At 42.2% G+C, this 133,391-nt stretch overlaps 1 protein-coding gene across 2 annotated transcripts; it reads left to right on the plus strand.

Moving 5' to 3' along the window:
* Nucleotides 1-10,050: 10,050 nt before the first annotated feature.
* GPCPD1 (glycerophosphocholine phosphodiesterase 1) lies at nucleotides 10,051-93,885 on the plus strand. 2 transcript variants are annotated; one of them, XM_067565338.1, is made up of 21 exons: nucleotides 10,051-10,234; nucleotides 10,644-10,714; nucleotides 19,750-19,832; nucleotides 30,421-30,520; nucleotides 32,052-32,136; nucleotides 39,435-39,510; nucleotides 41,615-41,656; nucleotides 46,652-46,775; nucleotides 51,947-52,190; nucleotides 58,228-58,390; nucleotides 58,734-58,866; nucleotides 59,149-59,203; nucleotides 65,644-65,736; nucleotides 67,195-67,272; nucleotides 68,952-68,991; nucleotides 78,335-78,396; nucleotides 79,925-79,990; nucleotides 80,862-80,998; nucleotides 83,127-83,262; nucleotides 83,664-83,824; nucleotides 92,183-93,885. In XM_067565338.1, exons 3-21 carry the CDS (start codon nucleotides 19,784-19,786, stop codon nucleotides 92,361-92,363), a joined length of 2,025 nt encoding a protein of 674 aa, XP_067421439.1. In that variant the 5' UTR covers nucleotides 10,051-10,234; nucleotides 10,644-10,714; nucleotides 19,750-19,783; the 3' UTR covers nucleotides 92,364-93,885. The 2 variants fall into 2 exon arrangements, with proteins under 2 accessions (XP_067421439.1, XP_067421440.1); XM_067565339.1 differs by lacking the exon at nucleotides 10,644-10,714.
* Nucleotides 93,886-133,391: the final 39,506 nt, after the last annotated feature.

A 133,391-nucleotide genomic window follows, 5' to 3' on the forward strand; every position in this document is an offset into this window, starting at 1 on the left:
CCATTGAGATCAGTGGGCCAGGACCTCAGCTGGTGTAAATTGCATGGAACTAAACTGTTCATCCCAGCTGAGGAGCTGGTTCTCAATGGTGCACCCTTCCACATTGGTGGTTGGTTATTGGCATGCTGTCTGGAGTGGTTCACGACCATGAGTGACAACCTCAGGGCAGACTGTCAAAAAAGCAGGGCAGACACCCCAAACCAGTGAGAGGTTATATAACTAGATTTCACCAACTCAGGAACAAATGTGAGCTCCTGAAGCACTAGACCAGTCTTACTATGGAGCCACAGACAGTCCCCTTAGTCATTCCAGCCTATCTTGTCACCCAGGAAACACAAAAACTCCCCTTTCCACCATCCCTTTGCAGGTTAGCGATACACTCCAATCCGGGTCCTGCAGGTGGTCCCCCTGAAGTGCTTAGCCCCTTTTCCAGTGAACACTCACAGAATTACCAGATACTCTGCTCCCAACGAAACAGTACACCCCTGCTTTCCAATTACACCCAGGATCTCAGCTCTGCTCGACTCCACAGTACTTAGATGTGTAGTAAGTAAGTATGTTTAATTTAAAAAGAGCACAGATTCACACATAGCAAGCAGAAATATATGAAATAAAGGGCTACATATATAAAACAAAATCATAACATATTCTAGAGCCTAAACTTAATTAGCAAGATGGCCACTTATCTAATAAGATATGGCTTACCAAGGGTCCTTCTCATAGCATTTGTCAATCAGGATGGCTGAGACCATCCTTTCACGAACTAAGCCCAATTATCTCTCTAGATGAAGGATGCCAGCATGTCTCTCTGCACCACTAAATATATTAGACCAGTCCTCTGTTCTTCACCTGTAAACAGGATTCCCCCCCTCCACACACTATTTACCTCTTCTTGTTAATTTCTTCTCCTGTTGTCCCCACAATTTCTTCATTAGCATTTGATTCAGTATGCAAATAGACTTCCATTGTAAGACATACAGTATATAATGATCAACCAGGGAGATAAGTGTCTCCTACCTCTTAAGGCAGGAGGTCTCCTACTGTCTTAAGGCAAGTTGCCTCTGGGTGACCTGTATTAAATTTAAGCCCAAGGCTTCAGGAATGTAATTTCCAGTATACACATATCTCTTTACATATTATCTGCACATACATTTCACAAAGATTATGATGACCAATGTGACACAGGCTTTCAGTAGAGCCCTTACATGACACTGTTTGAAGAACTAGTATGTAAATACCAGATCCCAGGGATCCCCGCCACTCTTACGCATCCCTATGCTCTCCACCAGTTGGCATGAAAAGGTCCTTCGGTCACAGGGAATGACAAGGGAGAGGGACCCAGCGGGCACAGTGGAAGAATGGGATCCAGGTGGGGGCGATATAGAGGAGGCCAAGCCGGAGGGATACCCAGGAGACAGAATATGATGGGGCATCTGGGAGGGGGAGGAATCAGGGTGGCTGAAGGAGAGCAGGGGGCACCTGGGGGATTAATAGGGCATATGGCGTTACTTATGACACTACACACAGATCGAAGACCTCTGGGCCCAATCCTGCAGTTCTTATTCAACACCAATGGGAGTTTTGACTAAAGACTGCAGGGATCAGGCCCTACCAAGCCCATATTTGACCAAGCTGCAAAATTATTTTAAAATGAATTAAATATCCCTCATGCCCTGGCTCAGTTCAGAACTCACCCCTTTAAGCACCTTCCAGGGCAGGTTAGAATAATTCCTCAAACTCCGCAAGCCTCAGCTAGTGGCTGATGTTCTTTTGCAATTCAGTCAGCATAAACAATGCAACATTCATGCTATAATGCAGAGGTTCTCAAACTTTTTGTCAACACAACCCCATTTTAATGAAGTATTTCCTGCTGGGACCCCATACAACATGGAGGATGCTATTTTGCTCTTCGCACCGAGTGTGCAAGGTCATGCTGTGCAGAGCAAAATGGCGTCCTCCGCATACTAGGGATGGCTGTGACACCATCTGCTGAGGACTGAGGACGACCCACAGTTTGGGAACGGCTGCTATAATGCATCAGTAAGAAGTGGGATTGTTTCTTCTTGTTTAGCAGATGAGCAATATATATATATATATGATGTGTGCTCTTTAGAGCTTTGGAATTTAAACTGATCTGTTTTGAACCACATATATTACTTTATTAATATTTGATTGCCATCATCCAAAATAAATGTATCTATTTTTTAATCTAAGGCAACTCATCTCACTTTTTTCAAATCCTTTTTATTGTATTTTCTTTTTACAGTACAAAGCCAAAACAAAGCCATTGCTCAAAGGGTAATATGAACCAATGAGAGAGGAAACCAACTTACTTGTCATGCATGGAATAGTATCACAGAGCCAGCCCAATACATCAGCATGAGAGTGTCTGACAAAGAGGAGAGGCCTATGGTATATTTTGATTTGCTCATGGAGATTGCTTCCTGACTTTTCTCATGCATTGATGCTTTTGTAATGCTTTTTTTAAACACCTGAGCTGCTCACCTTATTGAAATTTTGTTGTTGCTGTTGTAGATGTTCTGGAGGTATTTTGAGTGCAAAATGTTTCTAGATATTTTTAGGATGGGGGGAAGTGTCCATTACAATTGCAGAAAATAAATATGAGTTTGATTAAAGGCAAATACAGCTTTGCCCAACCCCCACATTTCTTCCCATGTGATTTCCAAACCTCTAAGATTTCCTTATCTGGCTTTTTGAGAGATTTGGCAACAATTAGACACAGAGATTAGATACTTTAGTGAGAAAAACCAGAGACTATTATAAAATACCGATAATGCTAAAAAATGTTCTTATAATACTATGGTCATAATGCAGAATATGATTTAAGGATATGTTTAACAGTAATCGCTGCCACTTGTCCTTTGAATCAGATCAAGGACATTATGAGATTGAGTTCTAATAAATCCTTTCTCAGGGGACTATGTAGTTGCAGAAGTTTGGACTTCATAAACTACTGGGTTGATTCCATTTCTAGCTTCTATGATCCTATTATTTTCTCACTAGTAAACACAGTGAATAGCCCAAATAGCTATCAAAAACTGAAGTAACAATCAAAATAGTCAAAGGGAATGTTCAAGTTAAATATTATTCCTCAAAATAAAAGACTGACTAGAGAGCAAGTGTAAACCAAGCAGAAAGAGACTTATCTGAGCCTTCATTCAGCAGCTCCAAATACAAACACTGCTGACATGTGGAGTGTATGACCCAAATGTTGCCAAAAACCTCCACACACAGCAGGTGTGTGATGCATTATTACATAACAAAAAGACCTGCCTCACTGGTGCATTAGTTCTTCACAAAACAATCTGCTCAGTGTGTAGTCTGGATAATATCATTAGATTGCTGTGATCCCCTGCTGTGGTTATCAAATGCAGAATGCTGGAATGCAGAGCAAACTCTTCATATTAGCTGCTCGCGTCCAGAAAATTCACCATCTACCCAGAACTATGGCCCCACAGATGTATGTGTAACCCATGTGCTTGCACTGGAGCATTTACTATTACTGTAAATAAGGGAAGAAACAGTGGGGAGGATCCATGGTTCATTGCGTGGTGGGGAATTTGTGCCTTCAGCTGTCCTGGAGCTGGGCAGGGTGATTCCACTGAGTCAGAAACATCCAGTCTGGGGTGTAGCAGTCACTACACATGCTTGGTAGCCGTTCTGAAGTGATACGGGCAGCTTTTAATTGTGGGCAAACTGCCTGGCAGAACATACCCATAGGGCCCATCTGAAGGCTGAACCACGTGGAGCGCAGTCAGGCTATAAATAGGGGAAGTCGGAGACCCGCTTGGCGAACTCAATAGCTGAATCCCACCGAGTTAAGAGGTGTTGTCGGCAAGGTCTGTGTCTCAAAGACTGTGCCAATCCATTTGGATCCCGATGGTGTGCTCCCTTTCTCACTGGGAGGCAGAGGAGGCTGTAAGTTACTGCTGGTTATGAGAGTTCAGACTTCTGTTGCCAAAGAGGTGCAGGGGAGTTGGAAGGAGACTGTGGAATGGCTCTAGCTGTAAGAGGCTCAATAGACACACACACACATATATATACTTTAAATTGCACACATTGCAAGAAAGGCTCACCTCATGAGAAAGTTGGAGGGAAGTGGCTACACAGGTGTGGGTCAAGGTAGACTTTTCCTCCATATCTTGTAATAGCAACAAGTCTGGAAGTTTGTGAGCAAAACACCACAGTGGTTATCACATAATAGCTGTTTATGAGAAATATTGACAACCGAGTCATATATAGCAAGTAGACTGTTTATACTTATTAAATGTTGGGTTCTTTTTTTTTTTTTAAAGAAATTGTGCCAGTCTCTTTCTCTCAAAAGTGTCATTTTATAAAGTTAAATTTTGGTCCTGAAAGGACTGATCTCTGACCTGTGCTTCAGCAGAAGAATAGATTGAAGTACAGGAAAGGGAAAGTAATCCTAGATAATATTATCTCTGTCCTCTTACCTACTACATATGCACATGTACTAGGACCTGATCGAATACCCGTTGAACCCAGTGGGAGTCTTTCCACTGATTTAAATAGATGCTGAATCAAGCCCTTAATGAGTAACTTTAAGTCCCTGAAGTGGGACTGGGATCCCAGGGTCTCGCAGGACCCACTGCCATAATAGTGAGAACGGATAACAGGTACTTTGCTGTGGGCAGGATGGGCAAAAAAACCCAGACTGTGATAATTGTGGGAAAACACTAAATCTCTCATCAATTTGTCATAAATAGAATTTCAGCAATGTAAAGCAAGTTTTTCTTTTTTTTTTAAATAAAGTTTTAATACTTAAATTTAAGTGAGGCATAGAAAGATTTGATATCTATTTATAACAGGAGTTATTGTTAAATATTATTCCTCAAAACAATTTTTATGTGGTTTAAACAAGATTTGTTTTATTCTTTTAGTGGTAAAATTGTATCTCAATTCCGTTTATATATATATATATATATATATATAAAAGGTCAGTTAATATATATATATATTAACTGACCTTTTTTCTTTTTTTTAGTAGCATGGGAAAATCTGTTTCTCTTGCGGGATTTCAGGTTTTTGCAGGTGGGAACAGCATAAAAATGCAAGAAACAGTGCGGGAGTTGGGAAATACAGAGCAGGACAGGAGCAGGATTAAAAAAATAGTCCTGTGCAGGGTTCTAGAGTGGAGCTCTTCTGTAGATGACATTATTCATGCAAATAGCCTTATTCATGTGAGTAAGTCTTAGTCATGCACATAGTCCTATTAAAATCAAGGATTACTTGTGTGTTTAAGGGTTGAAGGATTAGGCTCTGAGATGAGATACAGGGTAGTTGGGGTATAATACTATAGCTATTCATTATTGTTTAAAAATGGATAATGAACTTTGGATGGCCATGATTCAGGTTAAAAGAATGATCCAGAGCTTATAATAAAAAATGGTTTTAATTCAAAGTTGTAGTTGTGAATTTAAATACAGCTAATGTCAGGAAATTCTCAGTTGAGGTTCTAATATGCACATTATGTATATTTGCTAAGATCGGAGCTGGCACTAGAGTATTTCATTGCAGCCTGGAGACTTAAAAACCCACCTGGCCTGCATGGAGAGCGTGAGGCAGCACAGCTGTACAACATGAACATCACTCATCCTCCCAGCCTATGGGAGGAAACTTTTCAAGGACAGGAGCCTCCAGCCCATATCAGCAGGTTGGATGGGTGGGGATAGGTAAGGACATTTGTGGTCCCTGGCCCACACATAGCTGGGGATGGTCAGGGCCCCCACATGGGGGGGGGAAGGATACACTTTATCGGGGCCTGGAGGCCCTGGGGGGCCCGACCCAGACTGCAACCCTCATGGGTATGTGTGTGGGAGGGGGCCCATGTTACAAGTTTGTACTGGGCCTGAAAAAATTATGCTTGGGCCCTGGGGATGGTACACTGGAGTTTCAATCCCATATATGGATGGCCAGCTGTACAGTGGGGTCTCTTGCCAGTACATGGAAGGAAGGCAGAAGTATGAGTGGGTCTCCAGTGGGGTTAAATTAAATGCAGAGTTCTAGGTCCTCCAGTTCCTAGGGAGGACTGAGGTGTTGCAGGAAGTAACATAATAAATTGCTGGATTTCCAGGTTGGGGGTTATTCTTTAGCTCACTGTTCTCTCTACTCCCACAATCTGTCCTGATTTCTTTGCATTGAATTTCTCAATATAACCTTTGCCTTAATGGAATTTTTTGCTATGGACATTTTCTATGGCCAAACTCTCTACTGATGTAAATTGGTTTAGTTAGCATCAGTGAAGTCACAGAATTGCACCCGAGTACAACCGCAGGGCATCTGGCCCCTTGTTTAGAGTTTTGTTTTAACACCAGAGATAAATACAAAAAAAGGAAGAACACAATTGTGCTATTGCTTTGTGTAGCAGTTAGGAATGCAAAGTGAGGGTATGAGTTTGCAATTTCAAGACTTGGAAGAACATTTTACAAAATAGTTCCTTTAATTTTTATGAAAGCAAAATTTTTTGTAAACGTCTGTCAAAAAGTGTAAGAAAAATCTGCTTTATGAAAAGTTAACAAAAAATCTTATTGACACTTTATGTTTTTATAAATTTAAAGTCTCATTTTGGAGTATGCTACAAACCACACTAGAGTAAACTTTGACAAACAGGAAATAGTTGGAAGGTTAGCAGTGGGATATAGTCAGAAGTCTCCCAGTCTTGCCTTTCAAATGTTATCTTTTCCCTTTTGTATTTTTGATGGGGGTTCTGGCACTTTAGTTCATACTTGAACTCAGATTTTCCATTTGTGTTTTAATTGGAACACTCCAATGTTTGTTATGAATTTTTTTTTTTTAAAGGAAACAACATACTTTTATCTCAGTACCACAGTAGGAAAGTTTGCATCAAGAGGCATGATGCTCACAATGCATAGACCAGGAACTGTGTTTGAAAATTAAGTGCTTGGCTCTGTTTCACTAGAAATTTTGTTACGCTGGTGATTTCATTGGGCCAGTTCCTTGGCCCTGTTCAGAGCTCTGTGAACTGCTCTGTGGCAGAAAGGGACCAGAAACCCAGCATATCCAGTAATCCAATCCTGGGGGCATCATAACCTGTTTGCCCCCAGCCCCCTTCACACTTTCCTGCACAGGCAGCATGTTGGGGGCACAGCTGAGAACCGACACGAGTAAGATGCTATGCTGCACTCTGGTGATCCTCAGGGAGTGTAAGAGCCCCTTAGGGGCTATCACTAGCTGGCACAAATTACAATAGCCAGGACTGCTCTAACTTGTGTCAGGGGCTGACCTCTGCACAAAACTAGCCATGGATGCTTAGTTCCTGTATTCTGGGTCTCAGATCGCCGGCTCTATTCAATTCAAGCACAGAGTTTTGGCTCCATGGGCCAGATTTTTAAAGGTAGCTAGATGCCTAAATACCTTTAAACATATGGCCCTAAGAATATAAGTGGATTGTGTTTGTATGCAAACAACAGTGGACTGATCCAAAACCCACTGAAACTAATGGGAGTCTTTCCACTTATTTCAGTGACCTTTAGATCAGTCCTTATATCCCTTTGTTGTTTAATTCTGGCCAGGCTTTAAAATGGATCTTATGTTTTCAGCAAACAAATTTAGGAGTGTTTAGTTACAAGGAAGTCTTTTTACTTATCTATAATCCCATTAATATCACTTACTTTAAGATTATCAAAGGTCACCCAAGATGGGCTATTGTTCAAGCTGCAATCTGATTTCAGCTAAATTAAAAACTAGTTAGACTTTTAAGGAGACAAACATTCTAATTATTGCTTGAGTGTTTGTGTGTGAAGGAAGATCTATAATAATTATTACTACAACTCGCTCTGAAAAAAACCTGTTACTATACTGTGGAGATAGATACTTTATTGAAACCTCAAACAGATAATGAGTGAATCAAAAATTCACTTTACTTATGTGAATACACTTATTTTAAAAATATACTTGAAAAGCATACCGCTCTTGTAACAGTACATAATTGTCCATAATCTGTCATCTGAAAGGTTTTAAAAGAAAATGCTTTTCCACTCCTAGAATATGTGGGTGTTTACAAAACAGCAAGCACCACTACAGCACACAATCTAAAATCAAGGTACCCTTTAACAAAATCTGTAAGGGTGTGGTCCTACCCGCCTTGAAATCTGTAGGAGTTTTTACAATGTGGAGGATGAAAATGAGCAAAACTGGCTTTTAATAATAAGTAAAGGTATGAAAAGTCATCTTCTACCTACCTGAACAATCCTTTAGGATAACTCATGGGGGGTATTTATATAGCCAAATCAAATGACAGTAATAGTGTAATGACTGCATCATAAAATAGATACAGAAAGAATTTCTGGTTTCAGTGCCTATTACCTGAACTGAGCTTCCTGTCCTTTTATGCAGTGTTGACCTGACTTCTGAGCAGTCTGTAGAGCTTGGGGCTTTTGAACCCTCATTAGGAGAGTCTGACCCACAGCTAATTTTAGTCAGTGGAAAGATTCCCACTGATTTTAGTAGGCTTTGGACCAGGTTCTGGTAGAGAAACTGATGAGACAGCGTCTCAGGATATTTCCTCTTCCTATATTTTCACAACATGTGCACAAGACCAGTTCACCTTGAGCAAAGTTAGCAAACACAGCAGCAAAGCTACACACGTGTAATCCAGTAAAGACACAGCTATGCCCAGCACCCTTTTGTCAGTCACTTCTTTCTCTCTGTCTCACTGTCTACTGCTTTACTTGCACACGGTTCCTGCCTCTGATTTTGGAAATCCTCCAGCCCAAAGCCATACTTTGATCCTTTTAGCTCTCACTATTGAGCATAGTTCAGTCCAGATTCAGTGCTTGGCTGAGACTGCACATTCATACGATGGGGTGTTCACATCCCTCCAACAATGTGTAAGGCCTGCCCTCAAAAGCTAGTTCATGTCAATTACTGTCAGGATCTTCTGGGTCTCCGTGTTTAACCCTTTTTGTGGAGAGTTTCTGGGATCAATTATTCATACCTTAATAATTCAGTCACATGCATGTCAGTATCTCCTTTGCCATAGCTGTCTACACTTTCAGAAAACTGGATTTCAATTAGTTGTTTTGTGTGTCCTTTCTATTGTGCTTTTCCAGTTCCTGTTATTTTTTTATTAGAAAAGTAGCTGGCATTCTGACAAACGTTGAACTGTGCTAAAAGTCTATTTGCTTTTTGTGTATCCCATCTGATATTATACGACAAAGGTGATAGACTTGTTGGTATCATAAAAATGAGGTGCATTGCTCAGCTGTAGAGCATTTCATTTTTTACCCCTGATCTTGAATTTCCTAGTTTTTGTTAACTTTTCAAAAACAGCTTTTATTAAAATGTAAATTGTAACATGCCATGAGTTTTAAATGAAAAGTACTGATAATAACCATAGCTGGTGTAAATCCTAGTTAGTCACAATTGTACTTCAATTTACAAAACATCTGTGCCATGTCTTCATTTCTGAGTGTTTCTAGACACACACACACATCTGTCTTTTCTTATTTCCTCATATTAAGAGATGGCATTCCTTATTCCCTCATCATAATGAAGGTGAAAGTCATCATGCACCACACAACCACTGGTTTATAGCTTTGCATACTTGCAAATCTGTTTACAGGCCAAATTCACTGCCAGGGCAGAAAAGGGGGACATCTATTGCTTTGTTTGGCTGTAAAAAGGCCTAATACACAGGAGTGCTGCTGATAAGAGATTGCGTTTTTTTCTTTGCCCCAGTCACCACACCTGATCTAGGGCAAGGGGTCACAAAGCAAGATCCCTGCCAAAAGCCAGAAGTGTCTCCAGCCCCTTCCGAGAGGGCACTCTCCCCTCTGATTGGCCGACCGTTGCTGCTCCACTGATTGGCTGACTTTCTCAGCTCAGCCCCGCCCCCCGACCCTTCCTGCCTCGGCTGCCCTCGGCGCCCCGCCCTCTCGCCTATCTGTCACTTGCCCCCCCACCAGCTGCGCTTTCCAGGAATCGTTGCCGGCCCGCGCCTATTGGCTGTGCGTGTCACGTGGCCGCCGTGTTTTCCCCGCCTCGCGCCCGCTTTGGCCGGGCGGTTGAAACCGGTTTTGCTTTGGCCGGCAGCTAGGGGCGGTTGGGGACGCCGAGCTCTGCGGGGAGCTGGGGCGGCGCGTCCTGCTGCCGGAGTCGCTGCTGCTGCTGCTGTCGCCGCTGCTTCCTCCTCACACAAAGGCAGCCGGGGCAGCCAGCCGCGTTCAGCGCCCAGGTCAGCGCGGGGATGGAGGGGTCTCTGGCCGGGGGGTCGGGAACAGGGGGAGGGCAGCGCTGGGGGGGGGGTGTGCGGGGAGTGCAGGGCTCCCGGGGGGCGGCGGAGGTGGCGTGGTATTGGGCTGGAGCTGTCGGGGTCCGGCTGTGGGCAGGGAGGCGGGTGTGGGGCAGGATGCGGTGTCTCCCGCGCCCGGCGCTGCGGAGGGTGACGCCGGTCGGGGCAGATGCTGTCCGGCGAGCCGGGCGCGGAGGGCAGCCTCTGGCCGGAGCAGCTGTTCCGTGCGGGGAGGTTTTGTTTCCGGCCCTGATTGGGCGCAGAGCCGGTGACGAGTCGGCAGCGGGCGGTTGCGGGGGGGGCTGTTCAGACCGCGTTTCGTTTCACTTCATGTTGTGTAACCTGTTCTCAGCCTGAGGAGACGCATCTCGGGTAGCTGCAGCCAGCAAGTGTCGGGACAGCTCTCTGGTTAGGAGCAGCACGGTGAGTCGCTGACAGCGCTATCTCCCAGTGCGTCCTGTGACTCCTCGGGGGCGCTATGGGGAGACGGGGGGGTCACCCATCCTTTGGGCTGCTTCTGGACGGGAAAACAAGAAACCATTCTGGTCTGCCTTAATTCATGCTTTGGTCCATATCAGCCCGTCCCTTCTTTTGACCAGAACAAAAGAGCGAAATGTGATGTGATGATGTGAAAGGGGTTAGGAGGAGTTGTCAAATCAACAAACTAGGATGCTTTCATAGATAGTAACCTTTCAGTTCCTGGGGAAATTCCAATACATGGGGTTAAATAATTACATTGTTTACTATATTTTGTGGTTAGTCATACAGATTTAATGTAAGTGAACAAGAAAATCCAGATTTAAATTTCCATTGCGTCCTTACCTTGTCTCCTTCATGACTGTTGCAGGGTGGGTACACTATTCCCTATGTGCCTCAATTACTGGATGCAGAAGTTAATTAGGTATTTGTTGAAGCTTAAATTTGTAAATTATTGTACTTGTCAGTTGATTGGATTTCTGATGTTACTTTAGTATGGTCAAGGAGCTAACTTCCTTTAGCAGTCACATCATAAAACATTTGCATAGTAGAAATACGTCACTGTCACTTCTGGAATAAGTGTGGAGTATATTAAAAAATCTTCCTGGGAAAATATTTACTTGATTGAAGAGCAGCCACTTCACAAAACTGTCAACTGGCTTTCTCTCTCTCAAAAAACAGAATGCACTACTCCGCATAATGGGTAAATAGCTTAAGAACACTTAAAAAGATCCTAGAACTGATTTTGTCCATTTCATTTTTAACATGGTAAACTGATGTGTCACAAGTTGGTCTATGGGGGGGGGCTTGCTCCTACACTGAGACCTTTTTTGTCAAGTTTAAGCATTGAAATATTTCAGCCCAAACTAGATTTTTATTAAAACACTAAACAAACGAGCACCATCCATGCATCTTGGTGTAATTGCAAACATGCCCAGATCCCTTCCACTGCTTCCCCCCTAGGAATTCAGTCTCCAGAATTGCTGTTAAATGACTGATCTGAAAGAACAGTCTGTATATAGACAGTGTTCAGCTATTTCCTGTGTTTATCTGTTTTTAAGATATGGCAATGTAAGCTAATGTCAGCTGTAAATTTGTTTTATTATGGTAGCAATTAAAATATAACTGATAATCAGAGGGTCAAAGTAGGCTATTGTAAGTACTCACCTTCAGCGACATTGTATTATTTTGTAAATATCTGGCAAATTAAATATCACCTTAAAATGTTAGTGTTGCTATTTTTAAACCCCAGACATATTGTGATACAGTTTCTTGAAATAGTGTTCCTGTTTCGTTACTTCCTCAATGATGGATTAAAATGTACAACAGGATTTTACTTTGTCAGTAGAATTTCTGCTTTTGGATCAGAAGTGTGTGTTCAAATCTTATACCTAACTTTGAGCTCATATCTAAGTGTCAATGCTGCAATGCAGTATTAAGGAGAGCTACAGCACTTGTATAAGTGCTTTCCTATATAGGCAAGATGACAAAATAAGGTCCTTTCTGTCAGTCTGTGACTATTCAGATGGGAACAAAAGGTTTCAGAACTCTTTTTAAAGAATGATAGGTGTTATGTCTTGGTATGCTGTCCAACTTTGAAATTGGTTCTGATGTCTAACCATATGTGATAATTGCTGGTTTACTTACATGCAGTAGTGACTGTAGGCATCTAATTTGTTACTTTGTGTATGAGCAGAAAATAATTGTATTCTTTGTACCATTAGCCTAATGATTTTTTTCTGGAAATAATTTAAAATACCATGTGTGATGCTGGAAGCAACTTGTGTTTGTTTGGTACCTGAGGTCCTGCTTCTGTAAGAGGGGTAAAATCACTTCTTTGAATGTTAGCTAGCACTTGTCTCCTTTTTGTTCCATATAGTACTGAATGTTATGTCCACATATACTAATTATATATAATAAAATGAATATGATTTTTAGGTTAGGCAAGCAGGGGTCTAGCAAGTGCCTTGTCTATACTTTCCTGTCAGTAGGAGTAGGTGTTGATAGCATCCATATGTTCTTGCATCCATATGGGTACTGCAATAGAGAGGACTACTTAAGATGGAAATGTGGAATTTTAAAAATATGCCTGTGAATTTTAGATGTGGAAACTATAGTCAGATTTTGATTTAATTAAGCAAAATACTTATTTTCTGCAAGACCAGTATTATAGACTTTGATCTGTTTGGTGACTAGTGTGAATTTCATGCAAACGTGATATATATGCTTATTGTTGTTTTCCTATGGATAATTAAGCAAACTCCCTGGTATAGTGACTTTTAAATATCTGCCTTTTAAAGTCCTTAATTTAAAGGTATTTAGAGGCCTAGGCAGCTAAATAATTTTACAAATCTGACCCTCCATAAAGAGCAACTGAGAGATTTTTCTCTATTGAAAGATCCAAATCCTATATTGTTATGTTGCAGGAAAAAATTACATTATCTAGGTGAGTTTCAGATTGGTGGAGTATGTGCCAGTCAGAAGTGTGATGGTCTTTTGTCTTGAAAATGTTGCTAGCTTTAGATAGGGAAAGTGATGTAAGCAAAGCTTATTTCCAGATAAATCTTGCTTCTTTTGGCTTTCTCATAAAAACCTGGCATTAGAACAGCCATACTGAGTCAAACCAATGGTCCATCTAGCCCACACAAAGTGGTTAATTCCAGATGCTTCAGAGGGAATTAACAGAACAGGGCAGTTATCGAGTGATCCATCCTCGGTTGTCCAGTCCCAGTATCAGAGTCTTAGGGACACCTGGAGCATGGGATTGCACCTCTGACCATCTTGGCTAATAGCCATTGATGAACCTATCCTCAATGAACTTAACTCTTTTTTTAACCCAATTATATGTTTAGCTGGCCCTTCACAACATTGCCTGGCAACAATTTTTACAGGTTGATTGTAAGGTAGGGTTAATACTTTTTCTCCACAACATTCATGATTTTATAGACCTCTGTCATATCCTCTCTAGTTTCTCTTTTCCAAGCTGAACAGTCCTAGTCCTTTTAAACTCTTCTCATAAAACATAGCTCATCAACACAGCTTGAATTATGTATCAACCTCAGTAGGTAAGGTTCACCTCAGAAGACCAAATCCTCGTGGTGTAATTACCCATATTTCCAGTAAGGAAAGTAAGGTGTTTTTTAAGCCTCAGCAATGAGAGAAACAGTTGTGACAGGTATGGCAACGTATTTAGTCACATCCTTAGAAAACCTTACTGAATTAAGTTTCTGTCTTTGGGGTCCATTGTATTAAATAATACATAAGCCATTCATTTTGTGCTGGGATTGTGTGTAACCTCTAGATCGAAGATGGGACATTTGTGAGACTTGGATGTTCAAAAGACTGTATTGAAAATGTGCCAGACAAGAATAGACTTTTGGGCTGTCAATGTTAAGTGGGTTTCCTGGGGGAATACCTCCAGTTATGCCAAACCCCAGTCTTTTGAAGCTACATCCTGAGAGGGTGAATGTCTGCTGATTACCTGTTCCTGGAGACTGGTGATCCATGTCCCGAGCTATATTAAAAAAACAGGCTTATCTGTCTAGTCTCAGTTCTGAATCTGAGAAAGTTATGTACTTGTAACACAGGGAAGTCACAGTTGTGGGTTTTGTATGACTAATGCCTGTCAAAGGCCAAGATTGGTTTTGGGGGTGGTCTCTGCTAAGCTTTTTAGCAAGTGTGTAGGTTCTTTTATTGTTTTTAATATGTTTTCTTTGTAATAATTTCACCTCAATAATAAATGTGCTTGCTTAGAAAGGGCTATGTGGCAACTCTATAACTGGGCGTTACATGGGTCATAGCTTCTGGAGATAAAGCAAAGTGCAAATGCTGGCCTTTTAGGCAGTCTGGCTTGCTGGGGATATCACAGTGTAAATCAGGTAGCTTTGCAGTCTTTAACACCCTGGTCAGGAGGGAGAGACACAGAGGTCTCTGCCTAAGAGAGGTGGTGGCGGCTGAGCACTCAGAATCCTAGAGTGGGTGCCTTTGGTGGACAACCAAGAGGAAATATAGGTGCACTTACCTTGAAACTGTGACAGCTGTCACAGATCATATGGGGAGCATATACCACGCATCATACTTGAAGCTCAGAACTCTGTCCTTGTATAAATGCTGGCTTAGTGACAGCCAGTTGGCAAGCTGGAACTGTCGAACATTACCTTCTAGAAACTCCTTAAACCAGCTGTATGACGTAATGTAGATTACATACCACTATCAGGCTGGACATGAATTCTAAAAACCAATATGGAAGTTTTTGTATGTATATCTCAGAAATCACTGCAGAGTTTGGCATGATTAGCATCCCTTGCTTCAAAGACTGATGGCCAGATGGTTATTTTGGGTTACTAGTGGAGTAAGTGCATTGGCAAACTTATCTAAGAAGCTTTTATAAATCTTAACCTCAGTGACTACTGGTTTGAGTGAGTATGGTTTGGCCTTCATTTTTTAGTGCTAATATTTTCTCTACTTTTTTGAAAGCTAAGATTTTTAAATATTCCAGTCTCATTCCAGATTCCTGTTAAATGTTTAATAAACTTTAGATATTTAGTGTATATAGTATAGGTTTGCAAAGAATGTTACTTGTATGCACTAGAAAATGTTACTTGTCTGCACTAGAAGATGCAGTTACAATTATCATTTAAGTGGAAAACTTAAGTCTTCTAGCTAACATTGAGTTTGAGGAAAAAACGGGTTTAACTAGAGCTTATAGCAGCTATGCTTGTTTTTTCCCTAAAGGGTGGCTGTACTAAGAAAAACGAAGTGTTCTTAGCTAAACAGCTTTGCTGTTGCTTAATTTACCATGTATATCAGGCAAAACATTTCAGTGCTGCTCGAAATTTTTCATTGTAATTCTTGTGAAAGTTGGAAACTTCAAAAGAGCACCTACAGCAGCAGAAAGCTGTACTGAAGATCTAGTCATGAAGTGATTAATACCACCAGGATTGTAGTCAAACCCATCCCCTCTCCCCCAAAAAACCTAAGCTTGAAATTAACAAAATGTTGACTTGTTTTCGTATATTCAGTTTGCAGCCAAAAATTAGACCCAAACATCATGTATGCTAAGAGTCCTAAGCTATGCTACGGGCAATCTTTATGGGAAACAATTGTTATACTTAATTGTGGTGCATCCACACTTATCTCCCCACAGAGAGAAGGGAGATGCACCTTTCTCTCTGCCTCCAAGCACGTTCTTTAGCTGCTCCCCCTGTCCCCATCTATGCCCCTTCCTCCGCTAGTCACTTCTTGGGGGGAGAGGAAGAAGTCTAAGTGCTTTTAGGCTACCTGTTGTGTTGTAGGGGAGTCTAATTGCCTCATACACCCTCTTGTACTTAGTGGGGATGGGAAGAGAACTGGTAAACAAAGGGATGTAGCTTATTATGCAGTACTTGTTACCTGTGCATCTTACAAAATTATGAAGAGACTCTAATAAGATATTAATTCTTCTTTTTCCATCTGCAGGCTACTGGACACTTATTTGTATGTTGGTTTTATTGTGGGTATGCAAAGACTAAGTGGGTTTAGCATTTTGCTTTGCTCTGATGCTGCAAGGTTCCTTAACCCCTCTTTTCTCTAACTTGAACACATAAGGAGACTTTTGTCATGAAGTAATGGGACCCAGATTCCAAATGATCTCACGTTGGTGTGCTGTACTAATTGCTTTGTCCCACCTCATGCTTAGAAACCCTGCCCATCAGTCCCTACCTTGTCCAATGAGGTTGGGGTGATGGGTAGAGTTCCTTAACCAACCCTCTGAAGACAATGCAGCACAGTGGTCTGGACTCAGAGTTCTGATCCTGCTGTTAGGACAAATTTCTCCTTGGGAAGCCCCCAGAGGCTATAAAGGTGAGAGAGATTGCTTTGTGGGGGAGGGGAACTTTGCTGATGGATGTGAGACTTAATGAGAAGCTGACTCTCACTTGCAGGGCTCAGTGTGTAGATGTTTGAGATCAGGCTGTAGCCTGAGTGCTCAGACCCTCTCATCTTGCACAGTCCTAGAGCCTGGGTTCCAGCCCGAGTCCAAAAGTCTACACTGCAGTTAAACAGTGCATTAACCCAAATCAGCTTTCACAGACCAACTTCAAGTTTTTAACTGCAGTGTAGACATACCCTTTCTGGCTATTGGGAGGGACTCTGGATGGGCATATTTTCCTGTCTCCGTTTAGGTGTCTATACCATAACATCAATACTTAGCTGGATGAGACATCTGCTTCCTGTGGAGAAGGGACTGGATTTTGTTAAAAGGTTGTTCCTTCTTTGTTTGCATCCGGGATCAATGACATTACATAAAAATTGATATCAGGGATGTGCTATTGCCTAGGTTCCTAGATAAGTTCCTGTGTAAGTTCATAGGACACTTGCAGTTGTGATAGTGTAAAATTGCATTTTCGTCTATTGTAATGTGTAACTGCCTCTGATAAATGTATCAAATACGGCTATAAGTGTCATTATAAATAGGATCTTTTATCTTAGTGATGCTATTTAGCCTGGTTTTTTAATTGGAATTCAGAACATCATTGTCTGAAATATTTTAGAAGTAATTCTGAACTTGATCCACTAGGATAAAGAAGTCAACAATTCTGCTTTAGTCAGATCTGGAGATTCATTAGGCTTTTCAGAACTCTGAAGATTCTTGCAGGTGTGGAGAAATAGGGGACTACCCTTGACAACTCTTAATTGGCTAATGAGTATTGCGTACCAATAGGAGTCAAAGGCTTATAAAATTTGGATGACACTGATTAGCCAGAGAATTAGAATTCTTAGCCATAAAAATCTTCCTCTTGCCATGCAAGAGTTTAAAGGAATAAAATTAAAGCCTTCTGGACAGGTGAATTGTGTATTCTTTTCAAGATATATTATGTTGTTCATATAGTATCATGAATGTACACAGTGCTTTACAAGTAGAGAATAATATACAGCATGGATAAGGATTTTGATGCATTAAGGTAAAATAAGAGGGAAATCTAAACTGAAATATATTAATTTGATGCCACAAATAGGTGTGTGTGTTTGTTTCGTATTTCATACTTGCAGGCATTGCTCCTGAAGGAAACCTTTCTTGAAAATTGTTTGATTTTTGTACCTAAATATGGTTAGACTAATTATATGCCAGATGTTGTTGGCAAGGAGTTCTACAGCTGCAGTACTGTCCCTGAAAGTATTCTGTTTCCTGTGTGTGTTAGTTTAAATTAGGTTTTTATTCAGGTTTGTTATGCCTGTGGAATTTGTGGTAGTCTTTTTGAGATAGATAGCTGGGAATCAAAATTGGTGTAACAGATGCATGGTCTCTTTCATATCAGCCTTAATTTTGTGAGACATGCTGCGTCATCCTTTGGAGGCAGTGCTATCCAATGATAAGGCATTGGTCAGGGACGCCAGAAGTTCTGGGTTCAGTTTTCAGCTGTGCCAGTTAACTGCTCGATAACACTGGGCAACTCACTTCCTCTGTGTGCCTCAACTCCCCTTTGTTGAAACAGAAAGGACCTCCTTGTTTCCACTTAAGTGAATCTCCTCCGTTCCGCATCCTCAGGCACAGAAGGGAAAGAGGTGAAGGGTGTGGGGCAGAAGAGGGACAGTGGAGTGAGCAAAGATGGAACACAGACCCAAAGGGAAGAGATGTGGAAGACACAGAAGGAAGAAACTCAAACATTAGAACTTGTTTTCTGCAGCTCTCTGGCTTTCTGTTCTGGGCTCTCAAGAATTACCTTTCTGCATTTTCCTCTATTCTGTCTCACTCTCTAACTTCTCTCTGTCTTCAGGGCTCCTGCTCAGCTCTATACACCTTTCCTGTGCTGTTGCAACCACTGGAGGGTCTGGGGTTGCCCTCTAGTGTTGTAACTTGAGAGCTTTGGTGTTACTGAACAAAAAACATTGAACTCAGGCATGCTGTCCAGCATTGTATTAAATAAACAGTACCTCTATTTACAACTGGATTTTTGAAGCCTGGTGTGAAGTGTTCAGAAACTGATTAGGTGGGAGCACAGTACTAAACTTTTTTGCAGTATATAACCTTTTCAAAATCATTTGGATTTAGCATCCCATTGGGTGGTTCATTTACATACAGTACACGCTATTTACATATAGAAACATTATGGCCTTCATTGACTCTGATATAACTTTTATAAATAATGGAAAGGAATTATTTTAACTTTTATATATGTAACAAATCCATAGATATCTAAGACAGGCAGTGTTGTCACTAGGAACTTTATCTTTTTATCTCTAAAATACCTTGCATATTTAAGGCAGGACAATAAGGCATGGCTAATTTTAATAGTCATAGAATTCTGAGTAAATGTGATTTCCCCCCTCCCCCCCCCCCCCCCCAGTTATTAAAGTAGCACTACTATGGTTATGTAAACTATTGTCATTTTTTCATTGCTGCCATATTATTTTGAGTTAAATGCTCTTTCCGAGGAAGCTTGATTTTTGTTAATATTTGCTTTAGTTATGTATAAATTCATAATTGATTTTTCTGCTTGTCTGCATTATTCTTCAGCTTTGAAGTAAGAGTAAAGAATAGCTTAGAGGCATCTGCTTACCTATAGAAAAGCCATTGGCCATTGAAGGTTATAATTTCACTTTGCATCTAATGGTAAAGCTCCCCTTGACTTCATTGGGAGCAGAGTTAGGCAAATGCTGAGTGCTTTAGAAAAACCTTCCCCTAAAAATATTGACCGAATGTTATATATAGTTGCATGTATGAATCTCACTATTTCTGTTTAACACTTGTTAATCTTGTAAATAGGCCCTGTGTCACATTGACTTCCTCACTGGCTGGGCAATGGTTTCTTGATCCGGTCAGTCCTTTTGCTTTGGGTTGCTGTGGAGTGCAACAGAGCTCACAAGTACTGCTGCTCACTCAAAACATTAAGACCAATAGTTGGTCACCTCCCTATAGATGACTGAAGTTCATACCCTAGGTTTTAGTGAGACAGCTACAGAGACAGTATATTGTTATTGAAATACCTTTTTTCCCCCAATAGGAGACAACAGCCTTCTTAGTCATTATCTGCAAGTATGACCCCATCTCAAGTTACCTTTGAAGTAAGAGGAACATCAATACCAGGTACAAAAATCACACTTGTCATATTTTTTTTGTGTTGTAAAACTAGAAGAAAAACTTTAAGCCATACAGTTAAGGAATACTTTTTTATTTTAATTAGAGGGTGAAGAATCATATAATTTTGATACTGGGGATGATGAGGCACAGGAGGATGGATCAGTAAAGAGGAGCTTTACAGAATAATTGTTCTTTAGGAGAGATTTGGGGAATGAGTTTTATGCCATTTATTAAAGCTGTTTGAAAAATGTTAGCAAACTAGAGATTTTGATATACTCCCTGAAATAGTTCTGAATACTTTTAAAATTAGAATTGTATTTGTGATAACCTTTCTTTATCAAGTGGAAATATTTAGCATTAATCCTGACCTCAGTATGCACGCATACTTTGCCGTGTTTCTTGGAAAATACTCTGTGCATGAATAGGTATGCAGATGGCTTCTATTGAACCAAATAGAACAAGGGTATCTGTTTTGAAGGAGTTTGGAACATAAGAGTTGACATATTGCCTTAGTGGGCAAGAATGGAATAAACTCCCATAGTGGAAGTTTTTCTAATTACATCTGTTAGTGGTTGCTTTATGCCATGAACATGAGGGTTCTTGTCCCTTCTTTAATTTTTATTTTATCTAATGTAACTATAGATGCTCTCACTGATATATATCAATGTCAAATCCTCTTTTTTGAATTTTACTGAGCACTAATTAAGCCTGAGTGGTACTTTCTGGGATAAGGTTCTGCTGAGTTAATTACGCAGTGTATAAAGTATTTCCTTTTTATCAGTTGTAAACTTTCTCTTGTTTTCACTGAACTTCTCTTTGTTGTTGGGAAGAGGTAAATCGGAGCACCTAACTTCTTTTCTTTACCATTCATTACTTTGTAAACCTCTATCACTTTCCCTCTTAATTGTCTTATCTCTAAACTCTAATAGTCCCAGCATTTTCATTCTCTCATATGGAAATTTTGCCATGCCTCTAATCCTTTAATTTCCTTGTATGAACCCTTTCTATTTCTGCTATACTCATTTTGAAATAGCAGAACTAGAACTGAACACAGTAGTGCAGCTTAGGGCCTACCACTGACTTACATAATGGGGTTACAGTATTAGTGTTGTGCAGTGTCCCCTTCTTTATACATGCTAACATCTTGGTTTTTATTTGACTACAGATATATATTGCAAAGATATTAACTAATTTTTGTAGTAACTTATATATTTCAGGCTTTTGTTCTGAATGACCATGGTTTAATTTAGAATCTATTAAGTGAGCAGCAGACACCCCTGGTTTGGTTGACTACTCTTTCTATGTACGTTATACATCATTTGAAAGCTTATATCTAGTTTAAGGTGAGGGGTGATGTGGACCTGTCAAGTGGTGTGGTTACAATACAAACAGGAACGAAGTGACACCACCACATTAAAATGACCATTTTGAAATATTGGCATTCATTTCTGTTAGTTTAATGACTGTTGTTTCAAGACCTAAAATTGGATTTCTTTGTGACCTCAAGCATCACAACAACGATCTAAAGGGTAAAACAAAATCTAATAATTTATATAGATATCATTGAAATGTAACAGCACTAGTGATGTTTCTATTCAACATCATCTTGTTCATCATTATGATCTCTGTCGAGAGTGTGTGGATTACCACAGCCTTCACTGCGTTGCTGTGTATCCCCATATAATATTTCCTTGTAGCATTCAAAGGAACATTACATACATATAAAGCAGTGCCATTAGACCAAGCATAAAAGATGATAATATTCCATGTTCTAATTATGCTAGTTCCCTGGTTGGGGTATGTGTCCATTTTATCACTTCATAAGAGCAGATCTTGAGGTGGACTTGACCAGACCTTGTCCAAAATTGGAATTGACAATCTGTGCTCCTGATCCTTGATACTTAATCCAGATTACATTCCTTCGGATACATTGAATTCAGAGTAAGTGCACATACAAAAGTCCACACCCTCATCAGCAGTTTCTGTATTGGTCAGGAGGAAGTTCACCCTCAGACTGATGTATGTCTTTGATCCATGAGCTAGGAATCCTGTAGAGGGTGAAGACATCACTGTTCTCCTTGATCACCAGGATACGCATTTAACACAGGAGAACCAGGCGCTTCTTTATTGGGACTGGCATTCTCAACTGGAACAGAAGTGATTGGTGCCTGTGGGGGTAAAGCACTTTTGTGGTACAGTTTCAGAGGGGTAGCCGTGTTAGTCTGTTTTCAGCAAAAAAAAACAAGAGTACTGTGGCACCTTAAAGACTAACAAATTTATTTGGACATAAGCTTTTGTGTGCAGAAATCCACTTTGTCAGCTGTGGTTCAGTTTCAGCTGGTTAACATGATATGCTTTTATATCATGCTTGCCTGTAACTTGGAATTTATACACAGAGGAGCCAAGCTTATCAATAATACGATTGTATTGTATTGTAATACCCAATGGCTGGGTCCCTAACTGTGCTTCAGGACTGCATACAATAGGAGCATCACCAGGTCTCCAACTTCCTAGTTATTCTCCTTCTGCCATGATCAAAGTGAGCCTTTTCCTTTCTTCTGGCCTTTCCCATTTTAACTGCCACATGCCAGTGCAAATCTTTCAGATGAGCATGCAGAATTTGCATATATATATCCAATTTGATGCCTGCAGGTTGAAAATCATTGATTTGTCAGATTAGGTGCTCCAGCAATCTAATTTTTTGCCTGTCATCATTATGAAGGGTGATCCAGCTAATTGAGGCTGCCTGGATAGCTCTAAGCACCATAATAACGTGTATCAGAACTTCCCAATTTTTCCTGATAGCGTTTATCAGTTTCCTCAACATCTGTATACTTGTCCGATTGGTTCTTTCCACCATCCCAGATAACTATGGGTGAAGAGGGATGTATACATTTTGCTGAATCCCCAACAATTATAGCCAGTTTCGGAAAACGCAGCTGGTAAAGAGAGTATCTGTCAGATTCTGTTTTTGCTAGGAGCCTTCAGAGAGAGAATTACTGGTCTGCAAAGACTTTAGCTGTGGCGGAAGTGGTATCTACCTTAAAGGGAAATGCCTCTACCCGTTTGCAAAAGGGATCCACAGTAACCAGAAGGAATTTGTTTCTTTCTGGTGGATGGGAGTGGCCCCTCAAAATCAATTTTGTGCGTGATCATGGTCCTGAACACCTTTGTGGCCTAAGACCAAACAATTCTCACTGTATTGTTTAACATCTTCCCTTATAGCTGTCCGCAAACCCAATTTAGAAAATCTTTGAAGGATCTTCTTGGTTCTCTGATGGCTTTCAGAAGGAATGTTGTTTACTGAATAAATGACCTCCCTTTTGAATTTGATGTGGCACCACCTATACAGGGAAGTCCTGCCCAGTATACATGAACACACCGTCAGTTTGGATTCAAAGACTTTAAATGATGAACCACTGGGTAACCAAGTTTCTGTACTTTCCTTTGCACCCTTTTCTGCTTCCCTGGGGATTTCTGGTGGCCTAATTGCTTTTAAAATAGACCAGTCTTCTCTTTGTAAGGCTTGAATGTTAGGTGGTGAATTTTCCTGACTCTCTTCACCTGAGGATGCTGGGGGCAAGGTGATTAGCTGTCCCAGGAACATGTGGACAAAGATCCAAGTCATCCCCCCTACAATGCCTTTCTTGGCTAACAAATCACCTAAATTCTCAGCATGGAAAGTATCCGATTTATCATCCTTTCATCTTATGAACATAAGGAGGTTCATCAGAGCGAGAGGCTAAAATACTGCTATATGACAACAAGGAATCATATGTCAAAGGTGGCCCATCCGATGAAGTGAACCCATGTGCTTGCCAGAAAGGTAGAAATTCTGAAAGTGCATTGCACACCTAGGCTGAATTAGAAAAGAAGACAATGGGCACAGTGAAATACACAGCAAAACTCTAATGCACATGCTACTGCAGCTAATTTGATGTATTGACCAGAATGTGGGGAGCATGAAAAGGAAAAGAGAAACCTTGCTTGTTGAATCTAGGGAGTCATCTATCATCCTTTGTAAAAACGCCTGTGATCCAGGGATGTGGTATAGGACTGAATATGTAGTCCAAACCCTGTGTTTGGCTTAACTTGTTCATAGAAGCTGGACCCATCTATGACAATATTCATAGTTTTCTGCAGATCAAGTGTGGATGGCAAAAGCTTGAAAAACTGAGTTAATTCACTGTTCAAATAAGACATTGGACACCCATGTGGTTCTCCTTCATACAAAAACCCAGCTGGCAAAGGAGACTGGACCTTTAAAAGGCTCCACTTTAAATCTTTCCCCTGTAGTAATAGAGATCAGTGTGCCAAACAAGCATTTGATACTTGCCCAACCTTGACTCCATTTGATAGCAGGATATTTAGTGGTGTGTGAGAAGAGTAAAATGATGGGATTTGAGCCAATTAGGAAGGTAAAATACATAGACCAAGTAGTGGCTAGCACAAAACTTAATTTCTTGGGGGGAAAATCCAGGATTGGGATTGTGTTTGGGGTCACCCTGCAGTATAATCAAGTCTGGTAAGAGCCAGAGTGTAACCCAAGTGTGGCTGGCAGGTTGCAGTTAAGGTGCAACTTGCATGCTGGTAGGCTGTCTGTGTGTCTGCTGCTTGGGGATATGAACTTCTTTCAGGTATGCTTTCTTGTCCTTCTAAGCACTCAGCCACCATGGTGATGGGTATAGCTTAAAAATATAGTTGAGAAAAGAGTGAAGAGACTGTTTCATCCTGTCTCCAGTGTGATAGAACAAATTATAACTTTGAGACCTGTGAAGACAGACACCAAAATTAGTGAGCTCATCTGATCTTGATACTTTAAATTACTGTGCGTAGTACAATTGGGTATACTGTATAATACAGGTCTCTCAGCAACCTTCATTCCAGCCACAAGCCTACCCATCCTTCCTTCTAATGGCATATTTCCAAGGCAGTCATGTAACCCTTTATCTTCCACTTTAATTGCAGTTCCTTACGGTTTTAAATAACAAATGCAAGATGTGGGGAAATGATAAAGTGAGTTTAAATCAAGCACAGAATTGTCTATAAGATTATAAAAATTTGAAAGATGTATGCATTCTGACAGATAGAAAAGCATCTAGGTGGTATAAGGCTTGAAATATTTTCCCCTATATAAATTACTTATTAAAAACTAATTAATCCTTAGCTAAACCTATTTATATAAAGTTTTATCATGTAGCTTCTCATACCTGTATCAACCCTGTATCAATATCCTCTGGGTGTCTTTAAGTCTGGGATCATCTGTTGCTTCCCATTCAGTCTTTCAGACAGTCTCGGGAAGCAAGAGGTTTAGCTGAAGTCTCTGATCCCTTAAGGAGTTCAGGGTGTTCCACTTTTCCCCTTTACATTCCTTCCATGCTGCAAATCAGAATATTCCAACACCTTCTTGTGACTTCTTGCTCTAAATTGAATATGGAAGCAGTTAGTCATTAGGTGGAAGATGCATGGAATCTGCATTTGTATGTTGTTACAAAGATGCCACTTGGATATACCTGTTTTGTAGTTCTTTTGCTGTACCTGATAACGCAGTTCCTGCATATTTATAGGTTATCATAGGGTTTCCAGTTTCAACTTAAAATGATAAATCTAAATCCCATTACCAAAAATCTGAATATGATTTTTTTAAATAAAATACCTTGGAAAAGTGCTTGCAAAAGAGGCAGGTGGTGTTATTCTCTGTAGCATGTAACTTCAAAGGGACAATTTTGAACATAATTTCCTGGTTAGGAGGAAGGAAAGCAGTCCAATACTACTGCAGCTTATGGAGCAACTGAATAAATTATTCAGTATATCATTCTGCTCTTTGATATAAAAATGTTATGTTCTTTGGTGGTAATTAGGACAGCAAGAAGTGCAAGCTGGAAGTAAACAGGAAAACAATCTACCTTACATAGTTTACTACTACAATGATATTGGCAAAATAACAAATATATAATAGATGCCTTTTCACTAGTCATCTGTTATAATTCCTTAGGACACAAACTTTGTCACATTTCAGTTTAAAATTACACGCTTATGTATAACAAGAAGAGAAGTAATAGACTATTAAAACAAAAATATGCATTCAGACAGAAACCAATGCCAACATCTTGATAATTACTAAGATAAAGTTTAGGAAGGTCACTGGTATTTGTTGATAGTTGAAGTGCAAATGTTTCATCAATAACCAATTGCAGTTTTAATAAAAAAAAGTCAATCCACAGTAAGTTTGAAGTGAGTATTCATTTATTTCACATAAATAAATCAGTAGCTGTTGCTCCACAGAAGCCACTGAACATGGAATTATGAATGTTGGCAAAGGTCCTGTTAAGAAGCAAATGTTTGGTTGCGTAAGTTTCCATTGCGTTTGAGCAAAGCGTCTCTTCCATATTTGAGGAAGAGGACAGAAGGGCAAAAATATACTTTTACCAGTATAAAAAAACTTGAACACTTTTTAACAGCTCTATAGGCAAAATGTCCAGGGGTTGGAAGCTGAAATCCAATATGAATATATTGCCTACTAAGTAGCAGTGTCTTTGATTTTTGTATTTTTAAAATGAATCTCCATATTTCCAGTTGTCACAATCTGTAAAAAGCTTCTGCTGTGCTGCTTATTTCCTTCCTTTACTTGTAATGTTATTTCTAAAGCAACAAGTTGTGACATTGCTGTCACTAGCAGAACTCACTTGGGTGAGAAGATTTTTTTTTTTTTCCCCTAATTGTAATGGCCCCAGTAAAGAACAAGGTTAGAGAAAACTGATTTGTCAGTGGTTTGCTGTGAGCTTTTCTCTAGCAAATACTTCAGAGTGAGAATGGGGATGATTGTACTGTTTGTTTCCTACAGTGCTAACTTGACTCGGTTTCATTCTGCTGCTACGAATGGAGAAGTGCTTTAGGGCAGTGCAGGGCAGGATGCAGGCCTGAGGACAAGGAGACAAACTTTTCAAGAGGCTTCAGCAGTTCTCTATGCAGTTACATATTTTTTTCCTCCTTATCTAGGCGTCATGTGTTAATTTTGTCAAATCAGAGCTGTAAATAATAAGTGATGTATGAAATGAGAATCCTTGCCTCGTATATTGAAAGTATTTTAGTCCCAGTTCAATACTGTTTTCTGCAGTATTCGGCTAAGGGGTGTTGCAATAATCTTGGAAATGCTCTTAACATTAAGTAATTCAAGTTTGATATACTTGCATTTCTCTAGTGCCTTTCACGTGGGGATTTTACAGCATTTTACAAACACTAATTAAGCCTCACAACCTTTCTGGAGGTACGTTAGGGATCACTACTCTATCATTTTAAATACAGCAATCTGTGTTGCAACTTGCTGTGTGATAAGCAATTACCAGACCTTCACATGTTTAGGACAAGAAATCAAGAATATCAATGCAGGGGAATTTAGGGAGGTGGAATATAATTACCCAATCTAGAGACTGGCCAGGACACAGGCTTTACCCTTACTCTTAAGACAAGAGACATAGGATTTTTAATGAGCACATGGGAAAGATCTGTTTTTGTTTTCCATTTGCCCCAGAATAAGCCGGGCCTTGATTTTTTTTAAATGCTTTAAAAACTTGCTAAAAGCTGCTATGATAGATATGACTTATTAGCAACTCAGCTGCAAGCAAAAAGTTGCTATTATACAGCAGTTGCTGATAAGTGGAAGGCAGGTTTGTGAGACAACAGCCAGAGAAGCAGCACTGGGATGGGTCTTCCCTGGCTGCAGCACTACAAGTCTGCCTATGTAGAGGACAGCATTGGAGAGGAGATCTGCAAACTAGTTGCCAGGTCTTTCCATGGGGAGCAGGGGCACAGGGGACCCATGGAACTGCATTTTACATTTCTCTGTGCTCTCCGGTGGTTGGGGGTCAGCAATCTTCTGGCAGGGTGTGGGGAGAGGTACCCTGCAGCCAGGCTGTAGCCCCACTCCCTGCTATTGCTCTGCCCCACAGCCTTCCTTCCCAGACCACAGCCCTTTACTCTTTGTGCAAGGCCTGTGTGCAGGCAGGTTTGCAATTGCAGTCCCTGAAAGAACTGTTGGGATGGATTGAGCACTGGTCACAGGCAGACTTGTGGGGTTGCGGCCAAAGAAGGCGTGTCCCAGCACTTCAGTGCTTAATTTGTAATGAAATAGGTGCCAGGGCTCAAGCAATTTTTTTACTTTCATAACTGATGCGGCAATCCCAGAGGTGCCGGAGCTATGAACTGCCCAGCCTAGAGGTGCCGGGGCTCAGTCCTGAGAAGCCCTGGCACAAATGAAGCACTGCAGTACTTCCTTTCCTGACTGTAGCCTTGCAAACCTGCCTACCCAGGGTGCTTGGCACATCCCAGTGTTCCTTCAGGGGCTGCAGCCTTGCAAACCTGCTTGCAGGTGGCACCTTCCTTACTCCCAAAATGTTGCTAATAAGCAGCATACCGCTAGTAATACCCAAATCCCATTGATGATGAGATGGGATTGTTTCCCAGCAATATGTTGCTATTAACTGGAAGCTATTAATATCAGGTTTGTTATTAAGTGGAATCTGTTGCTAGTAAGTGCAATTTTAAGGGTGTTCCAAATGGTTTTTAACTTAATATTAATCTACTGTAACAGTTCTAGGTTGGTATCTCTTGCCTTTGATTGTAGCTGTGTGGTGCAAAACAAATCTTTGCTGTAGCACATGCTTTTGAAAGAATAGAAAAAGCAAAGCACCTGACTTGCATTGATCATATACATCAGATACATAGTAAGTGCATTGGCATATTATCCATCTGCATTTGTATGTTTACAATGGGGACTGTAAAGTAGGTCTGGATTCTATTTTTCTTTTAAATATTTTAAAGAAAACATTGATGCAAACTTTGATTTAGGCAAAATGGGGCAAATAATTACTATTGTTGGGACAGAACAACGTTGGTAACATCCTTTTTAAAGTTGTAAGTTTTTCATCTGCCTCTGAGCTGCAATGTATTCTTTCACAGTATGAAAATCTGAAATAGCTGTCAGAGATAGTGACTTGTGGTGCTGGTTCATGGCTTTTATTAAGGCTTCCTGCGTCTCTGTTCAAGCTAATAGTTGAAAATACCTAGGCCATTGTCATGACAGGTAGTCTTAGTTAGCCTTCATTAATCCCAGTTTTCTGATGCTCATGTTTTCTGAAATTGAAGAATTATTTTTCTTTTGGGCTAAAATGCTCTGTTTGGTCTCTGCTCAAAGGTGAAATTATTTTTGAAACTTGAAGTTAAGACAATTCAGTTTTTAGTGAGGATGAACAAATTCTAATCCTATTTTTACTTTTTAGAAACTGTTCCAGTAGAAATGACTGAAGTTTGAAACTTTGCATGCAGATTGTCCTTAAAGAAGGGGTAGTGCTTTTTTAGGGGTTTTGGGGAAGGAGATTGTAAATGGAGGAGGAAACAGGGCAAGCTTACTAAAAAGGCTCAGTGAGCATCTAATAAACTTCCAGCAGAGCCAAATGAAATCCTATCATCGAGTTAAAATTTCTGTGTTCTTGGGAGTGTAGACCACTGCTCTGAAGTGGGACACTTTGCCTGAGGAAGATGGGGCAGAGGACAATACTTACTGTATAAACTACCAAAAAGAAAAACCCCTCAAAGTACTGTTGTAACATCAAGAAAAGGAAAAATGTTAAAGTTGTGCAGCTGAAGTAATTGGAGCAAAATTCTTAAGATTCTGAATGTTAAGGTCCCAACAGAAACATTAACACCTTAACTTGTCCTTGTCTCATATATATTTTAATGTGTGTATATGTCATGTTGTACATATGCACAACCATTAATTTTATGTGGTGATTTAAATTCATATATACCTAAAAATAACTAAATTAAAAGAACAAGGTTAAGGTTGCAAAGTCAAGTACTCAAGTTTGAAAATGCCAGAATAAAGGTTGCCTGCACAAACTTAATTCTGCTCCCTTTGTGTGCATGTGTTATGACAGTGTTTATACAGCCAGGTGCTATTTTTTTCCATTCAAAAGTATAACAGAGAAAGATAAATACTTGTTGTCAGTAGAGAGCACATACTTTCTGAAGGTGTATCTTGGTAATGGGAGTACTCACCTATGTAAAGTTAAGCACGTGCATAAATATTTGTGAGTGTGGGGCTTAAATTAGCAGCCTGCTCTCTTATCAGTGCTTTCCAGTTTGTTGACACTGGTTAAGAGAGACTTTTAAAAACAAACAACAAATTAGTGGCCACTTATTGGGTGCAAAATTCTGCTTGAGCTACCATTATGTATTTGAAATTAATTTCAAGGAAACTGATTTGGCATAAAGCATCTACACTTCAGAACCTGCCTGGGGTGGTTGAGCAGCATTGCTGAAGGATTTGGTCTGATAGTCCCTGCTGTTTAGCAGTGACTGCCGATGGCCCTCCTTTAAACAAGAGGGTGAAGCCTTCAAGATGGGACATGAAGCAGTGTCACAGTCCTGTAGTAAGGTGTCATTTGTGAAACAAAAACTTATTGATTGAGGGCTGGATGGGTGTCTTGTATATCACAAAAATAGATGAAGTTTTTTTAAATCCCTTCAATTACCGTGTAGAATGCACTTTCTAATTGAAGATAACCCCAAATAACTATGATGATTATCTTCCTAGGAGAGGTTTTTGCAATATGTGGGAGTTGCAACTCTTTGGGAAACTGGAATCCTCAAACTGCGGTTGTTCTTCAGGCTGATGATGATGATGATGCTGATGGGTAAGCTTTTTAGTAATAAAAGTACTGATCTAATACTTACATTTTGACACTGAACTCAGGAGCTCTAAAAACTAAATACACTATGAAAAGTTCCAGAGGGGTAGCTGTGTTAGTCTGTATACAGCAAAAATGAGAGTCCTGTAGCATTTTAAAGACTAACAAATTTCTGCAAGCATAAGTTTTCGTGAGCTGCTTTCTGACGAAGTGGGTTGCAGCCCATGAAAGCTTATGCCCGCAGAAATTTGTTAGTCTTTAAGGTGCTACAGGACTCTCGTTTTTGCTAACTACACTATGATAAACATTCTGTGTTTAGTTAGTGTATCTAATCAGGTCTCTCCATTGCTTGGACATTTTGAACATTTTTAGAAAAAAGATGTATTACTAATGTAATAGAATTTGTAACTTACATATGTGCTTTTCCAGTTATGAGTGATAGCACTGCTCAGTAGTACACTTGAAAAAACTTCTTTCAAATGCTGTTAAAAATGATCTGCATTGAAAAGTGTTTAGTAAGCATTATAAAAACATCTCTTGCTGTCACTGTAAACCTGTAGTAAAAGTAACTTTTTTGTACGTCTGTGAATGGGGGAATACCAAACACTAACACTTGTCTTGCATATACTTTAAGTGCTTTGGTATATAAAATACTGCAGAAAGATTCAACTATTTTTTTAAAGTAGCACTCTATTGTCTATTCTTCTCTTGTTCAGGGAATAACATGCATGGAATCTGTTCCTAACTCTGCCACGGACTGTGTGTGACCTTAGACAAAGCACTTAACCTGTCTCTTCTTGTACCCCATCTGTGAAATGTGGATAAGAATTCTTGCCTTACTTTGTAAAGCACCTCAGATACATAGAAGAAAAACATAATAGAAATGCTACATATTTTATTATTTTACTTGATGCATGATTAAATACGTCAACTAGAAAACTTTTTGTGCTATTGCACATTGTTCCCATACATCTTATAAAATAAACTTACACACGTGTCTGAGAACACAATCAAGTTTCAAAGCTTCTTTAATGGAAAAGCTGACAGTGCTGCCTTTTTGTACTATAACAATATTTTAAATGTAGCCTCTTTCTGAATGGCTGAATCAATACTGCAGCATTGATAATAGATGGTTGTAGCAATAAAATCCTACTGCAACTTCATTGTAAATGTTGCAAAATGCTTTAGCCCTCTCAAACCAGTTTGAGTGCTGTTCCTTAAATTCAGTATTGCTATTCAAGTTTCAAGAATACTAGTGTATTTGCACACCTGTTCATTTGGCTAACTTTTTTTAATAGCAGCCCTGGTCTGGTGTCTTTTTAAAACGTAGCGAAAGAAATTTACTTTGCTAGTCAAGTCCCATTTTCTCCAAGCTATGTTTGTATACTTACTGTTTCTATAAAACTTTTAGTTTGCGTTCAAGATAGTAATTAATGTCTCTAAAAAGAGTTACGCTGAGATCTAGATTTGGGCTTACAATAAAACTTTTATGAAACCTTGATGTAACCAAATACTTTTAAAAACTATTTTTCCACAGTGTGTTATGGAAAACTACTGTTGAACTTATTAGAGGAGTTGCTGTTCAGTATCGATATTTTAAAGGTTGCTTCTTAGAACCCAAGGTATGTATAACTTTTTAAGCTGTTTTTTAGTTTTTACTGTAATGCTGCTTTATTTTAACTTAATTTTGAATGGAGTATACTGAGTCATAAGACAAATAATAAAATATAAAAGTAGACACAAGCTTAGTCCGTGACATCCTACTGTTACGATGTGGAGTTTGTTACTTTAGCCATTCCTATTGCCCTGCTTCACAATTGTTGGTTTTTGTTCCTCCAATAAAAATGCATGAAGCTCATGCAGAGCTTAAATAACTATAAAATCCATCATAATTGCAGATCATCTTTATCTGTTCTCACTAGAAGTAATCATTAAAAGCCAACAACTTTATTAAACAGGGTAAGAGTATTTTATCATAATAATGTAAATGTGTAATAGCAGAAGAAAATTATTGGTAAATTCTGCTTACTGTGCTGTCTTTATTTAAATTTTTTGATAAAACATCTTAAGTGTCAACTGCCTCTTGTCTTGTGCAGTTGACACTATTAACTGTTTTTTCGCTTTTAAAAAAAAAAAAAAAAAAAGAGAGAGCATTCCAATGTTTTCCATAGTTCCTACGTAGGCATTTGCATTAATTATACACCTGCAGTTTTTACTTTAATTCATACTGAAGATGCATGTGACTAGGATTTAGAAGGCAGCATACTCATCTGTGGAAATCAGATGGGGGCATGGAAGAAGCTCTTCTTGGGGTTAGGATAGGAGAGCTCCAAGGAGATGATCCAATCATATAGTCATGTAGAAGAAAATGAATAGCTACTGTTTAGTGGCTCCTAGGAAAATGCAGCTAATGCTGAAAAAAAGTGGCCCAGTAAACCCACCCAGCTGTCTTTTGCACCTATTACTTCTAAAAATATATTGTACTTATTCACACTTGGCTCAATTCATCATCATTTATATGTGACTTCAATAGTAACTAAACATACGAAGGGCTGCAGAATTGTGCCTCCTCTTTAAAATGCTCAAGCATTTTAAATTGTCATGGCTAATAGGTCTAAAAATTGACTGCTCTTGGTTTTCATTTTTTGTGGGGTGGAAATTGGGGAAAATTCTTTCTTGAGCTGAAAATATATATTTGAAAAAATGTTATTAAAATTCTCAGTAACATTTGCTCACTTGACACATGCTATAAAAGACTGCGTGTGTTAGTTTATCAGTTCCAGCTTGTGTAATCAACTACTCTTAAACTGAGATTTAAAATAGATATTTGTGAAATATTCTGGGGGCATAAGAGGAGGGTACAGTGATGAATTTTTCAAGGTAAGAAACTTATAAAATGAAACTGCTGTCAAGATAAATCAGTTTTAATGCCTAACAAATCTGATGGTGCCCTTCTAATTATTCAAATGCCCAATATTTAAAATGTAAGCAGTAACAAACTGGAAAAAAGCAAATTTAACTTAAAAGAAAATTGGCAAGAAATTTTTTGCTAGTAAAACACATTTTTCCCATGTAATATTTGCAAAAGTTCACAGTATATATTGGTGAGTGTGTTTCTTTAAGTAGGTACTCTGTATCGTGCACGCTCTATGTACCGTGTGATGCAGAGGCTGCCAAGGTAAGTATGAATTTTATGGAATAGCAGAGTAAATAGTTTTTGTATAGAAAAACCCATGTAAATAGCCATAGTGAGCTAATTATCCACCAGCAAAGTTTAAATTGCACCTTGTTTTAAACACCTGACTTAATTAAAAAAAAAAAAAAACACATTTGGTTTCTGTGTCTAGAAATGGTTTTTTAGTGGTGTGTCCCCTTTTTAGTTTGTGAATCGTTAATGGATATAGTAAAGATAAATTGCATGGTGGAAGGGACACATGAGAGAACAAAATAAAGGATACAACACAAATGAAACAGGTATACAGAGAATGTAAGGAGATGAAACCTTAATAATTGAGCTATGTTTTAATATAACTTGAGATTCATAATTTTCAATCACTGGACTGTATTTTATATTTCCTGCTGTTTTATTTAAAGCTCTTAGTTAACGTCTAAATTTGAAAGGCTTATGATATGTACAATTGCACTAATGTAAAATTTAGTAAGGATCTGAAAGGTACTTCATATATCTTGAACTTTTAATCCATATATGAGTAATAACTCGACTACTTATACACTAATCCTTCATCTAATAAACAAATTAGGGAGTTAAGCTCTCTAAATACATTTTTGAAAGAGTCCTTTTGTACTGGAGTCCTATAATAATTTTTCACTTTGTAAATTTATAAATATGCATTAGCATGAAAAATGCTAAAGACAAACCCAGTTTAATGATGTAAAGTGGTTAGAAGTTCTGTTTCACAATTTTTCATGAACTGGGTGTGCCTCATATGCTTTAATCAACATCATATTGATATGTACAGTATGTGGATATCGGCTAAGCTAGAGGTCGTAGACATAAGGGCTAGTATAGGGAACTGATTACTTCCACACTATCTTGAAACAGAATTCTTGTACAAAGGAGAAACTAAAAATTTTAGCATAGCAAAAGATGCTTATAATCAGTATTCAAATTCAGGAAGAAATAAACTGAAAAATCCTTTTCCTCAATCTTGTAAATTGTCACTTTGGGTAGTATCTCTTACCAGTTTTATTTCCCTTGAAGTATAATGTGAAGTCAAATTAAAAGGGCTGTTTTGAAGTACTTACGTACAACCAGTATGCGTATTTAATACTAAATAGGAATTGTCTTCGGTAGTTTTAAGTTTTGCTGCTATCTTTTTTCCTCTTATTTATAAATATAAATGAAAATTCATGAATGTGACTTTTGTGTAAAATTAGTGCTTTGGTGCATTAATGAAAGGCAGCACATGCATGCGGAAGGAAAGAGCTTTTAATGAATTCTAGATAGCTTTTGCAATAGCTTTTATGCATTTCTTGCATTTTTCTGGACAAATAGTTACATACAGCTATTGAAGCAAGATGTCTAGATATTTCAGCTATTATGCACAAGCTGAGTTTTTGTCTCAAATATGTAAATCTTTCAAGATATGTGCAGTTATGACTGCTTTGCTGCAAAGTTCTTTCCATTTTTATGAAGTTCTTTATTTGGGCAGGTTGCTGCTTGATACCTATTTTTTTTTTTTTTCTTTTTAATAAATCCTGTTTGGAACGTAAGTCATGCATGTATATTATACAGAGATAAATTAAATGTGTTTTAAAAAACTCATTATGGTGAATACCAAATAAATAAAATGTGTAAACTCTTGGCCTTTATTTAACTTTTTTCCCTTTCCGGAAATAAGCTTGCACATTTAGGGGTGTTTCCTTCAAGGAAATACGCAGTGACTAAGCCACCAATGGATGTAGCTTTCAAAACTTGGTTCACTCTTCATTCACTTTTTAAATATTGGCATAATACCATTTGATATATTATTGTTCATGGAAATTTTATCAGAGACTTGTATTCATCTTCTTAGAATTATCTAGCAATGAAAACACTGATGAACACAATGAGCACAAAACACAATGAAAACAAAGATGAATCTTGGGTTCATATTTATTGTTTACTGGCATAGTACCCTAGTGAAATCCTTTGGCTGCCTATCAGTAGCAAGCTAGCAGCCTCTAGTTTCTGCCTAACTGCTAGCAATTAAGGAGTTCTCCACTTCAGCTGCTACAGCAGCATGTTGTGTGTTATATCATTGCCTGAAACGTTCTCAAGCAGTAACTGGAAACCCTAGTTAGCCTAGTGCTTTCTATGTTAGTAACTTAAATGTGCGTTAGTGTCTTTGAGCCTTGTGAAGTCAGCTAGCCTATGAACTTTCAGATTCTGTGCCGGTGTTGGCTGATGTGCTCAAATATTGTCTGTCAGTGTGGTATAAAAACCTAAGTAAATGAACCTCTTTTTGTCAAAAATGCAATGTTAAAAGTCATGCTTTAGTTTTCTAAGGCATTCAGCTACCTTGTGCTCTTACTACCCAGTTTTTATATGGCACTTAAGGTTCCATTTTGACAATCTTGGATATATGGTGGGCTTCAGTGCAAGCTGTTCAGTGGTTCCCAACCTTTTTGAGTGAAAGCCCCATTAGTTAACACTAGCTAAAATACATGCCTCCCCCCCTGCCCTCCTGCATCAGCCATAAACACATATAACCCCTATAAACACATAACACTCCATTACATAATAAATTACTCCTACCTGAGTAAGAAGCTAAGCCTACCCTGGCGCAGCTGCCACCGCACGCCCTGTGTGGCCCACTTCTTCCCGTCCCTCAGGGACTGAGGGTAATGGAGGTGGGCTCTGGCTGGTTGGCTGGGGCTGCTGCAGGCCCCCACCGGCGTGGGGCTGCTCTTCTCTGGCCAGGTGCCCAGCCAGTACAGGGCTGGGGGTGGCTGCTCCTCTGCTCCAGCTGGAGCGGAGTTTGGGGCTGCTGCTCCGCTCTGATTGGCATGGAGCTCGGGGGGGCTGCGCCTGGCTAGCGTGGAGCTTGAGGCTGATCTTCCACTCCAGCTGGTGCGGAGCTCGAGGCTCCTGCAACTGGTGTGACACACGAGTGGCTAAATGACCTCTATATCACTGAAGCTTCATGGACCCCCTGTAATCTTTGGTGGCGCCCCCCCCCTCCCCCCCCCCCCCAAGGTGGGTCCCACTCCCCAGGTTGGCAACCGTTGAGCTATTTCAATCACTTCAGCATTCTGAATTTAGGAGCCAGAGAATGATGGTGGCAACACCTCATATTGCCTAACTAGTAGTTATTGCAGTTAAAGCTGCTTAGCTGGTGATTCCTCAGATGCCCTCTAAACTTCAGCAGGGTCTGGGGAAAGAGTTGGGAGAAGACACTGTCAGTTTCACCTTTTTCATAGTGAGCACTGCTAATGCCATCCTTTTTACTGTAGAAAATACTAAGGGCTTCTGGGCCACAAATAAATAGCCAGCTCAATATACTTCCTTCAGAGGACAAAATTTTATTACTGATGTCACTTTTATTTTTGTGGTCATTTATATTCAAAGGCATTCTTGCCATTTGGGAGCATGAAGCTGTTTTCCTATTATTACAGCTTATTAGCATAGGGGTTTTTTAAGCATTGTGTTTTGGTATTTTTAGTATAGAGCATGTTTGGACATCCCCAAGAATGGTAGTATTCTTGCATTATTCACCTTTTGAAGAAAACTACATATGTGTAAGGTGTGTTACAGCAGATCCACATTCACTCAGTCGTCTTGCTTGTGAAATTAGGGGAACACAATATAAATTTGGGGTTTTTAAGCTTTTGGAGAGGTCACTAGCCAACTTGATAAGAGCACCTGCTTCCCTTCCGGCAGCCAAAGATTTCACTATGGGAATCCAGAGAGAGTGTCTCAGCCAAAACCATGTGGGTCTGTTATAAGAAAACAGAGAAGAAACTTGACTTCACATTCTTTTCAACTTGCTCATATTTTGGACAATTCTGTTTTTCATTTTCCTCTTCTTTGTCCTTACAATTATGATCTTTTTTTCTCTCTCTATTGCTAATTAGCATAAAATTACCAAAATAGAGATTAATCATGTAATACTATCTTGTGTTATAACTAGATGTATTCTACCATTAAAGCGAGTGCTTAATAGCTTTGGGTATGTATTTTGCATGAAGAGGCTTTGGGTGGTATGTATGCAGCTTTGAGCTAAATGGCAACTTTGCATTCGCTTTTGGCAGCGGTACAAAGATCAAAGCTAAGTTTACTGAATGCTTTTAAATATTTGGCTTTTGGGGTCAACTAATGCAAAAAACTTAAGATTGCATATCCTTGATATAATATCAGGAAATCCCAGCTGCTGCTACTAAAAATTGATACTGGGCCATAAACATTCACAGGGTTCAGATATTTTGTGATTATTACTATTGGATTTGAAGCTTGTCTAAATTGTCCCTTTTTATCAGCAAATTAAGTTTTCTGTTAATCTGAAACAAATGTAATGTTTTTGTCTTTTTTTTTAACTCTGCTGAGACGAACTGGAGTTTGAGTTTGTGATGCTGGACCTTATGAGGCTTTGTAAGGGAAGGGACAATGTGGGCTTGATGAAATATAAAGTGGCTTCTTAGCCAAAACAACCAGACCAGTGAACCCTGCAGATAGCCAACAGCACTTTCTATAGCAAATGATAACCATGTATAGGGAAAATAGCTTTATAAAAAAAAAAAAAAAGGGGGGGGGGAGGGGGGAAGGCCGGAAAAATAGCTTTGGTCATTAAGAAGTCCAGTTCAGTACAAATTATCCAGAGACCTTGGCCCAACAAAGTCTTCTGCAGCCAGCCAAACAATTTACTACAAGCTCTAACCTAGAAAGCAATTTTAAAGTTCTGTTGATCCTGGCAACACAGATAAATCATTGTTCTCCATACTTAATTGGCTTTTTACCAGATTCACTAAAACCAAATTATTGCCCCCATACACTTGGCAAAGGTTTTTTTGTGGGGGGGACCCACAAATTTAATCCGGCTCCAACCAGAACGAACAGCAAAGGACTTCACTGATAGCTAGTTGTCTAAGTAAAAAGGATATTTTTGTAGTTGGATTACTTAGTCTTCTGCCCTGGTATCTTCATCCCCATTCTATGTATTCTTCTATGAATACATGCTCCTTTGCCCAGGAATAGTTTATATTTAAAATATTTTAACATGGATTACATGGTTTCCCTAAAATGATGTGCCTCTCTGCTTCCCTTTGAACGTTGGGAATACTTTCTTCATGCTTTTGCTATGCCTTTTAAGTAGTCTCGATTTTTATATTCCTTTTTGTGGCAGTGAACCAAATTCAAATAATCTTTGATTTTTAATTAGGTAATGCAGAAGAGCAGGACCTCTGCCACTATCAAAACACTTTTTCCTCAGTCCGAGTTCCTCACCAAATAAAATAGATCACCTTCAACTGCAAAAAAAAAAAAAAAAAAAAAAAAAAAAAAAAAAAAAAAAAAAAACTTGTGTGGGGAGATAGAACACTACCTGAAAGAATAAATTGAAGGAATATAGTTAGCATTAATTATCTGAATAATTATTGCAGTACCACAAATTAAAACGAAAACCTGAGTTCAGTGAGAATTATTTTCCTGTTGGAAAGCATAATTTTCCAGTGAAGTAGCTATAGATATTGAGGATTTAATTCCGTCCAATTTTTCCACTCGGTCCGAATTTATCAGTTTGTTGTAGTGTGACCTGACTCCTCATATTGCATCATCAGCAGTCTGAGTGGTAAGAAGCAAGCCTGGTCATTTCTCATGCTTCAGCATATAAATTAAGATCACAAGCACCTCAAGTAGCATCATGGGTAGAATATCAGATATAACGTAAGAGATTATTGCAGACGTTTAACTTTTAAATTACAGACTATCGATGGTCCCTGCCAAGTCATAGTTCACAAGTGGGAGACTCATCTACAACCACGATCAATAACCCCTTTAGGTATGGGCATCAACTGCATCTGTTTGAGGCATATGCATAAGATTACTAATATGCTGGTGATTTGGTTTAGTGGGATTGGCAACAATTTACTAAATTTAAATATTTTAAAACTATAATGTGTTACAGGTTTAAAAGAAAAATTTAGTACATTACGAACCTCATTCTCAAAACCTTAAAATTGTCAAATCTTAAACTCTGTAAGCAACTGCTTAAAAAAAGCAGTGGATTTGAAGTTGTTTTTTAGATTTTGTCTGAGTCTTCATATTTCTATTTAAATTGGAGTTACCTAAACTTTTAGATGTTTATCATTCTTTGAGACTGAAGAGCCATAGTTACATTTTTTTAAAAGAAGTGTGGAGAAGGGGAGGACATGAATTATCCTTGTCCTCATTCAGATAAAGTTTGAGGAATAAACTTTAAGAGGACTTTAATCTTTAGTCCCAATAACTGGGCGTCTTAAGTAGATATTACTAACAGCAATAGCAACATAAATCAAGGTGATGGAACTTATTTAACTGGTAAATACCAGAAATCTCCCTTTGTTGTAGGGACACACAATGTAAACTTGATTATAGTAAGTTCCTAAGACTTTTCTGAAATCCAAAATTTCTTTTTAAAAAGTGATTCAAGTCATCCATTAAGTGTAGTTCAGATCTCTTTATCAGCCACAGGATGGCACTTTTCTACATATACTTTTGTCTATTATGTCAGAAGACCAGTGTTTCCTAAACCTGTATTCTACATATATTAAATACCTTCTGGTTCCTGGAGAGAATGTGCCCTTTAGTTAGAATCTTCTATATAAATATTTGTTAGAACTAATCATGTGTACCATAAGGGATTACTGTTGCTTACTAGTTAGTTTGTGAATTAGAGCAGTTAAGGATTTCTGTTCCTTTAACAAATTGTTTTTCTATAAATTTGTCAGCAATTAATATTCCGATCTATATTCCACCCTCTATTGGGCTTTGTCTCTAATAAATTTGTTTACCTTACTCTGAACAGTTTTAAAATTTTAATAATATTCATCTTTATTCTTTTTAACCCCTTAGTCATTGAAAAGATGCACTAGTCCTGTGAGTTCTGGGGTGGTTATTTAAAATATAAAATATATTTCCTATGAAAGCTAAAGTACTAATAAATGTAATGAAACAAGAACTTTATTTCTTTTTAAAATCTTAATTGAATTTACCAGTGATTATTTAGTATAGCGGCTCTGTTTACAAACAGTCTTTTTAAAGAAAAAGCACTTTCTTGATCTAGTAAAACCTGGATATTAGAGATCTAAAACTGTGAGAGAACTTTTGCTGTCAGAGAAATCCCTCTTTGAAAGTTCTTAGAAAAATAAAACAAGTCTCCTTTTTGTCCTAAATATGTCAGACAGAATGCTGACAGAAAACTTGTCATTACACCACAAAATGTTTAATGACTACTGAAGATTGAGGGCAGAATTGTGATGCTTTTTACAAAAGACTAATGGCAAAATGTTACTAAGTCAAATTTGGTTTTCAAATTTTGAGAAACAAAGGTTGATTTCTTTAGTTTTTTATAGCTCTGAATGGTTATGCTGGTGGTGAGTTTGCACAGTTCCTGAATTTTCTGCTTTTATAAACTTTTTGGGTAGGATGAAAGTGAAGAAATACTTTTAATATCTTGTTCCGGGAGAAAGGTCTGTCAGATGCACGGAATAAGCATTTTAATTGAGACTAACTTGATTTAGGAGCTTTTTGTAGCAAAAAGCTTGTATGCTTTCAAGAAACATTTCTTACACTGTTAACATATAATACTAAAAATATCTTGAACATTATCGATGCATAATACAGTATTAGCAATATAGTGCATCCTCCTTTTTCTTAGTTAAGATCACTTTTCATTTGGAAGGACACATGGCATCTTGTGAAACTTCCTGTGGAGATGGCAATTTTTTTAGTTTCTCCAACAAAACCAAACTTAAAATGCATTTAATAGAATTTTGCAATAAATATGCTTATAGTCTATTTTTTTCTTTCTAAATTTTAAATATAGTAGTTTAACTTGACATTTGACTCTGTGTAAGCTAAGAATGCTAACTAGTTTCCTTCCATTTTTTCCCCTTCAATTCTAGAAAATGACATCACTATTGACGATGGACAGTTTGGAATCCATAGTAAGTAAGATGTATTAAATGCTTTAAAATCCTTACCTGTATGTATGAATTAAGAAGTCATGTGTTAGTGATGAAAAACATTTGTGAAATGATGCGTGTTAGCGTAAACAAAATATTTGCCAATGACTAAGGGCCTGCTTCTACGTGGTGATGCCCTTTTCTGGGGGATGAGCACCAGCCATGTGCCAGGGAGATATTCCACTGAGTTCAGGATGCTGTGGCATCACGTTTTGGGCATGATCTTAATCCTCCCTACATTCCCCCAACACTGCAGTTATGTGTCAGCTGTTAGGTTCGGTAATATCTTTTGTTGGACCTTGGTGAGAGACAAGCTTTTGAGCTCACACAGACCTCTTTGTCAGGTCTGGGAAACATACACAGTGTCACAGCTAAGTACAAGGTGGAAACAATTGTTTAGCATAAGTTTACACACATTTCAAGGGATCATTCAAAGTAAAGTGGCCTGTTAATGCCCATTCAGTCATGTGGAGTGGAGCAGGGAAGGAAGAGTTGTGGAAGGCAGCTGGACACTTGGGGTATGTCTACACAGCAGTGTAAACCTAAGGTTAGTAGGACTCGAGTCAGCTGACCCGTGTCAGGGAACCCTGGGCTTGAGCATCTACACTGCATTTTAATTCTATGTTAAGGATTTTCTGACCTATGCTCAAACCTAGGGCTCTGGAGTCCACACTGCAGTGCACAGACCTGAGTCAAAGTAATCCTATCCCAGAGGGTGCCAACTGCCCCTGCCCCCTTCCCTGGTTGACACTTTAGCTCTACAGATGTGTTGCACGGTGGGAAAACTCTATTGCCTACCCTGTTTCCTAATTGTGACAGTGCTATGGATGGCACTCAGGTGCCCATAAAGATCACATGAATACATAAACTGCATAATTAACTCTTTTGCTGGCTGTCTCAGTAGAATGACTGCAATTTGAGAAGGCTTTATTCTGAACTCCCATCTAGTCTGGGAATTGGGCTCTCTACTTTCTAGGCTGAGTCACACTGGCAGGAAAATGCCCTTGTACATCTGTTCTGAGGATAATTAGGACCTCAGTCTCCAGGGCTGTCAAACTTAAAATACAACTTTGCAATTCTTAATTTTTAAAATGGGATGCTCAATGAAAGGGGGTGTATGGTTTGTATTTTGTCTATTTTGAAGTTTGACATAAAATGTGGTTTCAGAGGAAAAAACACACACCCTCCCAGCCAGGCTACAGCTAGCTGCAGAGCGGTGAAGTGCGTCTCCAGGGGTCCCTTATCTTTTTATATGGCCAAATGCTGGAGTCTTGCTTTCAGCCCTTGCCCAGATATATCTTATTTCCTTCAACAGGAATACTCATATGAATAAGGAAAGCAGGATTTGATCCTATGTATTATCTTCCTGAGGTTGAAAACCATCTCCGCTAGCTCATTCTCCTGGGCTAAAGAAAACCTGGCATTTCTCTAGTAGTATTCTTACGTTACTTTTATCCAGTATTCTTACTTTGCTAAAGTGGTTAGGGGTGCAGGGAGGATTGGTTCAAATGTATTAAATAGAAAAAGCTGGGGTTTTTTGGGTTCTATTTTTTTTGTTTTCAAAGAAGGTATCAAACCTACAGTGACCCAAGTGGGAATCAAAAAGTCATGTAACGGAGTCATTCAGCCCCACTTCCTAGTCCTCCTCTTATCTGTGATGGCATGCAGAACTCCTAGGGTACAGCCTAGGAGCTCTGGAACTGCTGGTTACCCTTATCAACTAGTTAGGTTGGCCCCAACTTACTCTGGCTGGTGACCCACAGGCAGCCTCTCCAGTCCCTTTTGTCATCCAACCCGACAGCAGGTGGTGCCAGACACTCGATTTAGTTCAGTGAATGCTTTCCAGCTACTCATGAACCAACATTCGTTTACAGGGACCCCTGGGTTATACGGTCTAACCCTGGTCAAAAAGCCTGACCAGTGGAGATTATTGTCCAGTCTGCCTTTTCCCTCAAAGTGGAAGGGACTTGCACCAGCTTTTGTTATTGATCAGTTTTATAAACACATCCCTCAAAAAAACCCTGGTTAGGATAAAACATTAAAATCTATTTTCCTGTAGTTAATAAACTTGTTTAAGTGATTTATAAGTGGCAAGTGTAAAGAGATTAAAGTTACCAAATGAAATAAACGTAAGATCACAGTGTAAGTTCTACACACTAACAAGCTTTTGAATTAGCGGTGTCTCACCCTTCTTAGCTGGTATGGGAAATTTCTTAAATATAGTCTGCTGGGCAACCTTCCCTGCCTGGGACTCCCCTCCTCCCTTTCAAAGTCCTTTTATCTTCCAGATGACTCTTCAGGTGTTCAGTTGTATGGGAGTGGAGCCAAGTGGTGATGCATGTCATGCTCCCCTTTTCATAGTCGGTTTCAGCTTGCTAAAACAGTCCATGCATGTGACATGGTGGCTGCTTCCCATTGGTCAAGCAACCCCATTGCAAATGTGCATCCTACAGAGAAGTCTTCACTGTAAGCAATTCCTGGTGGTGGATTCTTTCCTTGATGTCCCATTAGCACATCTGACCACTTCATTGTTGTACCTGAAAAGCTGGTTTAGGTGGTCCCACCTAAACATGTTTTAGTAGCATCACCATAATATTTTATAACTTCACATACTATGGTGGCACATAGAATCCAACAGGATATTAATGTTCATCAGATCAAGACTTTGAAGATAATACCAAACAAGGCATATCTTCTGTACAAGATATCATAATTACATGACCTTGGTGAATATGGAGTTTCTGGGGTGGTGTTCTCAGACATAGGCTGTCACACTATCTGCTTCATAAGTTCGAAAATCCAGGCTCTCTGTGGGCTATGGCAACTATATTTTTAAACCTGAAAATGAATCCAGCTCAGAGCAGGATTAGCTGCTATTGAAACATCGGAATGCTAAGCGGATGTTGCTACCCAGCTGGCAAAATGCCATAAACATATTTTTTATTCCTTTTTTGCTTCAGTCAAAGGCAATAAGTCCTGAGGAACTCTTATCCCTGCCCCTGCTGCACCTGAGGAGTCAGGGATAAGGGATTCCTGGGAGGCTGTGGGATATTTAGGGGGCTGGTCTCCCACTCACCACCTGACAGCGCACGCAGCCCGGGTGCTCCTGCACACACAGCCCCAGGAGGGCCAGATAGCAGAGCAGGGACCAAGTGGCTGCCCTACAGGGAGGGGAGCAGCTAGGATGTTGGAGGTCATCCCTTCCCCAGTCATGCTGAGCTGGGAGCTCTTCCACTCCGCCTCCCTGGAGAGCAGATGCTTGGTCCCCACTCTGCTCTCTGGCCCTTGCTCCCGGGTCCTCCCTGGGGCTGTGTGTGTGCAGGGGTGCCAGGGCTGTGTGCAGTGTGAGGGCAGCAAGCGGGAGCCAGTCCCAAAACTTGCCTGTAGCAAGGAGGAGCTGGAGCCAGAGCTGCTCACCCTGACCCTTTCTTGTTTTGCCATCAAACCATTTGAACACCAGTGTTTATCCTGTACTTTATTATTTAGTCTCCTTTGTGTTCACTAATGTCTTACTAATGTTTATAGAAGCTCTGAATGCACATTTGTGGTTTTTCGACATTTTATCTCTAACATTCATAAATCTTGAAGCTGAAGAGATTTTAAATATGTATCAGTACACTGATATAGGTGTTAGAGCTGTGAAATACCTTAATCAGTTTCTCTTTTCTTTGTATCCTATATTCATTTTACATAGAAAATAGTGTTTACATTCTGGAGTTTATGGGCGAGGGGTGGGGACAGCCTGTTTTATTCTTTAAAATTCACAGTATTAAATTGAACATACACTTTAGCCCTTTTTTTTGAAATTTTACTTAAACTTTCCAGCCCTGGGCAAAATTCTTAGTCTAGTTTTAAAATAAGTGTGGATAATCTCTGCTTACATAATCACACAGAGAGCCATCAATACCCTATACCTCCCCATTTGCTCTCATGTGTACATGCCCACATCTGCAGGCTTCAGACCAAGTCCTCCCTCACTTTACAACTGTTTTTCACATACACCACAGCCACACCACCATTCTCTCATTGCTTAGCCCTCTGACATCTACAGAATTACCCCAGTTTAACTCTCTCCCTTATCACACCTTACACATCAGTTCTGTCCCTTCCACTAAATTCTTAACATCGGCGTTCTCTCTTTGTTTTATGCTGTCCCCCAAGCTACCTTTCTCTTACTCTGGTCCCCAAAGTTGTCACTTCTCTTTACTGTCACACTTCTCAGCAGCAGTTCTTCAGAGCTGCAGGGGCCACTTCAGTACTTCATCTGATAGCTGGTACCTTATGCCACCTCTTGGCAGCCCCACTTGTAAGCGCTTCTTTCTTCATCCTGAGAAGCTGAGGATTCTTCTTTACCACTTGGTCATCCACAAGGTTCCTAATCCTCTTCACTTTTGAAGTCTTCCTTGACTCTCATTGCCTGTGCTGGTTTTCACAATGAATCAAGCTGACGTATATTTTTAGTAAAAAGAGGAAAATCCTGTTACAATCCCTGTAACATATCTGTGTCTGCCCTTAGATTGTGTGCTTCCCCAGGGCAGGGACCGTTTTGTCCGTCTGGAAGGTGATCAGCATGTAGTTGTTGCTACCACAAACAAATACTATAATTGGTTTTCTCCTTCAGGCTCTTCACATGTAAAACTGACCGGAGGGAAGCTGGGGGAGGGATTGTATGTTGCTACTTGTTTCCCTTTGCAGGTGGCTCCATGTAAGGAGACCTACGTTGACCGCTGCCCAAGGTGTCTAGGTTGGAAAGGGCAAAGATATGGATGGGTCTGGCAATTTGCCAGGAACACCACTAAATAAGCCCTGATAATGCTGGTGATGACACATGGCTACAGCTATGTAATGTAATGAAATTACATTATTTCCAAGTGGTGCTGATATTCTGTTTTAATTATATTGATGTATGTTCCTTTTTTGAAAAAGTCTTAAGCTGTTTTATAAGTTACTACTTTTTCATCATGTTTACTTTGCCAGATGGTGTTCAAACTCTGGATTCTGGATGGCTGACATGTCAGACTGAAATAAGATTACGTCTACATTATTCTGAAAAACCACCTGTCTCGATAACCAAGAACAAATTTAAAAAATCTAGGTTTAGGTAAGATCATCATAAGATGCAATTTTTGTAATACTAACTTCCATCACTAATTAAATACTGTACTATTCTGGCAGGCCTCGCATATCTCAGTTAACATAGTTTTACAACTAAATCTATAAATGATGCATACAAATGTTTTACTATGCCCTCTCACAAACTTTGTCAAACATCTGTTGATAACATTAAATCAGTGGTGCTTCTTTCTTCAGGCTTCTACCATTGCTGACTTTATTGACTTTATTTATTTATTCACAGAAGAAAAATGTTAAGAAGCCACAATGTATGTTAGCATCCCGATTCTTTAATGATCCTAAGCCTATTTTACAGCTACTCGGGGTGGTGTGGGGGGGGGGGGGGGCTGTTACTGTCATACATGAGCTATTTACATATCCTTATATATGCTGTCAAATGACACAAATTAATTTGGTGTTTTAGTGCTCCATTCTGATTTAGAGGAACGTGAAAAACTAATAGTTGTTACAATCTTTACTTCAGTTGATTTTTACTGTAATGCTTCTTTTGTTCAGAGCTATATTTCTTGAGGTTCTTCATTAAATATTTAATGTTGAAAGAGCTCTCTTTATGAAAGAATAAAGCAGGACATTCAGATGAAAGAACTACTTTAGTATTAGCTTATTTTCGATTTTTATATTCAGTCTTTACATTTTTTCTAACAAGTAATTTTACCGTTTTTACTGTTCCTTTTCCCAAGCTACAAAAAAAATCTTTATAGCATGTATTATAACACCATATACTAGGAAGTAAACAGACTGCTTTTTCACAATAGGTACACACGCATTCCTTTTCCTTAATTTCCCTTAGTTTATACTTTCTTTATAAACAATTTCTTTATACAGTTTCACTAAGTTAATAATTTTTTTCCTAGGGTTATGTGATTAGATGTGGCTCATCTCAAGTTATATACATGCAGTGCTCAAATCTGATAATGCTTTAGCTGATCGGTTAAGCGCAACTAGCTGTCAAATATTTGATGCAGCTTTTGATGATGCATAGATTCTCCAGCTTTAAAATAGCATATCAAGAATCATCTTCCCTCCCAGTCTGTCATGCTGACCACCTGCCTTCCCATTTGCAAGTGGTTAGGAGTGTTCGGTTATACTTGTTGACATGGAAAAATATTAAGATGTGTATATTTTTAGCTGTCAGTATGATTTTTAGCTGCTGGAAGTCAGATGTTGAGCCCACATAATGTGACCATAGCTTTTCACATACCACCAGCAAGTGCCCTATGGCTCATGAACCATAATTTGAGAACCCTGTCATAATGTATGCCTCGCTTAGATGGTAGGAACCCCCCTGTAGCACTCAACTTCCTCATGAGACTGAAGAATTAATTGCCTTACTGAGAGCAGTTGCACCTAATATGCCCTTGCTCTGTCTCTAATACTGTAGCACCTTACAGTGTTTTCTGGGGCACACTGTTGGAGGGTATGCATGAGAGAGAAGGTAATTCTTGAAACCTGGTCCTAGTCTTCCTGAGAATCAGGGCATTGCCCTTTTGCTGGTTACTTCAAGGACTTCCTTGCTGGCTTTTTGCCAGCAATTCAGGAGGGTGAGGAGAGGCTTTGAACCTCTTTCCTTGTGGTACATTTGCTCTTCTGCTGGATAGAACCATTCATGTCACCAAAATCCTGATGTGCATGGCAGATTGAATAGAGATGTGACTTTTTCCCCCCTCAGACGATTGGGATTCATAAGAACGCTAATAAAGATGGCTCAACTTGAGATCCTCACCGAAACTGGGAATTTAGGGCAGTGTCAGGTCAGACAAAAGAGGTTGTCTAAGTCTGTATGTAACAGTTTGATCACTTTGCAAAAGCTTGGTCTCATGACTCTGCTGTATTCATATACCTAGACTAGTTTTTCCAGGAGGCACCCTAAGTGGATCGTAAAGTGCCAGGGAAAATCAAACTTCACAGGATTTTTGTGTATAGCCATAGCAGATGTTCTCAGGGTTTTCTGGGGCTGATACCCATCTGGTGGTAATCCTTCAATTAGATCTGGATGGCTAAATTCTATGTTTATTGACGGGTGCATTTGCACACATCCCTCATAAAAGAGTTCCACACCCAAAAACTTCCTATTTAGAATGAGAAATTTTATATGTTAAGTGATCTAAGTATAAAAATAGGTTTCTATGCACCAAGGACTTCCAGAGTTCTGGTCTGGTACATGATCTGAAGTCTGTTGCACAGTCAGGCCAGCACAATTAAGGTCCTTATGGCTGCCATGTCCACTGTTTAGAGTCCTGTAGTGGAGGGTCAGTTTTCATCTCTAGACTGTTAAGATTTTTCTTTCTGGGTTATTGAGGATACAGATTTCATGTAGAGGCTCTATACTGGCAGCATTCTCTCAGTAGGATCTGTCATTGCTTTTAGTATTATGTAGACCTCTCTTTTTTTTTTTTTTTTTTTTTTTTTTTTGTAACTGCTGAGAAAAATACCTCTTAGTTTACTTTGCCTTCTCAGTAAATGACCAAGAAAGGGTTTGGAACCTGGTTGTATATACTACTTTTGATAGGAATCAAAGAGGCAGAAAGCCTGTTTCATGGAATGATAATGTTAGCTGGATGCAACCTTGTTTGCTAGGATAATGCCCATAGGAAGCCAGGGAGAGTTTTCAATATTCCTGCTTGGAATATAGTTTTCAGTCCAGGAACTTTAATAAGCACTACGTTCAATTTAATCCTGTGTTCATTTAAAAATCTGAGATTTACTCCTTATTTGCATTTATCTTGGTGGCTTGTCAATAGCACAGCATATACCTTATATACCTACTTATACTACTTGACTTTAGGAATATTAAGGGACAGAGGGGTGTGTGTGTTCGTTCATATATCAGTTGTCACATGCTCAAGGCTGAAGGGCTGATGGTGACAATTACTCTATTCTTCGGTTGCCTTTGGCTGATCCTTTAGGTTGTTCATAATGATTTCATGAAGGAGGCTGTCTTAGAAGGAGACCCATATAATTAGTCAATAATGATTGCTATCTTTTAGACAGTGGGAAAACTTTCAAAACACCCAGTAACTATTTTTCAGAAGCAACTTGGGAGCCCAAATTTAAAGTAATTTTTGAAAATGGAACATAGGAACTTGAGCCTAAGTTGCATAGACTTTCAGAGAAACTCAGGCTTTGTGTACACTACAAATGAGGGGTGAGACACCCATCTGTGCCTAGGGTAGACCACCTGAAAATGCCAAGGTCAGGGCAGGCTGCAAAAGGAGAACAGATTCTCCCAGCACTGGTGGGTGACACTGAATTCAGACTCCCCAGCTAGCCACAAACAGTGCTTCTGATTCCCCACACTGGTTATCAAGAAGCTAAAACAAAAGATACACAGCCCTCTTTACTGCATTTCAGTCTCTGGCTCCCAATCAACCAGTAAAGAGAGAAGTTATTAAAACTCTCTTCTCTTTACCAAAAAGGTTCTCCTGATTCCCAAAGGGTCAGCCAAATTACCAGACCAATATAAGTTTGGATCTTACCCAAAATACCACACTGCCAGCCAGTCCTTTAGTGACTAAAACTAAAGATCTATTATAAAGGGAAAGAAAAAAACAGTGAGAGGTGTTATATGATTAAAGCAAACAGATGCATACAAATGATTTGAAAGTCTCTCTCTCTCTCTCTCTCTCTTCTCTCCCTCCCCCTTCCCCAATTTTAATGAAAACCTGATATATATAGGGAGAGGGTGGGTGGGTGGGTGTGTGTTTGCAGGCTTGTATAGTCCCTCTAGTGTACATCCAGTATCTGGATGGGTCTCATTCCTTTGATTCACAGCTTCAGTTGCAGATGACTTGATCCAGAGGTAGGTGAAGACTAAAGACCATGTGGATGGTGCAGCTGCCTTTTTATAGTGGATTGCCATATGGCTTGTTTCAAACACAAGCCCTCAGCATATGGCATTGAAAAGCCTCAGGGTCAGAGAGAGTCCCCTGTCCATAGGGCATGTTCTTACATGTCCTGGTGACTCATCAGGTATAGCTCTGGCTTCTCTCCCTGGGTCTATTGTACTTGTGAGTTTCCTTAATGATCCATTAAGGAGCTAGTGCTGCTGCCTGCCACCCTGTCTAGGGTGTGGCACAGAAACACAGCACAAGTTGAAATACAGATACATCAAACATATCCATAACTTTCAATATAAATACGACACATACATACAAACACTATCATCATACTTAGGTTATAATTTGCTATCCCATATGAATTATTGTAAATCTTGAAATACTGCTTTAAATAATATCATAAATGGTCCCCCAATCCAACCAGCATCACGGAGTGTGATTCCAGGCTTGTGTGCATGTACTCATGCTAGCTCTCATCTGATCTAGCTCACTAAAAATAACAATGTATTTGCAGTAGCTTGGACAGTGACAGGTAGTCTAGCCATTCCGAATACAAACCTGTCTGAACCCCATTAGTAAGTACTCAGCAACTAGCCTACCAATGCCCATGCTACTGTGGCTATGCTGTTCTTAGCGTGCTAGCTCAAAGAAAGAGGGCACGAGTGTGTGTACGTGAGCTGCAGGCCACAGCCTTAATTTGTAGCATAGGGTGTGAATCTACAGCATGCTATTTGCCATGTGTTAACTTGCTATGTGGACCCTGCTACACTGTAAGTTCTGTAATGTGCTTTGACATCCTCCTCTTTGGGACTGCAAAATATTTAGTGCATGGTAGCATGTCCATTTAACAAGTTAGCATGTGGCAAACTAGCACACTATAGAGTCACACTATGGCTTGCTACACGTTAATTTGTCATGTAAACAAGCCCAATTCTCCTAAATCATGTAGGGATTTTTGAAAATCTTTTCCAGGGTCTTGAGTTTTTGTGATATGCAAGAACATAAGATATGAAGTTCAAATCTAAATATAGAGGTGGTTTGGAAAGTAGAACCAGACAATAATTGCTCCAAGATGAGGGGAGTTACGGAAGTATTATCCCACTAATATTGCCTTGAGATCTGGGTCATCATGATGTTTAGGGAAAGATAGGTAGTACAATGGCATATAACATTCTTCTTGGGCAGAATTCTACTGGATCTCCTGCCCTAGCATTTTGTAGGCTTTTGAGTTATTGCTATCACTGAAGATGTTTCACTAATTTTCTAGCATCTGATTTGTTTTTGTTTTTTTTCTGGTGCATAGGGTGAAACTGACACTAGAAGGTTTGGAGGAGGAGGAAGAGGATGACAACCAAGATAAAACACACCTTACTGTTGCTCAGAAAATGTCAAACACTCTGGAGATCTCCTTAATAAGTGATACTGAATACAAATCTCGGCATTCTCAACCAGAATGTGGTTATGGTTTACAGCCTGATCGATGGACAGAATACAGTATACAGACCATGGAACCAGATAATTTGGAATTAATCTTTGACTTTTTTGAAGTGAGTGCTTATCTGGCATGTTATGTTAGGAAGTAATGAGTCTTTGGTGCAGAAAGGGGTAATTTTAAATTGCTGGACACCAAGCAATTTTATTTTAAAAAATCACTAAAAAATATTTAGTCCAGAAAATTAAGAAATGATAGGCCAGCTTTTTCTAATTTTCTCTTACTGCCAACCCTGTTAAGATTCCAGGTTGGTTACTGTCACCCTTTCGTTGGCGTCATGCTTTTATGATAGTTCTAGGAGCCTCTTCATCTTATATTAACAAACTATATATATTCTATATGCAACCTTTCTTTAATTGCTGTATTCTTCTTGTGGTGGGAAAGATTCAGCTAACTTCTGAAAGTTAGCTTTTAACTTTCTTTTTAATTAGTCTACTTTCCAACAGTCTTTCAGTTTTATTAGATTTTGACAGGGAATATAATGCTGTTTTTAAAAAGTCCAAAAACACTTGTTTCTGATGTTTTAGTTCTCAAATAGTTTTTTACAAGTAAATAATTTTTACAAAGTCTGTAGCTTAAATAATTGAAACGTTGTTGACTCTTAACAGAGTGTAGAGAGAAAATTCTTGTCTTCTGAAAGTGGATGAGCATTTGCTTGGGCAATGACAGTAATTAATTTCCCAGTAATATAAATATTCTATATTTAAATGGCATTCTACATCAGTCATTAGTTTAGCATCAAATGACTTTGCTATACTTGTACATAAAACATCTTACTATTCATATAACAATATCAAGCAAGTTGTTATATGAAGGTTTGCAATTTAGATACAAAATATTTGCAAATATACATTTTAAAAGAAGCTTATGCTGTCTTAAGCACTTGAGAAACAAAGATTTTCGCCTTTAAGTGGAAACATGAGCTGGAAGTAACCAATATCTTCTATAAAACATCTCACTATAAATGTTCTCCAAGCTCAAAGAATGAGGACTTCGGTGTGTGTGCAAAAGAAAACAATTTCAATACGGATATTTCTAGAATTCTTTGGCTGAGTTTAAACTAAGGTTTTTCTTTGTGAAGATGAGGGCTGAAAAATTCATTTTTATGACTTTGTTTATATCTCCGATAGCACATCCTAAACATTAATTCTTTTTGGAGTGTTCTACATGAAACAGCCTCACATTCTTTTACACAATCAGGTCTCTTTCCAAACTTAAATACCTTACAAAGTCTGTTTGCTTGATATGATCTTTTTTCTCCACACTAACTCACATTGTGAACAAGGAAGATGTGTCCCAGTCTTTGATAAGGCACGCTGTTGGTTTGGTTGATTTTAACAAAATGGTTTCCAGATTTATAGCTAGGGCTGTCAAATGATTAAAAAAAGGAATGGTGATTAATCACAAGATTTTTTTTAAAATAGTCAGGATTAATGGCAGTTTTAATCGCATTGTTAAACAGTAATAGAATACCCCTTATTTTTGGATGTTGCGGGGGGGGGGGGGAGGAAGAAGGAGGGTGTTGGTGTGGAGTCAGCATACTGTCTCTTAAAGCAGAGCACTTATTAGGCTGAACACTTGTTCAGGCAGCAGCCACCTGAAGCTCCCACTCCTGACCCAGAGGCAGCAGCACAGACAACCTCCCTGTCCCCCCTCATCCCAGCTTAGTGGAGACCAGGTAGATGGGAAGGGGGATGGGGACACCCCAACATCAGCCTCTCCTCTCCTTTTCTGCACAGCAGACAGGAGGCTCCTGGTCCTGAGCAGCTTGGCCAGGGGCAGATCCGGGGAGGGGGTATAGGAGCAGCACTAGCCGCAGACTGCATCAGGGCAGTAGGGGCTTCCCTTCTCCAGAGGTGGACCCTTGAGCACAGTGCCCTGGGCTTTGGCCCAGCCCACCCCCTCCTAAGGTCGGCCCTGCTCCTGAGCCAGCAGCGGACAGGCTCCCTCTGTTCCCCGACCCCAGTTGTGCAATTACTGGATACATGGGTGGGGTGAGGGGCACACTGACATCAGCCCCCCTCCCTTCTTGGTCTGTGTAGCAGACAGGTGGCTGGCTCCTAGTCTGTAGCAGCAGGGGTGACTCCATGGTGAGGATAGGGGGCGGGAGCAGCAGGGGGGTTGGGAGAAGGGGCACCTCTGTCCTGGAGGCATGCAGCAGCACCACTGTTAGAACAGTGCCCTGAGGAGTGATCAATGCTCGTTTAAAAAAATCCCACAATTTGTTTTGAGTTAATCGCATGTGTTAATTGCGATTAATTGACATCCCTATTTACAACCTACCACTTTACAATTAGACTCCTCAAATATTCTATACAAAGCATGAACAATAATTAACATTTTTATACATCTTTCAAACATAGCACAAAAGAAAACAGCACAGAATATTAAAGCAAAATAGAAGTTATAAAGCTGTATTCCGAAGTCTGTGTAAACACTCTTGGAAGTAATAAACTCGTAGCTATAAAGCTTTGTTTATAACACTTGCTTGTCCTTGGAAGATAAAGTAGAAATTTTCTGAGATTCCTTTGGTTAGCCTGAATATTTCACATAATGAAGTAAATAAAAATACGTGCATGTTAAGGTGCTTTTCTGTAAACATAATCTGTAAGAAAGTAATGAAATATATTGTAAGCTTCAGTAAAGACACAGGCAAGTTTAATGACCCAATATTAAAATTATATTTTTTTTAATTTTTTGCATCAATATTGAGTTCTCTCCCCCACAGTCTGCTTTGAGAATCATAGGGCTGGAAAGGGCCTCGAGAGGTCATCTACTCCAGTCCCCTGCACTCACAGCAGGACTAAGTAATATCTAGACCATCCCTGACAGGTGTTTGTTTAAACTGCTCTTAAAAATCTCCAATGATGGAGATTCTACAATCTCCTTAGGCAATTTATTCCAGTGATTAACCACCCTGACAGGAAGTTTTTCCTAATTTTCAACCTAAACCTCCCTTGCTGTAGTTTAAGCCCGTTGCTTCTTGTCCTGTCCTCGGAGGTTAAGAACAATTTTTTTCCCTCCTCCTTGTAACAACCTTTTATGTACTTGAAAGCTGTTATGTCCCCTCTCAGTCTTCTCTTCTCCAGACTAAACAAACCCAGTTCTTGCAGTCTTGGCCTCACAGATCATGTTTTCTAGACATTTTAATCATTTTTGTTGCTCTTCTCTGGACTTTCTCCAATTTATCCACATCTTTCCTGAAATGTGGCACCCAGAACTGGACACAATACTCGAGTTGAGGCCTAATCAGCATGGAATAGAGTGGAAGAATTACTACTTGTCTTACTTCCAACACTTCTGCTAATACATCCCAGAATCATATTTGGTTTTTTTGCAACAGCATTACACTGTTGACTCATATTTAGCTTGTGGTCCACTACGACCCCCAGATCCCTTTCCGCAGCACTCCTTCCTAGGCAGTCATTTTCCGTTTTGTACATGTGTAACTGACTGTTCCTTCCTAAGTGGAGTACTTTGCATTTGTCCTTATTGAATTTCATCCTATTTACCTCAGACCAATTCTGCAGTTTGTCCAGATAATTCTGAATTATAATCCTATCCTCCAAAGCATTTACAACCTCTCCCAGCTTGGTGTCGTCCACAGACTTACTAAGTGTACTCTCTCTGTCATTATCTAAATCATTGATGAAAATATTGAACAGAACCAGACCCAGAGCTGATCCCTGCAGATCCTCACTTGTTCTGCCCTTCCAGCATGACTGTGAACCATTGATAACTACTTTCTGGGAACGGTTTTCCAACTAGTTTTGCACCCACCTTATAGTAGCTCCATCTAGGTTGTATTTCCCTAGTTTAAGAGAAGGTCATGCTGGACGGTATCAAAAGCCTTACTAAAGTCAAGATATATGACATTACTGCCTCCCCACTATCCACAAGACTTGTTACTTTGTCAAAGAAAGCTATCAGGTTGGTTTGACATGATTTGTTCTTTTCAAATCCATGCTGATGGATTTGAATGAAAGGGTTCAGTGTCAGTGAAGGTTTTATTACAGGCACATAGCACAGTAGTGTTAACTGATGTGTTTGACCCTGTAGGCTTTCTTGGACAGTCTTCTGTGGATAGAAGTGGACTTCATAGGTAGAGTAGCTCAGGAAAGCATATATTTTAAAATTATTGAAATGCCTGTTTTATATTTAAAAAACAGAGTGAGTCGGAGAATCCCTGACTCGGTGGGCCCAGGATTCTTTTAGACTTAAATTGAACATAAACAATTCCACAAATGGTAGAGCTATTCCTAAACTTTTCCATGATCCTTGTAGGCTGCTCTTAATGTGTCTGTGTTCCAGTTGACTGTATATTCATCTTACACGCAGGTACACTGTAGTCAAGGTGTTACTCTGCCAATTATTGGCCAAGGCCACTTGGGGCACTGACTGGGATCTGCTTAGTTCATTCATCCTCTCATTTTTTTTCCACATAATGGCCTGGACATGAAGTACTAGATCTAGAACATATGTAATGGAGCAATGGTGTCCAATGAAATTAATCTGTTAAAGGCTGGATATAACTCCAGAACTCTCTTAGGCCCTGTCTACACTTACCTGTGAGATTCGGCAGTAGTCGACGGGAGTTACGCAAAGTACGCAAAAAACATGCGTAACTCCTGTCGACTGCTGAGCTTCTCTTCTGCGCTCCGTCTGCGCTGCGCTGCGCCGTGCCGATGGGAACAGCATTCCTTTCAACGCAGCGCTACGCTGCTTGTGTAGCTGGTCTTAGTACGTCGATTTCTGGATCGACTGAGCGGGTCTGCACTGACTGCTCAGTTGATCCAGAGAAATCGATCTGACAGCGGCGAATTTGCTGCTGTCAGTGTAGCCGTAGCCTTAATGTAGTTAATATCAGAAGCATTTCCTTCTTTTGGAGAGTGACTACGTGGATCCTACCCCCCTTCCCTCCCTTTCTCCCACAGTTTATCTGAATTTGATTATATTTCCTCACGCAGGGGAACCACTTGAGCCCAGACAATGCTGGCTGTGCAGCAGGTAATTCCAGAGCTGATTCTGTACATCCTCTAGTGCTTCATTCCCTGGAATTGAGTATGCTGAGTCCATAACACATTCAATTCCTCTTTGCTTGGAAACAATGCACAGACTCAAATTTAGTATGACATCATGCTGCACTGCAGTTAGGTAGACTGGTTGGTTCTTCTTCTTTTAACATATATCCGATGCGTATTAATTTTCCTAAATGCATCTGTAGTTTGACTTGTATGTGTTTTTTCAGTTGTATGACATGTAACCTAATGAAGTTGTATCATAAAATCATGGCAAAACTGTTAAAGTCTTTAACTTATTTGTTAGATATAGTAAAGCAGCTACTCATTTTTATCTGCAGTTGTTCTCTATACCTATTGATTGTGTTGGGCTCTAAATTGATGTTTTCTGCAAGATTTAATCATTTGAAAGTCTTTAGAGTTTTGGCTGTAGCAAGCCATCTATTGTAGACAAAGCAAACATTTCATTACTTATCATTCAGTATCTTTATTATGCATATACTAATCTAGGTACACCATTGGAGTTTATACTAAGCTTGTAAATTGATTAAATTACTGAATTGGGCAACAATCAAATGCATAATTCTATTTGCATACTCTTTGGCCTTTTCTTTCCCCAAGAAAAATACTGTATATACTGTAAACATATATTTAATATCCTAGTTTAACTGTAAATCCTGAATGAGAAACTGTGCTTTTTATGTCATAAAGCCAAAGTAAACTGTGCAAGCCAAAATAAAGTGCAATTTTTCTATAAGGATCTCTTTAAATAACATAATTTTTTCCTAGGATTCTATCAAATTCAGATTTCATATTCCTGATAATTTACAGTAACAATGAGATCAGGGTTGTGTGTAACACAGGTACATTTGAGTCTAAAATAAGTGATCTCATAATGAAGCACACTAGAGGTATGTTTCATATTACATCAGTGCTTGTCTACATCTGCCTGTAGATGTTTTCATGACTAAGGAGAGTTTGTTGTCGTTCAAACGTATAGCAGTAACTTAATGTCTTGTTCTGTTTTTAAAAAAATCTAATACTTGCCATCTTTCTAATATTTGCCATATTTAGGAAGATCTAAGCGAAGCAGTAGTACAAGGAGATGCACTGCCAGGCCATGTGGGTTCTGCATGCCTCTTATCCTCCACAATTGCAGAATTGGGAAAGAGTGGTGGAATTCTCACACTTCCTATTATGAGTAGAATTTCAAGGAAAACAATTGGAAAAGTAAGAGGTATGGCAGATACAAAGCAAGTTTATGAAGAAAATTTTCTACCTGAAAACTAGATGTACAATTTTATTTAAAGTGCTCTTTTTGGCCATTTAATACGACGACTTCAGAATGCATAGCCTAGGTGTTAGAAATGTATACAAGTTAATGAGATTTTTTTCACTTTAAGGTACCTATGGTGGTGGTTAAAGATAATTTCATAGCATGTGTGCATAGTTATTGTATATCAGGTAATTCTATAGGCTTGCAATAAATTATAAAGTGCTGCAGTGATATAGCCTGACGGCTTTACTTAAAACCATCACTTTTTTATGACTTTGAAAACAATGTGATCTTTTCTTTATAGTGGACTACATAATTATTAAGCCAATATCAGGATATAGTTCTGATATGAAAGCCTCATATGCTAAATACTGGAAACCAAGATCAACACTAGATGTTGGACATAGGGGTGCAGGAAACTCAACAACAACTACCAAGTAAGTTCATGTGTACCTGAATTGTGATATTTTGTCTAGTCCCACATATTTCATTTTTGTAAGTATTCAGTTGTGTACATCGGTTTGCCAGGTCAATTTTTATGAAAAATTCAGAGAACAAAATCTGCTAAATTTGAGTGTTCCTTAAAATGAAAATTGCTGATAGGTACTTTTATGGTGTATGTGGAGGGGGGAGGCTGCTTTTATTTATTGGTGGGTTGATTAGTGTGGATATCTATGTTGCCTTGCTCCTGACAATTTTTTCCCCTGTTTCTATTTCAGACTTGCTAAAGTTCAGGAAAACACTGTTGCTTCTCTGCGGAGTGCTGCTAGCCATGTATGTGTGTGTGTGTATAAACGTATTTTTATAAGTAGCTCGTTTCGGGTATGTTGTGTTAAGAATCTAGTGATCAGTGATTTAATCGGGCAAATGTTAAGTGAACAGAAAAGAATAGTCAAATACACAAAATATGGAGCTTTGGTAGCAACTCCATAGGCATGGTTGTTACTCATTTTCTTTTATAAGCTCACTTCAGACTTTCAAGCTCACCTTTCCACCTTAAAATTTGCAGATGTCGCTAAGTTCTAACACAAGGAGAACTTTAGAGAGAGAGCCCCAAATCCTACAAAGACTCACATGTATTGAGTAACTTTAAGTGTATGAGTATCCCCCTGAAGGCAACGGGCAAGATTTCTGGCTCTAATGAAGTCAATGGATAAACTCTCACTGACTTTAGTAGGGCCAGGATTTCAGCCATTGGGACTAGTCAGGTATATGAAGTTGACTTGCATAAGTCTTTCAGGGGTGGCCTCGGGGGTTAATTGGAAAAGACATTTTGGAGATTAATTTGAAAAATTAAATCTTTCATTTTTTTCAAAAAGCGTTTTTGATATTGAAGTCTACTAAATTTACCTTTATTCAATGAGAACTAGTGCCTCTGACTTCTTAAAGGTTGGATGGTTAATATGGGGGATATTCACTTAAAATTCACAGTGCAACTATTCTGCCATTTAGTCTGAGGCTTCATTTAGACTTATTTCCTGTCCAAAGATCCTGATCAGAGGATAGGTGAGCTTTACTAAGGTGAAGAAAGTATTAATGCACTCAGGCACTGAAGAGAAGGTGGTGAGCAGGTTATGAGATGCCTTGTCTAGCTCCCTTCTTCACAGTGAGAATGAGGTGAGGGTCTTGAGGAAATGATGCTGTGAGATAGATTCTTGGCATTACACATCCTTGAAAGTCTGCTATGAGCAGAGCTTTCTTGACCTTTCTGATAGTGGATTATCAGTTCCTGGGCACTGTGGTCTTTGAGGGCTGTGCATTATTTTCTGCTGTGGCATAGCTAACTTGCTGTCTGAAAGTCATGTCAGCGCTTGTATGTGGCAGAGCAGCTTTCATAGCCTGCTTCAGAGATGTTGCAGTCCAGATGTACTACAGATTGATTGTAAGGACTCTTCAAGAAAGTAGGATTTACTATTTCTTCAAGTGGTATCTCTGTGGGTGCCCCACTGTAGGTGCGTCTGTGTTCCTGCGCTGCTGATCGGAGAACTTTTGGTAGCAGTGTCCATTTGGCCATCACATGTGCTGCCTCCTCCTCTTGCTCTGCCACGAGGCTAACCAGTGTTGTGTGGGTGAACCCTCCTCAGTTCCTTCTCAACAGCCCCTGGCTAGAGATGCAGCTTTAGCTATCCATTAGCAGATTATCTTCTTTAGAACTTAATTTTTAGCTGCCTTTTTGAGTTTTCCTTTTCTTTACTCCTTTATCTTTTATTTACCCCAAAAAACCCAACCAACCAAACAAAAAAATCCAATCTTTATTTAGGCTTCATTTTTATTTGACCCCCTGTATGGGGACATCATTCCAGTTTGCACTTGATGCTGCTGACACAGTGGCACACACTATCTCTACTGCAATCGTGATGAGACAAGCCTCTTGGCTGCATTTATCCGGTTTCCCCAAAGAGGTGCAAACAACTGTGGAGGACTTTCCTTTTGAAGATACAAAAATGTTCACTGAGAAGATAGCCACTTCCCTCCACACTTTAAAAGATTCCTGGGCTACTCTTCAAACGCTCAGAATCTACATGCCTGGGCAGGAGAGAAAATATAGTCCTCAACCTTTATTCAGACCCTGTTCATCATAATACTCAGTTCAATGATTGTATGAACCCCAAAAAATGAATGCCAGGTTCCGCAGATGGAAATCTTAGAGCTCTCAACCTACTTCTTCCCAGCCATTCACATCAAAGTGACAGTTTTGGTGGATTAGTCGAAGTGTCATCAGACCACTCTCCTTAACACTGTCTGATGCTGGGAAACCTTTCATCGCTATGGATGCCCTCTCATCCCGTTCCACATCACCTTGGAACGGATAACCTCTGACAAATTGCTGCAGGAGATTATTCAAAATAGGTACTCCGTACACTTCACCTCCCTTCCACCTCCCCCAAGCATCCTTCATCATCCCTCTTCAGGGACCCTTAGAATGAGAGTCTGCTACTACAAGGAATAGACCATCCCTTCAGCATAGGAGCCATAGAGTCAGAGTCCATACATCTAAGAGGCAAAGATTTTTACTCTTGTGACTTCCTGCTACCCAAGAAAAGGGAGGTTGGAGATCCATACTAGACCTCCGAATGCTCAACAAATTTGTCAAGGCTTGGAAGTTCAAGATGTCACCTTGACAATGATTTTTTTTCAGCATTAGAAAAGGGAGACTGGTTCTTGTCCCTCAACCTTCAAGATGCTTACTTCCACATTTCAATCAGACTGAGTCACAAACAATACCTCAGCTTCACACTAGGCCAACACCACTACCAGTACAGAATACTCCCTTTTGGCCTCTCATCAGCCCCTTGGAGTATTCTCCAAGGTCCTCTTGGTAGAGGCAGCCCACCTATGCTCCCAGGGCATTATGATTTACCCTTACCTGGAGGATTGTCTCCTGAGGGTGCGTTCCTTCACTGAAGCCCAGTGAGTTACCCATATCATGCTGGATCTATTCAAGAATCTCTGCCTACAAATCAATGCACAGAATTCGACATTAACACCTGTACAGAGGCTAGAATTCATAGGAGCCGACCTCGACTCTGTCCGAGTGAGAACTTTCCTTCCACATCAGATTCCTCAGTCTCTCCACGCTTTGTGACAGTGCAGTCCTGCCCTCAAATATCAGCCAGACTCTGCCTTCAGCTTCTGGGGCACATGGCCATGGGCACATCAGTGATAGCTCATGCCAAACTTCGTATGGGATGCCTCACTCATGGTTTAGTTTGGTTTACAGACTGAATAGAGACAGCCTAAACAAACTATCAATACCCCCCAAGATTAAACAATCCTTGAATTGATGGAAAGACGTAGCAAATGCCTGCACGGGAATCCCGTTTGCCCAGCTTCCCCCATCTCTGCTCCTCGCTACCAGTGCATCCCTCATAAGATGGGCACATATCTCAACAATCTCACAGTACAGGGCAAATGGTCTCCACCCGAGACATGCCTTCACATCAACTCAAACTCAGAGCAGTCAGGAACACGTGTGCTCACTTCCTTCTGCTGATGAGAGGCGCGCACGCACAAAGGTCATGATGGACAATATAACATGCAAGTATTACATAAACCATCATGGAGGTGCCAAATCACCTTCCCGGTGTATGGAAGGAAGCACTAAAACTATGAACTGGTTATTTTCCACCCTGTTACAATATCAGCACAACACACCAACGTACAGGGAGGGCACAACACAATAGCATACAGTCTCAGCTGAAAAATCCCATACAATCACAAATGGGAGTTAGACTTAGTGGTACTCAGTGACATATTCCAACGATGGGGGGGGGGCTCCAATAATAAACTTGTTCACCACTTACCATAACAAGAAATGTCCACAATGTTCCTTCAGGGCAGGCATTGGTCAGCACTCCATGAAGGTTGCTCTCCCTCTCATGGGACAAGGGCCTTCTTTATGCCTTCTCCCATTCCCTCTATGGTTGCAAGTCCTATTGGAAAATAAAAAAAGATAAAGCAAACATCACACTGATTGCTCCAACCTGGAGTAGACAGACATGGTAACCTTTCACAACTGGCACTGTGTCCACCAATGACTCTTCCAGCCACCCCTTACCTCCTCTCTCAAAATGAGAGATGCATTCTCCATCCCAACCTGTGGCTACTACGGCTCAGACCCTGGCTCCTTTAGAGTTCCAGCACATAGAAACATCCTGCTCTGAAGAGGTACAGGAAGCATTGTTGTACAGTAGGAAAATGGCTACCCGGCATAATTACCTACAAAAGTGGACCAGATTCCAGGTCTGGTACCAGTCCAAAAGAGTCATCCCAGATATGGCCACTCTACCTGTAATCCTAGACTACTTGCTGAATCTCAAGAAATCGGGACTCTCCATTAGCTCACTAAATGTACACTTAACAGCAGTAGCGACCTTCCACTAAGAGGTAGAAGGTTACTCAATTCACCCCCCACACAAACTATGAAGAAGTTTCTCAAAGGCTCAGCAAACCTCTTTCCCCAACCCAAGCTTTGTACCCCACAATGGGATCTCAGACTAGTATTAAAAAACTGATAAGACTGCCCTTTGAACCCATGGCTACTTGTTCTCTAATTCATCTTTCCATGAAGATGGTGTTCCTCATCGCCATTTCCTCAGCAAGAAGGATAGGGGGAGGTAGTGTCTCTTATGGTGCATCCCCCCCTTCACAGTATTCTTCTCCAACACAGTCATGCTTAGACCACATCAAAGTTCACCCCCAAAGTGACTCCTGCATTTCACATGAACCAACTCATTCGCTTTCCGACCTTTTATCATCAGGATAATAGGGGAAACCATCCTCTGTGCTCGATGTAAAGAGAGCCTTGACCTTCTATTTGGACAAGACGAGTTTTTAGAAAATCTTTGAGACTCTTCCTTTTCATCGTGGATAGGTCTAAATGCACAGCAATTTCAGCTCAAAAACTCTCCAAATGGGTCTTGGACTGTATCAAATCTTATCAGATTTGTAAATTATCATCTCCATCCACAATCCTTACACCCTCTACAAGATTGGTGTTCTCGTCCATCGCTTTCTCCAAGAGTATACCTATATCAGAAACCTGCAGCGTAGCTACCTTGGCACCTACACATAGCTTTGCAGAACACTATGCCATCCTGGGGGACTCTGCTGCAGATACCAAATTCGGTGCTATGGTACTAGCATCCTTACAGATTAGACTCTGAAGCCCCAGTCTCCAGTTGGGGATACTGCTTGGGAGTCACCTACTGTGGAGCACCCATACGGACACTATTCGAAGAAGTTACTCACCTTGCGCAGTAACAATGGTTCTTCAAGATGTGTCCCCCTATGGGGGCTTCACAACTCTCCCTCCTACACTGAAGTTCTCAACATAAACTCTGTGGTGTAGAAGGAACTGATGAAGGTTCGCCTGCACAACACTGGTTAGCCTTGTGGCAGCACATGGGGGGAGGAGCACGTGTTGACCGAATGGACACTGCTACCAATGTTCTCCAATCAGTAGCACAGGGATCAATAACACAGAGATACACATATCTCGTTACTGCACAAGGTGAGTAATGCTCTTCCTTCAAGAGTAAGGGATTTTGTTAGCCACCACTGATACTTGTAATTCACTTAAAACAAAGTTCCTGTTTAGTCCAGCAGAGGTGATCTTTCTATGAAACTAAATCTTTCAAGGAATGGAAATTAAAATCGAATTAGAGCCCTTCTCCATTGATCCTCCTGTCCCGCTGTTCTCTTGGTGGCTAGAGTAAGAAACAGTTTCAGATAATTAGGCAAGCATGATTGGAACACAGGAATTGCTATTAGAGAGGAAACCAGGAGTGGTCTGTAGTTCAGCATCATGTCTTTCAGTTCTCCAAAGCATTGGATGTTGGGCAAAGTTAAAAAATTAATTCTGTGAAAGTAGTGTATTAAATAAGCCTGCTGAAAGTAGGAGTGGAAATGTCCTGGACTTTCTATTTAGCTTCTAAAGCTAATGGAGAGAGAACATGCGAGGTAGGTGTGGGAATTTGATGAGGACTTGATTTACTTTTGAATAATTCCTCTTTAATAAATCAAAAATAAAACTTCTCTTCAGTTGACTTTTTTTATAAAAGCAGCACATGCAGTTCTGTAGCGCTTCCTTCTTCCTTTTAAACTTTCTAAATGCTTTTATGTATTTATAACATAAAAATCCAAATAGATTACATTTTAAAATTTGAATATGTTGCACATGTTTTTAACTGATACTCGAATGGCTCATCAGCAACTTTAGTATCTGGAATCACACCGTCAAGCTCATAAAAGTTGTCGGGAAAACAAAAATTTTAGCACCTTAGCTTATATTTAAGAGCAGGGAAAGGCATGTAAATTTCACTCATGACTTTTCTGCAGTGAAGGGTTTATAATAGTTTGACATACACTTGAACCTTTAAGAGATTGAATAAACAGTAGCTATCAGACCTACATACTGGTTATTTAAATATTTCTTCCTGTGCACTTTCTTTTCAGTTGTTGAACTGAAGAATGTGGTCAACATATAACCAGCAATGCTCCACAGTTCTGTATTGAACTCTCTTTTATCAGCTAGTGTAGTTATTGTATTTCATTTGACATGCAAAATATGCAACAAAATTGCCAACTATTAATATCATTTACTGGATAAATGCCTTGTTTGTCATTGTTTATATATGTGTATGAAAACTTTCTTCTGCGATCTCTCTAGTCCTTGTGTATATGCAGGTCTTGTTTTTTTTTATTCTCTGCAGGGAGCAGCATTTGTAGAATTCGATGTACATCTTTCTAAGGATCATGTGCCTGTTGTATATCATGATCTCACTTGTTGTATGGCTATGAAAAAGGTATATATGAATGTGCTGGTCATATTTTTGTTGTTAGTGTGACAGTTATTGGAACTGAAATTATTTGACTGACATCCCAAGGTGTCTTGTAAAAATAATTTGGTAACTCAGAAAGGGATGGAATGGAAACAAATCATGCAATCTTAATATATTGGAGATGGCTGTTTTGCTGAAAATATATCACAAAAGATGAGTTAATCTAATAGGAATTCTTTATCTTGACATTGGGGCACTTCAGATATGTGATCCGAAATACTTTCTTCCATGTTATAGTGCAGTGATTCTCAACTTCTTGGTCCATGACCCACAAAATGGCAGAAAATTCCTGTAGTCTATCATATCTCGCAAGCCTTTGTGTCCATTATAGATTATCAAAGTTGGATTTTTTTTGTCTTGTCCTTTTTTTTTTTTTTTTGCTTCTCAGCCCCTTGAAGCACTACTTACCCTGTCCTAGTACTTACCATTTTGTGGGGAGGGAAATTGGGGCTGAAGAATTGCTCTGGGATTGAGTGGTAGGCCAGAAAGGAGAGCACAGCCTTACAGCAGACTTGTAGAAATTCTCTTAAACCTCCAAGTTTCATAGCATACGGCCCATTAAATGTTTAAGTGATTATAAATTTCATAATAAAAATGGGGCACTTGTGGCAAAGTTTGTCGCACAAGGCTTAAGAGCGCCACATTCTCTCATTGGATCTGTCCACGTGGGTCAACAGAACAGTTCAGAGAGGTTGAACTCTGTCTTCCCCTTGCTTTCAATATGTGATGAATGAAATGGATGTTCAAAACATCTTACAACAGTATAGCAGTGCTTGAACAAAAACTTTATAATTTGTGGGCGAGCCCTTTGAAATGAAAAATGGGGACATTTCAGATGTCTTGAAATAAGTTCTTGGAATACCAGGACATCATATGAAAAGCATGGTGTGTGTCAGTTTTACCAGGATATGTATTCTCTTCATCAATGTTTTGGAGAAGTGCAAAGAGTAAATTTGGGAGGGTTGTCAAATGAAGTGTTTTGGGGTTTGTGTTTTTATTGTACACTTTCCAACTTGTTAACTTCAGGTTGAATGCAGAGTAACATCAATAAATTAATGTGTTTTTTTTAATGAATAAATGTAGTCCATTAAAAGAATTTTTAATAACATGCAGGACAGCCAGGTGCATAGGTGACCACTTGAAAATTAAGTCCTAAATTGTGTTGGCAAATCTTACTTTTGCTTTAACAAAGTGCACTAAAACAGTTACCGTTTGGCACAGCCAAATGCCCATGCTGCCATGCTTGAAAACTGGTCGACTCATCCACAAACAAAGTGCTATCATAGCAGTAGCAAACAAAATATTTGTCAGTGTGCTTGGCTAAATGATTTAGTGATATTTGTCTCGAAGTAAAAGTATATTGCTTTTCACACTTTGTAGTGAAGTATCAACATTTATTGTCTAATATATTTTTTTTCCAAGAAATTTGATGCTGAGCCATTGGAATTGTTTGAGATCCCAGTAAAAGAACTCTCATATGACCAACTGCAGTTATTAAAGGTAATATCATGGTAGGATAATCTGATAGGTTGCTTAACAGTAGCTGTTTTTATTTATCTATATCAAGCCTTCATTTTGAAATAGTAAAGCTCTGAGAGAGCATTTGCTGCTGCTCTGAACGTAGTGCACATACACAATAAGAAATTTTAACAGCATTTGACTGTATTTTAAACTTTTTTTCAAATTTAGCAGAGAGCATTCTTTATGGAAGACTAGCTATATATCAGGCAGGGAGTTTAAATATTAAGCTATATGAATTACTGAGCACAAAAAATGACCTCTTAGTTGTAGATGATTAAATGGATTACTTTTACTCCCCCAAAAACTTGAGGGAAATTCTTGGAGAAATATATAGGGGATTGGAAGTAGGGGTTTAAAATGGAATTGCCATATCTGTAGTATTGCTACCATGAGAATCTCATCTTCAGTTTATTAGGAGTAAGGGCCTAATTTTCAGAAGTGCTAAGTATTCACAGCTTTCGTAGAAGTTAATGGAAGATGAGGGTACTCAGTAACTAAAAATCCGACACTAGGATTTTTTATGTTAACAGGATTTTTAAAGGTATTTTTACTGTCGTTGTGATCAGTTGAATAGCTTTTAAGGAAAATAACTTTTCTGATTGAATGCTACTTTGTGGTATGTGTGCAATTTGTTCTGACCATATAACTCACGTACAGTGGGTGGAAAGGTGGAACAGCATACTAACCACACCCAGATGATGACCCATTCATATTGAGTACTGAGACAGTATGAGTAAAAAAATAGAATAGCCTGAAGATGGTGTTTAGAAGTCATTTAAAGCTGATGATAGTTCAGAATCATTGCAAAAGGAAGGATATTAAAACTAGATTTGATGTTTTGCGGGTTTGTCTGCATTAGGAAGAGATGTCAAGGGTAGATCAGATAATCCTAGCTTAATCTAGATATACCCTTGCAATACCAATCTAACCTGGTTGGTTGCTATGGATACCAAGGAGTCATTAACTTGCTGGAAAAATAGAGACCAGGAGATGAGTCTGGGAAGCATCAGAGCTGAAAGTGGGGGTGAAACGTCTTACTTGAATCAATGAGGTGGCTGAAACAAGAATTTTAGGAACTCTTATTTTCTTAAATTACTCAATTTCCTCCTTCAGCCTCGAAGGAAAAATGGAAAATGTTCGGGGTCTTCAGCCTAAGCCCTGCCCTTATTCTCAGTCAGATACGTGGCCCCATCCCATAAACTACTGTCAGCTCTCTGCTTGTAATGGGCCCAAAACACAGAAAGTATAAAGACCAAACTTGATGAGTTTTATGGGATGCAAGTTATGACCATTTGCAGACTGATTACAAAAGGAGAAAGTACAATGTTCATAAAGTGCCTTACAAACCTTAACTTAAAATTGTATCCTTATTGCCCTTTCCACTTGTACGTTTTCTGGCTTGATTATTTTTTATATATATATATTTTGCACTTTCTCCTTGAAATCTTAAAAAAGGCAAGGTGGAAAGAAAATAGATACAGGTATTAGAATCTTTTGTCTGTCTTCCTACTAGAACTGCATATTTGACAGGCTTTTAAACTTTTTAAAACGTAAGGGAATTCAAAAGGAAAAATCAAATTGTTGTTTATCAAAATAGTAAGGTCTCTACAGATAAAAGCATACTTGTTAATTTAATATATTCTTTTTGTGATCTTTAGCTGTCTCATGTGACTGCCTTGAAATTAAAAGAGCACAGTGGTATGTATTAATACAGAAGTCTTTATCTGCTGCCTTATAAGAATTTATATTGTCATTGAAATGTTTATTTTCCAGTCAGTTTTGTTTATTCTTGGAAACTGAAAGTTGAGATTTTCAAATACTTGAGAGCCCTATTCATCACACAGGATTTTCACAAGGGGGTTTATTATATATTAAAGCATCACTGGTAGCATGTAATACTGCCCTCAAACAACATTTAAGAAAAATTGTAAATACTCCAACAACAAAATCACCACCAATGTCTCCCTCCAACTTCTTGACCTTACTGGTTTCTTAGCTCCCTATATTCCAGGGACAAAGATGGATCTTGCAGTGTGCCCTAAAGGCTACTAACCTTGGGCTGTTATAGAATAAGTAACGTCTCTGTTGCTGCAGAATTTAATTTTGCTATTCACTATAGAATTGTATCTCCAGGATATAGTTAGTTCTGATAACAGTGAAATATGTCATTTTACTGCATTATGAAAACTTTTAGTGCACTATAATTTAAATTTGTAAACTTAAACTGAATTTCTTTGCCAGTTGTGTTTCCATTTTGCAGTTGATGTAATGAAGTGGACGCTATCATCAATTTACTGAGCTTGCTTAAAGCATGAGTGCATTATTGAAACAATGCCCTGGGGGAGTAAGAATAACTAGTGGAGTCTGTCAAATCAGGAGTTTATCAGATGTCAGAATTCTGTATTCTGAGCCATTTTCCATGGTGTCTTTCATAAGAAGTTACTTCAGAAAAATGCGAGGGATTTTTTTATTTGACTTGTGGTCTTTTAATCCTTCCTTAAGATCACTCATTGAACCTTTAGTTTGTATATGCATTGCATGTATTAGACCATTATCCTGCTCATACTTGGTAACTTGCTTTTTTAATATTTCAACAAAAAAGACTTACCTTTCCAGAATCCATTATGCAAACTGTAGTTGAATCTTAACTACTTTATTAATTAGCACATCCTAGGAGATAGGTTGCAAATTACAGAATTTTTGAGGGTTGGCATACTAATACAGAAGCCAATTGTCCTACATTTTGTGAATCACAGACAGTACTACGTCAAACTGAAGTACAAGTGACAAAATATATTAAGACTTCATAATGAACTATTAAATGTACTATAATTTGTTTTTAAAGTTTTAGTAAAAGATGCCAGTTAACTGGAGGTGCCAATTAAAGTATTGTGCAACTGAACTTTTGAGTGCCACTTTTATGTATAGAGTGCATTGACTGGCTTAATTTTGATAAATAGTACTTTGTTGTATCTAGTTCTTATTGGAAACATGTCTTCAAGCAGAAGGTGTTCACCAATCCAGTGTTGCCAACTCTCAAATTTATTGGAAATAACATGATTTTGGCTACCTTTTATAGGCAGTCTTCTGATGACATGAAAAGCTCCCTCCATAACATAATTTGGGGAAAACAAAATCAGAGAAGTTTCCCACATACTACAATGTAGTCTTGAGGAAGGTGCAGTGAACTGCAACCAGAAGAGACCATGAGTTTGTCTCAGCTCCTTAATATTTCTGTGCCCTTCACTATTACCAGCCAAGGTGCATACTGCTACCTTGGAGGAGGGGTTAATTATCATTCACCCAAGATAACTGAGAATGTGTACAAGGTCATTTTAGGCAGAGCTGGAAGTCGAATCTAGGTGTCTAATAAAACAAAGCCAAATCTTACCCACTTTGACACAACTTGCCTGAAGGAGTATGGCAAATTAGGTGCTTCTGTAACCCCTGTAGTACTAACATAGTGTGGATCTGTCACCCTTTAGCAACCAGACCATATATGGCAGCTTATGATTCTTGTTACAGTTTCCATGTTAAAAGATCTGGGTCTCAAGTGATAAAGGCTTACGCTCTTACATCCAGAGGTCTCTGACTCATTCCCCAAAGACAACACACAGGGGTATTGTTTATATTTAGCTACGCTGTCTGAAACCACTAGACCACAATCTGGTCCTGTAGCCAGAGGAAGAAACCAAGAACCCTGATGACCAGCATTACGCTGTTCTTCTTCGAGTGATTGCTCATGTCCGTTCCACTATAAGTGAGTACCCGCCACCGTGTTCCCAGAACTTTTTTCCCCTTATCAGACCCCGTAGGGCCAGCTCTGGTGCCCCCTGGAGTCCTGCGCACATGCCACGGTATATGAGGCACTACTGGCCCTACGCGCTCTCAGTTCCTTCTTTCCACCCATGACGGTTGCTGGAACTAGCCTTGCTCTCTGCAAGTACTATTCCCCTTGTTTGAACTCTTCGTTATTTGAAGTACTTCAGTTAGTTTTAAGTAATTGTTAAGTAGTGTTAAGTGTAGTTAGATAAGAAGTCCCTGAGGGACTTAGAATGGTCGGGCCATGCCCTGGTCGCCTGTATTTAAGCCGTGTGCCTCCTGCGGGAAGGCTTTCCGGCTCAGCGACACACACACCCCCCCCCCCCAATTGATCAGTGCCTTAAGTGCCTGGGGGAAGAGCACAGAAAAGATAAATGTAAGATCTGCAGGGTTTTTAAACTTGTGGACTCAGAAGGACCGAGAGATCCGGTTAAAAGCCCTGCTCATGGAGGCAGCGCTTGGCCCAGCGTCCGAGCCGTTCCTCGGCACCGAGCGTCACCTCGGTGCAGAGTGCACCGCCAGCACTGGGCTTGACTTGGCACTGAGCAACATCCTCGGTGCCAAAGAAAAAGAGACAGCGCGTGGAGCACAGACACTCCCCTGCACCGTTGATATGGGCAGGGTTGAGTGCGGAGATGCCACAGCCTGCCGAGTCTTCTCCCGTGCCTGCATCTCCAAGCAGGGAGCCTCCCCCGACCCCTGGAAGTGGGAGAGTGCCACTGCTGTGATACTATCGACACCGGAGGCTTTTCAGGTGGCAAGAGCCTCCACCCCTCCCTTCCTGAGGGAGAAGGGGCCGGTGTCCTGGGGCAAGCCCGCGTTGGGTCCCCCCATAGGGTGGTGGAGATCCCCCGTATGGGGAGGAAGATCTCCCACCAGATGGCCACTGGGGGTAGAGCGAGGACACTCCCCCAGCAGTCGCTCCAGGTCGGCGTTGTCGAGCCGGCCTGTTTTGACTCAGGATGCGGAGTCTCCCTCTTGACGCCGATGTCGGTCCCTGGCACCAGAAGCAGCGCAGGCCAAGAGGCAGCACCAGTTGAGGTCCGCCAGGCGGCACTCAGACATCTCCTGCTCCAGATCCCTGGCACGGAGGCGTTCACCTGCACAAAGGCGGTGCAGAACCTGGTCACTGTTGGAGGACTCGGCACCGAGCGGTTTGCCTGCACTGAGGCGGCGCGGAACCCGGTTGCCATACGAAGACCCCGCACTGTGCAGTCCCCGACGCGGAACCCGGTCGCTGGAGTCAGGCTCAACACCGCAGAGTTCAGAGCAGCGACGGTCTCGATCACCAAGGGACAAGCAGCACCTCAAGTCCTCATACCAAGATGGCACTCTGGTACCGAGAGCTCTTCGGAGTGCGCCTCAGTCCATCAGCACCGCTCGCAGTGATGGAGGCGGTCCTCGTCACCCTCCATGTCGGTGGTGTCGATGATGGTCCCTGGCACGGCACCCGGGACCGAGGATGGCCACGGCACTGCCGGTCTACTGGCTCAGGGTCCCACAGGGGGGACAGTCGTCGTGACAGCCGATGCCCCCACAAGGCATCACAGCAGGTGGCACAGTCAGCCTTGGTTTGACCCCAGGGACTATGGCCACATCAATGGCCTTATTGGGCCCCCATGGGGCATCCAGATGGGACCGGGGCCCCAATCCACCCTGTCAGTTGGGTTGCAGTCCGTGCCCCTGGCACAGGAGAAGGCCTATAGACACCGTTTCTCGGATGAGGAGTTGGATCCCATGGAGAGACCTTGTATGGGTGCATCCCTTCGGCAGGCAGGGGAGCACCTGCAGGACATGCCTCGGCAGTCCTCTTCTTCCTCCCCAAATGAGGCAGTCTCCTGGGACCACATGGCGCCACTGGAGGATTTCAGGGCACACCAGGAGCTGCTCAAGAGGGTGGCCTCTGACTTGGGGCTGGAGGTCAAGGAGTTAGTGGAGGCCGATGATACCCTCTTCAATGTGCTGGCGGCGGCTGCCCCAGCATGAGTGGCCCTACCAGTCCATGATAGGGTCCCAAAATTAAGGCCCTGTGGCAAACCCCTTCCTCGGTCATCCCTATGTCGAAGGTGACTGAGAAAAAGTATTATGTCCCGGCCAAAGGATTCAAGTATCTGTTCACTCACCCGGCCCCGGGAACCCTGGTGGTGGACACAGCCAACCAGCGGGGCAGGCCAGGTCAGCCTGCTTCCACTCCCAAGAACAAAGACAACAAAAAGTTGGATTTGTTTGGGAGAAAAATTTATTTCATGGCAGCCCTGCAGTTCAGGATGGCCAACCATCAGGCCCTCCTGGGGAGATATAATTTTAATTTGTGACTCCCTCAGGCGGTTTGCTGAGGCCCTGCCCCAGGACCAGGCCGCAGACTTCACCACCATCCTGGATGAAGGAATCACGGTGGCTAGGGCAGTGCTCCAAACGTTCTGTGATGCTGCTGATTTGGTGGGTAGGGTCATAGCCTCTTCCATTTCCATGAGGAGGTGCTCGTGGCTGCAATCCTCAGTCCTATCCCAGGAGGTGCAGCAATCAGTCCAGGACCTCCCCTTCGATGGGTTGGCCCTCTTCTCTGATCAGACCGATGCAAAGCTGCACGGTCTGAAGGACTCCAGGGCTACGCTTCTCTCCCTGGGCCTTTACACGGCCCAGTTTTCCAGGCATCAGTCACGGCCCCAGGTGCAGCAGCAGCCAAGGCCTCTGCCCAGGCCTTTTCAACCCTATAGGAATAGGGACAATAATAGGGGGTTTAGAAGATGGAATCAGCCCCCCAGCTCATCCTCAGCCCCCCAGCAGGGGCCCCCCAGGGGGTTGGGCAATCATAGGAGGCAGTTTTGATAGTACGCCCGAGGGTGGCACCCCTGTTACTCTCCTGGATCCGCCCCGCCCATTCCTAAACAGGTTAAGACCCTACTATCCTGATTGGGCAAAGATCACTTGGACCGTTGGGTCCTCGGGATAGTCTCTGGGGGCTATGCCATACAATTTACCTCTACTCCCCCAACAACCCCTCCCTCTTCAGGGACCCCTCTCATGAGCAACTCCTCTTGCAGGAGGTGGACACCCTCCTCGACATAGGAGCAGTGGTTATAGTTCTTCAAGGCAGAATGGGGAAGGGGTTCTATTTGAGGGGATGAGGAAGTACCAAGGCGAAGGGGGGTCTGAGACCCATATTAGACTTGCGTCGTCTAAACAAATATGAGAAACAACTCAGGTTTCGCATGGTTTCCCTAGCCTCCATAACCCCTTCCCTGAATCCAGGAGACTGGTATGCCGCCCTTGACCTCAAGGACGCATACTTTCATGTGTCCATCCTCCCCAGCCACAGGCGCTTCCTCCACTTCACGGTGGCTGGCTCCCACTACCAATTGACAGCCCTGCACTTTGGCCTATCTTCAGCTCCAGGGGTGTTCACCAAATGCATAGCGGTAGTGGCATCCCACCTGAGGCAAAAGGGTGTGCAAATCTTCCCTTACCTGGACGATTGGCTGATCAGAGGCAGGTCCAGGTCCCAAGTGCAGGAGAGCGTGACCCTCACTTGCTCTATGTGCAGCAGGCTGGGACTGCTCATAAATGAGCAGAAGTCCACACTAACCCCAGTGCTACACATATAATTAATTGGGGCCACCCTGCACGTACGTAGTGAAACTAGCTTGCCTGAGGCTCAGGCTGCTTCAGGCGTGGGTGGCCTCGGTGTATGTGCCAAGCAGACACCCACTGAATTGGGTGGTCACAGTTCCTCTGCCCGTCCTAGCCTCCCTAGACTGGTAGAAGTCTCCCAGGGCAGCGTGGAAGGGCGTTCCGTTCAGGGAACTGATCCCATCGGTTACCCTAATCTCCGATGCCTCGGATGTGGGATGGGGAGCCCACGTCAGCACCAACCTAAGCACTCGGGCTCTGGTCAGGGAAGAACAGGCGTCTGCACATCAACATGAAGGCGCTGAGGGCTATTCGCCAAGCATGCCGGGTGTTCCTCTTATTCCTGACAGAGTGGTGCAGGTGCTGACAGACAACACCGCAGCTATGTTTTATATAAACAGGCAGGGAGGGGCGCACTCCTGGGCTTTCTGTGAGGAAACTGCACGTCTGTGGGACTTTGCCATGAGGCACGACTTCCACTTGACTGCCTCTCACCTTCTGGGAGTGAGGAACGACAAGGCAGATTGCCTCAGCAGGTCATTTCTACCCTGCCATGACTGGTCGCTGCACCCGGAAGTAGTGACTGCAATCTTCCGAAAGTGGGGTGTTCCCAAGTGAACCTATTCACGTCGGCTTGGAACACGAAGTGCCCGAGGTTCTGCTTGCTCTGGGGTCGCGAGACCGGGTCGATTTCCAACACATTCCTCATCGACTGGATGGAGACCCTCATGTATGCGTTCCGGCCCCTTGGGCAGAAGCAGAATGTTCTACTGAAAATAAAGAGGGACAGGGCGGACGGTCATACTCATTGCTCTGGCCTGGCCGAGACAGCACTGGTTCAACATGCTGCTGGGCCCCTCAATCGCCCTGCCCATGGAGCTCCCGAGGCGGCACGGCCTTCTCTCCCAGGACCATGGTCACCTATTGCACCCGGACCTGGACTCCCTACACCTCATGGCCTGGAGGCTCTGTGACTGACGGAGGGAGAGAGAGCCTGTTCGGTGCAGGTCTAACAAGTCCTGCTGGGCAACAAGAAACCTTCTACACAGGTTGTGTATCAGACTAAGTGCAAACTGTTTACTTCTTGGGCGGAGTCCTGGGGCATTCAGGCGATCCTGGAGTACCTGCTCCAGCTAAAGCTCCAGGGTCTGGCACTGGCCTCATTGAAGGTTTACTTGGTGGCCATCGGTCTTCCATCAGCCACTAGAGGGGAGATCCCTGTTCTCCCATCCCATGTCTGTCAGGTTCCTCAAGGGGGTAGAGAGGCTGTATCTTCAGGTCTGCAACCCGGTGCCTCCCTGGGATCTCAACCTGGTCCTCTTGAGACTCACGGGGCCACCCTTTGAACCCATGGCTTCATGCCCTCTGCTCATGCTTTCATGGAAGGTAACCTTCGAAGGGTCTCCGAAATTAGGGCCTTGACCTCGGAGCCCCTTTATATAGTATTCTGTAAGGATAAGGTGCAGTTGAGGCCGCACCCAGCCTTCTTGCCCAAGGTGGTTTCCCAATTTCATTGTAACCAAGGTATTTTTCTCCCCCCTGTTTTTCCCCAAACCACACAGTTCAGAGGAGGAGAGGAGATGGCATTCGCTGGATGTGAGACAAGCTCTGGCCTTCTACATCGAGCGTACAAAGCTGCTCCGGAAATTGACGCAGCTCTTCGTTGCAGTGGTGGACTAGGTGAAAGGCTCACCTGTCTCCACCCAGCACATCTCCTTGTGGATTACATGGTGCATCAGATTCTGCTACGATCAGGCGAGGGTGCCGCTTCCAGGAACCAGCACAGTGCAGTCAACCAGAGCACAAGCCTCGTCTACAGCCTCCCTGGAGAGAGTGCCCCTGCAGGACATCTGCAAAGCCGCCACCTGGTCGTCGGTGCATACCTTCACGTCCCACTACACCTTCATCCAGCAGGCGAGAGAGGGTGCGGGATTCGGCAGAGCTGTGCTGAGGGCAGCTCACTGGTAACTCCTACCCACCTCCAAGGTATTGCTTGTTAGTCACCTATAGTGGAATGGACATGAGCAATTACATGAAGAAGAAAACAAGTTACTTACCAGTAACTGATGTTTTTCGAGATGTGTTGCTCATGTCCATTCCACAACCCACCCCCCGTTGCCGGAGTTGGCAGAAAGAAGGGACTGAGGGCGCGTAGGGCTCATATACTGTGGCATGCGCACGGGCCTCCAGGGGGCTAGAGCCGGCCCTACAGGGCCTACTAAAGGGAAAAAATTCCGGGAACCATGCACGGTGGCATGCACTCACCTGTAGTGGAATGGACATTAGCAACACATATCTCGAATAACACCAATTACTGGTAAGTAACCTTGTTTTTCTCAAATGCTAATGTAATCCACTGGCATTGTGTGTATGTTGTCTCCCTGTATGGACTGGCTCATATTGAGAACAGCATGTTTTTCCTTTCACCAATTACTCTAGCAGAAGTAGAAAAGATCTGTGCTGTGGGTCAAAAGGTATAACTCTGCTGATGACTCGGGGGAGGGGTGAAATATATATATATGAATAAAAGTTAGTGTAGGACTCTGAAGTAAGTGTTGAGATGGTTTTATATTGCAAAACATCACATTTAGAAGTGACTACATGTTGCGTTTTATACTGTTGCATTTTTTATGCTTGTATTTTGGTTAATGGGATCTGTCCCTTTAAGAACAGCATATGAGATATTAAATGTGTATTTGAGGTTGAGAATAATGCGTGGGAAACTGTGCATGTGTTTCCTGAGGGGAAGATCCTGTCTGTGTAAGCTACAGAAAGGTCAGAACTTCTAGAAAACAAGCCTGATTCTTGAAGGTATATTACCCACAGCTCCCTATAAGTGCTATGTTTACACTGCAGTAAAGCACCTGTGGCTCGCCTGTATCAGTTGACTTAAGCTCATAGGGCTTAGGCTGCAGGGCTATAAAATTGCAATGTAGATGTCTGGGCTTGGACTGGAGCCTGGTCTCTGGGAATGCGCCCGCCCACCCCCCACCAAAGGAGTCCCAGAGACCAGGCTGCAGCCTGACCCTGAATGTTCACACTGCAGTTTTATAGCCCTGAAGCCCAAGTCAGCTGATATGGGCCAGCCAGGGGTGTTCTGTTAGTGTAGACATATTCTGTATGTCTCAGGGCATTGCTAAAGAGCTGTAGAGCCTCTCAACCGTAGGTCACCAGTATGAAGTCCAGCTCAGCAGGGATTGAAAGGTATTCCCATTTAATGGAAGTCTGGTAGCCTCAAGTCAACTTGCAGCTCCTGTGACACACTTTGAACTAAATTATAAGCTCTTCTGGACATGAGTTTCTTACTATATGTTTATACAGAGCCTTGCACAATGGGACGCCCATCTAAGTTGTGTACTCTAGGAAAAGCTCATGCAGCAGGGGCCAAAATCATCTTACTCACTATACATTTGACTTGGCAACGCTAATTTGTCACTCACATGTTGGAAGTGGGTTGGGAGCAGAAGACAAACTTTAAAAACAAGTTAATCTCTTAAAATGTCATGGTTTTGAAGACAGTCTCCTAGTTTGGGGGTTAGCAATACTGCTATTCACCTTTTTTAATACTATATTTTATATTTAATTTCAGCATCTGTTAACGGGGAGGAAAGCCCTGTTTCTGAGAATCAACCATTTCCATCTCTCCAGACCGTAAGCAGCAGTTAGTGTGGAACTAGACAATGCAGAGCAGTGTAACACTAGACAAATTGAAATTTGGAAATATTTATAAATAAGTTTCAATTGGGTTCTTGCATGCTTAACAGAACTGGAGACTAGAAAATGAACTTCAAAAGATTTTTGTCACAGGACAAGGAAAGGGTTCATAATGCAATTTATTTTTGACTGCCTATGTACACGATTTCAGGGGCATTGAAATGCTATAATTGTTTCGAGTAAATAACCAATGTAGGTTATATGGCCACTATAATAGTATCGGCCACATTCAAAACCCCTTCAGTTTCCAACATGTATTATCAATGAGACCTCTTTTGATCTTCTGCTTCACTTTTGAGGAGAAGCCAAAAAAAGATGTGGAAGAACTTTTTTCCATTTCTATCTTTTTCCTGAATCATCCTGGAGGTTCAGTCCTGATTTTTCTGCAATAGGAGCTCACTGGTGGCTAATGAAATATTTTGTCTCAGCAGTTGACAAGAAGCTGTTAACCAGCAGCAGTGCATCAGAGCCAAGAAAATGGGTGTACCGGCAATAAAAAGAGGCTAAGGGCCAGAACTTTCAAAAGTAGATGCTAATTGTGGATGGTTCAGTTTTTAGGTGCCCAGATTGACACCTAGGGCCTGCCTTTCAGAAGTCCTATTCACCCACAATTCTAGACGTTTCTGGGACCTGCAGGTGCTTAATATCTCTGAAAATCAGACCCTTGGAGGTGTCAAATTGGGCCCCAAGATTTGAGGCATCTGCAATTGGTGGCCACTTTTCAAAATTTTAGCGTTAGAATTGTATTCATTCACCACTTAGCTTCTGCTACTTAGCACAGCCACACATAGCACTGAGTGAGTACAGTTCCAGTATATTCCATTAATAACTGATCTTTGCCAAAGTTGCATTTTGAATTGGCTTTTTTTCCTGAAACTGTTTACCAGACTTAATCTGTGATAATTCTTGAAACTATTATTTTTTCTTGAACTGTGCTTCTCTTTGCCCTTTACAGCTATTGCTGAGCTACTATTCTCCCAAAGCCAAATTAAAGTCTTCATCTTTTGTCTGAGAGATAAACATGAACAAATGGGGATAATGAACTGGCCTAGATAAAGGAATTTTATCTGTTATGCCAGACAGTTTTTGACGGTTAATCAGAGCAATTGTTTTTTATATAAAACAAAAATGTGTGATAAGTAGCCAAAAAGAAAATGTATGCACTGTTTAAGTATTTGTAAACTGTAAGTAACTGTACATCTCAAAGTGTTAGTACATATAAAGTTAGTTGCAGATAATGCTGCAGCTAATTCCTGAAGGTTTTGCTTGTTGTTTCATTTACCCACTTTGGACCAGAGTAGAAAAGAGATAATATGCCTTTAAGTGTTAAAGCACAAGTTGTATGCTGTACTGTTGGCCTTTGCTGGGTGATGTCTCAGCATTTTTGTCCTGTATTTATCCTGAGCAGTAGCACTTAAGGAGCATCATGTGATTTGATGCCTTTTTATAATACTGTTTTATCCAGGTTCTGGAATCCCTTCCTGAAGATGTTGGGTTTAACATAGAAATAAAATGGATCTGCCAACAACGAGTAAGCAATTTCTAATGTTCCTTGTTTTGATACCTTGTTACTTTGCAGACTACCATGCATATCTTGATATGTCAGTTGGCATATGACAGACCTAAACGACTATATTACCCTTGTTTTTATTTAATCAAAGTTAATAGGCTTACCCAGCCATTTTTTTTTTCTTTTGAACTGTAAAGGGCAGTTTTATTTCACTGACATATTGTATCCTGCTAGCTTTAGAACTAGAAAATCAAAGGCACTGAACCTGCAAATGAACAGGCATATACTTATCTTTAAGCACATGCATAAGTGTTTGTATTGGGACCCTAATGCAGAATTGACCATTTTTTGTAGATAATCCTCTTCTAAAGATGAAAAGATTCCTGAGTTACTTATATAATTAAGTATTGCTACTGCATACAGATGGTTGTACAAAATACCTGAAGTTTAGTTACCCTTTACTTCATTCATTTATACTACATTTGGCTTTTTAATATATTATTGTTCTATTTAAATTTTGTTTTTAATATAACCCATATTTAAATGATTTTATTATGCAAATGATCTTCACTTGAATAGACTTCATGAATAGTTGATGTCCGTAGGAATAAAGTGAGTCATTTTAATGAATCTTGAAAAGTTCATTGAAAGTTTTATAAACTTTTTATAAAACTGATTTAAAATCTGCATATTTCAGAACAATTTTGCTGAAAGCCAGCTCTCTAGTTCTGCAAACAGGATTAGGTAGATTGGAGGAGAGTACTATTTTTAATTCATATTGATGAGCTGGTTCTTTTTTTGTTCAACTTAAATAACAAAGATGCCTGTAATTTGGAATAATTACAATAGCTATTGATATAGTTCAACTACTTGTCCTTTTTTTTTTAAATAGGATGGGAAATGGGATGGCAACCTGTCTACCTATTTTGATATGAACCTGTTCTTAGATATCATTCTAAAAACTACTCTAGTAAATGCTGGAAGAAGGAGAATTATATTTTCTTCATTTGATGCGGACATTTGCACAATGTAAGTTACAACTCAACTTTAAAAGTATTTACTCAATAGATTTCACTTTAGATGTTAGTACACAATGGAAAACTTATTAAAAAGTTTATTTTTGTGGACTTCTTGAGTTTGAATGCCAAATTTAGTACCTAAACAGGAAATTAGATCTTTCCTCTGTCTGACCCATGCCCAAAATAAAATCAGAAAACAAAGCCAGCAACCTATTAAGAGAAAAGGCATTGGGAAAAAAAGAGAGAATTTACTATTTAAGTGGTTCAGTTGTTGTCGGAGTAAAGATTTATTTTCTTAAAGCAGTAGGGAAAGGAGCAGACTTTATACTGGGGGGTTTACTTTCCCTTTGACTTTAATTCCCTGGCCACTGCGCATGTGTCTAACTGTTCCATCCTCTCTGCTGGAGGATAGAATATTTAGTGCCTCTTGATTACATAGATATCACGTTTTAGCTAGATATGAGGGTAGGTCAATAATTCTGGCAAATCCAAACTGACTGCAGTGTCTTAATTGCTATATAGAGCAGAGAGGTGGAAATACTAGAGGCGAAGGCTGAGCCTAGTGCACGGTCATTGCAGAATGTGATTTAAGGGATTGCTTACCTGGTGCTTATGCTTGTATTTCCTTGTTCTTATTTGAAATGCTCTGCTTCACAGAACTGCATAAGGAAAGTCAGTGCCAGATAACCCCTCTGTCTTTTCAGTGACAGTACAGTTGTGGGGAACATTAGTGTCAGTATACTGCTGTGCAAACAAATGCAAAGACAGTATGTTTATCTGGTAACAAGCAAATTTTGTCACAATAGGTGACCATCTTAGAACAGGGCATAACATCTCTGTTTGGCAGTTATTTAGTGCATGCAAATTAAGTATACATATATAATCCTAGAACTCTGTAGTGAAAATTATTTTCAACAAATCTCTGGTTAAAAAAGACCACATGAAAATGCTTAAACTACATAAATACAGTTATTGGATATTGGCTTTCTAGAAAAACTGATTAGCTTTCTGTTGTGGCACATCTTATGTTGGTGTGCTGGGTGCTGAGCAAAGAAGAGACTGACATTGAATCAGGGAATTTAGTCTGGGACAGACAGCTTAATTGACACACGATACCAGTGTTTGTACTGAAATATTGCAGAATTCCTTATTGAGAGACTGTGTAGAAGAAATATTTTAAGCAGAGATTTGAAAGAGAAGACAGTCACTTTACAATAAAAGGACTTCCAAACATACGGGACAGCCGGGGGGGAGAGAAGGGGGGGGGGGGGCGGGGAAATTGAAGAAGGGTGCAAAGGGGCTGGTTAGGATGGGGCAATGAAGGATGAAGAGTAAGAGAAGGTGGAGTCAAAGTAGATGAGTCACTATATCCAGAATACTACTTCCTCCTATTGCTATGTCATAGCTGTGCTGGTGAACCAGCTCCAAAGTGGACAAGGTGGCTTGAGTATGTTTAAGTTTGCTATTGTGTGCTTTGTAAAGGAAAAAATGATGAAAGACTACCCATTTCTAGAATTTATATAGGGAAAACTTGGGGCAGGGGGACAATGCTCTAGATTACCTTAAACAGTTGAAATGTGTGCGATATGTAAATCACTAAAGTGGTGAAAGGGACAATGGTGTGTTGTACAAATTGAGGCAAAACCGCAGTGTGTACCTGTTGCATCTGTAAAGAATTCAGTGAATATCCAGTAAATAAAAGTATTCCCTTCAAAACATGAGGCTGAATTTGCCATTTGAAATAAATGTGTTCAAACATGAAAATGTGCATATTACTATGCAGGAAGGGGAGACATCACTGTGCTAATCTTCCTGGAATTACGATCCAAGGCAGTCATGTCCCTTTTGCTTAGGCAGAAAGGGGGAAAAAAATCAGATTTGTGAAAAAGTATTTCCCTGTTTTCCCATAACATTTGAGATAGTAAAGGTTATTGCATTATGTTAACTCTGTAGGCACATCCACCTCACTAGACAGACTGGTGTCTGTCCGCAAAACCGCTTAATCCTTGATTAATACTTTACATATTACATGTCAGTACAGTTTGGGAATAGTGACTGTCTTTGTACTCATTGGTGTGTGAGAGAGAGACTACTGAAAAGGTTCCCTTTGCAGTTGTATTTTTCCTACTCTTTTACAGGGTTCGGCAAAAGCAAAATAAGTATCCTGTGTTGTTTCTGACACAAGGAAAATCTGATATTTATCCAGAACTTATGGATCTCAGGTCTCGTACAACTCCTATTGCCATGAGCTTTGCACAGTTTGAAAATTTGCTGGTAAGTTGTCACACACTTGTTACTCTGCAGAAAATGAAACTAATTTATTGCTACATTCCATAATTGCTGATAAACTGACTTGTAAGCTATAGAAACAGAATAAGGTGACAAGCAAACTGTTAAAAGAATACCTGAACACTTAGTAAACATGTCAAAATAATGTATTTTCATTGCTTCAAAGTACTAAGAATGGACCTTAGCCCTCTTGAATAATGAACAGTTGTTAAAGAAGCAAGTCTTTTAAAAATGCATTTAATTCCTGGAGTTCATAAGATTTTTTTTTTTTTAGTTCTCTAAAAATTGTGAAACATTTCAGTTCCTTTAGCTTTTGATCACTGACTTTTAAGAATATTTAGTTTAGATTATATTTGCATTTTCTTAAGGGTTTTATAATTTTACAGGGAATTAACGTGCACACTGAAGACCTGCTTAGGAACCCATCATATATTCAAGAGGCTAAATCTAAAGGTTTAGTTATTTTCTCTTGGGGTGATGATGCAAATGACCCAGAGAACAGGAAGAAGTTGAGAGAATATGGCGTTAATGGGCTCATATATGACAGGTATTTATTTTTTCAAATATTTCTTTAGAATCAGTACCTAAAGTGAGCATATGAAATGTTGTTCTGTTCTGATCCTGGATAGATTTCACTTTGATTTTGGCTTGATTGAGTGGGTGTGTAGAATATCCTGATCTGTATGTGTCTGTAAATCCAAGTTCATGAGAAAACAGTCCTAAAACTCACTTATACTGTCTCTGCTTATATGTGAAGCATAGAAGGATGTTACGAGTACATGGGTGGCAGTTTGAGTGGCCTTGCATTTGACTCCTAAAAGAAATAGTTTACAAATCTTAACACGTAACTAGCATTCTTGATGATTGGTTTTTAAACTTTGTGTACTAGATGTGCTTTGTGGGAAAGTGTGCTTTAACTAAAAACTTCTGTTTCCTACATTCCTACTAAGTGTAACAAGTATTTTTTAATATTTTCAGATATTATTCTATTTAGCAAAATTAAGTTTCAAAACTGTACATTCTTGTATAATCAGTATTGTTCTTCCCATCAAGAGGAGCTAGACATGGCTCTTTCAGGCCCATAACCTCTACTCCTGAATTTTAGAAGACTAGGTAGAGTGATATAAGGCTCTCCTTCTATTCTTCAGAGGCTGATTACATTGCCTTGTCAGTGCATCCAGCCTGACAATGAATGAGTAAGGGTATGTCTACACTGCAAAGTGAAGTCTATTTAATTCACTCACCGAACTAATGACGTCAGATGAGCATGATCCCACCACGCTCATTGTGTTGGGGGATTGCATCTCCACTAGCCGTGCTTGTGTCGATAAGCAAAGCAGTGCACCGTGGGTAGCTATCCCACGGCGCAACTAGCCGCAAGAACTTTTGGGAACATCTTCGTCCTTCCATAATGCAGCGTCCTCCCTCTCCTCCCCCTCCCCCTTTCTGTCCTAAGCAAACAGACAAACAGTTTTTCGCGCCATTTTTCAAAACCCGTCTCTGCCACGTGGACGCCATTGTCGGAGAGGCATGGAGCCCGCTCAGCTCTGCACTATCATTGTGAGCATCACAAACACCTCACAACTTATCCTGTAGTATTTTCAAGGGCGAGACAGGAGCCACAGTGTGGAAAATGGTGATGTTACTCAAGTAGCTCTGCTACAACAGAGAGGACGAAACAATTCCCGGTTACTGTTCACTGTCATGCATCAGCTGCAGTTAGTGGATTGCTTCTGGTCCCAGAAAACAAGCACTGACTGACTGGGATCACATCGTTATGAAGGTATGGGATGACAAGCAATGGCTGTAGAACTTTCGGATGCGGAATGCCTCATTCCTGGAACTTTGCACAGAGCTGTCCCTTGTCTTGAAACGCATGAATACTCTCGAGTCCTGCTCTGACAATGGAGAAGAGAGTGGCCCATCACTCTGTGGAAGCTAGCAATGTCAGACTGCTACCGTTCAGTTGGGAATCAGTTCGGAGTCAGTAAGTCCATCGTGAGATCTGCTGTGATGCAAGTGTGCAGGGCCATTAATAGACTTCTGCTATGAGGATAGTGACTTTGGGAAACATGCAGGACATAGTGGACAGGTTTGCCACAATGGGGTTCCCAAACTATGGTGTGGTGATAGGAATATGCATGCCATCTATCTTAGCTCTGGACCACCTTGCCAGAGAGTACATAAACTGAAAGGGATACTTTTCCATGGTGTTGCAGGCCCTTCACCAGCACCAATGTGGGGTGGTCTGGAAAGGTGCATGACATGTGCATCTTTAGGAACTTGGGTCTGTTCAAAAAGATGCAAGGAGGGACTTTCTTCCCTGACCAAAAAATAACTATTGATGATGTTGAAATGCCAGTAGTGATCCTGGGAGACTCTGCCTATCCCTTGCTCCCCTGGCTAATGAAGCTGTACATGGGGCACCTAGACAGCGATAGGGAGCAGTTCAGTAATAGGCTCAGCAGGTGCAGAATGGTGATGGAATGTGCCTTTGGACATTTAAAGGCTCGCTGCACAGTTTGCTCACTAGGTTAGACCTCAGTGAAAGCAACATGCCAATAGTTATCTCTGCCTGCTGCGTGCTCCATAATGTCTGTGAGACAAAAGGGGAGAAGTTCCCGTTGAGGTGAGTTGTGGAGGCCGATAGGCTGGTCGCAAACTTTGAGCAGCCAGATACCAGTGCAACACTGAGAGTGCACAGAGGAGCTCTGCACATCAGGGAAGCATTGAAAAACCATTTTTGTAATGAGACACAACAGTAATGGGCGTCACTTGTCTGTGCTGTACCTTCCCATCCCTCCCCGTGCATCAGTGTCCCTGCACCTCCTCTTCCCCCACCACCCATCCCCATGCTTGTAATAAATGAAGTCATGAATTTCAAGGTAGTACAATTTTATTGCTCATTCTTAACAGTGGAGGGTAAGAAAAATAATTTAACAGTTGGCAAGCATTCTCATGGAGCTGGGAGGGGATATAGAAGCATGGCTGTCTGTGCAAACAGCAAAGACCCCACGTTCCCAGTTCTTACAGAGGCTGCTGCCTCTTCTTGCTCCCCTCATCCAGTGTCGAGTGGAGCATGTACTGCACCCTGCTCAACCTCCTTCTGGAATGCTAGGGGGGTGAGGGCTTGGAAAGAGTGCATTTGTTGCTGATAGTTTTGCAGGGGCTGCAGAGGGACTCTATCCTACTGTTGCTCTTCCTGAAGCTCTACCAGATGCTTCAAGATGTCGGATTGATCTCTCATTATACGCAGCATCACGTCCTTTGTTGCACACACATGCTCCTGGGCAGCTTTCCTGCTCTCCATGTCCACGTTCAGTTTTTCGGACAATGAAATCCTCCAGGCTCTTAGCTCTGTGTCAACCGCCATGGAGGCATTCATTATCTTGTTGAACATGTCTTCCCTATTCCTTTTTTTTCTGCCTTCTAATCTGTGACAGCTGCTCAGCAGGAGTGGAGGCTGTGGCCTTCAGCACAGCAATGTCCACTGTAAAACAAGAAAAGCAAAAGGGACCCATTGTTAGCTCGTCTCATAGACGAAAAGCAATGTTGCAATGTGAAAAGAACTCCCCTTTTATATTCCAAAGTAAACACTAGCTCCGCATAACAATCTCAACCTATTGCACAGATTGGCGTGGCGTCCCAGCCATGGTGAGTAAGGGACTGGTGCATCCATTTTAGGAAATCTCCATAGTATAGTATATGCTACATAAGTTCACGCTTCCCCAAGCGACAGATTGGTCTCTGATTACCCTCCCAGAAATCGATCTTGAAAGAGGCGGTCCAAAGGGTATGGGGTTGGAGGGGGAAGTGTCTCTGGAGAAAATATATGGGCACCCGTTCCCGGATCCCTAACACCCACAACAAGCATATATCAAGGAACTTGCGGAGGCAGGACCCAAGAAACTGTCTGTGGCAGGGGAATAACACGCACTGTGTATTTCAGGCAGGTATTGTAAACTTGTCATCTTCCCTAGGCAACTGTGTGTGATATCAGTCTCCTAAGGGTAACACAAGCAGAAAGGGAAGATTTGCTGCAAGCATCTGGGTAAAAGCCTGGTCCTTATGCTGCTATGCTGTGTCCTGCAGTGATGCCAACACATTTAATGAGAGTGGTGGGGGAAAGTGTCCTATCATGGTGGAAGAAATAAGGCTGCCCTCCCCAGAAACCTTCTGCAAAGGATCACCAAGTACCTACATGAAAGTTTCCTGGAGATATCAATGGAGGATTCTTGGGCCATCCCTGTGCACATAAATAGTCTCTTCCAGGGGCAACCCTCTGCCTAAGTGGACCAACAACGAGGAAGCCCATCCCCACCACCACACAGGTTTTTTTTCGCTTTAACCAGAACCTGAACTGGGGATGTAAACCCAGAAATGCAATTTACAGTACATACTCACCAGATGTGCCTTCCCCAGCATCTCATTCAGTCACACTTTTCTGCATCCGGTTGGGCTGCTCCGGGATATCAAAGTGCTCCTGGCTTTCAGGGAGAATGGACACCCCACTCGTCTGCCCCCCATTCTCGTCATCCTCCTCTTCCTTGTCCATGGATTCATCATCATTCATCCTGGACTTTGATTCCCCCAGGGTATCTACACTGCGCTGGGATCACTGCCGAGAATCGCATGTAGCTCCTCGTAAAAGCAGCATGTCTTTGGTGCTGAGCCAGAATGATTGTTCTCCCTTGTTTTCTGATACGCCTGCCTCAGCTCTTTGATTTTAACACAGCACTGCTGCGTGTCCCTGTTGTGCACCTTCTCCAACATGCCCCGCAATATCTTTTTGTAGATTTCAAGATTACTTTTGCTGGATCGGAGCCAAGCCAGAGCAGACTCTTCTCTCCACAGATTGATGAGATCCAAGACCTCAGGTCAACAGAAGTGTGTTTGGGGTGTGCAGTTGCCATGATCAGTTCTGCTGGCAAGCTCTCTCCAAACTGACCAAACAGGAAATGGGGATTCAAAATTTCCTGGGGCTTGAGGGGAAAGGCTATTTCCTGTGTATATGACCGCGGTGCAGCAGAGTGCAAATGTCTAGAGCAGTCAAAATGGAGCATTGTAGAATACCTCCCGGAGTCCAATGATGTAAATTTACGCAACGCTCCACCTATATTGCTGCTCATTCAACCCATCCAATTCGACTTCAGCACTATGCCTCTTGCAGAGGTGGTTTTATTAAGTTGAATCAGCAGAACAGACCTGCCAGTGAAGACGCATACATTATGTGGTCGACGGAAGCCGCATTCTGTCGACCTAACTTCGCAGTGAAGACCAGGCTTAAGCTAGAGCCTGGAACAATATTCCAACATGCATATTATCTGCATATTCTGAGTATAATTTTGAAGTTCTGTGTAATAGTCAAAGCTGCAGGTCACTGGTCTGGAAAAGGGTCTGCAATTGATAGTGATCGGGATTAAAAACCATTTGTTCAGTGTCCCTTAACAGTTGAAAAAGCCAACTCTGTGCATATTAATGGGACACTGAAACACAAATGAAAAGAGATGTTTATCATACTCTGCAAATGGCTAGCAATAGGACCTGGAATGTTGTGTATAATTTGGGCACTTAATTCACTATTGCAGGAAGGATATTGAATAATTGGAAAATGTTCAGAAGAGAATAAGGGAAAAGGGGGCATTGTAATAGATTAGAAAAGAGATTAAGGGACACAGTTGAGGTGTGTAAAATTATAGGGGGACATAGTAGATTCTGAAACTCCTTGAGTTAGTAGCATCAGTTTAAGGGGGAAAATAATACCTATTTTTTAAATTAAGCATTTAGAACCTGGACACATTATTCTTGTTCTTAAGGTAATAAAATTATGGAAAGAGCCAAGTAAACTTATTTTCTGATTCTCTTCTCTAAGTATATTCTTTCTATCCTACACGTATACATGTTCTTAGAGTTCTAACGTTAGTGATATGGGTTAAATTAGCTCTGATTGCATCTCCTTACCACTCTCAACTACAGAAGATCCTTCCTGAAAAAGCTGGCACAGAGCCTCCAGTTTACTACCAGCCTTCTTATTTTCAGGTTGCCTGCCTCTAGATACAGGTGGTACCTGGCAGCAACAGGAGGTGAGACAGACAACTGCAGTGGGGTTGGGGACCAGTTTTGCCCTAAAGTAGCAGAGCCACAGTATCACATGTGGATCTCTCCCACAGATCAGGAAAATGGCCACTCCAGGTGGTGCAAAACACCTCTGAACTCACTATGTGCATAGGAGTTAAGGTGACATTTCCTTAAAGTATGACATGAAATGGATTGCCAAAGGTAGTGGTAGACACACCCCTTCAAATTGAAGAAAACTGTACAGATTCTAAACAGATGACTTTCTTCTTTACCAAATATTATTGTATTAAGTCTTGTTGTGAAATGTCTATAATTGAAACTAATCCTATTGGTTTTCTAAATTGCCTGATGAGAGATGGATAGGTAACTGCAGTCTCCTGGTCCAAAAGTAGTTGTGCAAGCCACAATCTAGAAATTCATAGTTTATAATGTGGGTTGAATTTTGTAGCTAGTTTTTCCTTATTTAGATCCTTTTCTCTGCTGGACAATGACAGGAAAAGAAAAGTTAGAATTCCTTTGATCTAATGGAATCTGAGTATCTCATAAAGATGAATGTTATCGAACTACTGATGACAACGCAACTCAAAAAACTGCTGTGAGCATGCTGCTGGTGTCATGACTCTGAATCAAGGCTGCACAACACAGACACTCAGGGTTACAGGGCACGCAATGACACAACCCCTTGCTGTTCTGGGTTGAACCCCAGTGTCACAACATCTCTCTTCTCCAACTCTGCAGTAGATTCCTTACCTTAAAGGAGAGGTAGCAAACAATAAGATGCAAGAGGAGAGGCTTGCATATAGCTTTCTGGAGCATACATCCTGCACACCTACAGTATGGATTGGTGGACTAGTGAGTAAAGGAGAAAGAAGAGCTCTATGTAAGCTCAAACTTGTCTCTGTCACCAACAGAAGTTGGTGCATTAACAATATTACCTCACTCACCTTCTCTCTAATATTGACTGATCATTTTGATTCTAGAAGACTGATTATTTTATGTCCTGAGATTATGAAAAGGGCTAGGTGTAGCTAATTCATCTTGTACAGAGCAAAGTTTTATGGTAATAACACTCACCCAATTAAAGAATCTTTGGAAGAATATTCCCTAATGCCCAGTGGGGACTGCTTAGCAAAAAATTTGGCCTAAGTTGGGGGGGGGGAAGGCACTGGTGAGATGGTTGCCTTAAACGTCTCTCTCTGATGGAAAGGACTTAACACCTCAATCAGCAGCAGTTCCTAAACTGTGTAGCTGAATGTTAATGCCTCTTAGCTGTGGTAATAAATGCTGTCTAGTAATTCTTTCTTGTGAATAGAGGAACTGCAATAGCTGGTGGAATAATAGAGAGGATTCCTTTAGGAATGGATCTGCCGATTAAAGGAGAGCCAGAAAGTGAATCCAGATTTCTTGAGTCCCTGTTTAGGACCCAGCCACAAAACCACCCTTCCTTCGTCTCAGAATTGTGACATTGGGCAAGTCACTTAATTTTCTGTGCCACTTGTTTTCCATCTGGGAAATGAGAATAGCACTTTCCTGTTTTACAGGGATGTTGAAGATTCGTTAATGTTTTCGAGGTGATGAGATACCACAGTAAAGAGGGGTGGTGAGGACAGAAGTACATATTTACTCCAGGAAGAACTGGGGTCTAGATAGACCAAAGCAGGCAATCTCTTCCCAACAAAGGGACCCGCCCAATGAAGACCTTCAATGTTGTCTCACTCTAGGGATTGTGAGCTGCATCCACATTCCTCACAAAATGATTTTCTCACTATAGGGCCAGTCACTCCTGATTTCTCCCCCCCCCCCCCCCCGAGGTGTGTTTAATAGTATGTTGTGTTTTGAATAGTACATGACTTTTGAAGCCTTAAACCTCCCAACAGGCCCTAACTTGACGTGTATTTAATTACACTTTCAGTTGTGTTGGTCTTGCATCCCTTTCTGGTCTGGGATGAACAAGGTGGAAGGGAGGTTATATTGTTGCAGTAATAGTGAAGCTATTTCCCTGCGGAAATAGTAAGTAAAGAGTGTGAGAGAGAGAGCAACTTCCTGCGGTATCCTGGACAAACCTCATTGAATTAATTTTAAGTATTTTAGGAACTCATTGTATTAAAAATGCAAATATATATCTATTATTGTGGGATTCGATGGGACGTCTCTAGGGAGGAGACCCTAATGAAAACCCTGGGAAGTGTTCAGAGCTTCAAAGGACTCTTTGAAACAACGTGCTGGGATTCCTAGGAAATGCTTGGGAGGAGGGGAAGGAAACTTCTCACCTAACTTTTCCCCAAAAGGACAGATATTTGATATCCTCTAAGGCAGGAGTTCTCAACCTTTTTCTTCTGAGGCGCCCCCTTCCCCACCAACATGCTATAAAAACTAGGGACAAGTGGGGGGAGGGGAGATGCTCCGGGCTTCAGCCACGGTCGGGAGGGGAGAGTGGTCTCTGTATACCAAACTCTGAACCTTGTTTAACACTGCTTAGCGTTGGACAGTGACTGGGTTATGTTAATACCTTTGACCCACATATTCCAACTAAATTAATACAAAACCTCCTGTAAAGTGTGTCTTTGGAAGAGTAAGTGGATGTTAGTGGTCAGAGGCTAGTTTGCCTGCTTTTTAGAATATCATGCTGATAAAGGACTACCATTTTATATTGTAGGATATGGTTTAGAGAGAAGTTTCAAGTGTTAAGTACAGATATAATAATTTATAGAGATCCTAGCTACCTTATTTCACTCTAAGCAGAGGAAAAATGGAAATTAAAGTAGTTTTATGTCGCAAAATTTAGATAAAGCATCACTTCTTACAGACTTTTTTTTCATTTATTCAGGATATACGACTGGATGCCTGAACAACCAAATATATTCCAGGTAGAGCAGCTGGAACGTCTAAAGAAAGAGTTACCAGAGCTCAAATTCTGTGTATGTCCCACTGTTAGCCACTTCACTCTGTGTAAATGTCGTAATAGCCACATGGAAATGAATGGCATAGATAACTTACCAAATGCTTAAGAATGCACAGGCTGACTCCAGGCAGGATGCTGCTTTGTGTGTTTAATTTTCACCATAGGAGTAGTGCCATCTATGCCTTCATAATTTATTTTTTGAGCAATAACTATGTTCCTGTTCCGTAACAGTACTTGCTAGAATTTCAAATCCTGTTAAAATGTTAGGCCAGTTTATAATTATTATTCCAGTTTACACCTTCAGTTGTTAAATCTTCACAATCAACAAGTTTAAAATCTTAAAATAGAAACCAAGTACTGTAATACAGTGTGCAAACATGTCTTACAAAATGAGCAATCTGAGATGTGGTGGTTTCAAAGATGAAATTCTCGAGAGGTTACTGTGATCTGATTTTGAAACTGCTCATATATCATTTTGTCATTGATTTGATTCCAGTACTAATCTGACATAATCAGATTAGGAGAGTGATTCTAATGTGTACATAATTAGATCTGGCCTGAATAAATTAGTACCTCATATGCATGTATTTGCACTGATGGTTCCAATTGTACAAAACCTTTGTGCCATCTTTAAAATGTGTGTATATACAATATATATTTTTAAGTAAACTGCAGTGCACATGAACAGATTTTTCTCCTTCTGTTAGAATCTTTAGATTGCTGCCATTTTTTTCTTTACCGGCCAAATGAATGACGTATAGTCTGTATAGGGCAGTTAAGGGCAAACCACAAGCACAGCTTTTAATTAATCCTGCACAAACCTGCCAAACCTCAAAATGTTGCAAATAGCCTTCATACACAAAAATTGCAGGTTTTTCATTGGTTAAGAACTTTATTACTGTAATCTTAAAGGAGCAAATTCTACAAAATGCATGCTTCAGGTATTAAGCATGAAATTATAGGTGTTTGCAGTGGTCCTTGCATCCTTGAGGTGCTAGTTGAGTGTGAGGGTAGCAAGGATGAACTAAAATACTTAATCTTTGTTGCCTAAAACCATGAGCCTATTTGTGGATATATTGAAATAAAGTTTTTACCATCTATAGTTTGTCTTATTACATGTTACAGACCACTAAATTTTGTATATTGCAACAGTTAGTACATTTGTGATTTTTTGCTTTGAAAATGGATTTTTCAGAAAATCCTTATCCTCTATTGGCTGATATCTGTCCTGGGTAATTTATTCCAAGTTATAGTTTAGAAAATCCTGTTAGATATGTATGCATGTTCTTAAACTTGTATCTCGTAAGATAGGCCATGGCGACAAAACAGCTATAACTTTTTACTGAAGTGTTAACGTATAATAAAAAACCCAAATATTTATTTTTTCCTCTTGTTGTAAATTGACAATGAAAATGGTAGCTTGTATTATACTCTTTAAATACTGTCATTGCTGCATAGAAATGATTGCAAACGTGTGTTTTGAATCTGCACCACTGAATAATTTGAGGCAAATGGTTTTTTTTCAACTTGCCTGGTATATCTAGTATTTAAATTTCTCTTGTCCTCCACAAACAGCACAGTGCTTGGGAATTGTCTTTATTTAAAAAATAAATCTGAATTTAGAAACAGCTGTGAATGTTTCTTTTTCATGAGCTACTTAAACTGGTTTGAAGCCAGCTGTTTAATGGTAAATCGTGTGGTGGTGGTTGATAAAGCAGTTACACAGGTCCAGATTCATGAATCTATCAGACTGCAAATTGTGATGAAATTAAGAATGACATTTTAAAATTTCAATTATTTATCTTGAAAGATGCCCAAGTGCTATATGTTCATGGCATACACAGTTCAAAATGAAACTAAATACTCTTCCTGAAAGGTTGCAACATAACACGGCTTCATTTCTTAGAAGCCAGAAATCTAACACACAACAAGCAAATACAGAGAGAGACGTAGCACTTTGTTAACCCACCTTGTTTCAGCCCGGGTTTCTTGCAGTCTGACTGATGAAGACCCAGATTGCATGATTCTCCAAGCCTGCGAGCAGGATAAGGAAGGACCCTGAGAATTTAAAGTGATAAGCTTGTAATTTGAGCACAGTTTTTTCAATACAACACAGTTTACAAACTTACGTACTAACTATACTGGAGCGTTGCACATTTCATTGCTTATGTAGGCTGAGCTGTACACCCTGTGAGAGAGCAGCATATTAAGCTGCTGCTGGTGTTGTGTAGGCAGCAGTGAGGGACGCTAGAGAGGTTCGCTGCTTGCACTGTGCCATAAAGTTGAATGTAGGGTCTTGCAGCGCTCTGCCAACTAGGATTGGAATGGCTTAACAATGCACAGAAACACTTGGGGCAATGCGTAAATGCTACCATGCCACATCACCAATGCCAACATTTCCTGGCTTCTCCACCTGCACCTACATCCACACACACAACCTGACCATGGGTGCCTCTGTCTAGGTCCTGGTGTGGATTTGCAGCCTGTGGCCTATGTTTCTCCATCCTAGAAAGCCAGGCTAGGGAGATCGTCCACTGTGAGAGGTGTGTTCTGGTACAATCTCTTGGGAAGCAGGTGGGAGACCTATAGGAGGAAATGGCTGGGCTGAGGAGCATCTGTGCACATGAGGAATTCAGTGAAAACATGCATATGGAAACCAAGGTCGAGGAAGCAATCCAGCTGGAGAGGACTGCAGTAGCACCACCAGGAGAGGAAGAAACAGCTCCTTCACAGGGAGGAAGTTGGCTGCTGGTTACTTCTGGCACCAAGCAGTGCTCCACCCCTACTCCCAATCTAGCATCCGCAGAGATGATAAAAATGAGCCCAGATAATGAGGAATCTCCCCCAAAGGTGGAGGAGGAGAAGCCATGTATACCATCTTCCCCGAGGCTGGGAAGATGGCAGCCATCATTCCCAAGAGGAAGCGAAGGGTGGTGGTGGTCTATGGCTCCTTTCTAAAGGGGGCAGAGGCATCCCTCTACTCTCCTGACCTGGCATTCTGGGAGATGCTTGCCTACCAGGGCCTGTGTCAGACAGGAACATAGGCAATCGGCAGAGACAAAGCGGGAGATGTTGCCTTGTATCTCAAAGATATATATACTTGCCCTGAGGTCTAGAGAGGTGAGAGCCAGATCTGTTGCAAGTCCCTGGTTAAGGATAAAAGGGGTAAAAAACCAAGGGTGATGGCATGGTAGGGGGTCTACTATAGGCTGCCTCACCAGGAAGAAGAGGTGGATGACGCTCTTTAAACAACTAACAAAACCCTTCAAAGTACAGGACTTCAACTAGCCAGTCACCTGCTGGGAAAATAAAACAGCAGGGCACAGATTAACCAAAAAGTTCTTGGACTGGCAAAAATTCTGATTGCAGAAGGTGGAGAAAGCGACTTGGGGAGAGGATGTTCTAGATTTGATTCTGACAAATGGAGAGGCACTGGTTGAGAATTTGAAGGTGGAAGGCATCTTGGGTGAAAGTGATCATGAAATGATGAGCTCATGATTTTAAAGAATGATGAGAAGGAAAACACTAGAATAAAAACAGTGGATATTTTGTTGCCCTTCTCTGTACCTTTTCCTATTCTAATATATCTTCTATGAGATGGAGCGACCAGAGCTGCACGCAGTATTCCAAGTGTTGGTATGCAATGGATTTATATAGTGGCATTATGATATTTACGGCCTTATCTATACCTTTCCTGAAGGTTCCTAATGTTCTGTTCACTTTTTTGACTGCTGCTGCACATGGAGCAGATGTTTTCAGAGAACTATCCACAATGTGACCCCAAGATCTTTCTTGAGTGGTAACACCTGTTTTAGATCCCATCATTTTTGTATGTATACTGGGGATTATTTTCCAGGGTGCATTACTTTACATTTATCAACATTGAATTTCATCTGCCATTTTGTTGCCTAGTTACCCAAGTTTGTGAGATCCCTTTGTAATTCTTTGCAGTCTGCTTTGGACATAACTATCTTGAGTAATTTTGTATTGTTTACAACTTTTGCCTCCTCTCTGTTTATCCCTTTTTTTCAGATTCGTTTATGAATGTGTTGAACAGCACTAGTCCTAGTACAGATCCCTGGGGGACGTCGCTATTTACCTCTCTCCATTCAGAAAACTGAGCTGTCTTTCAACCAGTTACTGATTCATGAGAGGGCCTTCCCTCTTATTCCATTACTGATTACTTTTTAAGAGGCTTTGGTGAGGGATTTTGTCAAAGGCTTTCTGAAAGTTTCAAGTACACTGTCAACTGGATCACCCTTTTCCACGTTTATTGACACCCACCCCCCCCCCCCCCACCCACCCCCCCCGGCCAAAGAATTCTAATAAATTGGGGAGGCATGATTTCTATTTACAAAAACCATGTTGAACCTTCCCCAACAAATCATGTTCATCTATGTGCCTGATACTTCTGTTCTTTGCTATAGTTTCAACTAATTTGCCTGGTACTGAAGTTAGGCTTACCAGCCTGTAATTGCCAGGATCACCTCTGCAGCTGTTTTAAAAAATTGGCATCACATTAGCTTTCCTCCAGTCATCTGGTACAGAAGCTGATTTAAATGATAGGTTACATACCCCAGTTAGTAATTCTGCAATTTCGTATTTGAGTTTCTTCAGAACTCATGGGTGAATCCTATCTGGTCCTGGTGATTTATTACTGTTTAATTATCAATTTGTTCCATAATCTCCTGTATTAACTCCTCAATCTGGGGCAGTTCCTCAGATTTGTCACCTGAAATGAATGGCTCAGGCGTGGGAATCTTCCTCGCATCTTCTGCAGTAAAGACTGCAGCAAAGAATTCATTAAGCTTTTCCATAAAAGGCCTTGACTTCCTTGAGTGCTGCTTTAGCACCTCAATCATCCATTGGCTCCATTGATAGTTTAGCAGGCTTCCTGCTTCTGATGCATTTCAACATTTTTTTTTTGCTGTTAGTTTTTGAGTCTTTGGCTAATTGCGCTTCAAAATCTTTTTTGGCCTGCCTAATTATACATTTACACTTGACTTGCCAGAATTTATGCTCCTTTCTATTTTCCTCAGTAGGATTTAACTTCCAATTTTTAAAGGCTGCCTTTTTGCCTTTAACCACTTTTTACTTTTTTGTTTAGCTATGGTGGTGCTTTTTTGGCCTCTTACTATGTTTTGTAATTTGAGGTATACATTTAATATGAGCCTCTATTATGGTGTCTTTAAAAAGCTCCCATGCAGCTTGCAGGCATTTAACTTTTGTGACTGTTCCTTTTAATTTCTATTTCAGTAACGTCCTCATTTTTATGTAGTTCCCCCTTCTGAAACTAAATGCTACCGTGCTGGGCTTCTTTGGCATCCTCTCCCCCTCCCCACAAAAAGGATGTAATGTTTAATTATTTAATATGATCATTATTACGGAGTGGTTCAGTTCACCTCTTGGACCAGTTCCTATGCTCCACTTCTGGACCCACTGCTGCTCATCCTAGATCTGCATGACTGTGTGAGTCCACCAGTCTGGGTTTGTAGCCCTATGCCAGAAGCAGCGGTCCACCTGTAGGCATCAGCAGCTATGCCAAATATACTGAGCAGCATCTGCCAGTGAGAGTGTGTGATGCCAGAGTATTCCTCCTCCTCCTCCTCCTGCTGCTCTATCAGGAAATCTGTTAAGTACCTTTGGTGGGACAGAAAACACATGAACTGTTGTCCACTGCCTTTGCGGATGCTCAGCTAGTTTCCTGACACTGGAATGAAAGTGCAAACAAAAGAAGTTCGTCAGACGGCACTTCCTCCCTGCTGCTCCTCAGGTAGCTGGGGTGCACTGAGCAAAACAGCAGCTTGGCAGGCTGTCGTGGTGGAATGTTCAAACTTGTGGTAACGGGCGGGGTGGGCAGTGAAGTTTTCCCACAGTGCACCACGGTCCTAGATCTAGAGTGGCCACATTTGGGGTGGGGGGAGCACTGGGCTATGGTTACTTCGACTCGGGTCTGCACACTGCAGTGTGGACACAAGAGCCCTAGGTTCCAGCACGGGTTAGAAAAGTCTTAACATAGGGTTAAGAAAGAGTGTAGATGCTCAAGCCCAGGGTTCTTTAACGTGGATCAGCTGACTCAAATCTCACTAACCTTGGGCTTATATTGCAATGTAGATGTACCCCGAGAACCAGGAAAACGTATGTGCATTTCTTACCGAGCACAGGCCAAGGACAATTATGAAAACAGTAGCATGCATATGCCCCAGTGTCCTGTAACTATTTGGGTATCTCTTTGCCCCCTTCCTCTCTTCCTTCAGGGTATCCTCAAAAGTATGCTGCAAGACCATCTGATGCTAACCCTGGTTTGGAAATCCAGCCTTCAAGGCAGCTTGGCTTGGGGAAACTATTCTTTATATGACTGTAGCACCTACGCACACCAGTCATGAACCAGGACCCCCATTGTGCTCGACCCTGTACAAACACAGGACAAAAAAACAGTCCTTGCCCCAGAAGAGTTTACAATCCAAGTTTAAAACAAGAGACAACCGATGGATGCAGACGGAGGAATCCAAGGACCTATGGTAGGGGATGGTACAACACGAACCTGATTCCTCTCCTGCAGCCTTGGCTCCTGGGATGCTGGGTAAGAGTGCCAGGGAGAGCGTCTTCCACTACATGTGCCGGGGAAGGCCGATGAAACAGTGCATCCTCTCAGGCCTCGGCAGCTGTTCTGTTCTCCCAGTGCCTAGTTTGCTGTTCCACATATTAGCTCAGTACGTAGCTAAGTGGCTTCAAATCATCTGAAAGCCGGACCCCTTGCCTGGTCACTGCCCAGCCGAACCGCTAGTGTTTGGCTTAGGACTGGCTTCTCGTTGGTCTCAAAGGAAAAATGAATCTGGAGGAGGAATTTTAAGGAGGAAAGGGGGGTGGCCTAAGATGAGTGCCAAGAGGGCACTTAATATAAGGGCCCCTGTTTTTGGGTGCCCAGCCTGAGCCAACTAGGGCTTGCATTTCAGAGGTGCTGAGAACCCACCTCTTCAATTGCCATCCAAATCGGCGGCACCCCCCATGTGGGTGGATGCTTCTAGAAAACGTTGGTCTTCACCACTTTAGAGACCTTGCTCCTCTTCCACGCCCGTCTCATCAGCCCGTGGCCTCTTTCGGCCAGCACTTGTATGCCACTGCAGCTCGTCTGTCCGGCATTGTCTGTTCCTATGGGAACACAGGACAGGCAGCGCCTAGTAGCAGCACTGCAGAGATGTGCGCTCTACAGCATTTGGAAACACTTCCCTGCTGTCCGAAGGCAAGGGGGTGAGAGAGACTGGTTTTGGATCTCAATTATTTCTTGAAGACTGTGGGTTCTGCCTATGATCCTGCCACCTGCAGAGTTGTTTATTTGCTTTAATCAAGCCTGGAGTTTCCTTTGCGAAAGCCAAGAGATCTCAAAAGAATTTATTTAAAAAGTCTCTGGCTTGGTCTACACTGACAATGGAGGTCACCGTAACGTCGCTGACATCAACCCCCTAAAGTATGGGTCTCCACTGGCACGTCAGTTCTGCTGACCTGAATCGCGGTAAAATTCGACTGAACAAAACCACCTCCACAAGTGGCGTAGCGCTGAAGTCAAATTCTGTGGGTCCGTGTACGCAGAGCGCAATGTAAATCAACGTCACTGGCCTCCGGGAGGTAGCCCATAATGCTCTGTTCTAACTACTCTGCACATTTGCACTCTGCTGCACTGTGGCCATGTAAACAGGAAGTAGCTCCTCCCTGCAAGCTCCGAGAAATTTTAAATTCCCATTTCCTGTTTGGTCAGCATGGAGAGAACTTGCCAGCACAGCTGATCATTGTGACTACACGCCCCAAACGTGCTCCAGCATGGAGTTGACCTGAGGTCTTGGATCTTATCGGTCTGTGGGGTGAAGAGTCTGTTCTGGCTCAGTTCCGAGCCAGGAAAAGAAAGTTGGATATCTGTGAGAAGATATCTCGCAGCATGTTGGCGAAGGGGCACAACAGGGATGTGCAGCAGAGCCCTGTTAAGATCAAAGAGCTGAGGCAGGCTTATCAGAAAACTAGGGAAGCTAACAGTCATTCTGGCTCCTCGCCCAAAACATGCCGCTTTTATGAGGAGTTGTATGTGATTCTTGGCGGAGACCCCACCACTCTGCCACCATGCAGCATCTATACCTCTGGGGAATCCGAGTCCAGGATGAATGAGGACGAGTCTGTGGACGAGGAGGAGAGGGATGATGAGGCGAATAGGGGGCAGGCGAGTGGGGTATCCCTTGTCCCTGAAAGCCAGGAGCTGTTTGCAACACAGGAGCAGCCCATCTGGATGCAGGAAACCATGACTGACTGGGATGCCAGGGAAGGCACATCTGGTGAGTATATTCTGTAAATTGCATATCTTTGGTTATATCCCCTGTCTAGAATCTTGTATCAGTGGGAAATCTTGTACCAGTGGGGCTGTGCTTCCTCGTATTTGGTGTACTTAAACATTGGGTTCATCCCAGAAAAGATTATTTATGTGCACAGGGATGCGCTGAGAATCCTCCATGCATATCTGCAGGAAGTTTTCATGCAGGTGCTCTGCAATTCTTTGGAGAAGGTTTCTTGGGAGGGCAGCCTTATTTCTTCCACCGCGATAGGACACTTTTCCCCGCCACTCTGTTATTAACTGTGCAGGCATCATCGCGGAACACAGTATAGCAGCATAAGCCAGGCCTGTAGCCAGAGGCTTGCAGCAAATCCTCCCTCTCCTACTCTGTGACCCTAAGCAGGCTGATATCACTCCTAAGGAAGATGGCGCACATGTACAGTAGGTGACCAATAAAGTTTTTTAAAGTGTGTGTTATTGCACAGCTGGGGATGGTCTCTTGGTTTGGCACACCACAAGTCCTTAAGCAGGATGTTGTTGCTATGACCCTTGGGCATCCACAAATGGGTTCCCATTTCTCTATTCCATACCCACCCCTCACCCTTTCTTCCGCCTATTAAAAGCCTGATCAATTAGGAGCCCCACATCCATGCTACTCTAGGGAGCATGGACCTGTGCAGCATAAGCCCTGGAGATTTCACTAACACAGATGCACTTGCCCCTTGCTTACCATGGCTGGAATGACACTCTGACCCCTGCTATAGTCAGGCAATGGAATGCGATTGTAGCCTTCCCTTGGAAATGTTCAGGGGACTTATTTTTACCTTGTAACATTGCTTTTCATCCATGGATGAGTTAACAATGGGTACCTTGTGCTTTGCTTCCCTCACAGTGGACAACGTGGTCTTCAACAGTCCACTGTCTCATACTCCTGCAGAGCGCCTGTTGCAGAGAAGAAAGCGGAAAAAAAACCAACCCAGGATGCCATGTTTAATGAACTAATGAACGCCTCCACGGCTGCTGACACAGAGCTAAGAGCGTGGAGGAGTTCATTATCTGACAAACTGGACATGGACATGGACAACAGAAAGGCAGCATATGAGTATGAGCGTTCAACACAAGAAGAGATGAAGCGTATAATGCAGGATTAGTCAGATATGTTGAGGCATCTGGCTGAGCTTCAGGAAGCTCAACGGCAAGAGAGACTTCCTCTGCAGCCCCTGCAAAACTCTGAGTTAACTCAGTCTTTCCTAGCCCCTACCCCAAAGCGATCTAGGAGGAGGTTGAGCAGGCTGCAGTGTGTGCTGCACTCCTCGCTGGTTGAGGTGAGCAGAAAGAGGCAATGGCCCTTTTTGGGAGTGGGGGGGTGTGATTCGTTCCTGTGTACACAGCCAAAATGGTCTGTGTACCCCTGACCATACAAAATGCACGCGGAAAATTCCATTCTATTCCATTTCCCCCTATGTGAAGGATCACCAATAAAGAAAGTACTGCTTTCCAAGTCATTGCTCTTTATTTATTTATTGATAAAAAAGGGAATAAAGGGAGGGAGAAGTGTAGGAGGGAATGGATCGGAGGGGAGAGGTTGTGGAGGAAAATATACTGCTTCACATTTCATTACTGTTTGTTTATGGATAAGAAGGGAATAAAGGGAGGGGAAGGAAGGGGGGACTGGAACAGTGAGGGAGAGGGAGAAAGGAGAAATGGATTGATGGGGGATGGGTAGGGGATGTGAATGAAAGCACAGCACGGATAAGCAATGCACATCACTGTTGTGGCTTATTGAAAAAGTGTTTTTTCAATGCTTCCCTGAGGTGCAGCGCTCCACGATTGGCTCTCAGTGTTACAGTGGCATCTGGCTGCTCAAAATTTGTGGCCAGCCTATCTGCCTCCACAACCCAACCTGATGGAAACTTCTCCCCCTTTGTCTCACAGACATTATGGCGCACACAACAGGCAGATATAACTATTAGGATGGTTTTTTTTCACTCAGGTCTAACCTAGTGAGCAGACTTCACCAGTGTGCTTTTAAATGTCCAAATGCATATTCCACCACCATGCTGCACTTGCTGGGCCAATTATTAAAACACTCCTCCTTGCTGCCCAGGTGCCTGGTGTAGGGCTTCATTAGCCAGGGGAGCAGTGGGTAGGCAGGATCACTATTGGCATTTCAACAGCGCCAATATATATTTTATGGTCAGGGAAGAAAGGAACAGACCTGAGTTCCTAAAGATGCACGCATCATGTACCTTTCCAGACCACCCCACACTGATGGTGGTGAAATGTCCCCTGTGATCCACAAGGGCCTGCAACACCATTGAGAAGTATCCCTTTCGATTTATGTACTCTGTGGCAAGGTGGTCTGGGGCTAAGATATGGATGTGCGTGCCATCTATCGCCCCACCAGTTTGGAAACCGCATTGTGGAAAAGCCTTCCACTATGTCCACCACGTTTCCTAAAGTCACTACCCTTCTTAGCAGAAGTCTATTAATGGCACAGCACACTTGAATCACAGCTGCTCCCAAGGTGGATTTACCAACTCCGAATTGATTCCCAACTGACCAGTAGCAGTCTGGCATTGCCAGCTTCCACAGAGCGATGGCCACTCTCTTCTCCACTGTCAGAGCTGGTCTCAAGCGAGTATTCATGCACTTCAGGGCTGGGGAGAGCTCTCTGCAAAGTTCAAAGAAAGTAGCCTTTCGATTTGAAAGTTCTGCAGCCACTGCTCATCATTCCACACCTTCAAAACGATGTGATCCCACCAGTCACTGCTTGTTTCCTGGGACAGAAGCGGCACTCCACTGACTGCAGATGGTGCGTGACAGCCTGCAGCAAACAGGAATTGTTTCGTTCTATGGCTTGTAGCAAGACGACCTCTGTAACATCACAATTTTCAGCGCTGCGGCTCCTGTCTCGCCCCTGAAAATACTGCAGAATAAGACGTGAGGTGTTGGTGATGCTCACAATAATAGTGCAGGTCTGAGTGGGTGCCATTCCTCTCAGGCAATGGCGTGAGTGCAGCAGAAAGGGTTTGAAAAAATAAACAATCTCCTTTTCGTGTCGTTTGTTTTAGACTGGGGCAAGAAGGGAGGGGGAGGAGAGCATGTTGCATCATGGGAGGACGACAACCTTCCCAAAAGCCACTGCGGCTAATTGTACTGTGGGATAGCTACCCATGATGCACTGCTTTGCTTGTCGACCCAAACATGGCTAGTGGGGAACGGAATTCCCTGACGCAATGAGTGTGGTGTGATCACATTTCTCCGACTTCTAAAATTCAGCGTGTGAAAGTCGATTTAAAATAAATCAGCTTCACTCCGCAGTGTAGACATACCCTCTGTGCTGTGGTGGATAAGCCTGATGGAATTTCTCTTCTAGCTTCTGAGAGTTTGCCAAGCACTGGGCTGGTTGAGACAGACCCAATCCTAGCTACTTCCAGCAGTGAGATGAATTAAACATTTTCCGAAGCTCACTTTCATAATTTAAGAAGCTTGTTCTATCCCAGGTGTCTGACCAATATTCTACTGTTAGTATAGATCATCTTTACACTAGCAACGGGCCCAAAAAATGAAACCTTAACATCACACTTCATATTTCTGTAGTAGGCCAAAAAACAAACAAATCTGGATTGGCACGTTCTCAGACTTGAGAGTTTTGCCATCCAAATCTTCCAAAACTTCAGCATGTGTGTGTTTGTCCTGTTATTCAAAGTACCATGACAAAGCACCATGATACAGGTCTGACAAGCTTGACCTTTATTCTGGGCAAAACCCTTTAAATCTACCCCACTGGAAATGATGTGGCAGCTGCAGATAAAAACCTTCCATTGACTTTATGTATTTAATTAAATCTGAAATTGATTCATACAGTTATGACCGTCTCTCTTCCATTATTGAATCTGATATTAAATTCCATTGCTTTTTACACTGGCCCCACAACTGGTAATCGTGCTGCAGGAGTTTGTTGTGAACACATGTAACTGAAAAGTGGGGGTTGTCCAAGGGGAAGCGGGAGGTTCTCTTTCAAGTATTTATGATTATAACCCATGTGGATCTGAAGGTTCAGTTCCCTGGTTTGTCACACACTTCCTAGATGACCTTGGTCAAGTCACTTAGCCCTGAACCTCAAAGGTATTTACACACTTAGTGGGATTTTTCAGAAGCATCTAGATGCCTGGCATGCATTGCTTTCAGTAGATGATGTGTGGGAGGGGTGCTTTTGAAAATCCTACCAGCACCTACTTACCTTTAAAAATCTAGCCTTTAATTACTCTGCAACTCAAAGTTCCCCATCTGTAAAATAGGGATGATAGCACTTCCTTACCTCGATGGGTGTTGAGAGGATAAAGCCATTAAAGCATGTGAGTTGCTCAGAAATCCACACTAACAGTGGCCCTGTAAGTACCTCAAATAGGTTTCAGTCAGATAGTAAGTGAAAATAAAAGAAGCCAGAGTGAGAACAAAGACTATGGGAGATTTAAATTGGGTTAGACTGATAAGTAGGGGTGAGTGAAGCAGCTCACACAGCTTCAGATCCAACCCAAACTCAGGGACAATACCTACAGCCACCCCATCTGGTCATCGGGCCTCCTCGCTGTGCTAAAATCCATCACTGTCTCAGCAATCTTTACTGGGCCAGCCACTGTCTTCAGATCTCATGATGCTTCAAACATCTTAACAGTGCACGAATGTCCTCCTTTCACCCAGAAGAGCTACAGATACACTGAACAATCCGCCTGGTTGTAATAAGGTGAGGTGCAATATGGTTGTAATAATGTTAGCTCCTTCAAATTAACACTCAAGAACGCTAAGCCGCTCGTGGAATCAAAGACTGGCTGTTTTGTGGGATCTTTGAATGTCTCAATTCCCACGGCTACACAGCCGTGCTTTTGAGAAAAATATACAAAGCTCTGAAGTTATATAATAGATGATAATTGGTTTACTGGCATAGGAACTAGGGTGTCCTTAAAGGAGAAGATGTGAAATTCAGGACCAAATGCTCAGCTAGTAGAAATCAGCATCGCTTCAGTGACAATGATGCTGCTGCGCTGATTTCCACCAACTGAGAATCAGCCCAGAATGTTCATAAGAAATGCTGCACCTAATGGCAAAGCAGTAAAGATGTTCGTTAACAATGGTCAATTTAAATGTTTCTTAACTAGAGACTTTTGGTCTAGCAGCTGTCTGGGAATTCATGTCCACTCCATGTGCTTTCATTTCTCTGTTTCCCTCCATTCAGTCAAATGAACCAGATCCTCAATTGGTGTAAATTATCATAGCCACGTCCAGTCATGTTCCTCTGCTCCTGCTTTCTGCCTTTTCACTCCTACGCCTGTACTATTTACTCATCCTCTTTTGCTCTACCTCAGCGTCTACTTACAAACAGCCAGGGTGTACATGATATCATTTGACTTCTTTTGTGTTTTTATCTGCCATTCTTAGGTATTTATATGCCTCCTTTTACCCTAATATCTGAATATTTCATGCCTTTATCCTCACCACACTCCCATGAGGCAGGGCAGGGCTATCATCCCCATTGTACAGCTGGGGAACTGAGGCCCAGTTACACTAAGGGAATGTCTACACTGCGATTAGATACCTGCAGCTGGCCAGCACCAGCTGACTTCAGGCGGGCTAGGCTCAGGCTAAGGGGAAGGGTCCTGCAAAGTGGGAGGGTCCCAGAACTCAGGCTCTAGCCCAAGCCTGCATGTCTACACTGCAATTAAACAGCCTGAGTCAGCTGGTACAGGCCAGCCGCAGGTGTCGAATTGCAATGCAGACACGCCCTAAGTGACTTGCCAAGGTCACACAGGAAATCTGTGGTGGGACAGGAACATGAACTCACATTTCCCAAACCTGAGGCTAGTGCCTCAACCAATGGACTGCCCTGCCTCTTTACCTCATGATCTTTTGGGGCCTAACTCTCATATTTTGATGCTTGGGGTTGGCACTGCTGCAGTCTTCACAGAGAACAGGGCTGTGGACTGAATGCCCCCTGCTAGTATGACAGAGTGGAGCGGGGCAGGGGTGTGTGTGTGTGTGTGTGTGTGTGTGTGTCAGAGCTCAGGAAGGCACAACCTAAATCTGAGGCATGGCAGCTGTCTTCTCAGGGGGCTTCTGTTCAGAGCAGACAATCCCTCATTCTGTTGCTCCAGAGAAAACAAAAGCCTCTCTTGGAGATGATCAGATTTTGGAGGTAGCCAGAATGTCTGCTGGAAAGCGAGAGTGAACATATAGGTTTAAATTCATCCCTAGCACCATCCCACTGAACTCAGTGGAGTTACGCAGAGATAGATTTGGCCCAGGGATAGAGTAGTTGTTTACCTGGTACCATATTGACATGTGTAAGCAGGGGCTGAATGAGCTCTCCCTGACAGGGGCAGTGTTCAGTTTTCCCAGATTACTGGACGGGGGCTCGAGCCAGTTCCATTTCGGGTTGTTAAGAGGAACTCCTAGATATTGAACCTGGCCCTTGTTGCTGCTGACTGCACCGGCAGAAGGATTCCACGTGTACTTGTGATAGGACACTTGGAATGTCATACAGAGCTTTGGGGTGACAAAAGACACCCACCTTGTACACAGACCTCGCATATTCTCATGTCCCTCAGTTCTTTCTTTGCGTTTAAACCCACTGCTTAGCCTACGTGCTGTCCTAGAAAACTATTCCATGGGCAGCGGCTATTCTTAAGCCTTGCACGTGCATTGCGGACGCAGTGTATTTGGGCTCACTGGTCATCGTACACAGGCTCAGACCAAACACGGGGCGTGCGTGTGCCGTTTCTGTTAATGCTTTGTGATCGGTTTACAGCATGCCATTTACGCTGAAATAGCCTCAATATTTTAACCCATGACAACAGAGCTGCCTGCTTCCTAGTACAGTACAACCCCACTTGATAGCAATCTAACCAAGTGACATTCTTGAGCCGCAAGGTTTGGTCTGGGATGTCTGATGAAACAATTGAATAATGATAGTCAGTGCTGTGGCATAAATAATAACTAGCACTTATGAGAGCGAAGCATGGTTAAGACACAGAAAGGGGACTAGCGTGGTCTGGGTTCTATTCCCATTTAGCACTGGACTCCGTGTGTGACCAGGTGCTAAGACTTTTTTTTTTCAATAGACTCCTTCAAACTCCATGTTTGAGCACCTAAATCAGGGGCCTGGTTTTTCAAAAGTGCTGAGCACCCTGCAGTTCCCTGTCACTCCCATGGAAGGGTCTGAGTGCTCAGCCGGTCTGAAAAGCAGGCTGCTGATTCAGAGATGGGGGTTTTCAAAAGCACCTGAGTGATTTAGGAGCATAAACCAATGATAATTGAAAGTCAATTGGTCTTGTGCTAAGGCTTTGAAATTAATGGGAGTTAAGCACCTAAGTACCTTTCAGCATCTGGACCTGAGGAACTTTGGGAGACCTTCATCCTAATCTCTCTGTTCCTCAGTTTGCCACCTGTAAAATGGGGATAATAATATTCCTGTCTCCCACCATTTGTCTGTCTTGTCTATTTACACTGTAAGCTCTTTGGGACAGGGACTTTTGTACAGCACATAACACAGTGGGGATCTTATTTTGGTTGAGGTTGTAGGTGCTACTGTATTATATATAGTAATAGTTACACAGTAATAAAGCATTTTGTCTTTTATACTTCTTGAGCACAGTAGCTATGGCAGTAATAATGAGCTCTTTCTCTTTATCTAATCTGTCTATCAATCAAAAGCCAAAGGCATTTATCCTGGCATTGCTGAATTCACATTAATTACTATATTTTTTTCCTCCACTGAGTTGACATTAAAAGTCTCTAACTATTGGAGTACAGTGATGAAGACTGGCATAGTTGTGACAAATTGAAGCATCCCCAGTCGACTGAGCTAAGATTAGCTCTCTGAGTATGCACGGATAGTTCCAACCAGGTATTATTATAGTGTTGCTTTGTTCTGCCATTCTTTGAGGGAGCCGTCTCAGATTTTATTTCTTACCCTGTCCAAAAGCTTTGTATATTCTCTGTGATTCTAGCTAAGACAATTAACAGCCTATTAATACAAATCATCAGTCTCTAACAGTGCTTTTGGTCTTGAGCAAACCATAGGTAGGAAAGGCTACCTGCTGTGTATGTGAGTTCCAGAGGGGTAGCCGTGTTAGTCTGTGTATGTGTTTCAGGTAAGCAGTGAGGGTGTATTGTAGTGGAATCTGTTCTGAGAGCACATGCTAGCAGCTCTGGCTGAGTTTCTGCCATTCTGAGTCATGCCTGCCTGTGTTTTTCAAACTAGATCCCTGTCAAAACCAACCCAAGGGAGGGAATAGGAGACTGCTTTGCATTCTTATCACTGCTCATCAGTGGCTCACTCCTTTGCTGCATGCTGTAATGTTTTGTTTGAGCACATCCTCGGCAGAAGTAAATCAACACAGCTTCTCTGCATTCAGTGGAGCTACGCCCATTTACACTAGCTGAGGATCCAGCCCTCTCTTCCCAATGGGGAGTCATTAAAAGGTGAAGCCCACAACCCTGTTAATCAGGGTTTTCCTGTCCAGCTCCTGTTAGCTGAGTTTTAAGTGGAATGATAGAAGGTTTCCCTGGTGGGCTAGTGGGAGCCCATCTCTAGGCTCTGCACTAGCCCTGCTGCCAGGGGCGGCAATGCTATAGCAGCCTTGGGCCACAATCTAGCTATTCATCTGGCCAGCTCCAGGGATAGCACCACTGATAATCTCTGGAGGGGTCTGTGCCTCTGCCCCTTTGGCCAGCAGGAGGTTTGCTGATAAAGGATAGCAGTCAGAGATGGAAGGGGATTTTTAGGTCATCAAATCCATCCGCGGGCAAACGGAGCTCTAGACTCCCATGGAAGAGGTGTCAGATAATTAGAGCTGAGCCAATAATATGCAATGAATAAGTGATGTGAAAAAACCGAGCCTGTTTTCCGGCCTCTCCTGGGGTGTTTGTTTGATTTACTAGCACCCATTTGTTTGTCAAATAGCTTACACTCAGGACTGATGGCAAGCAATTCATTGTGCATTTGTGATACTCAAAATTTGGCATCTGAGTTGTGATGCTTGGTTGGGATTGGTTAGCTAACTCACATGGTATATCCTTCTGGTCCTTGACTGGGTGACGGCAGAAGTACCTCAGTCGTGGATACTTGCGTTCACGACTTTGAACATTGCTGTCCATGAACGTTGCATGCTTGATTGGGCGTTCACAGAAAGCAATGCCTCAAAAGAACCTAATCATGGTATCTTAGTGCGAGGTAGATTTACACTCCCGCTTGCCAGGCACTAGCTGTTCATCTAGACCAGCCCTGCATTGTGCTGGTCAGAGGAGTCCCCCGGAGACTGTATTGCCACCCAGGATCATTCTTGGTGCTCTCTGCCCCATCCCTCCTATCCCTGACATCTCCCTCCCCGGCGTGTCTCCCTCAGGGAGAGTGAGGCAGGAGGTAGCACAAACCTGGCCATGGCCCAGTCTGGGTAAAGTTCCCTTGTCACCCTTCCAGCAGCGCAGAGAGACCTTAGGAGGTGCTGAAGCTCTGGCCCCATATAAAGTGAGGCAACTCCTCTGGCAATAACTGGGGGTGACTTCCGCGGATTAGTCAGCACTAAGTTGTGTTAATGAGGCTCTGCCCCCAATGTGAATAACGCGCCTTCTCCAAAGCCTACAGCCCTGACCCAACACGGGTATGGCCCTGTGACGCCCCAGTGCAACGAAGTGTGGAATCAGGGTCATACTGTATCGGGTCCTGGATCCATGTCATAGACACTGATCTGGACTAGCCTGGGGTCAGCTGTGGGCTGAGGAGAACAGTAAGAGGATGTGAATGAGCACACAACATACATGGCATGAATAACGGATTTTCTCACATGGGCAGAAAAAGGAAAGGGCTATTTCCTCATTACAATGAGGCAAACGGGGCACTTCACAGCCAGCTGCTGAACTAAACCTGCAAGTGCAGAGGCTGCTCTGAGGAGATGATGAGAATTATAATGATCATCATTAATAAATCATTTCCTCTTTCAGACTGTCTTTTAGCCACGGAGCTCAAATTACTGAGTCACAGGTTGGGGTGGCAGAAATCAACAGTGTTGTTCCCAGTGTACAGCAGCTGAGGGTCTGAGCCATTCATTCTAATCCAGCTGCTCGCTAATGAATTCCTGTTTATCTGCAGGGAGCATGTAGATATCCCTGTCTGTAGTTCAGGGATGTGAGTGGGAAGCTGTTTAGCATTCAGACACTTTCTTGGCAACCTATTGTATCGTTGTAGTTGTTAGACACTACACACTAGTTTTGGCTTAGTTATCTCAATGCATTTAATAATTTGGGTTGTATCCTCAGCTGGTATAAATGACTGTAGCTCCGGCTGACTTCAACAGAGCTACCCCAGTTTACACTACTTGAGGATCTGGGGTCTGCCACAAAACCCAATGAACTCTCTCCCATTGACTTAAATCAGGCTTCTGGCTCTCTTTCTCCTTCTCTATAGCAATTGCTCTTCTGAGCCAAATCTCCAGCTGATGTAGACTGGCTTTAAGTTGACGGGACACTTGATTTACACTCGCTGAAGATCTATGGCTCACTGCCCTTATATTGCCTTCTGTATGTTTTCCCTAGGAATCTGATATTTTCCCTGTGTGTGAGCACGTGTGCGCATATATACACTTTGGGTGCACATGTTGTTTAGTTCTCAAAGCAGTCCCACAGACTGTTCAGAGGGGAAAATATTGTGAATGCAAAGGAAGAGACCTGAAATAAATTCCAACCCATCTTAATTAAGCATGAAATTTATTAAAATGGCAGCATGTGGGTTGAAATTAAGAAATTCATTTCCCGGCTTCGTTTTGATTCACACTTTGTCATTTTTCGGAGAGCTGGTGAATGTTGCTGATGGCTGCAGTGAGATGTTCGCCCAAGAGCAAAGCCCTGCAGTGTGGGATGCATTATTAAAATAGTCATCTCATCACAGAGAGAAGGAATAAATCTCCAGGCAACGGAGAGTCCCCGGAGAGATGTCAGTGACAACATGGGTTAATGTAGAGTCAGGGCCGGCTGATAACATGTTAATACATCTCAATGGGAGTTATTTCTGCAATAGGTCACTGTCTTTGTGTTACTGAGGCTAATGGAAGGATTATTTCGGATTCGCAGATTGTTGCTATTTTTAGGGTGTTGCCATCTGGAATAAAGTTGTTATATCACAATGTTGTGTTGTCACAACTCATCTTTCTCCCCCAGTCCTTCCCCCATTGTGCTTCTGAAATTAACAGGTGCATCAAAGAAGATTTACAGCTCCAGTGTCTTGAGCCAGGGAAGCAAAAGGTAGGCTGCGTTTCCCTGAATCACTGTTGATATTTCCACCCCACCAATGTGACTATACCAGTCCAGGAAGAATGTCCCTGCTTACATCTTTTGGGAAAGTCCAGTATTCCCAAAGATGTGCACATCATGCACCTTCCCTGACCAGCCAACGGTAGTATCTGTAAAATGTTCCCCCAGCACTGCAGAACCATGGAGAAGTACCCCTTTCTGTTAATGTACTCAGAGCCTCTCCTCCCCCAAACTGAGATATACATCCATCTATCACTCCCCACCTCTGTTCAGGAAGCCCATTATTTCAAATCGCTCTGTTGTTTCCTGCACATTGCCCAGAGTCACAATCCTGTGTAGCAGGCGTCACTGAATGACCCTACACACCTGGATGACAACTGCCTCCTCGGTGGACTTTCCAGCCCTGAGCTGTTTGCCCACTGACCGATAGTGGTCTGGCATTGCAAGCTTCCTGATCATGATGGTCACCTGCTTCTCATTCTGGTGTCTCTGCACTGGAGGACGGGGGCAAGCTCAGCACACAGATCTGGGAACATGGCCTTCCGCAGCTGAAATTTTTTCTGCAGTTGCTGCTGATCACCCCAGATCAGCATCATGCTGTAAGAGACACCACTAGTCAGTACCCATCTCGCAGGTCCAGAAGGGTCTCACTATACGTGTAGCTGCCCAACAAATGTCTGCAGGACATGGGAGGAAGCAGGTTATGCATCTTGATTTCACTGAGAGTGAGGGAGTGAAGTAGCCAGATGGATTTCAGAGCAGAGGATTTGCAGACACTGCAGTGAATATGTAACAGTACACATGCTGTGTTATTTTTTTCTCTAGGTAAATATATGGTCCTCCTAATTGCAGTAACTGAGGCCTAGATCCTCAAAGGTATTTCAACAGGAGTTAGGCATCTAAATACCTTTGAGAATCTGGGCCCAAGTGCGTTCATTACTAAGGGGTCTGACTAGCCAGATATCAGAGATCAACTCAAAATGGATTATCCAGAGGGCTCAAGAGGGAAAGTGGCAAAAAGTCTTAGCAACATGGGATTGGAAACTGGCACTCATGATAACAAAAAAACCGAGAGTCCTGTAGCACTTTAAAGACTAACAAATTTAATTTCTGCAGGCATAAGCTTTTGTGGGCTGTAACCCACTTCATCAGATGTAAGGAATAGAAATCAGAGAGGAGCTATATATATACATCTAAGGGTAAGTAACAACAATGGGGAAGTTAGGTATGAGCAAAATCCATTCAGTTAGAGTAGTTGAGGCCTATTCATAACCATTGATTAGGAGGTGAAAATGTGTGAACAGTGACAATTACTTCTTGTAATGAGATAACCATTCCAAGTCTCTATTCAGACCCAGTTTGATTGTGTCAAGTTTGCATATGAGTTATCTCATTAAAAGAAGTAATTGTCACTGTTCACACATTTTCACCTCCTAATCAATGGTTGTGACTAGGCCTCAACTACTCTAACTTGAATGGACTGTGTAAGCCTGGAAGCATGTGTGAGTCCTAGCACTTTAGTTCGTAATGGCCCCAGCCAGCAGAGCTGGAGTTCTGGATGGAATGAGTGGGCACTCACATGCGGTGTCTGGATATCAGCAGGCCTGGGTGTGAAATCCTGATCCAGCCCCTCCAAAGTTTAGGAGTGTTTGGAGTTGGGGCTTGAGTTCCAGGCCCATCTCACGTGTGTACTCTGTGTGTGTGTGTGCACGCGCGTGCGAGAGAGAGAAAACTGCCTTATAAACATCCCCTTGAGGCATTAAAAAAAGCCAAGTCTATCCTACAGAGTTCTGCCGGCATAGCTATGTCAGCCAGGGGTGTGAAGATGTGCGATTCCTGCCTGGTACAGCTGTGCCGACAAAAGACCCTAGCATAGCTGCAGCTATACTGGTAATGTTGTGCTTTGAGCCGCGAGGCTTGTTTCGCGGTGGGGGGTCGTGGGTGGTTACTCTATAAAGCGCTGTTTGCCAACATAAGCTGCGTGCACACTAGCAGCGCTTTGCGGGTATGGTGTACCTGTATTGGTAAAGCGCTCCTAGCATAGGCATGACTGAAACAACATGACATCTGGTTTTTCCCATGGATTTTCTGTACCCGAGGAGGCTAGTTGGCAACATTATTATTCTGGACACATAAATGACTCCCTGAGAAAACCCTCCTCCCTGAAAACCCAACATAAACACTTACGCTTTTTGGTCTTACTCAAGTCCTGGGCGACTGCCATTTATCCAGCTTTCCATGGAACCTGAACGCATGGCCCTGTGCGACCATTGACTTCCATGGGCTTTGCATCTGGCCCAAGGTGGGATGATGAAAACAAACCAATAACAGCTTAGCAATTAGAGCTTCTCTACAGCCATGAGAAGGGTTAATTGGGCCCAATTCATCTTAAATCCCCTCTCTCCCGCCCCCTGGAAAAAAAATCTATTTTGCAGTTCTCCCCCACAAGAGGCTCTAAGATGTGTGCAACCTCGGCTCATTAAAATGGTAATTGCCTTGTGTGAAAATGCAGCCCAATTTGCGTGTTAATCAGAACAGATGTCTCCAGTGAGCATCAGATGGCTTTAACCACAAATGGAGGCAATCCAGCAGTTTTTTCCTAAGATAAAGGTATTTCCCCCTCCCCCACCATTAGTAAACCGGCTTAAAGGCTCACCCCTCTGATATGTTGAAAGAATGTCAGCTTAAGGCAGCATTTTGGAAGACAGCCCTCTTCAAAAGAGGGATTACTGAGACAGGGAGAGAGAGTAGATTTGTAAATGTCTGTGAGGGACTCAGCTTGCAGCTTTTGCCCTTTGAAGTGCTGTCTGCTCTGAGTCGAAAAGCAAACATGGCAGTGCGCGGAGTCCCTGCTTATGGCTGCTTGGTGATTCCAGATCAGACGTGCCTGGTTTACAAAGAAAGAGAAAGATGGGCTGAGATTCTGTGGTTCACCTGCAGGGCTGGAACAGAGACAGCGCAGCCTGTGGGCAGGGGGGGCCCAGGTGTTTTCAAACCTGCATTGTGCCTTCTGGATGCGAGGCTGGGCCATTTGATCAGCCACGATACCACCTCCCTGGGTCACATGGGCAGCCATTATAGCAGCCTCCGGAAGTGAGTCATGCAGTTTGTGGTACAAGACCTGGTTTAGATACCGGTAAGAATGCATCCATCAACTTAGCTACCATTCCTCGGGGAGGTGGCATTCCGTCACTGGTGGAAAATCCCCTTCCATTGGTGTAGGCTGAGTCTATGCTATGTATTATGCCACATAGCTGTGGCTCTGAAGATGTGCCACTAGTGAAGCTATGCCCATAGTGTAGACGTGGTCTTATAAAGCACCTTTTTTACTGGTATAACTACATGCACACGTGGGAGTTGTAGCATTTTAACTATACAGGTATCAGTGTAGGTGATACAATTTGCATGTGTAGCCAAGCCCTTAGAGTCTTACGGTGTGTTAGTTAGAACCGGCTAGCTAACACCTTTAATGGCATCCCTTTAAAAGCTAGAAGAGACAAACCCTTCATCTAGTCAAGAAAACACCCATGGGTTTCATCTGACACAGCTACCCTGGGGGCTAAACCTCCTATGTGGATAAGTCATTGTTCACTTTCCATTTGTTACTTCATGTAACAGAACAGGGCAGCACATATTACAAAAAACCGAGAGGGGAATTCTTTGTGGAGGGCAGGTGTCGTTATCCTGTGGGATCTGCTGCCACATGAGACTAGTCAAGAGAGCTAAGTGAGATTATTTTAACAAAGGGGTTAGAGACACATGACTCGGAAGAACTTCTGTAGTTACCTTAACTAGGAGGAAAATGACAAGAGCTATGCTGCAGGGCATAATTGGATCAACAGCTGGAGTTCTGGAAAGAACCTCAGCCCCTTACAATGCCTCAGCAGGAATTTACATCTTCCTCTAAACCATCTGGCTCATGACATTACTGGAAACAAGAGAAGGCCTAGAGGAATCTTTGATTTGTTCCCTTACAGCAATTGCTATGGGGTCAGACTTTCAGGAGGGCTGAGCAACAGCACCCAGAATCTGGGCCAGACATTCACAAGAGTTCTGTATGGGGGGGGCGCGCGCGCGCTGGGCTCTTTTGAAAATCTGCCCCTCAGAGTCCCAGTGAGAGCTGCTCAGGGCTGAGTGCTTATGACAATCGAAGATTGGGATTTTCAAAGGTGCCCAAGGGAATTAGACACTTTCAAAAGCAGCTCTGTGATTTAGGTGCGCAAGGCCCATGGACTTTCAGGGCCCGTGTGCCCCTATAGCAGCAAAGCACTTCCGAAAATTCCACCCCCCAAGTCCCACTGAAATTCACCTAACTCCTTAGGCTTTTTAGGCTGGTGCCTAAATAGGAGCTGACCTCATCTAAAAATCTTGCCCCAGCTGTGGGCCCTGAGCACTTGACAATGTAGCCCACGTTGTCCATCCTGCCCCTGGATTTACAACAACGCACCTGCCCTGACAGTCAAAAGGAAGTGGCATTCACAGGCATTAAACCACCCAGCCTGACACTAATATTGTCACAACATTTGCCCATTAGGAGGTACCCTGAGAGCAGGGGGTGGGAGGGTTTGTCAGAAACAATTTACTCTGGATCCAAGGCAACGATTTCGTGTAGCTCTTTGGGTCAAACATTTCTGTTACAAACAAGATTTCCTTTGCTTAGTCTTAATCTGCAGCTAGGCTCCAAAGTGTCCGCATGCCAGGGATTTAGTAGTGTGCTTCGTAAATATGGTGCAGATAAGCGCCATGATGTGAGATGGCGATAATGCAACCAGACAGACAATCTCATATCTAGCATGTTCCCCTAGCTGCCGAGGGCCTATCTCAATTTCTACTCAGTGCAAAGGAAGGGTTCCTATCGGTTTCATGTGAATCAAGACTTAAGATCCTGGGGCTGCCCAGCATGAGTTATTTCTAGGGGTATGGGATCTCCTTCAGCTCACAGGTTTCCTCCTTGGTTTTTTTAAACGTTTTTGGGGTGGGGGGCAAATGTGAGGTCCCCCCCATGGAAGAACCTGGCTGTTCAGCACCTAATGGCTGGATTCCCCAGGAGATCTGCCTCTTGCCCCTGCACACCCATCGGGTCTCTTCCCTGGCTCCCTTTGGCCCTCAAGAGCATGACTCCCGCTGGAGCAATGCTGCCAGAGTCTCCCCTGACGGGAGCCCCTTTGGAGCGGGTTGCACGGAACAGAGGTGAAACTGCATAAGGTGCTGCTGTCCCTCTGCAGTTCCTTTTGCCACTTTGCCCTGTAGGGGCCAGAGCCAGGGGTGCTGGAACAGTTTGTGCAGTAGGGGGATGCTGAGAGCTGTTGAACCATCCCGTAAACCCTGGATGTGATGGAAACCACTTCAAACCAGGGGATGAGGCAGCGTCCCTAATTCCAGCACCTATGTCCAGGGGTGGAAACAGCCAGCCACCAGCCCTGCCCCTTCCCAATCGCCCACAGATCTGGGTTGAAACAGATCAGCTTCCAGAGGATCTAGAAAAGCTGGCACTTCCTCTTCCTCACTCCACAGCTTTGGAGTCTGGCTTCTCTCTGATAATGGAATTGGAGTGGGAAGTAGCAAATTCAGGGCATGGGCAGGTAGGGTGACCCAATTTCACAGTCCCAATAGTTAGAGCTTTTTCTCATATAGGCGCCTATTACCCCCATCTTGATTTTTCACATTTGCTATCTGGTCACCGTATCGGGAAGGGTTTTTCTTGCTTTGTTTGAGAGTTGTCCTGTCCCTTTCCCTCTGTGTCTAGTGACTCCAAGAACTCAGGAATGCCCTGCTGAGGAACCAGAGTTCACCACTGCTTTGCCAGGGAATGTGGTTAAACCCCTGTGAGCTTCCCATCCCAGGGTTCAAAGCTTCTACAGCAATGGTTCCCAACCTGTGGCCTGGGGGCCAAAAGTGGCCTGCAGGGGTTTTCAAAGTGGCCCGCGGCTCCCCTCCCGCTGGCTGCAGAAGGGCGCTGTTACCTAAGGACCTAGGTGGAGTGCGTTTCTGCAGGGCTAAAAGACCAGTGCAGGCTCCTTGCTGCAGCCAAGGGGACGGACGATCAGCGCTCCCCTCCCCCTGGCTGGAGCAGGGGGCAGGGCAAAGTGCTCCGCCTGGGCCCCTAGGTGCTGGGATGCCTGCTGGAGCCAGAGAGAGGAGAACACTGATCCTTCATCCCCTTGGCTGCAGAAGGGAGCCACTGCCTAGAGACCCAGGTGGAGCACACAGGGCTACAGGACCCATGTGGTTTCGCTGCTGCAGCCAGGGAGACAGGAGATCAACAAGGAGGCAGCCTCCTCGCTGAACTCCTTCCATCTGGCTGCAGTGGAGGGAGAGGGGGGAGCCCTGCTGGCAGAGACTGGTGGCCCTTCAGGGTTGTAAAAATGTTATCTGTGGCCCTTGAGCCAAAAAGGTTGGGAACCACTGGTCTACAGCATGCTGGCTTCCTTGTGATGCTGCCGTCAAGTGGTGACAAAGGGTACTGAACAGTGTACAGCAGGCTGCAAGCTACTCAGAACAGAATTTACCTGGGGAGCAAAATGTTATGCCAGGTTCTTACTTTGGGAAGAGGTGAAAAAGGGGCAGAATAACAACAGTAAGGCTCTGTGGATTTGAACTCGGAGGAGAACCTCAAATAAGAGGAGAGAGAATCTAGCTGAGATTTGGTGTTACAAAATGCGAAGAAATGCAGATCGGAGGGAATAAGCTGATCTGTTCGTACAGCTCGGCCCTAAACTAGCTCTGCCAACTCAGGGAAAGGTCTCGGTGTCACTGTGCACTGCTCAAGGAAGCAGCAGCCAAACAAAATGTTAGGATGATTAAGGAATGGGTTGGAAGGTCTAATTAAATCATAATGCGATGACATAAGCCACAAATGCTGCCACAGTTGGGATAGCACGTACAGTTCTCCTCGCTCTATTTCAAGCCGTAAGGGATTCAGAGACGGCCGACGAGAATGGCTAGTGACGCTCTCCTATAAAAGATTGGAAAGAGGGGGGCAGTTTACTCTAGGGAGGAGCCTTGGTAGACTTAGAGAGAATAATGAACTGCACGGAGGAGGCTGCTTGGGAACGTCTGTACATTCTGTCTCATAGTACCAAGACAAAGGAGCATTCAATACAATGGATAGGTGGCACATCTGGAATGGATACAAGGCAATCCTTTTTCACATACTGCATGCCCAGTCTCTGGAAATTATTGCTACAAAATGCCGCTGAAGACAAGAGCTTAGCAGCATTCATAAAAGGATTGGACATTTATTTAGAAAACAAGAATAACCGAGTTATAATAGTAAGGATTAAAACCCACAAGAGTTTAGAAGGAAGATAAACCCTCACTCTTCAGGGCATTGATGAGGTCAGGAAGAAATTTTCCCTGGGGGCAGGTTATCCCATAATTGTGCACTGGAGAGCTTCTTGCATCTGGTGACAGGATATTGCAGAGGCTGGGTACAGGACTAGATGGACTTTGGCTGTGGTCCAATCTGGCAATTCCTAGAAAGTCTCTTTCCACACAAGAAAAGCTTTTCTGTGTTTGGTTAATTGAGCAACTGTGAAACGACCACAAGGAAACAGCAGCCAACTGTTGTCTTCCCTGTTAGTGCAGTCACATAACGTGCAGCAACTTCATGAGCTAAGCCCATGTTATGCACTGGGCTATCAGCCCACTGGCATTGGGAAGGCAACTCCTGCCGATACAATCTGGCAGCTGCTTCGCCTCTGAGACACTCCCATCTTGGATGGAAAGCAGAACCCGCACTCTGGATCCATCCCCCTTGAATCACAGTGGGGAAGAGATGAAGAAGAGAGAAGACTAAGCAACTGGGAGGACAAAGAGAGAATGCTGGGGGGAAGAAGGAGAAAATTCTGAAACTGAGATTTTCAAAGGACCTACAGGAATAGGTGCCCAAATCCCATTGTAATTCAGTGGGAGTTGGGTGCCTTACTCCCATAGGCCCTGTGACAGAGCTGGAGTAGCCTAAGGATGATTCACCACTCTGCACTCTGTAACTTTCCACATGGGGGCCATATTGGGGAGATACTTGATTAAGGAGTGGGTGGTTAACAAGGGGATTCAGTTCGTCAACTGAGGACCTTTAAACAGGAGACTGGAAGCAAGAGGGAAAGCTGGAAGGAAGGGCTAAGCCGCTTAGGCTCTCAGAGAAGTGAAATCTTTCCCGACCCCACTTGCCCGGTGCCTAGGGAGTAACCAGGGGCTTGGGGAAAGCCTTGTGATCTGAGGACACAAACTTGAGTAAGACTTTGTAAATGAAGCATGCCATGTTGAACCTACATGACGAGTGCGTGAGGAGTGGACTGCCTGAAAAAAGAAGCCCCGGGTGAGGAAGCCCCTTCTGTGACCGGCCTGCTTGAAAATTCCAGCCTGAAAAGTTTCGTGTTTGAAACAGGCACAAAAGAGACAAATCAGAAAAGAACTATTCTGAAGATGGGGATGGGATCAGTGGGAGAAACGGGAAATACTATACTATGTATGTGAAAAGGAGAGAAAATAGAGAGAGGTTAGTCTAAGGGGGAACTCAGGAATGGCTCAAATATATGGAGAGTTTCTGCCGTCTCAGAAAAGTGAAGGACAGAAAGGGGAAAACGAGGTGGAGACAGTATATTTTAAAACATTATAGAAAATCTGCTTCCTATGAGGTTTTGAATCTATGATTTACTGGTGGTCTGGCTCCTTTTGGTGGGGAGAAGCCCCATTCCTGTCTTTGGACATGGAGTGGCTGCTGTCTTCCTCCTCTCCACTCCCTCTAGGGGAAAGAGAAGAACTTCTTGGATTCCTTGGGATGGTCGGGGGATGTGTTATTTGTAATGCAGTCACACCTGACAGAGACCAGGCCACATTGTGCTGGGCAGTGAACAAACATCTAAGAAGAGATGATCTCTGCCCCCAGAGAGCTTTCTGTCTACATGGACACAGCATGCAACAGGGAGAGGAAACCAAGGCACTGAGAGGTCATGTGACTTGCCCAAGGACATTTAGCAGGCAGTGGCGAAGCCAGGAATGGAACCCAAAGTTCTTACTCTGTGTGTACTTGCTCATTAGGATTTCTCTCCTGCTTTTTTCACAGTCTCTCCTAAGCAGAACAAAGCCCTAATACTACTGGTCCAGGCAGACTTTCCCACCCATGCTGTCAGGGTAGATTTGAAATTAGATGGAACTCTTTCATCCCTCCCTCTCCAGACTGAATGCCACATGAGAGCACTGCTCTAGCAAAGTCCTTAAGAGGGTGCTTAGCTGCAGGCATGTGAGTAGAAGCCAGTGGGATCCTCACATGATCAAAGTTAGACACGAGCTTAAATACTTTGCTGGATCAGGACCCAGGTGAAGAGACTGGGTTGGCTCTGCAACTGTGAAAGAACATAGTACCGGCAGGAGGGTTATGCAATGGCATTGTGCGTCATTGAGCTGGCTCCTGTCCTCCAAGGTCAAGATGCATTGGTGGCCCTGTGCTAAGTGTGGTCATTGGCCAGGGACAGGGGATTGAACCTGGGACTTTGGGATCGAAAAGCCCAGCCCTCTACTGCTTGAGCTAAAAAAAATCTTTCCTCTGTTAGCCAGAGGTGCATCAACCTCTCCATGGGACCCAGTCATCATTAGGGTGCCAGGCTGAATGGGTGTTGGTGACGCGTACGAAAGGAACAGGACATTGCATTGACGCTGGCAGTCACATCACCTCTTCCAAGCCTTGCAGATTCAAGGCCAGAGTGAGAAGATTTAGGGGCCCTAGCAATCTGGCCAACAGAGCTTCTTATCATCATTTTGGCTTAGCTCAATGAGCCTCAGCTTTGGAATGCCAGAGCCAGCCTCCTGCGCCACTGAAAACATCTGCATCGAAGTGCAGCCAGCCAGCTAACCTGGCGGCCTGAATGACTCCCACAAAGCTGCTTGGAGCTCCTGGGTGCCCGGACTGTGTGTGAGCCTGGTGCAGTCTCTGTCTTCCATGTAGGCAGTTTCCATTGATCAATGTACAATAATTGAATTTCTGAGTTGATTTGTGACTCACGTTTTCATACAGAACATTACTGCCATCTAGTGTCTGCTCCTGTAGGTAACAACACCGGTGTTTCTCAAAGGAAGAGACTCTTCTCCCTAGGAGTTCTGCTGGGTAACTTCACCCCACAGTCAATGAGTCTAGCTACCCTATGCTCCCAGGCCCCCTTGGGGAGCCACCTTCCAGGCTGGGGCAGCCTGGCTGTGGGTCTCATCAAGAGCTCCGTGGCTTTGCAACCTAAGGTCCTAGGTTCTCTTCTGGATGCCTGCAAGCCAGTGATGTTCCCACCCTACTCTCAACAGTCAGGGCCTGATTCTTGTTTACTCTACGGCTGTTTTGCACTGCTCTGATAGCATCCTAAGGCCTTGAGGAGGGTGTATCTGTGTGATCATCCCTTCCATAATCTCCCTTTTCTATGATTTGCCTGAATTGGAACACCTATAATGCCAAAACATAACCTTTCCTGTAAGCTCATTCCCCATGTTTGGCTGTTCCCAGGGGTTCCTCTCCTCTCCTTTCCCAGCCCCTCATTTTTCCTGCTGCTTCAACCCACCTGTGTAGTCTGGTTGGGGCTAACAAGGGCACCTGCCATCGTGAGGCAGCAGATCAAGGGTTCCAGGACCCGAGATCTGATATAGGTGTTTATGATGCCATCAACTGGGTCAAGAGCAGCAGCCTTGAAATCTGGTTTTAGCAGGCTTGTAAAAGGGGAACTAACTTTCCAAGGCCAGATTTACACAGCTGGTGTAAACTGACACAGCTCCATTGACGTCAATGACTACTATTAGCAGTTTCCTTCCCCAAAGTATGCCGCTTTCGTGCAACAAACTCGAGTTTGGATCATGGATTTGGAGCTCCTTTGAAGATCTGGCCCGGATGGATGTGCATCTGTTCTGTTCCTACGAGCCTTCCCATTCACCTTCCCCAAGCCTCCCCTGGGTGCCTCCGCCGTCTGTGTCTAGCCTTGTTCTGAGCACCTAATGGAGCCTTGACAGTGAAATGAAGAATGCAGGTCTCCTGGCTGCCAGGATGAATTATGTCAGCTGCCTTCTTGTAAGGCTGATCGGAAAATAAAGACATAAGAACGTCCCATTCCAGCAGCTGCTGTCTCCAGCTGAATATGTACACACCCTCCTGATCTGAGAGAAACAGTCCAGCTCGGGACCTTTGCTCCCCGCAAATCCATGAAGAATTAATTAAGTCTGTGTCATTCCCTCCTCCCTCCCCCACAAATGTAATAGGCCAAGTTATGCCGGAGAACTCTGGCAAGAAGCAGGAGCTCATTTGCCAGTGAAACTCTTATACTGCTTTAGTCTGGTGAACAATGAATACTTCACTTCTGCGTCAAACCTATGGCTGAGAGTTTTATAGAAGCTGTTGCCACGTGGAGGACCATTTTATTTATATTGCACTAAAAACTCCCTTTCTGACCCGCTGCTAAATCCTCGCCTCAGCTCATCCCTCTGAATTGCCATCTTTATTCCAAACTAGTGCTGTGCAACAAATGCAGCCCCTTGGCCTCATCCCAAGAGGTGCAGCGCACCAACAGCTCCCTCTGATGTCAATGAAAGTCACGAGGGCTCAGCTCCAGTGCTGGGCTACACGTTCCTTTATAAGAGAACTTCCACAGCCTGGCCGCCTTATGTTTGGTGTTCCGTACTACCGTGTGGTAGACTGAGGTTTTAGTCCTGGCTCTGGTCCTCCCTTGATATAAACACAGAGCATTGCAGAGGCAGTGCACGCTTCCCAGCTTGAGAGGACCGTGTTACTTTGCAGTGTCCAACCTGGGAGTTGTGTTTGATGGACTCTGGAAGGAATCCCCCATATATTTCCTTGGTAGAATGTCACAGTGCAAAGCTTTGGAGGAAGGTATGATTCCTTCTTTGGGAAAGCCTATTCTCCTTTCAGCGAAAGGACAGTGCAGATCAGTGACATGATGCAAAAGAAGCCCATGAGCTTTTTTCAAAAATGGGTTTTTGTTTATTTGTTGCTAAAAAGAGTCAACTTTTTCAAACGTTTGGTGCCTTTTTGAAAAAATTGAGATTTGTATAAAAACATCAGCATGATCACTGACATTTGTCATTTAATGAAAGCTGGGCTTTTGATAAACAGTTCTATAACTGTTTCAATAATATTCTGGGTGATCATTTCATGAGAATCTTTGAAAAAACCAAAAGCGGGTCCATATTGAATGCTGTGAAATGAAAACATTGAAATTATGGAACTGTTATTGACCAGCTTACTGTTAGCGTAATGCAACTCTGCTTTCCTGTTAGTTATTCTACGGGGTCAAATCCAGAGCCGATATAGGATAAATGTTGGTATGTCAGACGTAAGTGTAACTTATAGGCCAGGGGGTAGAAGATTAGAACTAGACCTGCTTTATCTTACACCATGTTATTGTTTGCTCGTCCTGACCCCAACCCTGCTGTCCGCATCCATGCAGACTCCCTCACCTGCAGCTTACCCCATCATGTACATTGCATCAGAATTTTGTTCCTGGGCTTTCACGACTAAGATAGGCCCATACTGTAAACCTAGCACCATATCCAGGGCAACACACAGTCCAACTCTTCAACACCCAGATCCTAATCTTGCAGAGTACTGAGCTCCCTCAGTGCTCATTGACTTCAGTGGGAACTCAGCACCCTCCCAGGAGTCACTCAGCACCTCACAGGATCAGACCCCACAGAAAGTAATTACATTATCTTCACTTTCTGTTGTCATATGTTTGTGATTTATAACCTCAGCTCTTACTGATGGGAAGGGCATTTCCCGGCCTCTAATAACCAGCTTGGATAAGGGACTGAGGTGAAATTCCTACAGGTAGGCACTAAGGTCTCAGCGTAGCACCCATGGGAATCTTTCCCTTGATGTCAATGGTAGTTGGTTCACACCCTCTCTCTCCCCTTCCTGTTGTACTCCTTGCTTAAATGTTAGCTAATTCACGTCACGTTGAGTGACAGGACTAATTCTCTGCACACAGCAGGACAGCTCCTAGCCTGATTTAAAACCCAGGTAATGATGGGAGTTGCCCATGCATGTCTGATAATGGAATTAGGCTAGAAAGGTGATGTCAGATCATCCGCCGGTCTAAATCAGTGTCACTCCATTGACATCTAGACACCTACATTCAGAGACTTTCTTTACCAATTCTTTTTTTTTAAAAATGCCCCCCATAATTTTTTAATGCAATCTAGTACAGCTCAGCTGAAAACAGATTGCAGGGCCAGAACTATTACCATGATCTAGTCTGACTGCCTTTATAACCTTACCCAGTAGTTCCTCCATCAAGCCCATAACTTCAGTCTGAGCTGTAGTACATCTTTTAGAAAGAGATCCACTCTTGGAGGAGTCTCCATCACTTGAAGTCTTTCAGTCAAGTCCCTAGGTAAGTTTCTCCCATGGCTAATTACTGAAACTATTACACACATTACACACATGTCAGTTGCATTGTGTGGCATACAGGACCGCACAGAAATATACGAATGGCCAGCCTGGGTCAGACACATGGTCCAGGTGTTTGTATTTCTGACAATGTCCAGCACCAGATGCTTCAGAGAAAGTTGTAAACGCCCAATAGTCGACACTTATGCTATAACATATATATGGGCTGTGGGGGAGATGTCTCTCTTCCTAACCCAAGTAGTTAGAGCCTGCCTTATGTTCTGAAGCATCAGAGATGACATCCCTTTATAAACATTTATCCTAGCCATCGAAACAGCCAATGTTCTTATTCATAGAACTGCTCCCCTATCCGCCCCCACATCACTCAAAGCAATTTGCCTCTGAGCTCTCTTGCGACAGTCAATTCCACAGATCAGTTATGGGTTGTATTTAATCATAATTTGAAAAGTTTCCTTCAACCAGTCTGAAACCTGTTGCCTTTTAATTTCATTGCCTTCTTCTTGTACTGCGGGAAGGGGTCAAGAGAGAGCCATTGACAAGCACCAAGTCCTGAGGAATTGTCTCACCCCAAAGCATCTTTGCAGACAAGGAGCAGAGTGCCGCATTACCATTCACTTCTGTCAATGGCATGTTCCTCCATTAAGTCCAGCCTGGTCATGTCCCTGCCTACAAGTCCCACTGTCAAGTTCGTAGTCAGCCTCTAGGTCTCACTGACCTTGGTTGTGTTTGCATTATTTTTTTTAGCATCAAATCATCTGTTTGTCTTCTGCAGCGTCCCCATAATCATAATCTTTTCAATTGCAGCCAGTCTCGTACCCTGGCTTACATCCTACTCTCCTCTTAACTTCATTTGTCTTAAAATCGTTCCACTTTACACCTGCCATCTTCCTAAGGACTTTTATCTCGACTGCCTCCAGCCTGCTGATGGCTGTTTCATTTAATGCAGCTGCCTCCAGACCACAGAGCAATACTATTATTAGTACACTGGTGTATTACATTTTCACTTTGGTATCAAACATAATGTATCATCAACTTCAATCAATTTAATCAACATCTGTGCTGCACTTATAGCTAAAGCACATTTTGTTTGAGCCTCATTCTTGATGGAACTGATCAAGCTTCCTAAGTGCTCGTAAGATTTTACTTGTTGTCCGACTTCACTGTTGCTGCATTTAAACATTTCATCTATTATCCCTCTTCCAAGATGCAACCATTTCATCTTCTTGGCATTTGTTGTAAGCCCAAGTCAACTACACCAATTCTCCAAGATTGCAAAGAGTATCATAATTAATTCAAATATGTCTGCCAGTTGTACAATGTCATCTGCATAAACTAAAGAGCTTAACTCTAAATCATCCAATGTCATGCTCTTCTGTTCATCTACCATTCTTAATGTCCATTTTAAGAACGTGATGAAAAACTATGGCGATTCCATGCTGCCTTGTCTTACACCAAACTTTAACTTGAACTAGTTGCTTAATTTCCTGCCAATTCTACAGAAATCTTCGTACATAACTTTTATAACTGTGGTTATCCTACCTGCAACTTCATATGATTTTACTGCTTTCCATAATGATTCCCTCCAAACTGAATCAAATGCCTTCATGAAGTCAATGAAAACAGCAAAGATCTTTAATCGTCATTCTCACTTTTTCCCCATCAACTGTCGGAGTGTGAATATCTGATCAATTCAACATTGCCTGGTTCAAAGCCTCACCATTCCTTGCCTACTACTTCCTTTAAAATTGGCCTTAACCTGTTGACAATTACTTTCACCATGATTTTTCCTGGCACTGATAATAAGCTTATATCTCTATAATTATATGGATCACCAGGATCTCCCTTCTTCAGGATTGATACAACGGTTGCCTTTTGCCAGTCATCCAGTGCTTTCTCTTGCTTCCATACCTTCTTATATATTTTTCCTAATATTTGATAGCACATGTTCTGCTGGCTTTTAGCAGCTCTGTCGTTTTGTTGGCTATACCTGCTGTTTTCCCATTTTTAACTGTTTCACTGCTCTTTCTATTTCCTCTTCTGATGGAGGTTCAGTGCTGATGGCCATTCTGTGTTGCAAACTGCCCTGTTCATCTAGGATGTCTAAAATGCCTGCATCTGGAAGAACTAAGAGCTTTGTCAAAATCCTCTTTCCATTCTTCCAATGCCCCTTTGGCATTTGTTGTACAGAAACACCATCAGCCAACAATGCAAGCAGTAAGAAAGGCTATTGGGTGAACTGATAATGTAACCTTTTTATATATAATTTTCATATCTTGTTTTCTTGATGCTGCCTTTAGTTATTAAGCCTCTTTTTTCCAGAACTTTTTCTTGTCCAACCGTAATGATTTCTTCTTTGTTTTTTATACACTTTTACTTCTTCCACTTTCTCAGCAAGTCTTGACTTGTCTACACTTTTCCTGTAATGTTCTCGTTTCATTGCTTGTCCAGATTTTCCTTGTTTGCTTACACCTTCCAATGACTTTCTCACATCCCTGAGCGGTTACCGACCAGTCTTTAGTGAGTTTTCTTCATCATTGCAAATTAATGGCTTGGAATGCCTGCCAACCATCATATTCCATGCCTCCCTCACAGAGCTATCCTTTCACTTATCAAGATCAAACATAGCTCCAGTTGCATCCATCTTTTTCTTGGACTTTAAGTTAATCTTCCCCATTAGTAGTTCATGATCACTGCCATTCTCAGCACTTCTATAGACTCTAACATCCAACAATAATCGTCTATGCCTTTTACTGAAAATAATAATGTGATCAGTCTGGTTTTTGGTTTGACCATCTGATAAATTCCATGTAACCTTATGCTTATCTTTGTGAGGAAACCACGTACCATCAATAATCAGGATTGTACATCTCACAGCATGTTTTCTTAACTTTTCCCCATTTTTGCTTGCCATCCCAGTGCTGTGTGGTACACTTTTCATTTGCTTACCAGGTCTGCTACCAACCTTTGCATTCACATCTATGTGATCAAATGCACCCCTGTATTCACCTCTTATACACCACTGTAATAATCTTTGTACAAATTATACCTTGTGAGGTAGCATCTGAAAACTAATAACTTGCTGGTCAATAATATAATGGTACAATGTGTGTAGCAATGTTATATAGAAAGATAAGAATTCCCCTGAATGATGTTGGTGGCACATGTTCAAACCCAAAGGAATGTGTGTTTACCTCAAGTTACATATAACTTTGTAAGCAGAGTCCTCAGACAGTGAGAGGGGGAAGGTAGGAGACAAGAAAATCTGCATTTCAGCAAACAAAGGTGAGAAGAAACAGTATGCATCCTCTTTCACCATCAGACACCATGTTGCCTTCTTTACCGTTTGAATGAAATTTTACTAGGGCCAACCCTCAGGAAAATGCATTTTTAGAGGGTGACTGAACTATAAAAGTGAGGGGCAAAAACACCCCAATTCTCTTTCCCTTTCCATCTCTCTCTCCACCTAAGATAAATGAAACAGCCCTTTGGACTTGAGGAGCAGGTCCTGGCCTGAAACAGTATATTCCTGTTGCTGGAAGCATGTGATAAGAACTTCACCTTGAACCAAGTCTAGTTTGTTAAGTTTAGAAAGCATTTTATCTTGTAACCATTTCTGACTTTATTGCCCTATACTTTTACTCACCTTAAATCTCTCTCTTTATGGTTACATACACTTGTTTTAATCTTTAATTAATAGTAATCCAGTGTTTCAAATTGATTGGGAAACTCCATTAAGGCAGCAGACTGTTGTATGTTGGTCCCCTTAGAGGAGCAATGGACCTAATGTATCTGGACTGTCCAGGAGAGAGCTGGACAGTGCAGAACACATGTTATTTGGGGAAAACCCAGGACTGGGAGTGTGTTGGGGTCACCCTGCAAGTAGTAACCAAGGCTGCTGGAAGCCAGAGGGTGGTTGGTGTTTGCTCACAGGCTGCTGGGGTCAGAGTAGCTGGTCCAAGGCTCTGGCTGGAGACAGACACTCAGGGTGTGACCTGCATGCTGTCTGGCTGTATGTGAGGAGCCCAGCTTGGGAACTACAGCAGTAAAACATGGTGAGGCACCCCAGGTTGCAGGGCAGGGGTGACACAGCCCCTCCCTGGTCTGGCTGGCATTCCAGAATGTTATAATCTCCCATTATCTGAATCATATATCATGATCAGGAAATTTGTCTACAATGCTATCCAACTGTTGATAAAAATCCATCCTTCTCTTCCTCTTCTGCTGCTTCTGATGGAGTCTAACAGCATCTCACAGTTATGCATAGTCTATTGTAGGCAGTAACCTTGCCAGGACAATCTGTTCGGACACCGGTTTCCAGCGGTTCGCTGAAGAACTGTTCTCTTATCTACTGCTATCGCAACTGCACTCCTATCCTTCACTTGTCCATTTGAATTTCCAGAACAACAGTATAATTTCCAACTGTGAAGCCTCCTGCACTCAGCCAATATGTCTTCTAGATGGCAGCAGAGGAAACTTGTAACTTCTTTAACTTGTTAGTAGCTCAGTCTGGCCTGGAGCAACTAGAGTTTTAACATTCCAGCTCGCAATCCATGTAATATGTTTAGCCCTTATCTGAAATCTAGGACCCTCTCCATTTGCTAGGTTTAATAGGCCAGGGTCCAAATCCATGCAAGTCAGTCTTTCTTGCTCTGCTGTTTCTATAAGAAGTAAGTTTCCAATATAATGGCTTGTTAGGCCAATCCACTTATCTAGCTTATGGGAATGCCATGTTACAGCCTGCTAGGAAGTGGTATCAGTGATTCCACCCTAGGTCACTTCCCTTCTAAGCCTAACAAGTTTAGGCTGCTTGGATTTGAAATCAGTTTTTTTTCTCCTATGCAAACTTACCTAAAGAAGCTAAGGGAGCCCTGTCTGCCCATTTGAAATAAGAGTTTCCCTTCTCCTAGGTACAGTTAGTTCATGGCACCTTATTATGTAATATTCGTGTGCCCCCTGTGGATTTCCCCAAAATGGGCTACTCCCATCCACCACACAGCATACATGCCTCTACACCACTACATCCCAGCGCAGTGTATCTATGGGTATGTCTACACTGCCGGGAATGTGTCGGGCTCTACAGATTGATGCAGCAGGATCAATTGAGCAGCAGTGCAGACCCAAACAATCAATCCTGGAATTGTTCTCTGGCTGACACAGTAAACCCACGCCCCGAAAAGAGTAATGCTGTGTTGACTGGAGGGCATTTCCTGTTGACGCAGCGCAGTGGAGATGCCACGGTAAGAGAACACTAGTAAGCCGACGGGAGATACGTACATAGCTTGCGTATCTCTCGTTGACACTGCAGGCAGTGTAGCCCAGGCCTCAGTCTAATCTAGTGCCATTTAATTTAGGAATAACAAAGTAACACTTTCAAATCCTTTGTTTTTTACTAGGGCTATCAAACGATTAAAAAAGCAATCGCAAATAATTGCAAGATTAAAAAATAGTCATGATTAATCGCAGTTTTAATTGCACAGTTCAGTGATAATAAAATACCAATTTAAATTTATTATAAATATTTTTGGATGTTCTTCTACACTTTCAAATATATTTATTTCAATTACAACACAGAATACAAAGTGTACAGTGCTCACTTTATATTATTTTTGATTATACATATTTGCAGTGTAAAAAAGATAAACAAAATAAATGGTATTTTTCAGTTCACCTCATACAACTACTGTAGTGCAATCTCTTTATCATGAAAGTGCAATTTACAAATGTAGAATTTTTTTTTATTTTTACATAACTGAACTCAAAAACAAAACAATGTAAAACTTTAGAGTCTACAAGTCAAAGCATGAAGGGGCCTACCAATGTTTTTAGCATATCTGGCACATAAATACCTTGCAATGCCGACTTCAGTAATGACATGTGAATGCCTGCTCACACTTTCAGATGACATTGTAAATAAGAAGTGGGCAGCATTATCTCCTGTAAATGTAAACAAACTTGTTTACCTTAGCGATTTGCTGAACAAGAAGTAGGACTGAGTGGACTTTTATGAGTTGAATTGAAAAAAGACTAGTTAATTTGTTTTGTGTTAATTGCATGCATTAACTGCGATTAATTGACAGCCCTATTCTTTACCAGAACTACTTTGGGCTTCTGAGGTATCAGGTATGGGCATAGTGCCTTCTTGGGAGCTCTTCATCTTTGCAGCACTATTTTTTATCCCAATGCATACTAAGGCAGTAACTATGATTGGAAGGGGACAAGACAAACTCTGCATTAGTATGAGAGCCACACTAAGAAAAAGTTTGAGAAGCCCTGTCTAATAGGTTTTGTAGTTAGTTATAATGAGTACATCTGCCACTGTTCCCATTTCTCTGTCTTGTCTTTTTGATAACCTGCCAGGGGAAAGAAAAGCTCCCTTTGGAACTGTATCTCTTGTGCATATGTGTCAAATTTGGTTTTATTCTGAGTTTGTAACAGTGTGTCTTAAAATAATTTTTAAAACCTCACAGCTGAACTTGCTCAAGCAGAGGACCAGATTCTTTGAAAAGGGAGAATAGCAGCGGAAACTGGCAATCTCTCTATTCTAGAGAACAACAGAGACTGGCTCCCTACCTGGGAGTATAGCTGAAAGCACATAGAATTTACTTGACTGTTAATGACCTGTCAAGAACATTGGTTATAGTTCAACACCATTATTAGAAAACTAGGAAACTCAGGGTTAAAGCTACAAGAAACTTACAGGAAAAGCTAAAAGCAAACATACCTGGTTTGAAGACAGGAAATTGTAAGGTTAAGGTTAACATTTCTCCTTCCCCCACAAAATGCCCCCCCACAAACTAAAAAACCAATACCCAAGGCCAAGCCCTTGAACACTAGAAAATTCCCAGATTTGAGGCAGCCATGGTACAGGCAGATGTTGCACAAGTTTCCTTACTTGGTTCTGTTCCTGTGTTCTTGTCCTGACCAGTAATACTTCTGCTGTCTCCCACCTCTCCCTTAGCAGGTGCTGATACTGTTTCTGAATTGGGCTGATACAGGCAGCTTCCACTTGTGAGTACTATCCCACTGCGCCCTGTTGTGCTGTGGGACTGCATCCCACTCAATAGGGTTGTGAGACTTTTGCAATCCCCAGCTACAGCAAAAGCAAGTTAGTTTGGGAGGATGCTTCAGCCCAGAGTCTCCTTGTGCTTGCTGATCTAAACCAGGCCCCTCACATCATTTTCACATGCCTTTTTGTTTAGGCAGATAAAAGGAGGTAGAAGTTGAGCAGCAGAGTCCGGATTTAGGAAGACAGCATGTTAGGAAGGAAATCTTTTAAAGAAACTTTGTTAGTGAGTGCAGATCATAGGCTACATTCTGCTCTCACTGATACGGGGCTGAGTCCAAAATAACACCCCAGAGGTCAGAGGACAGCTGGTTTGGGCTCAGAGGGAATACTTTGTGGGCAAACCGGCCCATTTTGGAGTGCTCATTATGGAGCCTCCACTGATGACTTGCCTTGCTCAGTGTACAAATGTAAATGACACAGGCCAGATCCTCAGCTGGTGTAACGTATGTAGCCCCTCTGATGGGCTACACAATTTGAGGATCAGGCCTTGGATTATTTAACAGGCTGGAGGAGCAACCATTAAACTGGATAGGACAGATGATCCATAGGCAAGGGAGATTAGGCCCTTAGGACTGAATTCAATCCCTTAACGTCGATGGAGTCACCAGGGATGAATTTGGCATAAAGTCAGCTAGTGTCAGCTCATCTAATTACATCACAGTGTAATGTGCCAGACTGGCAGGAAGAATAAACCTTTGAAAGGCCAAACATAAGAGAACGTGGGATGAAGGGTGAGTCCTAATATTCTCCTGACTGTCTGTTCCAGCCAGGGATCTCCATTACTTTCCACTTGTAGTCAGTACCGCTGATATGGGGCCCAACCCAACGCCGGTTGACATCAATAGAGCCCAGGGGGCTGTGGATTGAATCCATGCACACGTACAACATTTGAAAATGACCAGGGGGACTCAGCAGTGGTGGGAGGAGGACTTCTTCCCTTCTGTAGATCAGGTTTCTTTTTACTTCGGCTAAACGTCTTTTCTAAGCTAAATCTTTGGTTTACCATTTTTTTTTTATGCTGTTGGCCCGGAGTCATACAGGGCCC

Source organism: Emydura macquarii, unplaced genomic scaffold (genome assembly GCF_026122565.2).
Source record: "Emydura macquarii macquarii isolate MOO-44397 ecotype Brisbane River unplaced genomic scaffold, CSIRO-AGI_Emac_v2 contig_2676, whole genome shotgun sequence".
Taxonomy (NCBI): Eukaryota; Metazoa; Chordata; order Testudines; family Chelidae; genus Emydura; species Emydura macquarii.

Coding starts and splice junctions, on each gene's coding strand:
- GPCPD1 (XM_067565338.1), top strand. CDS start 19,784: ATGACCCCATCTCAAGTTACCTTTGAAGTAAGAGGAACATCAATACCA. Junction 65,737..67,194: donor GTTGTATGGCTATGAAAAAG/GTATATATGAAT, acceptor TTTTTTTCCAAG/AAATTTGATGCTGAGCCATT. Junction 68,992..78,334: donor GAAATTAAAAGAGCACAGTG/GTATGTATTAAT, acceptor ATTTAATTTCAG/CATCTGTTAACGGGGAGGAA.